Source organism: Chlorocebus sabaeus, chromosome 17 (genome assembly GCF_047675955.1).
Source record: "Chlorocebus sabaeus isolate Y175 chromosome 17, mChlSab1.0.hap1, whole genome shotgun sequence".
Classification (NCBI taxonomy): Eukaryota; Metazoa; Chordata; class Mammalia; order Primates; family Cercopithecidae; genus Chlorocebus; species Chlorocebus sabaeus.
The window spans coordinates 35454881-35591434 of NC_132920.1; the positions used below are offsets into that span (position 1 = coordinate 35454881).

At 48.7% G+C, this 136554-nt stretch overlaps 4 protein-coding genes and 1 non-coding gene across 12 annotated transcripts; 4 read left to right on the forward strand and 1 right to left on the reverse strand.

Annotated features, from left to right (window-relative positions):
* Positions 1-6948: 6948 nt before the first annotated feature.
* PPARD (peroxisome proliferator activated receptor delta) lies at positions 6949-92392 on the forward strand. 7 transcript variants are annotated; one of them, XM_038005997.2, is made up of 9 exons: positions 6949-7091; positions 11446-11529; positions 13279-13368; positions 75077-75307; positions 84166-84363; positions 85735-85873; positions 88151-88353; positions 88532-88982; positions 90038-92392. In XM_038005997.2, exons 4-9 carry the CDS (start codon positions 75137-75139, stop codon positions 90283-90285), a joined length of 1410 nt encoding a protein of 469 aa, XP_037861925.2. In that variant the 5' UTR covers positions 6949-7091; positions 11446-11529; positions 13279-13368; positions 75077-75136; the 3' UTR covers positions 90286-92392. The 7 variants fall into 7 exon arrangements, with proteins under 7 accessions (XP_037861925.2, XP_037861926.2, XP_037861924.2 ...); XM_038005998.2 differs by lacking the exon at positions 13279-13368 and adding an exon at positions 35537-35623; XM_038006000.2 differs by having other exon boundaries at positions 6951-7091; positions 84209-84363.
* On the reverse strand, positions 15540-15675 carry LOC119626866 (small nucleolar RNA SNORA16B/SNORA16A family). Its single transcript, XR_005243059.1, has one exon. It is a non-coding gene; the product is annotated as a small nucleolar RNA SNORA16B/SNORA16A family (small nucleolar RNA).
* Positions 92393-110294: 17902 nt separating the features above from the next.
* Positions 110295-115337, forward strand: LOC103221614 (E3 ubiquitin-protein ligase makorin-2-like). The gene is made up of 3 exons (XM_038005684.2): positions 110295-111206; positions 111314-111424; positions 114605-115337. The coding sequence occupies exons 1-3, from the start codon at positions 111073-111075 to the stop codon at positions 114843-114845; spliced, it is 486 nt and encodes a 161-aa protein (XP_037861612.2). The 5' UTR covers positions 110295-111072; the 3' UTR covers positions 114846-115337.
* A 1800-nt stretch (positions 115338-117137) lies between these two features.
* Positions 117138-129144, forward strand: FANCE (FA complementation group E). 2 transcript variants are annotated; one of them, XM_007972837.3, is made up of 10 exons: positions 117138-117630; positions 120596-121202; positions 122624-122668; positions 122984-123052; positions 123367-123513; positions 124388-124511; positions 124739-124817; positions 125587-125653; positions 127370-127495; positions 128273-129144. In XM_007972837.3, the coding sequence occupies exons 1-10, from the start codon at positions 117383-117385 to the stop codon at positions 128372-128374; spliced, it is 1614 nt and encodes a 537-aa protein (XP_007971028.1). In that variant the 5' UTR covers positions 117138-117382; the 3' UTR covers positions 128375-129144. The 2 variants fall into 2 exon arrangements, with proteins under 2 accessions (XP_007971028.1, XP_007971029.1); XM_007972838.3 differs by having other exon boundaries at positions 117139-117630; positions 123370-123513.
* A 1268-nt stretch (positions 129145-130412) lies between these two features.
* RPL10A (ribosomal protein L10a) lies at positions 130413-133133 on the forward strand. Its single transcript, XM_007972836.3, has 6 exons — positions 130413-130495; positions 130855-130929; positions 131010-131090; positions 131444-131592; positions 132527-132699; positions 132933-133133. The coding sequence occupies exons 1-6, from the start codon at positions 130491-130493 to the stop codon at positions 133101-133103; spliced, it is 654 nt and encodes a 217-aa protein (XP_007971027.1). The 5' UTR covers positions 130413-130490; the 3' UTR covers positions 133104-133133.
* Positions 133134-136554: the final 3421 nt, after the last annotated feature.

Sequence of the window (136554 nt, forward strand, 5' to 3'; positions counted from 1 at the left end):
CAACACCCTAACATCACAATTAAAAGAATTAGAGAAGCAAGAGCAAACAAATTCAAAAGCTAGCAGAAGGCAAGAAATGACTAAGATCAGAGCAGAACTGAAGGAGATAGAGACACAAAAAATCCTTCAAAACATCAATGAATCCAGGAGCTGGTTTTTCGAAAAGATGAACAAAATTGATAGACCACTAGCAAGACTAATAAAGAAGAAAAGAGAGAAAAATCAAATAGATGAAATAAAAAATGATAAAGGGGATATCACCACCGATCCCACAGAAATACAAACTACCATCAGAGAATACTATAAACACCTCTATGCAAATAGACTAGAAAATCTAGAAGAAATGGATAAATTCCTGGACATATACTCCCTCCCAAGACTAAACTAGAAAGATGTTGAATCTCTGAATAGACCAATAATAGGCTCTGAAATTGAGGCAATAATCAATAGCCTACCAACCAAAAAAAGTCCAGGACCAGACGGATTCACAGCCGAATTCTAGCAGAGGTACAAAGAGGAGCTGGTACCATTCCTTCTGAAACTATCCAATCAATAGGAAAAGAGGGAATCCTCCCTAACTCATCTGATGAGGCCAGCATCATCCTGATACCAAAGCCTGGCAGAGACACAACAACAAAAAAGAAAATTTTAGAACAATATGCCTGATGAAGATAGATGTGAAAATCCTCAATAAAATACTGACAGACCAAATCCAGCAGCACATCAAAAAGCTTATCCACCATGATCAAGTCGGATTCATCCCTGGGATGCAAGACTGGTTCAACATACTCAAATCAATAAATGTAATCCATCATATAAACAGAACCAAAGACAAAAACCACATGATTATCTCAATAGATGCAGAAAAGACCTTCGACAAAATTCAACAGCCCTTCATGCTAAAAACTCTCAATAAACTGGGTATTGATGGAAAGTATCTCAAAATAATAAGAGCTATTTATGACAAATCCCCAGCCAATATCATACTGAATGGGCAAAAACTGGAAGCATTCCCTGTGAAAACTGGTACAAGACAGGGATGCTCTCTCTCACCACTCCTATTCAAAATAGCGTTGGAAGTTCTGGCCAGGGTAGTCAGGCAAGAGAAAGAAATAAAGGGTATTCAATTAGGAAAAGAAGAAGTCAAATTGTCCGTGTTTGCAGATGACATGATTGTATATTTAGAAAACCCCATCATCTCAGCCGCAAATCTCCTTAAGCTGGTAAGCAACTTCAGCAAAGTCTCAGGATACAAAATCAATGTGCGAAAATCACAAGTATTCCTATACACCAATAACAGACAAAGAGAGAGCCAAATCATGAGTGAACTCCCATTAACAATTGCTACAAAGAGAATAAAATACCTAGGAATACAACTTACAAGGGATGTGAAGGACCTCTTCAAGGAGAACTACAAACCTCTGCTCCTTTTTTTTTTTTTTTTTTTTAAGACAATCTCGCTCTGTCACCAAGGCTGGATTGCAGTGGTGCAATCTGGCTCACTGTAACCTCTGCTTCCTGGGTTCAAGTGATTCTCCTGCCTCAGCCTCCCGAGTGGCTGGGATCAAAGGCACTCACCACCATGCCCAGCTTTTGTATGTGTGTGTATATATATATGTGTGTGTGTGTATATATGTATATAAACATATATACATATATATACACTTTAAGTTCTAGGGTACGTGTGCACAAAGAGCAGGTTTGTTACATAGGTATACATGTGCCAAGTTGGTTTGCCGCACCCATTAACTCGTCATTTACATTAGGTTTTTCTCCTAATGCTATCCCTCCCCTAGCCCCCCACCCCATGACAGGCCCTGGTGTGTGATGTTCCCTGCCCCGTGTCCAAGTGTTCTCATTGTTCAATTCCCACCTATGAGTGAGAATATGTGGTGTTTGGTTTTCTGTCCATGTGATAGTTTGCTCAGAATGATGGTTTCCAGCTTCATCCACATCCCTGCAAAGGACATAAACTCATCCTTTTTTTGGCTGCATAGTATTCCATGGTGCATATGTGCCACATTTTCTGAATTCAGTCTATCATTGAGGGACATTTGGGTTGGTTCCAAGTCTTAGCTATTGTGAATAGTGCTGCAATAAACACACGTGTGCATGTGTCTTTATAGTAGCATGATTTATAATCCTTTGGGCATATACCCAGTAATGGGATTGCTGGGTCAAATGGTAATTCTAGTTCTAGATCCTTGAGGAATTGCCACACTGTTTTCCACAATGGTTGAACTAGTTTATACTTCCACCAACAGTGTAAAAGCATTCCTGTTTCTCCACATCCTCTCCAGCATCTGTTGTTTCCTGACCTTTTAATGATCACCATTCTAACTGGCATGAGATGGTATCTCATTGTGGTTTTGATTTGCATTCTGATGACCAGTGATGATGAGCATTTTTTCATGTGTCTGTCACCTGCATAAATGTCTTCTTTTGAAAAGTATCTATTCATATCCTTTGCCCACTTTTTGATGGGGCTGTTTGTTTTTTTCTTGTAAATTTGTTTAAGTTCCTTATAGATTCTGGATATTAGCCCTTTGTCAGATGGATAGATTGCAAAAATTTTCTTCCATTCTGTAGGTTGCCTGTTCACTCTGATGGTAGTTTCTTTTGCTGTGCAGAAGCTCTTTAGTTTAATTAGATCCCTTTTGTCTATTTTGGCTTTTGTTGCCATTGCTTTTGGTATTTTAGTCATGAAGTCCTTGCCCATGCGTATGTCCTGAATGGCATTGCCTAGGTTTTCTTCTAGGGTTTTTACGGTTTTAGGTCTAACAATTTAAGTCTTTAATCTATCTTGAATTAATTTTTGTATAAAGTATAAGGAAGGGATCCAGTTTCAGCTTTCTATATACAGCTAGCCAGTTTCCCCAGCACCATTTATTAAATAGGGAATCATTTCCCATTTCTTGTTTTTGTCAGGTTTGTCAAAGATCAGATGGTTGTAGATGTGTGGTGTTATTTATGAGGCCTCTGTTCTGTTCCACTGGTCTATATCTCTGTTTTGGTACCAGTACCGTGCTGTTTTGGTTACTGTAGCCTTGTAGTATAGTTTGAAGTCAGGTAGTGTGATGCCTCCAGTTTTGTTCTTTTGGCTTAGGATTGTCTTGGAAATGCGGGCTCTTTTTTGGTTCCATATGAACTTTAAAGTAGTTTTTTCCAATTCTGTGAAGAAAGTCATTAGTAGCTTGATGGGAATGTCATTGAATCTATACATTACCTTGGGCAGTATGGCCATTTTCATGATATTGATTCTTCCTAGTCATGAGCATGAAATGTTCTTCCATTTATTTGTGTCCTCCTTTATTTCGTTGAGCAGTGGTTTGTAGTTCTCCTTGAAGAGGTCCTTCACATCCCTTGTAAGTTGTATTCCTAGGTATTTTATTCTCTTTGTAGCAATTGTTAATGGGAGTTCACTCATGATTTGGCTCTCTCTTTGTCTGTTATTGGTGTATAGGAATACTTGTGATTTTCGCACATTGATTTTGTATCCTGAGACTTTGCTGAAGTTGCTTATCAGCTTAAGGAGATTTGCGGCTGAGATGATGGGGTTTTCTAAATATACAATCATGTCATCTGCAAACACGGACAATTTGACTTCTTCTTTTCCTAATTGAATACCCTTTATTTCTTTCTCTTGCCTGACTACCCTGGCCAGAACTTCCAACGCTATTTTGAATAGGAGTGGTGAGAGAGGGCATCCCTGTCTTGTACCAGTTTTCACAGGGAATGCTTCCAGTTTTTGCCCATTCAGTATGATATTGGCTGGGGGTTTGTCATAAATAGCTCTTATTATTTTGAGATACTTTCCATCAATACCTAGTTTATTGAGAGTTTTTAGCATGAAGGGCTGTTGAATTTTGTCGAAGGTACTTGAAAGGAGGAGGGGCTGGGACAGGAGCTTTATGCTGAACAGGTTGGCTAAACATACATAATCCGGCTAATTTTTGTGTGTGTTTTTAGTAGAGACGGGTTTCATCATGTTAGCCAGGATGGTCTCGATCTCCTGACCTCGTGATCAGCCTGCTTTGGCCTCCCAAAGTGCTGGGATTACAGGCGTGAGCCACCCTTTTTTTGTTTTTTGTTTTTTGTTTTAAGAGGCAAGGTCTCACTATGTTGCCCAGGCTGGTCTTGAACTCCTGCACTCAAGCAATCTGCCCACCTCGGCCTCTGAAAGTGTTGGGATTACAGGCAAGAGCCACCGTGACTGGCAGAAAATGTAGTTTATTCTTTAGGTGTAAGAGTGTGTGACTTCTTACCTGTCACAGCTGTAGGTCCTGATTATAATTTGGTTTCTTACTGCCACCGAATGCATTCTGTTAGTCTATGATCTGCCATTTTGTTGTTGTTGCTGTTTGTTTTGAGATGGAGTCTCGCTGTGTTGCCCAGGCTGGAGTGCAGTGGCACGATCTCGGCTCACTGCAAGCTCTGCCTCCTGGGTTCACGCCATTCTCCTGCTTCAGCCTCCCAAGTAGCTGGGACTACAGGCGCCTGCCACCATGCCTGGCTAATTTTTTGTATTTTTAGCAGAGATGGGGTTTCACCGAGTTAGCCGGGATGGTCTCGATCCCTGACCTTGTGATCCGCCTGCCTCGGCCTTCCAAAGTGCTGGGATTACAGGCGTGAGCCACTGCGCCCGGCCTATCATCTGTATTTTAACATTGATGCTGGTCAGATGTTGTGTCTAAACTGCAAAAGGGAGGGAGTATAACCAGGCATGTCTGACTTCCTGACCTGTCATGGTTGGAAATTCAGTTTTTAAGGTTTTTCTGGGGTCCCCTTGGCCAAGAGGGTCCATTCAATTAGGGGGCTTAGGATTTTATTTTTAGTTTACAGGGGAAATAAGCCTGTTAGGGGTAGACAGATCTTCAAAGCATGAGTGTTGGCAGGAACTTAAGCAACAAAGAGATATGGTTAAAACGTCTCTTTCTCTTTCTCCCTAGAAAGCCAGAGGAATTTGTGTTTTCTCCAGAGAGGGTGGGACAGAGGAGAGAATGGTGGGGCAGGAGGGAGAGTTAGTGATTTTGGAGGAGGCTAGAGGGTGCAGGGCCAGTTAGAAAACCTCAGCTGGGGGTGTGGAAAGGACTTTTAAAAACTTCTGAGGGGTGAGTTTAAACTGTTTGCCATGTATCATATGACCTCCCCCAGGGCCCAGAGTACCCTAATGTCTTTGTACTCGTGAATGTTTTGTGTAGGAAGGGTGCGGGCAGTCTTCAGGGAGAGCTGAGTTTCCTCTCCAGACTTCTGAACTGCGGTACAGCAACAGCCTGGCAAAAGCAGAAACCCAGAGGCAGAGATATTTAGGAGAATATAAATCCCCAGATATTTGCAAAAAATATTAAGGGAGGGGCTTTGACTTTCACAGTCCATTTTTACCTCAATCTCAAAGGGCAAGGAAGTTGACGTCTAAGTTACAAATATAATGCACAAGCATTTCAAAAAGTAGGGGGAAAAAAAAGAGAAGCCGAAAGAAGGGGAAAAAAAATCACTCATCCCTGCTAGGCACGGTGGCTCAGGCCTGTAATCCCAGCACTTTGGGAGGCTGAGGTGGGAGGATAACTTGAGTCCAGGAGTTCAAGACCAGCCTGGGCAACATGGCAAAACCCTGTCTCTACTAAAACTACGAAAATTAGCTGGGCGTGGCCGGGCGCGGTGGCTCACGCCTGTAATCTCAACACTTAGGGAGGCTTAGGCGGGCAGATCACGAGGTCAGGAAATTGAGACCATCCTGGCTAACATGGTGAAACCCTATCTCTACTAAGAATACAAAAATTAGCCGGGCGTGGTGGCGGGTGCCTGTAGTTCCAGCTACTCGGGAGGCTGAGGCAGGAAAATGGCGTGAACCCGGGAGGCGGAGCTTGCAGTGAGCTGAGATCTGGCCACTGCACTCCAGCCTGGGCCACAGAGCTAGACTCCGTCTCAAAAAAAAAAAAAAAAAAAATTAATTAATTAATTTTAAAAAAAAATTAGCCGGGCGGCGTGTGGCACGTGCCTGTAATCCCAGCTACTTGGGAGGTTGAGGCAGGAGAATCACTTGAACCCGGGAGGCGGAGGTTGCAGTGAGTTGAGATTGCGCAACTGCACTCCACCAGGGGCGACAGAGTGAAACTGTGTCTCAAAAAAAAAAAAAAAAAAAAAAAAAAATCACTCATCCAGATAGCTAGGGTGTGGCCTAAGGAGCTTGTGGCCTACGGAAGGTGTGGCCGAAGGAGAGGCGAGGGGTAATCTTTAATGATGATGGAGAGGAGCCGTTGGTCATATACCTGAGAGTCAAGTTTTGTTCATCGCCAGATGAAAGCTTCTTCCACCAGATTGTCTCCCAGCTGCTAGGTAGCTTTCTGTGGTACATCTTAAGCGATAGATTGGGTTAATAGGTCCCTCCCAGGTCTTCAAGACCTGGATTAAGAAGTAAGAACAGAATTTTCTACAACAATAGGGAGGATGTCCCCTATTTTAGGTGAATAAGCATATTACATAAGCACATGGGAAGAAAGGTTAAGAACTCTAAGACCGTAAATTTCCAGTTGTAGAAGCCTCTTGAAGGCGGAAAGCCCTTTTTTGAAAATTACAGGCGGTATGATCTCCTCCAGTGGACCTAGCACTGGGTTAAGGGTCTCTCCAACTGCAAGTCACATACCTTTTCTAGGACTAGTTTCTTCACTGGAAGATGAGGAGGTTGCACTAGATGACCTCGAAATTCCCTTCCAGCTTTAAATTCCCTCTTGTGACACTTGCTGGACTTGTTCTACTGGCCCAGGCGCTCTCCCTTAGCTGCTATGTCCGCATCCCGCACCAGAGGGCGCCACAGGCGGGCCCTGGGCAGCGTGCGGTGGGCGGAGAGGCAGAATCAGGGGAGTCTCCAGGAGGCGTGGTGATTGGTCGCCGCCAGGCGGAAGGGGGCGTGGGAAGGGAAGGGCCGGACAGCGCGGTGACGTCGCGCTGGTGGGGGCGGGGCCGGGCCGCGGAGCGTGTGACGCTGCGGCAGCCGCGGACCTGGGGATTAATGGGAAAAGTTTTGGCAGGAGCGGGAGAATTCTGCGGAGCCTGTGGGACTGCGGCGGTGGCGCCGTAGGCAGCCGGGACAGGTCAGTCTGAGACGAGAGAAGCGGGCAGGCAAGTGGCGGAGGGAAGCGGCGGGCCTGGGCCGAGGCGGCCAGCGGGACTGGGGCGCAAGGCCCGGCGGCGGGGAGCGGGGTGCGGGGAGCTGCCAGGGTCCGCGGACAGCGTCGCGGCGGCTTCCTGATGCTCCGGCCCGCTCCGGTCAGCCGCCGTGCGTTGCCGTGTAGGCGCCCCGCCGCCCCTGCGCCCCCCGCCTTTGGACCCCCATAGCTGCGTGAGTGAGTCCGAAACACGGGCCTCCTTCCACCCGACTCTGTGCCCCTTCTTGGGCCTCGTGGCTCCGTCTCCTCCCACTTGGGAGAACCCTGTCTCAGGCCCGGGGGCCTCTCCCACTCCCCTCCCCTGCCTCTGATCTCTTCCTTCACCCCTTTCTGGTGTCCCCGAATCCATTGCCGTATCTACCTAGGGTCTTTTCGGGGATCTTTTCCTCTGTCCCCCTCGTTATCCTTGTCTCCTGCCTTCATCCTCCCATCCTTGCTCTCGCAGGCTTTCCTGTCTTTCCCCATCCTTGTCCCCTTATGTGTGGCCTGATCCCTCCCAGTACTATGGGTCCTCATCCTCTTCCCCAGGGTGTTCCTAGGCTTTTTCCAGCTCCGGGCTTGCAGTCCCTGTCTCCCTAAGACTTTCACCTTGGCTCCCTAAGAGGCCCTGTTTTTGCTCCTCTTTCCAATTTCCTTCGTATCGGTTCGGTCCCCTACATTCCTGTCGCCCACCTCCTTTTCTCTCCCTGTTCCTTTCCCCTGCTTCAGGGAGAAGCGTTAGCTCCACACTCTACTTTCACTTGACCTGCAGTTGACAGAACCATGGGGTGGGGTGGAGGTGTTCAGACCTTGATCGAATTAGGAGGCTGATTGATTAAAGGAAATAACAGATTGTGTGGGAGAATTTACTTGGGTGTTGCATCAGAGATGATGTCCAATTTGTAGGCCATTCTTCTCATCTCAGCTTTAATACTTCTCCTTTATAGGGCTGTTGACTTCCAGGAACCCTTGGGGAGAGACGGCGCTGAGCTGGATGTGTGCCGCGGGTAGCCAGAGGCTTTGTCCAATTCTTTTCCCTTTCCAGGAACCAGGGTTTTGTGTCTTTCCACTCTGGATATATGGAATACACTTATACCATCCAGCCTTTGTGTGCCCTCACTCCCACCCTCCACCCTGTGCTCCATCCCAAAGGGCTAAGAGAATTCTCCAGAAGCTGTGCCCCAGAAAATCCTTGTGGTCTTCAACCTTTTTTCTGTGTACTGGCTCCAGAACTTTTTTTTTCCCGTTCGAGTTTTGAAATAGATTGCTGGCCTGATAGCCCTGGGGCTGGCGGGCATCTGTCCTTTTATTATTGGTGGCTTGAAACAGCTGCTGATTTTCTCTCATATCTCTTTGACAATCTTTGGCTAACTGAATGTGCCTCTATGTTGGTCACTGAACATGTTCTCTTGGAGTCTCTTCTCCCTCTTTTTTCTTTGTTCTTTTCTGAATCTAGGGAATCCAAATTCTCCCTCTTTTTCCCTGGGAGCTTAATTTCCTCTGTATCCAAGAGGAAGGGCGACGCCAAAGTTCTGTTCCCTTTGCACAGGCATAGTATGAGGTATCAGATTCATAACTACCTGGGCAGGTTGTGAGGCCGCAGTAGTTAGACCTTGTCAGGAACTTGAGCAGACACGTCTGCTTCCAGTCACATAGATTGTCTTTTCTGGGACTTGAGAGCCCACCGCCTTACATGTGTGTCTGGATGTTTAACCTTACCAAACAGAAAATTCTCTTCATATCCTTCAGTTTGAGCTCCTTTATTTGGCGTTGGTTCTCTAAAGAAATATTCAAGAAATAACATATCCTTTGTTTCTACCCAGTCTGATCTTGGAGGATTCTGAAAGCATGACCCACTCTCATGTTTAGAGATGAAGGCTCATTGTTTCACCTGGCCCCAGGTTTCTAGGGCTCCTCTTTTCATGATTGTGCTGTCTTTGAGCCAGATTGGACACAGGAGTTGGCAACCTTTAGGAGCTGTGGTGGAGAGCCAAAGGAACCAGCTTGACCAGACTTTAAAGTTTTGTAATCCTCTTGTGCACTGACTGTTTTCTGTGAAAGCAGTAGGATTGTGGATGGCCTGTCATTGAGCCAGTCCCCTCTCCACTGACCCCAAGACCCCCTTTGCAGCACTTGCAAGGATTTGGGCAGACTGGACCAGAGGGTTTCCATGTTCCTGTGAATAGCATCTCTCCAGGGTTTTAGTGAATCATTCTAAAGAGGTAGAGGTCAAGTGTTGGACAGATTTTTAGTCTAGTCTCTGGCTCTCAAGGACTCCTCCTTACTCTTTTGAGCAGTTTGTTACTCCTGGCCGCGCTTACCCCTTAGTAGTGCTCTCTGCTGTGGTGACAGGTGAGAGATTTGAGAACAGGTCAAGGCCAGTCCTTGTGGAGCAGCTTGGGCACCAGCAGCCCCAGCTGGATAGCTTCTCGCAGTTTGTCCACTCTCGTTTTCTGAGAAGGTAGTCATGATTGTCAATTACCAAATTCCTTCCCATTCAGTGATTTTTGCAGAGTCTGGGTCTGGATTTTCTTTCCTTCTTTCTTTTGTGACACAAGGTTTTGTTCTGTTGCCCAGACTGGAGTGCAGTGGTGCTATCATAGTGCATTGTAACCTCGAACTCCTGGGCTCGGGGATTTTCCTGCCTCAGCCTCCAGAGTAGCGGGGACTATGGGTGTACGCCACCATACTCAGCTAATTAAAAAACAATTTTTTGGTAAAGACAGGCTCTCACAATGTCTCAAACTCCTGGCCTCAAGCAGTCCTCCCCACCTTGGCCTCCCAGAGCACTGAGATTACACAGACTGCTCGTTCGGCTGCCTTTCTCTGCCTCTTCATCATGGCCTTCTTGTGTAATATACGCCTTAACCCATTCAGGAAGAATTGCTCCTCCTCAGCCTTTCAACCCCACCTGTGGTCCCTTAGACCCCTTCCCTTAGGGCCTGGTAAGAGGATAGACAGTGTAGTGTACTGGCCTAGGAAGCCATTAGGCCTCTGCTTTGGGCCTACAGCTGTCCTGACTGTTGTGCAAGATGTCTTCAGGGCCTGCGGATTCTGGCACATCCTGGAGTAGTGCAGCTCCTCTCTCTCAGGAGTTCTACCTGTCACTTTTTTTTTTTTTTTGAGACAGAGTCTCGCTCTGTCGCCCAGGCTGGAGTGTAGTGGCGTGATCTCGGCTCACTGCAAGCTCTGCCTCCCAGGTTCATGCCATTCTCCTGCCTCAGCCTCCCGAGTAGCTGGGACTACAGGTGCCCGCCACCACACCCGGCTAGTTTTTTGTATTTTTTAGTAGAGACGGAGTTTCACCATGTTAGCCAGGATGGTCTCGATCTTCTGACCTCGTGATCTGCCCACCTCAGCCTCCCAACATGCTGGGATTACAGGTGTGAGCCACCGCAACCACCCTGGACCTGTCACTTTAAGGGCTTCAGCTGTATCCTGTCCCTGAGGCCCAGCTCCCTGAGTGTTCCCTGCAGGCTGGGAAGCTGAACAGTAGTGCCTTCCTCCAGTGCCTCTGAAGGGCCTGGAAATTGCAGGACCCAGCTCCACTGCTCAGCATTGCCCACACTGGAAACGTTCTCTTCCTCCCTATCCAGGTCTCTGTGGGCTTTGTCCATTCTGCCAGGCCCTTGCTTAGCCCTGTGCCCGACGCCATTGTCTATGCCATGTTGTCCCAGATTACCTAGTAACTGCTTCTTGAGATGGTTTGGTGTCCCTGAGCATTTTTCTCTGCCTTTGGAGCCAGGGGGAGGGGCTTCTTGCAACAGCTGGATTCCAGGATGTCAGAGGAGCCCTTGGAACTTACCTTGAGCCTGGCAGGGAGAACATGGCCCCTTGCATCAGGTTTCAGACATATGGTTCTTCTTCCTTAGCAGAAGGCTCCTAGCCTTCATAACTCAGCAGGCTGGGGATTGGGATGTGACTCCAGTTCATTCTCCAGGGGCTTTGGTGAAGGAATCAACTATGACTCAGGACATCTTCATTTATGAGCTGCTACCCATGGAGGGTATTGGGCACCAGCTCCTTTCTTACCTTGCCTGCTCCTTCTGCCCCGACCTGACAAAATCAGCAAAGCCAGTGTCTGCGTGCTTGGGAGCGAGCAGACTCCTTCCAGGATTGGGGAAATATTTGCTGACTCAGGCTCAGAATCACATCTCAGGGTGGTGTGTAAGGGACAGACGAGGAGCCAGATTACCTTGGGAGCACTCTTTGAGTTATGGTGGGTATAACTTATTAGAGTTGCTTTTAGGGCCCCTGGCATTTCTCAGCTAAAGCTGTTGGGGTTTTTTCTATCCTGCAGTGTTGTACAGTGTTTTGGGCATGCACATGATACTCACACAGTGGCTTCTGCTCACCAACAGATGAAGACAGATGCACCAATGAGGTAATCCCATTTTCTTTACTCAGGAGTCCCTGATCACCACTGACACAGGATCCAGATTTAAGATCCTGACCTTGAAGATGAAATAATTTCACTAGGGCTTATTCCCAGATTCCAGGTTCCTGTCACAGCATCTGGTACCAGTTGCTTATGTGTAGTATAGACATTTATTAAGTAATTATTGAATGTCTGTGGTTTACATAGTTTTTTCAGAAGCATGAAGATTCCCACCTTTGCGCCCATTTAAAGATAAACTCCACAGGGCAGGGAGTTATTTTGCTGCCTGTTGTGTCTAGGATAGTGCCTGGCACAGAGGAGATAATAAATATTTGTTGAATGAATAAATGAATGGACTTTCATCTTTGCCCATATGGGTACCTAGGGTGCCAGACTACAAAGATGGTGTCCATCATATTTAGGGAGCAAATATATACATTTTTTTGTTTGTTTGTTCATTTTTTGAGATGAAGTCACATTCTTGTCCCCCATGCTGGAGTACAGTGGCGCGATCTTGGCTCACTGCAACCTCCTTCTGGGTTCAAGCGCTTCTCCTGCCTCACCCTCCCGAGTAGTTGGGACTACAGGTGCCCGCCACCATGCCCGGCTAATTTTTGTATTTTTAGTAGAGATGGGGTTTCACTGTATTGGCCAGGCTGGTCTGGAACTCCTGACCTCAGGTGATCCGCCCACCTCAGCCTTCCAAAGTGCAGGGATTACAGGCGTAAGCCACCGCACTCGGCCTTTTTTTTTTTTTTTTTTTTTTTTGAGGTGGAGTTTTGCTCTTGTTGCCCAGGCTGGAGTGCAATGGCATGATCTTGGCTCACTGCAACCTCCGCCTCTCAGGTTCAAGCGATTCTCCTGCCTCAGCCTCCTGAGTAGCTGAGATTACCGACATGCACCACCATATCCGGCTAATTTTTGTATTTTTAGTAGAGATGGGGTTTCACCATGTTGGCCAGGCTGGTCTCAAAGTCCTGATGTTGGGTGATCCACCCGCCTCGGCCACCCAGAGTGCTGGGATTACAGATGGGAGCCACTGCACCCAGCTGGGAACAAATATTTTTGAGTGCCAACTATGTGCCTGGCACTTGGGAAATGATAGTAGTAAAAAACAGATCCAGTTGCTGCCTCATGGGTCTGTGGTTTGCTGGTATATATGCGAGCTGACCATAACACACAGAATTGTTTCTTCCATCTCTGCAGGGGTAGGAGGTTCTCACCAAGAGTCTGAACAATGCTCTGGATTTCCCATTGCTGTTTCTATGTTCTCAGGATGTCTGGCAGGTTTTATAAACTCTCAAAGTGGAGCTCCAGGGAATACAATGTTCATTGTCCTCTTTGGAAGGCTGGGTTGTGGGTCCCTGCTGGGGGCCAGGGAAACGTGGGCCTCCTGCCTGGTTTGTTTTAATCTCTGAAGTTCAGTGGTTCCAGTAGCTGTTTGTGGGCTTCACTTCCCCTTCTCTGCCTTTAACACCCTGCAGGTTTTCCTGTTGTCAGACAGGGTGGTGAGTCCCTGTGTCTCTCTGTCCATAGGGGTCAGGTTGTTTGCAGATCTTTCAGGAAGGTCCTGGGTGGGGTGGCCCTCCTGCTTTCAAACCCATACCAAGTGCTTTCCTCTGAAGGGAATGTGAGGGAAGAAGAAGCGAGGAGTTTCAGAGGCTTCTGAGGTTCCCCAAGAGGGAAGAGGTCGAAGTACCCCTTGAGCAGGGAGAGCTACTGAGTTGAACTGATTTGCTTTGTCATTTGCTTTAGCAGCAGCTAGGCCCAGTGGCAGCAATTGTACATGCATTTCCAGGGGTCAGTTGTCCAGTTCCTCCCTGAACCTTGAGCTCTCAGTCACAGGTAGGAGCTTTGCCTTGCCTTGCCTCCCATCCCCTCCCCTCCCCTCTCCTCCCCTCCCCTGCCCTGCCCTCTTGATGGGGTATTGCTATATCACCTAGGTCCAGGGGTGTGTCCAGTCTTTTGGCATCCCTGGGCCACATTGGAAGAATAATTATTATCTTGGGCTACACATAAAATACACTAACACTAACAATAACTAATGAGCTAAAAATAAAAATGGCAAAAGAATCTCATGTTTTAAGAAGGTTTACGTTATTTGTGTTGGGCTGCATGCAGTCATGGGCCATGGGTTGGATAAACTTGGCCTACCTAGGCAGGCCTCTCACCACAGCCTCCCAAGTAGCTGGGACTACAGGTACACACCACCGTGCCTGACTAGTTTTTTTTTTTTTTTTAATGGGTACATAGTAGTAGGTGTGTATATTTATGAGAGTACATGAGATGGTTTGTTTGTTTGTTTGTTTTTGAGACGGAGTCTCACTCTGTTGCCCAGGCTGGAGTGCAGTGGCCAGATCTCAGCTCACTGCAAGCTCCGCCTCCCATGTTTACACCATTCTCCTGCCTCAGCCTCCCGAGTAGCTGGGACTACAGGTGCCCGCCACCTCGCCCAGCTAGTTTTTTGTGTTTTTTAGTAGAGACGGGGTTTCGCCGTGTTAGCCAGGATGGTCTCGATCTCCTGACCTCGTGATCCGCCCGTCTTGGCCTCCCAAAGTGCTGGGATTACAGGCTTGAGCCACCGCGCCCAGCCTTTTTTTTTTTTTTAATTTTTGTTTTTGAGACACAGATTCACTCTGTCACCCAGGCTAGAATGCAGTGGCCTGATTTCAGCTCATTGTGACCTTCGCCTCCTGGGTTCAAGCGATTCTTGTGCCTTAACCTCCTGAATAGCTGGGATTACAGATATATGCCACCATGCCCAGCTAATTTTCGTATCATTGGTAGAGATGGGTTTTCACCATGTTGGCCAGGCTGGTCTTGAACTCCTGACCTCAGGTGAGCCACCTGCCTTGACCTTCCAAAGTCCTGGGATTACAGGCGTGAGCCACTGTGCCCGGCCCATTAGATGTTTTGATATAGGCGTGCAATGTGAAATAAGCACATCCGGAAGAATGGTGTATCCATCCCCTCAAGCATTTATCTATTGAGTTGCAAACAATTCAATTACACTCATTAAGTTATTTAAAAATGTATAGTTACTATTGACTATAGTCACCCTGCTGTGCTATCAAATTGTAGGTGTTACTCATTCTTTCTGTATTTGTTTTGTACCCATTAACCATCTGCACCTGCTCCTGCAGCTCCTCACTCCCTCCCAGCCTCTGGTAACCATCCTTCTACTCTCTGTGTCCGTGAGTTCTTTTGTTTTGATTTTTAGATCCCACAAATAAGAACATGCAATGTTGGTTTTTCTGTTCCTGCCTTATTTCATTTAGCATAGTGACCTTCAGTTTCATCTATGTTGTTGCAGATGACTGGATCTCATCCTTTTTTATAGCTGATAGTACTCCATTGTGTGTATGTACTACATACTCATTTGTTGATAGACACTTAGGTCACTTCCAAATCTTAGCTATTGTAAACAGTGCTGTAGCAAACAGGAGTGCAGATCTCTTCAGTATACCAATTTCCTTTCTTCTGGGTATATACCCAGCAGTGGGATTGCTGGATCATATGGTGGCTCGATTTTTAGTTTTTTGAGGAACCTTCAAACTGTTCTCCATAGTGGTTGTACTAATTTACATTCCCACCAACAGTGTATAAGGATTCCCTTTTCTCTACATTCTCACTAGAATGTGTTATTGCCTGTCTTTTGGATATAAGCCATTTCAGATGTATTTATTTAGAGATGGCATCTGGCTCTGTCACCCAGGCCTGAGTGCGGTGGCATGATCTTGGCTCACTGCAATCTCTGTCTCCTGGGTTCAGGTGATTCTCGTGCCCCAACCACCCAAGGAGCTGGGATTTATAGGCATGCACCACCACACCTTGCTAATTGTATTTTTAGTAGAGATGGCATTTCACCATGTTGGCTAGACTGGTCTTGAACTCCTGACCTCAGGTGATCTCCCTGCCTCAGCTTCCCAAAGTGCTAGGATTACAAGCATAAGCCACTGCACCACACCTGGCCTTTTTTTTTTTTTTTTTTTTTTAGTTTTTTAATTTTACAATGGAACTGTATCTTCCCAAAATGTTGCAGATGAGTTACAAGAAACAGAATGACAACTATCAAGGAAAACTGTCACTCTGGGCTCCTCTTTGACCACAGCAGCTGTGTAGAAACCACTGCAGCTTTGACAAAGGGCCACTGATATAAGCTGTTTTAATTGGGGTGAGATGACATCTCATTGTAGTTTTGTTTTGTTTTGTTTTGTTTTGAGATAGAGTCTTGCTCTGTCGCCGAGGCTGGAGTATAGTGGCGCCATCTTGGCTCACTGCAACCTCTGCCTCCCAGATTCAAGCAATTCTCCTGCCTCACTCAGCCTCCCAAGTAGCTGGGACTCTAGGTGCCTGCCACCACGCCCGATTAATTTTTGCATTTTTAGTAGAGACAGGGTTTTCCCATGTTGGCCAGGCTGTTCTCAAACTCCTGACCTCAGGTGATCTACCCACCTCAGCCTCCCAAAGTTCTGGGGTTACAGATGTGAGCCACCGTGCCTGGCCTCATTGTAGATTTGATTTCCATTTCTCTGATGATGAATGATACTGAGCACTTTTACATATGCCTGCTTGCCATTTGTATGTCTTTCTTTTTTTTTTTTTTTTTGAGATGGAATCTTGCTCTTGTCGCCCAGGCTGGAGTGCAATGGCACAATCTCGGCTCACTGAAACCTCTGCCTCCCAGGTTCAAGTGATTCTCCTGCCTCAGCCTCCTGAGTAGCTCGAATTACAGGTGCCCGCCACCATGCCCAGCTAATTTTTGTATTTTTAGTAGAGATGGGGTTTTGCCATGTTGGCCAGGCTGGTCTCGAACTCCTGACCTCAAGTGATCTGCCTACCTTGGGCTCCCAAAGTGTTGGGATCACAGGCATGAGCCACCACACCCAGCCTGTATGTCTTCTTTTGAAAAATGTCTGTTAAAATCTTTTGTCCATCCTTTTATCAAATTATTAGTTTTTTTCCTATAGAGTGGTTTGAGCTCCTTATATATTCTTGTTATTCACCCCTTGTCAAATGGGTAGTTTGCAAATATTTTCTCTCATCCTGTGGGTTGTCTCTTCACTTTGTTGATTGTTTCCTCTGCTGTACAGAAGCTGTTTAATATGATGTGATCCCATTTGACCATTTTTGCTTTGGTTGCCTGTGCTTGCGGGGTATTGCTCAATAAATTTTTTTGCCCAGACCAGTGTCCTGGAGATTTTCTCGTATGTTTTCTTGTAGTAGATTCATGGTTTAAAGTCTTAGATTTAAGTCTTTAATTTATTTTGATTTGGTTTTTGTATATCACAAGAGATAGGGATCTAGTTTCATTCTTCTCCATGTGAATATCCAGTTTTCTGAGCACCATTTATTGAAGAGACTGTCTTTTCCTCAGTATATGTTCTTGGCACCTTTGTCAAAAGTGAGTTCACTGTAGGTGTGTGGATTTGTTTCTGGGTTCTGTATTCTGTTCCATTGGTCTATGCATCATTTTTTTTTTTTTTTTTTTTCTGAGATGGAGTCTCTCGCTCTATTGCCCAGGCTGGAGTGCAATGGCACGATCGATGTTGGCTCACTGCAACCTCTGCCTCCCAAGTAGCTGGGATTACAGGCATGTGTCACCACGCCTGGCTAATTTTGTGTGTTTTTAGTAGAGGTGGGGTTTCACCGTGTTGGTGGCTGGTCTCAACTTCAGGATCACCTGACTTCAGGTGATCTGCCCACCTCGGTCTCCCAAAGGGCTGGGATTATAGGCATGAACCACCATGCCTGGCCAAAAGATGGCTTATTTTGAACTCAACTTTAGAATATTATGAAACAGTATTCTCAAACTTTTTGGCCTCAATATCCCTTTAGATTCTTTTTTTTTTTTTTTTTTTTGAGACGGAGTCTCACTCTGTCGCCCAGGCTGGAGTGCAGTGGCACAATCTCGGCTCCCTGCAAGCCCCGCCTCCCGGGTTCACGCCATTCTCCTGCCTCAGCCTCCTGAGTAGCTGGCACTACGGGTGCCCACCGCCATGCCCAGCTAATTTTTTTGTATTTTTAGTAGAGACAGGGTTTCACCATGTTAGCCAGGATGGTCTTAATCTCCTGACCTCGTGATCTGCCCACCTGGGCCTCCCAAAGTGCTGGGATTACAGGCGTGAGCCACCATGCCCAGCCCCTTTAGATTCTTAAAAATTATTGAAGACCCCAAGGGCTTATGGTTACCATGTTTGAAGTTGTAATAGGCCGGGCGCGGTGGCTCACACCTGTAATCCCAGCACTTTGAGAGGCCGAGGCTGGTGGATCACTTGAGTCCAGGAGTTCAAGATCAGCCTGGGCAACATGGTGAGACCTGTCTGTACAAAAAATACACAGATTTGCTGGATGTGGTGGCATGTACCTGTAATCCCAGCTACTCAGGAGACTGAAGTGGAAGGATTGCTGGAGACTGGGAGGGGGAGGTTGCAGTGAGCCAAGATTGCACTACTGCACTTAGCCTGGGCGACAGAGCAAGACCCTGTCTTAAAAAAAAAAAAAAAAAAAAAAAAAAAAAAAGGAAGAAATTAAAACAGGAATTTTTAGAAGTTACTAATTTAAAAAATCATTTAATAAATGCACTACATGCAATCATAAATGACTTTTTAATGAAAATAACTATTTTTCAAAACAAAGCAATTATTGAAGGGAGTGATGTTGTTTTACATTTTTACCAGTCTTTTTTTGTGCCTGGTTTAATAAAAGACAGCTGAATTCTTACCTCTGCTTCTATATTCAATCTCTTGTGGTATGTTGTTTTGTTTGAAAGACGTGATGAAAAATCTGGCCTTACACAGATACATGATTGAGAAAGGGAGGAGTATTTTAATAGCCTTTGCAGATCATGTGGGTATTCTTCTATTCTTCTTTGATACTATACTAAACTCAACAAATAGTAGTTTCTTAAAGGTTAGTTGCAACATGGAGTTTGAAACCTTACCAACAGACTTTTCATACTTCGTGCTGTTAAAATCCATTGGTCTGTCTTGCACTTTGCATGATCTTTTTCTTTGAATTGGTCATTGGGAAATATTGTTTCACTATATAGATCTTCCAAATGTTGACACATTTTATTTTACAATATCAAAAAATCATATTCGTTAATATCACCACTGACCTCATTTTTAAAAAGTCTTTAAGTATTGGGAGGCTGTCAGGCTCACAGTGGTCAATACATGTTTTCCAAATTTGAATTTTCTCTTGAAAGCTTGATTTTTATCATTGGTAACATACTGTTAGTTCTTTTGTTTGATTTTATTTGAGATAAGATCTCCCTCAGTCACCCAGACTAGAGTGCAGTGGTACAGTCATAGCTCACTTGCAGCTTCCAACTTCTGGGCTCAAGCAATCCTCCTGCCTCAGCCTCCAGAGTAGCTAGGACTACAGGTATGTGCTACCATGCCCAGCTCATTTTAAAATTTTTTGTAAAGATGGTGTCTTGTGATCTCGCTACATTGACCAGGCTGGTCTTGAATTCCTGGCCTCAAGTGATCCATCTGCCTCAGCCTCCCAAACTGCTGAGATTATAGGCATGAGCCGCCACACCCAGCCTTTTTTTTTTTTTTTTTTTGAGACAGGATCTCACTCTTGCCCAGGCTGGAGTGCAGTGGCACAGTCTTGGCTCACTGTATCTGGCCTTGACTTTCAGGCTTAAGTGATCCTTTCACCTCAGCCTCCCAAGTAACTAAGACTACGTGTATGCACCATCATGCCCACCTCATTTTTTAACTTTTTGTAGAGATCAGGTCTCCCTCTGTTGTCCAAGCTGGTCTCAAACTCCTGAGGTCAAGTCATTAATTCCTACCTTGGCCTCCCAAAGTGCTGGGATTAAAGGCATGAGCCACTGTGCCCGGCCAGTTCTTTTTCTTCTCTTTTTTTTTTTTTTGAGATGAAGTCTCGCTCTGTTATCCAGACTAGAGTGCAGGTGTGATCTCGGCTCACTGCAACCTCTGCCTCAGAGGTTTTGAAGCAAGGAGTGACGGTGTTAATATTACAAAAAAGTAGATTAGGAATGGAGATAGAGTGGATAGGTAGAGGACTGCAGTAGTCTAAGTGTAAGGAAATTCTTCCTCACTTTAAATCTGAGTTCCTCTGGTTGCCATTTAAGTGCATTGATTTTGATATTTCAGCCACACAGATTAAACACCCAGAGCCAGGGTGGAGTAACCCATCCCTACCCTGTATCCATTTAGGGCTGTTGATGCACAGGAGAGATTAAAAGAGTTCACAAACTTTAGAAGGCAACTAAATTTAGGTTTTATTGTCAAAGCACATAAAAAGTTAAGCATAAATTATTCAAAAATAAAAAGCAAGAAAGGTGAAACTTCATTTAACACCACTAACCATGTTTCAAATACACTTCAGTTTCAGTATTATAGAAGCAAGGTGTGGAGCAAGAAGGAACAGGGAGGACAGATTAGAGAATGGTAGGAAGAGGGACAAAGGTAGGGGAAGAGAGGAGTCAGGAGGGGCACACAGCAGAAAGAATTTGAGGGAGGAGGTCAGATTGGAGCAACTACTTGAAGCTGAGAGAAGGCTCTGTATGGGGCTAACATGTTAGCAAAGAGCTGGTGCCTTCTGTGTTTCCCTGGGGCACCGGCTTCTGGGTTTTAGCATCTGGTATCCTCACCCTTTTTTAAATACAGTCCCCAACTTATAATGGGGGTATACTAAAAGGTATCTTCACAGTGATGTAAAAGCGATACACGTTCAGCAGAAGCCCCGTCCTTTAGAACTCATACAACCATTCTTTTTTTTTTTTTTTTTTTTTTTTTTTGAGACGTAGTCTCACTCTTGCCCGGGGTTGCAGTGCAGTGGTGCGATCTCAGCTCACAGCAACCTCTGCTTCCCGGGTTCAAGCGATTCTCCTGCCTCAGCCTCCTGAGTAGCCGGGATTACAGGCGACTGCCACCAGGCCTGGCTAATTTTTGTATTTTTGTAGAGATAGGATTTCACCATGTTGGCCAGGCTGGTTTCTAACTCCTGGCCAGGTGATCTGGCCACCTCGGCCTCCCACAGTGCTGATTACAGGTGTGAGCCACCATGCCCTGGCTCTCATATGACCATTCTGTTTTTTCACTTTCAGTACAGTATTCAATTACATGAGATTCTCAAAATTATAAGATAAGCTCAGTGTTAGATGATGTTGCCTGTAGGCTAATGGACATGTTCTGGCACATTTGCAGTAGGCTAGGCTAAGCTATGGTGTTCGGTAGGTTATGTATATTATGTGCGTTTTTGACTTGTGACATTTTCGACATATGATGGGTTTGCCCTTATCGTAAGTTGAGGAACATTTGTAGCCCTTTCATTGTCTGTGAAGAGGCCTGAGTGGGTTTTGTGCTGGAGATCTAGGTATGACTCAGCTCCAGTGTTGACTGGCCTTCTAACCATGGGCTTGTGACTGAATGTCCTGAGCCTTCATTTTCTTCCTTGTGAGGATTAAAATGAACCTCAGGAAATGGTGGTTTGTCCCCTTTCTGTCAAGCTGGGTTCTGAGGGGGTGACCCCAGATAGAAGTGACTTCTGAACCAGCCCATATTTACAGGCTCGGGCATAGGGAGCCCAGCCTCAGCCTGGGAGCCTCGTCTTCCATTAAACAGCTCCTGGCGTTTAGGGGAGTGCGTCGCAGCACCGCTTTTTTTCATTTAAGTCCTGTCTTCCAGCCAGGCGCAGTGAATCACTTGAGGCCAGGAGTTTGAGACCAGCCTGGCCATCGTGGGGAAACCCCATCTATACTAAAAATACAAAAATTATCTGGGTGCGGTGGCGCATACCTGTAGTCCCAGCACACCAGAGTTCAAGACCAGCCTGGGCAACATGGCGAAACCCCGTCTCTACAAAAAATACAAAAATTATCCAGGCGTGGTGGTACATGCCTGTAGTCCCTGCTCCTTGGGGAGCTGAGGCAGGAGAATCACTCAAGCCAAGGCGGCTGAGGCTGCAGTGAGCCATGTTTGCGCCACTCTACTCCAGCCTGGGTGACAGAGTAAGACCCTGTCTCAAAAAAAAAAAAAAAAAGAAAAAAAGTCCTGTCTTTCTTTTTTTCTTATATAATTTTTTAAAAATCAGAATCACAGTGGATTCAGAGAGACTCCCCCCAAAAATTATTTTACTCCTGACTTCTACCCAGCCTCATCGTCACCTCAGCAGCTCTCCTGAGAACGTTACTAAGTTCTCCACAGCTGATGGCAGCTCAGCTTGGAAAGAGTTCTCTTCTAGGACAATGCTGAAGGGAGGTTCCCAAGTGGTGTGGGAAAACTGCTTCATGCTTAAGTTCACTTCCATATCATGATACTAAAAGGTATCTCACAGCTGATTTTCATTGCTTTCATTTGTGATCTACTAGGACCACTTGATCCTTATCACTGCTTTTGGCACACCCCTCGTCCAAGAATTGTGTTCGCAGAGACAGAGTTCCTTGCCACCAGTCCGGTGGAAGTACAAGCCAACTTTGCTCTCCAACTGGCAGCAGTAGCTGAACAGGCCACCCTGCATTCTCTCCTCACAATCATGCTGTTCTCAAGTTTGTCAGAACCCAGAGCTCTACTCATTACCCCCTTTTCCAAACAAGCAAGCAAAGCATGCTCTTCCTTTGTTTCCCTTAATTGCCTAAAACATCTCCATGTTCATAGCTGTTGACTCTCTTTGCCTCCTAGTTCCTGTTCCTCTGGTGTAGAATTTCTCAGCCCTAGCACTGTAAACATGTTGGGCTGGATAATCATCTCTTGTATGGGCAATTTGTGCATTGTAAGATGTTGAGCAGCATCCCTGGCTTCTACACACTAGGTGCCAGTGACACTCTTCTCCCCTCCCCAGCTGTAAAACCCAAATGTCTGCAGACATTGCCAAATGTCCCCTAGGGAGCAACCCTGGTTGAGAGTCACTACTCTATCATTTCTTCACTAAATATGCTGGTCAGCTGGGTCCACTGGCTAACCTCACACCAATAAACCTGATAATAGAAGCATATTGTTCTTACATTAGAAGTTTACCCTCTTCATTCATCTCACTGGGCCCTTGAGGGCTTCGGGGAGGAGTGATGGGAAATGGTTCACAATTAACAGCATATTCCAGCTAAGTAAGAAAGCATATGATGTCTGCACAACATAGGAGAGTGTCCACAATGTGCAGCTCTTTCCTGGAGCAGTTATGTTTCTCAGGGTGTGCTTCTCCAAGTCACTTCATGTCTGGTTAGAAGCCACCTTCCTGTAGCATCCAGAGGTGCCATGTAGCAGCCAGAGGTGCCATGTGTCCATATGTGCATCCAGGGTTGGTCACAGTGTGCAGATTGCCATTGACCTGCCCATTCCTAGAGTTTGACCTGGTGGTCATGGCACTCTGACCACATCAGTTTTCCTCTCCAAGCCCAGATGGGTTCTCAGAACCCTCCACCCCAAGCTGCAGTCATGAGATGCGGCACTTATCTGCCATCCTGATCTAGAGCTTGTTCATGTGGTCCAGACCATTTCTTGGCAGCCCCTACTCCTATGTAAAAGCCTTTAGGAAAGTACAGAGATCCTGATGGATTCCCTTGACCCTCAGCACACACATCCTGGAATGTACTGCTCAGCAGTCCATCGGGGGCTTCAGGCTGGAGAAGAGAAAATTACCCTTCCCTTTCAAGGAGGTCCTCCGAGGGCCAGAATGCTCAGTGCAATAAAATTAACTCTCCACTGCCTACGGTTTTTTTTTTTTTTTTTTTTTTTTTTTTTTGAGTCAGAGTCTCATTCTGTTCCCCAGGCTGGAGCGCAGTGGTGTGATCTCGGCTTACTGCAACCTCCGCCTCCTGGGTTCAAGCCATTCTCCTACCTCAGCCTTCCGAGTAGCTAGGATTACAGGCATGCGCTACCTCACCCGGCTAATTTTTGTATTTTAATAGAAATGAAGTTTCACTATCTTGGCCAGGCTGGCCTGAAACTCCTGACCTCCAGTAATCCACTAGCCTCAGCCTCCCAAAGTGCTAGTATTACAGGTGTGAGCCACCATGCCTGGCCTGCTGCCTATTTAAATAGCAAACAGTTACAGTTAAAGAAAGACCCTGGCCTGGGGACGCTGCCAAGGCTCCCAATCTGACACTTCTTTCATGTAGACCAGGGATCTGAGCTGTGTTTCTTCCAGACTTTTGGAGCTTGCTTCCTTGGTGGTCAGCTAAATAGTGGCCCCCAAAATATACCCCTTTATAACCCCTGTAACCTGTGAATATTATATGACATAATGGACTTTGCACGTGTGATTAAGGATCTGGAGATGAGGGGATTATCCTGGATTATCTGGGTGGGCCCCTGAATGCAATCCCAAGTGTCTTTATGAATGGGGGCCAGAGAGAGAATGGATACAGGAGAAGGAGGCAATGTGACTACTGCAGCAAGATGCTACACTGCTGGCTTTGGAGGTGGAAGAGAAGGCCAAAAATGCAACGAACATAGCTTTGGAAGCTGGAAAAGGCAAGGAGACTGTTTTCCCCTAGAACCTCTGGAGGAAGTGCAGCCCTGCCAACACATTGATTTTAGCCCAGTGAAACTAATTTTGAATTTCTGACCTCCAGAACTGTAAGAGAATAAATGTGTTTTAAGTCGCTAAATTTTTGGTAATGTGGTAATTTGTTACAGTGCAATAGGAGACTAATATAAGGCTCATCTGCCTCCAGGTGCAGGTGGTGGCCTGGCTGATCCCTGTTCTTATTTTAAGGCGTCCCTCTCATGGCACAAGGAGAGCACAGGCCCAGCCTTTTCCTGAACCAGTATTTGAAACAGTCTGCACTTTGGGGGAACCTGTTGGGGAGTTCTTGGGAGCAAGAGAGAAAGCCTCCTATGGTACCCGATCCTTGCTCTGGAACTCTCCCAGCACCTTCAGTTCTTTCAGACCAGTGAGGATGTAGGATTATTAAAATCTGACTGTAATTCCATCTTCCCCTCTCCTCTTCCATTTATTCGATAAATGTTTATTGTGTACCTCCTATGTGCTAGGCACTGGGGATGAAGGGATAAACAAAGCAGATAAAAAATCTCCTGCTCTCCTGGTAACTGAGGTGGGGGAAGGGAGGGAGTCAGCGTTAAGTCAGCAGCATGTGAGATGGCTTCAAATGCTCTATAGAAAACTAAGCAGGAAGGAGGATGTGGCAGTTTCATATAGAGGGCTGGGGAAGGTCTCACCACGAAGGTGACATTTAAGCAGAAGGAGAGTGAACTATTGTGGGAAGAATCTTGCAGGCAGAGGGAAAGCAAGTTCCAAGGCCCTGTGGTGGAACACAGCCGAGGTGTTCAACGCATAGTGAGGAGGCCAGCGTGGCTGGACAGAGGGAGGGAGGGAGGAGACTAGGAGATGAAGTCAGAGATGAGATTGGTGGCCCTGAAGTGCCATAACAGCTTTTACTTTGCTTGGCATTTTGCCCCTTCCTTCTCCTCTCCTCCCCCTCACACAACCTCACGAGTTTTAGGCCCGTGTTCCTCAGTTCCTTTCCATGGGATATTTATCACATCATACTGAGGGACTACCAGCAGGCAAACATAGTCACTTAAAAATATTAGAAGAGGGGGAGAAAGCAGCCTCCTCTTTCTGAATGATGAAAGCAGTTCCACGTCAGTGTTGGCATGGCACTGTGTATCTAGCAGTGCAGGCTGGCCATTCACTGCGCAGTTCTGGGGCGTTTCTGAGAGGTTCCCTCCATGGCCTTCTTCAGCCCACAAGGAAGTCCAGACCCCCCAGCTCGCTGTTTCTTTCCATTTCACTCCTGTTGGTCTCCCCAGTGCGACTCCCACAGCTGACTTTTATCCCCACCTGTGTCTAATCGCCTTTCCATGGCAGAGCCAGTAGATAACCTGGTAACGATCTGAGTAGAATATGGTTTCCACATGTTGAATGCATTGTGCTAATCACTACATATATCACTTTGATTCACACAACAACCCTAAGACGTAGGAACCATTGTACCCCTTTTAGAGATTAGGATACTGAGGCTCAGACTGGTTAGGAAAATTGTCTAAAGTTGCACAGCTAATGAATGGCAGAGCTGGGATTTGAAACCAAGTGATTAAAGCCCATGTCTTTGATCACTGCATAGCAGGGACTTCTAGGAAGGATGGCTGGCTGGATCTAATTGTTCCAGTTTGGAAAGTACCTGCTTGACTGGCCAGACTGCTGTTGGCTTCAGAAAATAGCAGTCTCTTGTTGGTCACTGAGCAGAGGCAGAATTTTGGCAGGCCTTAGGGCCTCCTGCAGAGTCTCATTCCAGGTCAGTGGACAGAGGAGGCCCTGAGAATAGTCGTGCATACTGGCTCCCTGGATCTGCTCCAAGATAGTAAGCAGCCCCTAGAACCACAAGAGACTGAACAGCCAAGCTGTGGGCCCGGCCTGTAGGGTGGAAGGAACTCTTAAGAGAAAAAAAACAATCTCTGCTGTGATTAATCAGCGGCTTCAGTCTGGTGAAGTGAAAAGAGAAAGAGAAGCTGGCCCAGATGTGCACATAGGGAGAGAAATAAGGGAGGGAAATTGCCTTTGTTCAGGTTCTCCCTTAGGCAGTCATTACCCCACGGATGAGCTCGCCTTCCTTTTACACCATCCTGCAAGAGGTGGGTATGGGTAGTCCCATTTTACAGACAAGGTGTAGGATCAGAGAGGTTAAACAACTCGCCCAAGTCAAACAGCTAACAAGTGGTGGAATTGGAATTTGAGCCCTGTTCTTCTCAGTTCAGTAGCTCTGCTGTTCTTGCTGATGTCACCTCAGCCTTGGTAGTTATGCAAGTGTTGCATCCACAGGCTTGTGAGCAGAGGCTGAAAGGGAGCCAGGGCTCTTGATATTGCCCTCCCAACATGGGCCCTGCCTAAGCTAGCAGGACTCACTATACCCAAACCAGCAGTGGCATTATATTTTTCTCTTTTCTTGCACCTTACCATCCTTGATTTATTTTTAGAGAGCCTTTTCTATTTCTGTTCCCGTTTCTTGGCTTGGATGCAGGGGCTGGGGTGCAGGAATGGCATTGGAAATCAGAAGAGGCAGACATAGATGGCATCTCACTGGTGGCCTTGGCTGGTCTCCGGGAACTTTGCCCATCTGCCTGCCCTGCTGGCTCCTCCTCAGGCCAGCTGTAGGCCCCAGGGATCATAGAGCTCGGGTAGCTAGAGGCTGGGAGGGCAGCCGAGACAGAAACAGCCACACTTCTCATTTCTTTGGCTTCTCAGAGGGGAATGAGCTTCCTCCTGGAACACAGCAGGAAGTAGCTCACTGGCTGTTTCTCAGGGTTAGGTTACGAACTTCTAGGGAATATGGGGTAGTGCTTAAGAGCCAGACTCTGTGGGGCATGGGGGTGATAACTGTAGACCCTCCACCCCTGGGGATTCAATGAGCTCATACGTGTAAAGGCACAGAGGAGGCACTCATTGATTATTGTTTCATTACTGTCATTAGACCCTCAGCACCCAGCACCATAGGTGGATGCCAGCCATTATTGGTTGGACCAAACAACTTCAAGGCAGCTGGGCATGGTGGCTCACACCAGCAGTACCAGCACTTGGGAAGGCCAAGGTGGGAGGGTCACCTGAGGTCAGGCATTTGAGATCAGCCTGGGCAACATAGTGAGACCCAGTATGTATTTATTTAAAAATTTAAAATAATATTTAAAAAAAGAAAAAGAACTTCAATGTTATTTTTGTCTTCCTCTTCATCTGAACATTGGCTTGAGTAGGTATTAACTCGAGTCCAGTGATTGTCTGTGGAGCCCCCCAGGGTACTTCCCAGTGACAGCAGCCTAGAGTGTGCTCCTGCCAGCCCCTGCCTGGTCCCTGGAAAAGGCAGGGAGGTGCAGTAAGGAATCTTCTGATCTGAGGATGCCTGTAACCCCCAAACCTTATGTTTACTTTTACACCTTGCTGAGGCTCTGGCTTTTGGATGTGAGCTCTGGAGTGGTACGGGTCTGTGTCCCATGGCGGCAGGTGGTTCTGGGTGTTGGGCATGAGGTGATGGAGGAAGGGCTTGTCACTTGCAAGCTGTTTATCTAACTAGTGACAAACAGTGGATGACACCTTTAGAAAACTGTGTTTGGGAGGTTTGAAATTAATCAGATGCCACCAATGGCTAGGATTGTAGGAACTGGGGAACTGACTTTTTTTAGAATGTGGTACTGGCACTTAGGCATAAGTTTTCATGCATGTGGTTTTTAATTTAGTTAAAAATGTTTTAGTTATATAAATAATGCTCATTTGTTATAGATTATTAGAAAATACAGATAAGCACTGAGAAGAAAAAAGTAATATATAATCACACATAAGTGGCTGCTTTGATACATGTTTTTTTTTTAACCTAGGTTCTTTTCAAATTGTGTATACCTAGTTATTTTTTCTTTCAAAATGGGATACTGTTTAACATTTAGTTTTGTGACTTGCCTTTCCCATTTTTCAGGTGGTTTCGTGGTGTCTGCTTGTCCTCCGACCTCCCCTCCCACTTGTGGGAAAGGCATTTGGCCTGGAGGGAGGCACTTGGGAAGAACTGTCTGGTTGTTTCTTGATGTTATTGCCAAACGTGCAGAGGGTAGAGAGGTGCACCAAGTCTTACTCTGCCTCTCCCCATCTGTGTGTCTCCCCCTGTCCCTGTCCAGCACCCCATCTGCTCTGCCTACTCACCACTCCTGCCTTTTTTTTTTCCCCTTCCATACAAATCCAGAAAAGGATACCACCTCCAGTCTGAAGGTTTCTTTCTATGGCTTTTAGGGATGAATCTCTCAGGAGCTTAGAAAAAAAGGTGCACAGACAGTAGATGGGAAGGGTAATGCCAGGGCTGGGGATGGGGGTCTTGGGAAGAGCAACTGAGAGGAGGGCCTGGGTCCCTGGCTCTATCTTCAGTCAGTGAGAAGAAGCTGCTTGGATGATAGGTTGGGGCAGGGCAGGCAGCAGGTGACTGCAGGGACCTTTCTGAAACAGCAAGCAAGCTGGCCAGGAAGAGACCTGGAGAATAAGGGGCCCAGATAGGGGCCAGACGTAGGGGTGAAGAAAATGTGTCTCAGTGGCACCTGCTTCTCCACCCTGGCCCCACTCTTTCCATGATCTTTCCAGAGATTCTCTCTCTTTCTGCCTGATCTGCTTCCCTCACCTGGTAGTGCCCAGGCCAGTAGTTCAACACATCTGGTATATCTGGCTACTGTGCTCTACTGACACCTGTGTGGCAGCAGCTGCACAGCTTCTTGGCACCTCCCTGGGCAATAGGCAGGGATCCAAGCATAGAGGAAGATATTCCATGCATCAGTATCTCAGATTCCATTCTAGAAAAGCATCGCAAAGCAAGGGAGAAAATTGAAGATGAGGTATTTTGTGAGGAACAAGCTATGCCTCCCTATCACTTCTTACAGAATAAAATGAGGTCTCTGGCAGTAGGCAAGGAGAAGGCCTCTCTGAATCCTGAGGGTAAGTGGGAATTGGCTTCTCAGGTCTTTTCTGGGCCACTTTGGCCTGCACACAGGTTGGGCTAGGAATTCATGCTTAAAAGCAGGCAGATTTCCATAAGCTGTGCGTTCTTGTAGGCCTGCCTGAATCATACCTGTTCTCCTGTGATCACAGGCCTGGTGAGACCCGCTGACAGGGCGGAATAGCTTCCTGTGCGTCCCCTCAAAGCCTGTGCCACCCCCTCTCCCTTCACCGCTCCCGAGCTATAATTAAGTTCCCATGTGAAACCGTATCCCTCAGCTGACACACGCTTGTTACCACAGCCCTGGCCATTGGACGGCTCATCTGGGGTGACTTCTGGGGCTGGTGCCTCGGCCTCCAGACGCTGTCCAGTAGGTCTGAGTAGGTGGTGTGGACCCACCAGGAAAGGGTGGATCCAGTGAGGCGGGGGCCAGGCCTTGCCCAAGAGTCAGAAAGTGGGAAGTCACAGGGGAGATGAAGGGCGAGTGAGCAGCTAGAAAGTGCCAGGGAACACAAAGATGGGGGAGACAGACTGGCAGCCTTTCGGGGCTGGAGGGCATAGACAGGGAGAAACTTCCAAATCACTGAGCCACAGGCAGAATGTGAGCAGTTTATTTTATTTTGTATTCTACATATTTTTATAGCATAAAATTAAGATATATTTCACATAACCAAATTCACCACTTTAAAGTATGCACTTTGATGTTTTTTATATATTAATTGTATTTTATATATTATATTAAATTAATATATGTTATATTAACTGTTTTAAATATTATATTAACTGTGTTGTTTATATATTAACTGTGTTATATTAACCACTAATTCCAGGACACTTCTGTCACCTAAAAAACCCTTTACCTATCAGCAGTTACTCCATCCCCTGGCTGCTAATCTATTTCCTTTCTCTACGACTTTCCCTATCCTGGACATTTCATATGAATGGAATTATATAATATGTAGCCTTTTGTGTCTGAATAATTTCACTTAGCATGTTTTTGAGGTTCATCCATATTGTAGCATATAATAGTACTTTATTCCTTTTTGTGACTGAGTATTCCGTTGTGTGTATATATTCCATTTTATTTATTGGTAAGTTGGTGGACATTTGGGTTGTTTCCATTTTTTGACTGCTATGAACGTTCATGTACAAGCTTTTGTGTGGACATATGCTTTAGGTTCTCTTGGGAATATACTTAGTGAAATTGCTGGGTCATGTAGTATTCCGTGTTTAACTTTTTTTTTTTTTTTTTGGACGGTATCTTGCTGTGTCGCCCAGGCTGGAGTGCAGCGGTGCGTTCTTGGCTCACTGCAACCTCAGCCTCCCTGGTTCAGGCAATTTCCCTGCCTCAGCCACCTGAGTAGCTGGGATTACAGGTGCATGTCACCACACCTGGCTAATTTTTTTTTGTATTTTCAGTAGATACAAGGTTTCACCATGTTGGCCAGACTGGTCTCGAACTCCTGACCTCAGGCGGTCTCCCCGCCTTGGCTTCCCAAGTGTTACTTTTTTTTTTTTTTTTTTTTTGAGATGGGGTCTCACTCTGTCGTCAGGCTGGAGAGCAGTGGCACGATTTTACCTCACTGTAACCTCTGCCTCCTGGGATCAAGCGATTCTTCTGCCTCAGCCTCCTGAGTAGCTGGGATTATAGGTGCCCGCCACCACGCCTGGCTAATTTTTTGTATTTTTAGTAGAGATGGGGTTTCACTGTGTTAGCCAGGATGGTCTCGATCTCCTGACCTTGTGATCCACCCGCCTTGGCCTGCCAAAGTGCTGGGATTACAGGCGTAAGCCACCGCACCCGGCCCCAAGTGTTACTCTTTAGGCAGACGCCTGTCTGCTGTACTCACTGGTCTGCACCTTGCTTCACTTATTGTATCTTGGCCATCTTTGCATACCAGACCTGTACAGCTTCCTTAATCTTTTTTTTTTTGAGATGGAATCTCACTGTGTTGCCCAGGCTGGAGTGCAGTGGCACGATCTCAGCTCACTGCAAGCTCTGCCTCCCGGGTTCACGCCGTTCTCCTGCCTCAGCCTCCCGATTAGCTGGGACTACAGGCGCCCGCCACCACACGCAGCTAACTTTTTTTTTTGTATTTTTAGTAGAGTCGGGGTTTCACCGTGTTAGCCAGGATGGTCTCGATCTCCTGACCTCATGATCCACCTGCCTCAGCCTCCCAAAGTCCGAAAGTGCTGGGATTACAGGCGTGAGCCACTGCGCCGGCCCCTCATTCTTTTTTTTTTTTTTTTTTTAACAGTTGCCTCATCCATTGTATGGTTTTTTTAAAGACAGATTCTTGCTCTGTCACCCAGGCTGGAGTGCAGTGGCACAATCTCGGCTCACTGCAACCTCCCCCTCCTGGGTTCAAGCAATTCTCCTGCCTCAGCCTCCTGAGTAGCTGGGATTACAGACACATGCCACCATGCCCAGCTGATTTTTGTATTTTTAGTAGACACAGGGTTTCACTTTGTTGGCCAGGCTGGTCCTGAACTCCTGACCTCAAATGATTTGCCCATCTTGGCCTCCCAAAGTGCTGGGATTACAGGTGTGAGTCACCATGCACGGCCTGGATGTGCCATTCTCTTATTCACTGATGAATGTGCAGGTGATTTCCAGTCTTTTTTGGCAATGAATAACCTTGTCATTTTGCACACAGATAAACAGATTGACAGTGCTTCTGTGTGATAGGTGCAGTGATGGAGATGGACACTGGGGAACTGGGGAAGGCTTCCAGAGGATACTTAAGAAAGGCTCAGGGTGACTGAGCACTAGTATCTGAGCGGGCCTTGCAGCCCTGGCAGAATTTCAGCAGGCTGAGATGTTGTAGGAAGGGTGAATATGACTAAAGAAAAGAACAACAGCTGAGGTGTGACAGGGGAAATGAAGAGTATTAGTTATCGATTCCTGCATGACAAATTACCCCAAAACTTAGTGGCTTAAAACTAATTTGCAGTTTCTCTGAGTTAGGAGAGATTTACACAAAGATGTGAATACCAGAAGGTGAGGATTGTTGCCAGCCATTTTAGATGGCTGACTCTAATAGCAAGTTGCAGTAAGGATAGGATTGGCCAAGGCAGCAGATGGAGCCATGATTGTGTACAATCTTACATACATAGCTGAGAGGTTCTCAGAGATTGATCTGAGAACAGTGGGAGCCATGGAAGGTCTTTGAGCAGGAGAATAATGGGATAGCTGCCATACAGGACAATTAATCTGATAGCATTTACACTAGAGGGGTCAAAATGGAGAGAGATACACAGGCAGAGGCCTAGATTAGGAGATGGCTATAGTAGTGCAGGTGAGAAATTCCTGGCCTGTAGTACTAAATACTTTTTTTCTTTTTTTTGTAAGACAATCTCGCTCCGTCACCCAGGCTGGAGTGCAGTGGCATGATCACAGCTCACTGCAACCTCTGCCTCCTGGGTTTAAGCAATTCTAGTGCCTCAGCCTCCTTAGTGGCTGTGACTAAAGGCGTGTGCCACCATGCCTGGCTAATTTTTTTGTTTTTAGTAGAGATGGGGTTTCGCCATGTTGGCCAGGCTGGTCTTGAACTCTTGGCCTCAAGTAATCCACCCACCTTGGCCTCCCAAAGTGCTAGGATTATGGGCGTGAGCCATTGCATCCGGTCTGTACTAAATACTTTAGCTGCATAATCTCTGTCTTTGAAATGACCACAAAAAGAAGGTATTACTGATTTATAATAATATGCATATGGTCTTGCATATGGCCATACTTATGACGTGCATATGGTCATACAGGTAGTAGGTTGCAGAGCAGCACTCCGGCCTGCCTGGCTTTGATGACCGTGCCTTTTGGTGGCACTGGAAGTGGAAAGGTGGGGGTGACTGGGGGGATGAGGTTTTGTCCATTCCCTGGATGCTAAAAGGAAATGGAGGAGTGTAAGAGGTTGACTCTTTGAACCTGGATGGCTGGGACAAAGATAACACTGTAACAGGAAGAAGAGAGGCCAGAGGGAACACTGGTGTGGTGGGAGAAGGTGAGTTATTTGGGAACGTGGGGCATTTGTTGGCAGGGTCCTTCCCAGTTACAGGGCGAGTATAAATAGTTCCTGTCCTTTGTATATGAAGAGGTACCCTGGCCCAAAAAGACTCTAAATGTGGAGAAAGGATATGGTGGTGTGGTGGTGGTTTGAACATTGGGTTTGCAGAAATAGTGACGGTAACTGGCACTAGTCTGCGCTTTAGACTTTCACAGCCGTTCACTTCTTTTGAGACTCACACAACCCTGTTCAGGTTATCATCATTCCATATCTGATTGATGAGGAAACCAAGGCTCAGAAAAATCCATTTGCTCAAGGAGAAACAGTGTTTCAGTTACCTACTGCTGTGTAACAAATCACCTCGAATCACCTGCGAAACTCAGTAGTTTAAAACAACCACCATTTATCCTTTCTCTTGATTGTGTGAATTGGGCCCAGCTGCTTGGTTCTGCCCCACATGATGTCGGCCGAGCTTGCCCATTTGTCTGTGTTTAGCTGCACTGTAATGTCCAAAGCCGCTTCTCTTTGCATGTCCTCTCATCCTTAAAGAGTCTATCCTGAACTTCTTGCAGCATGGCATCTGGGGGCCAAGACGGTGGAAGGCAGTCCTGTTGAGGCCTGGGCTCACGTCCCAGAGCATCACCTCAATCCTGTTGTATTGGTCAGAGCTGTACTGGGCCAGCCCAGATTCCAGGGTGGGAACTAGACTCCACCTCTTGATGGAAAGAGTGGCAAAAGGTTTGTAGCCATCTTTAATCCACAGACAGCCGCTAGTGGATACTGAATTTGAACCCAGATCTGTGTGACTCAGACTCAGGGTTCTTCTGCCACTCTATACTGCCTTCATTTCTGCTTCTGGCTCCTTGGGAGTTGCAAAGCTTGCTGGCTCTTCTGTGTGGTTGGAGAGGGCTGATTTTTCTTGTGGTCTCCCACAGTGGAAGTTGTACTAGTCATCCCCCTTTTCACAGATTAGCATCCAAGATCACTGTGTCTTAGGGAACCTTCCAAAATAGGCTTGCTCTGGGGATTTGCTAGCTTCCCCTGAGCTTCAGTAGTGATAGCCAGACATACATGGAATTTCCCTGTGGAGTTTCCCTTTCTGCGCTTAGTGGCCTTTTGATCCACAGTGCTCACTGGGTGGGATTCCTGCTGCATTGTAGCCAAATGTGGAGGCTAGCCCTATTTTGAGTTATCCCGGATGGTATCCAGCCCAGTGAGTCCCATACTTGACTCAACTGGCATATTCACCAGGGAGTTTTGGGGAAAATTTGGATTCCTGGGCCTTCTTCATGCCTATTGAATTAGAATTCCCAGGGATGGGGTCCAGGAACCTGCCTTTAAAGCTCCCCATTGATTTGGGGGTACAGCCTGGTTGGAAACCACTGACTTCCAGTTGCTGGCACCCTCCCTCAGCCCAGTCATTTCAGAAAGATGACTTTGAAGTCACCGATCAGAGGAGGCCACGTGGGAGAGAATGATTTGTCCAGAGGGCCTAATACTTCACAACCAGGAAGTGACTCCTGAAAGTGTCCAGGAAGTTTCTGTTTGAATCTGCTCAAATCTTTGATGTTGTTTTGCATGCTTTGATAGTATCTGAGCTTTATGGTGGCTGCTGGGTTTTTTTTCTTTGAAAGTGTTTGCAGAGAGGAGCAAGCTCTTCTAGCAGTCAGCAGACACTCCCCCTAACCAGAAGCTACTTGGTCTGATTTATTTGAAGTATGAAATTCCTCTCCTTGGCTATCTGGTTGGTATCTTTGGTGTGAAGAATATGACAACCCTAGAGATATCTAAGTTAACACAGCAGTTGGACCTTTCTAGTGTTGTGCCTTGGACATACTTAAGGTACACTTGGAAAACTAGATTTTAAAACCCTGGATAATTTGGTTTGCCAGTTAAATAAACTTCTATATTTTAGAATATTTGGAAAATAAAGATAAATATAAAGAAGACCATAAAATTACCTAGAACTTTCCTCTCAGAGAATTTCCATGGTTAATGTTTTGAATGGCTATTCATCCTTCCCCTCATGACCCTTCACACCCCCTCTTTTAGAAAACCATATTGGGCTGGGCGCGGTGGCTCACACCTGTAATCCCAGCACTTTGGGAGGCCGAGGTCAGGAGATCGAGCATCCTGGCTAACACAGTGAAACCCTATGTGTACTAAAAATACAAAAAATTAGCCAGGTGTGGTGGCGGGTGCCTGTAGTCCCAGCTACTCGGGAGGCTGAGGCAGGAGAATCACTTGAACGGGGGAGTTGGAGGTTGCATTGAGCCAAGATCCTGCCACTGCATTCCAGCCTGGGCAACAGAGTGAGACTCCGTCTCAAAAAAAAAAAAAAAAAAAAAAAAAAAAAATTGAAGTCATATTGAATGTGACTTTTTAGCAGTTTTGTTGAGATATAAGTCTTGAAGTCCACCTGTTGACAGTGTGCAATTTGATGGTTTTTAGTATTTACAGAGTTGTACAACCATCACCACAATCTAGTTTTAGAACATTTTCTTAGTCCCAAAAAGATATCCTATAATCCATTAGCATGCATTCCCACCTCAGTGCCCCACCCCACCCTCACTCCAGCCCAAAACTACCACTCATCTACTTTCTCTACCTACAGATTTACCTGTTCTGGACATTGCATATAAATGGGATCATACAATATGTGATCTTCTGTGATTGACTTCTGTCACTGGACATAATCGTGGTACTGTTTTGAAACCTGCTTTAAACATTTATATCCTAGCAATTTGAATATAGTTTTCAAGAATGCGCTTTTAATAGCAGAGAAGTATTCATTCTTATGAGAATATCTAATCTTATTTAATCAGTCCTGCCAACAGACATTTAGGTTATTTCTCATCTTTTGCTCTTAGAGCCAATGCTCTCTACACTTAGATATGATTTTGTTGATTTATTGGTTCATTGTCCAAATCCATGACTAGAACAAAAGCTCTTTAAGAGCAGTCACCTTGTCTGTCTCCCCTACTACTTGGCATAGTTCCTGGTATTTGGTAGGTATTCAGTTTTTAAAGTGAGTATATTTGTGTGTATGTGTGCAAATTTTGAATGAATCGATATGTAAGGATATGAATAAATGTTGCCGTATTGTCAAATTCTAGAAAGTTACACTAATTTACCCTCTCACTGCAGTATAAGAGTACCTGACTCCCTGTTCCTTTGAATCTGGGTTAATTTGTACAGGAAGTCCTGTGATCTTTTGGATGATGCTATTCTCTGACCTGTCGGCCAGTTAATTTGGGAATTGATGCTTATCCCTGTCTGTGGGCCAGGAAGGGTCTGGCTGCTGGGAAACATGGTGGCATGTGGGAGCTTCAGCCACCTGGGTTCTCACTGTGGCTCCGTGGTATTGTATCGTTTCCTGTTGCCCTTAGAAAGTCTGCATCGTGTTGTCTGGCCACTTCCTCTGTTGTGTGCAGGCATGTTGGGGAGTGAGTAGAGTTGGGTGGGTAAAGTATGTGTAAGAAGATACTGGTTCTGGCTGCTGATTGGAGTGCCTTTTGAAGTCAGGAGAGATGTCACTCTGGAAGTTCAGTGTCTTCAAAAATAGAAATGAAGAAATGCTTCCAGGAAGTCTGATGCAACTGGCCCAGTCTGCCCCCCTCTGAAGGTGGTGGGCACCCACATGGCTGGTAAACGCTTCATGAGTCACCCACTGGCCACAGTCCCTGCTCCTCTCCACACACTTCCTGTCTGGAAAAGCCTGCTACCCGCCCATGATGAAGAGTCACCCCGGAGAACTTGCCAGGGATGTGGGACAGGTCTTCCCAGGTCACAGCAGCAGCCTCTCGCTCATAGGTTTCACAGCAGCTCTTCTCCCCAAGATGAGTTGTGGCAACTGTTTTTTAGATAAATATGTGGAATGTATGGTTGGGATTGGAACAAAAAGAGCGGCTGGATGGCAAGGCAGCTCTTATGTGTAGCAGGGAGCTCACGCGAGCCCCATGGTGGGCAGTTAAGGCCCCAGAATTCACCTCCAACAGCTGGCTGCTCATTCTATTCTTCTTCTCATAGTTTTCCCATCACATTTCCCTTGGGGTTTCCTCCAGGCCTTCCCCTACTCACCCCACACCCTCTCGGAAGATGCTACCTCATGTAACTTTGCCAAGCTCTCAAGCATTACAGATGCCTTTACCTTCTTTTCTTTGCATCTTAGAAATCACTCATATGTTGCTCTCTCTCACATAGTTGCTCTCTATTATTACTTCAGCAATTGCCAAGTGCCTACTCTATGCTTAGTACCTTGTCAGACTCTGGGATGATGCGGATGAAAGAGACTGGACCCTGCCCCCTAGGAGGGCAAATGTCTGTACTCCCGTGGCCTCCGTTTCCCTTCCTCTCTGACTGCGCTTTTGCTGCCCTGGTTCCTCTTCCTCTTTCCACTGCCTGAGTGTGAACATTCTTTGGGCTTCTGCCCTCTCTTCTCTTCTCTCACCCTCTCCCTCCACACGCTTGTCCCTTCCTATGACTGTGACCATTTGCTCTTATAGCTACCGAATACTAAAGTTCTTTTCTCCTGAACACTAGGTCCCTGTGTCCACCGGCCTGCTGGAGTGTGCAGCCTTAAAGGCAGAGCCCCTCTTTGTCTCTGCTCTTTGCATATCCCCTTTCTGTTAATAACCCGTCATTCTCTCAGTTTCTGGGAGCCTTACTAACAGCTTTAAACCTCATTCCTCTTCCATGCACAGGTCATTCCTCCCGTTCTTTTGAGTGTTTCTCCCCACTGATTTTACTGCCTATAGTGAGTTGGGTGGTTGACCCTCCAAAAGATATGTCCAAGTCCTAACCCCTAGAACCTGTGAACATGACCACCTAGTTTGGAAAAACACTCATTGCAGATGTACATGAACCTGTGCTCATTGGCTTCCTCTCTGGGCCTGGCCTTGTTGGTTCCTGGTCTGAAATATTGACTGTACTTCTAGTCCACACGGTGATTACATATTCGTTACTCAGTTTGAGCTCCCCAAGTCCAAAGGCAAAGTTCACTGCCTGCCCTCTCCACTAACTCCTAGGTCAGGAGACTTGCTAGATTGTGTGCACAGCAGCTACATGTGTAGTTTTTGAGGTGGGTCTGGGTTTGAATCCTGGTTCTGTCATTTATTAGCTGAAGACCTTTAACAGATTATAACCTTTCTGGGCTTCAGTTTCCTCTTCTGGAAAATGGGGCTAATGGATTGTTGTGAGAATTAGATTGCCTAGTGTCTAGCACTGTGCCTGACACTCTGAGCTTTATTTTTATTTATTTTTATTTTTTGAGATGGATTCTCGCTCTGTTGCCTAGGCTGGAGTGCAGTGGCACGACCTTGGTTCACTACAACCTCCACCTCCCAGGTTCAAGCCATTTTCCTGCTTCAGCCTCCTGAGTAGCTGGGTTTACAGACTCCCACCACCATGCCTGGCTAATTTTTGTATTTTTTAGTGGAGACGGGTTTCACCATGTTGGCCAGGTTGGTCTTGAACTCCTGACTTCAGGTGATCCGCCTGCCTTGGCCTCCCAAAGTGCTGGGATTACAGGTGTGATCCACGTCCAGCCCACTCTGAGCTTTATAACCAGAGAGATTCTGTGACTAGCCGAATCACTCAACCTATACTTGGAGGATCCCAAGCTTGAATGTGTGTAAGAGCTCTGACTTAAATCCAGCCTACTTGTATGTCATTCTGCCACAGTTGTCTTTGTCCCTCCACAGTTTATCCTGGAGCTGGGCATTGTGGAGGCTAAGACAATGGATTACAGAGCTACAGGTCTAGTAGGGCACATAGAATTATAATGCCTATATGAGATAGATGACAAAGTGGGTAAGAGCATGTGCTCTGGCGTTAGACCTGGGTTCAGATTCAGACTCTATGACCCTATCTCAGTGACCTTGGGAAACTTTTCTTTCTTTGCCTCTCTGGGCCTCAGTTTTCTCATCTGTAAATTGGGAATAACAATGGTACATACCGCTGGGCATGGTAGCTCACACCTGTAATCCCAGCACTTTGGGAGGCCAAGGCGGGTGGGTCACCTAAGGTCACGAGTTCAAGACCAGCCTGACCAACATGGAGAAACCCCCGTCTCTACTAGAAATAAAAAAATTAGCCAGGCATGGTGGCGCATGCTTGTAATCCCAGCTACTCAGGAGGCTGAGGTAGGAGAATCGCTTGAACCTGGGAGGCAGAGGTTGCAGTGAGCTGAGATCCCGCCACTGCACTCCAGCCTGGGCAACAAGAGCAAAACTCTGTCTCAAAAAAAAAAAAAAAAAAAGGTACATACCTGTCTTAGTCTGTGCTGCTATAACAAAATTCTGTTTATAAACAACAGAAATTGATTTCTCACAGTCCTGGAGCCCGGGAAGTTCAAGATCAAGGACTGGCAGACTTGGTGTCTGGTGAAGGCTGTTGTCTACTTCCAAGATGGCACCTTGTTGCTGTGTCCTCCAGAGGGGATGAATTCTGTGTCCTTACATGGCGGAAGGGTGAAAGTGGCCTGCCTAGTTTCCTGGAGCCCTTTTATAAGAGCACTAATCCATTCCTGAGGGCAGAGCCTTCATGACCTAAACACCTCCAAAGACACACCTCTTAATACCGTTGTACTGGGAGTTAAGTTTCAACGTGAATTCTGGAGGGTTCACAACATTCAAACCATAGCAATACCTTATAGAGTAATCGGGATAATTAAATGAAAGAATGCCCATAAAACGCTGAACACATGCCTGACTCTTTGTAAACAATAAATATTAAGTATCACTATTTTAGAGACCAGCTTCTGCTGTGGAGAGTGGTAAGTGCCTGGATGCCCCAAGCTACTGGACACGTAGCTGCATGGATCAATGTACCCCTGTAATTATGTAACAAGGGGACATGGAGAAAAAAAACATTTCCAGTGTTGCCTCCTCTATGACATGATTGTACCCCTAAACTGCACAGAGGAGCTTTCTGTTCTTTGAACTCCATAGCTGTTGGTACTTCTCTTGTGGGGGTTTGCCATAGTCTTTCTTGTATTATGACTGTTCTCCACTCTACGTTTCTTTCTTTCTTTTCTTTTTTTTTTTTTTTTTTTTTTCTTAGACAAAGTCTCCTTGTGTCGCCCAGGCTGGAGTGCAGTGGTGCAATCTTGGCTCACTGCAGCCCTGACCTCCCTGACTCAAGCGATCCTCACGTGTGCCAGCACACCTGGCTACTTTTTTTTTTGTATATTTTGTAGAGATGGGGTTTTACCATGTTGCCTAGGCTGGTCTTGAACTTTTGGGCTTGAGTAGTCCACCCGTCTCCGCCTACCACAGTACTGGGATTGCAGTGTGAGCCACCATGCCTGGCCTACTGTATGTTTCGTGAGGTCAAGAATGGGCACTGGGTAACTGATTACTTGCATTGAACCTTGGGATTCAGCCAGTGAAAGTGGTCCACCTGGCAGTAGTGAACCTCTGGCTCCTGACCTCTGCTGCTAGTGAATCTGTTTCTCCTCTGGCTGCACAGACACAGGGTTTCCTGCCTCCAAAGAGCTTTTCCACTGTGTACATGGGACCTGAACTGGCTCTAGAAACCTTGGAGCCTGTCACCACTTTTCACATCACCCAGCAGGAGCAGAACTTAGATGGACTAGGCATAGATGGGAAACATGGGTTTATTGCTAAGATCATGGTTAGTTCTCCAGTGGGGGGTTTAGTGGGCGATTGCTTTTTGGATTTTTGTTTTGTTTTAGAAGTAAGAAATATGGGCCAGGCGCGGTGGCTCATGCCTGTAATCCCAGCACTTTGGGAGGCCAAGGCGGGCGGATCACGAGGTCAGGAGATCATGACCATCCTGGCTAACATGGTGAAACCCCATCTCTACTAAAAAATACAAAAAATTAGCCAGGCGTGGTGGTGGGCACCTGTAGTCCCAGCTACTCAGGAGGCTGAGACAGGAGAATGGCGTGAACCCGGGAGGCAGAGCTTGTAGTGAACTGAGATCGCGCCACTGCACTCCAGCCTGGGTGACAGAGCGAGACTCCATCTCGAAAAAAAGGAAAAATATGTACATTTTTAATAGTGGTGGTAAGAATCTTCTGTAACTACTTACAGGACATCTTCATCGAGGGGTCTCCAGAGCTTCTAAAACTCAACACTCCCCTAGTGACTCTTACATTTTCCTGCCAGACTTGCTCTTCTTCCCACAATCCCCACCTTAATGGAATCATCCACATCCCCCTGTTCACCTGACAGTTACCCTTTGTTTCTCTCTTCTCCCTGGCCTCATTTAATCAGTAACTAAGTCTTATTCTTCCTCCCTAATGTCACTCCTGTTTTTTGCTATGAGGTCTGATGGCACTAGTGCTGCCTGTGGTTGCTGCTGCCTCATCTTTTCAACCTTTCTGTGTCATGACGTTTAGGAGTTTCTTTCATAAACAGAATGTGGCTGGATTTAAATCAAATCTGACAATATGAAGTAATTTATGTACATTTTTGGGATTTAACTTAATGTGTTACTGTATTGTATTTTTTAGTACTTTCCATGTATTTCTGTTTTTGCCTGTTTTTCTCCTTCCGAGTTTTCTTTTTTTTTTTTTTTGGGAGATGGAGTCTCGCTCTGTCACCCAGGCTGGAGTGCAGTGGCGTGATCTCGGCTCACCGCAACCTCTGCCTCCCAGGTTCAAGCGATTCTCCTGCCTCAGCCTCCCAAGTAGCTGGGACTACAGGCGCGTGCCACCACATGTGGCTAATTTGTATTTGTAGTAGAGATAGGGTCTTGCCATGTTGGCCAGGCTGGTCTTGAACTCCTGACCTCAGGCGATCCACCCACCTCGGCCTCCCAAAGTGCTGGGATTACAGGCATGAGCCACTGCTCCTGGCCTGGAATTTTCTTTATTCCCTTTACCGGTTTGAAAACTATACATTTTACTTCTGTTCTTTTCTTCTTTTTTGAGACACGGTCTAGCTCTTTTGCCTAGGCTGGAGTGTTGTGATCACAGCTCACTGTAGGTTTGACATCCTAGGCTCAAGCAATCCTCCCACCTCAGCCTCCTAAGTAGCTGAGATTATAGGTGCACACCACCACGCTCAGCTAATTAAAAAAAAAAAAAAAAAAGTGTTTTCTAGAGATGGGATGTTACTGTGTTGCCCAGGCTGTTCTTGAACTTCTCACTCAAACCCTCCTCCCACCTTGGCCTCCCAAAGTGCTAGGATTACAGGAGTGAGCCAACTTCCCTGGCCTTTATTTCTGTTCTTGCTCCAACATTTTCTCATCTTTTCTCCCATCCTTTTACTTAGAAAAATGTTAAAATTAGAAAAAACAGTAGTACAATGAACATCAGTATTCTCTTTAATCATATTCAATTAATATATTTCTCTATATATGTATATATGCTTTTGTTTAGAATCATTTGAAATTAAGTGTGGATTTGTTCTCCATTTTCTTGCTCAGGATTTGGTATGCTGCTTCTGAGGACTGATTTATAAAAGAAAAAACAAAAGAAAGAAAAAGCTTTTTTACTTTAGAATGATTGTAGATAAACTTAGCTTTACAGAATTTCTATATTCCTTCACCCAGCTTCCCCTAATGTTAATCTCTTACATTTAATTCTTTCTTAAATTTTGGAAAGTTTCAGCCATTGCCTCTTTGGCTCTCTCATTTTCTCTACAGTGGCCTCTGGAAGGCCTCTTAGACATATTGTTGACCATTCTACCACCAAAGTCTCTATATTTGTTCTTTCTGTGCTCCTTTATCTGTTTAATCATCTTAAGTTTTCTTGTGTAGTTTCTTTGAGACTGTCTTATTTCTAACTCTTGGGATGCTACTTCTCTTTTTGTGTCTGATGCTCGCCCCCTTGGTGGTTTATTTCCTTGTGTGGTTTGTAACTTTGGGTGTGAGTTCATCTCCAGGAGGGATTCCCTTTTCTGGCTGAGACTTGTGACCTGAATTATGAAAGTATTCCTCAGAGCAGTTTGTTTGCTTCTGGTGGGGCCATGAGTGTTTCAGTGGTCCTGGCTCAGTTTTTATGTTCACTGCTTAGTGCGGCACCCCTTCACCACCCTAGTAGTGTAAGTTCAGTTTTATATCCATGGGCAGGACTAGCTTGGTGACTTAAGAAAGGGTGACCTCCCACGCATACCTGACCCACAGAGCCTTGGAGAAGTGTTCAGCTTCTTGTTGCTTTCCTATACTGGCCAGCCCTTTGAGGCTCTCTTCTTGATACTGGGACTCAAAGCCACAGGCAGGCTTTAAACCACTTCATATGTGGGTGCAAAAGTCCACAGGCCATTGTGGTGTCAGTTCTTCTCACACATAGGGCATTTCTCTTTCCAGTTTGACTGCATATCTAAGGGCGTCATTTGTTTTATTTTATCTGGTATTTCTCTGTGATAGTGGTAGAAAGGGGAAGCTCGTTCACATTAATTTAGTCCAGTATCCTGCTGAAAGTTTATTCAGATGCTTAGCGTGTCATATGAAGCCTTTCATGATCCAGCCATTCTACCTCTCCTGCATAAACTTAGCTCTTAAATTTTACACTTCAGCAGATTGAACTATTCGCATACCATGTACTGTAATGTTTAAAAGCGCAGGTTTTAGGGTCCAACTGTTTGGCTTGGAACCTGTCTTTTCATAACGTATGATTTTGGACAAGTTACTTATCCCTTCTGTAACTCAGCTTTCTCATCTGTAAAATGGCAGCATCTGGCGTGCAGTAACCCTGATCCCTGTTGGCCCACTCTGTGGTTGCTGTCTGCAGCAGTTCAGGCTGCCTCCAGCAGTTCAGGCTGCCAGGCTTCTGTGCAATTGCACTGCTTATTCCTTCCCTGGAATTGCCTGTCTCCCCTCCTTTCCTTGATCCCTCCCAGGAGAGCAGCCTTTACTCCTTCAGAGCTTGGGGTCTCTGTCTGTAGTAATTACTACTCTGTGGGTCGCTGCTTGTTTACATATCTTTTTTTTTTTTTTTTTTTTTTTAAGACGGAGTCTCGCTCTGTCACCAGGCTGGAGTGCAGTGGCACGATCTCGGCTCACGGCAACCTCTGACTGCTGGGTTCAGGCCATTCTCCTGTCTCAGCCTCCCATGTAGCTGGGACTACAGGTGTGTGCCACCATGCCCAGCTAATTTTTGTATTTTTAGTAGAGACGAGGTTTCACCATGTTGGCCAGGGTGGTCTCAATCTCTTGACCTTGTGATCCACCCACCTCAGCCTCCCAAAGTGCTGGAATTACAGGCGTGAGCTACTGCACCTGGCCACGTATCTCCTTTTTTTCAGCCGACTCTGACCCCCTTGAGAGCAGGGCCTTGTTTTTCTTGGTACTTGAAACTCCTCTCATTCTATCTGTCATTTGGTGGGCATTCAGCGTTGGTAGTTAAATTGCATTGAATTTCTCTGGCTGAGTAGAGGCAAATGCTGGGAGTGGCATGGGACGCAGATGCAGGGAGTGACATCAGGAAAGCTTGTTTCTTTGGCACATTTTATGCCAAGTTGATGGAAATGTGAATCAGTATGGCTGGGACACAAGGTGACAATTCTTAGTCTAGCTGAAGATGCCAGAGACTTAAAACAAGCCAGTGGCCAGAAAAAGCCACTAAATCTTGCAAATTAAAGTGGTTTCCAGCCTTAAGAATGCATGCCCCACATTCCCTTCCCAAACTCAGCATCTCTGAGTGCCAGGTGGAGGAATACAAACTAATTATAATCCTAGTGGGCCCTGAGAATCTTTAATTTTAGAATAAGACTGCCCTTCTGAAAGGCACAGTTGCTTTAGGAGTAGATGACTCTGTATGCCCGGGGCCTCCGAAGAGACCAGGATGTGAAAACTCAGTACCTGGCATTTAGAGCTGTGTCACTCGTCACTTCTGACCTCATTAAGATTTCTACCCCACTGAGACTTAACAACTAAAAAGGGCAGATGAGATAGGTCTGGGGCAGAGCTTAATGGCCTGTGTCATCCTCTTCAGCTTTGCCTGAATTCTCTGGACTCTTGGGACTCTATCATAGGAATATTCTTAGAAGAGAAGGCATTTGAACCTTTAAAGATCCCCAGATTATCCATCAGATAACAGTTTCATGAGAGTGATGAACAATGACAGCACCAACTCTCAATTCCCTTGGCTGGAATTTCAGGAATCAGCTTGAACTCAGAGATGGGCACAGAGTTAGGTCTTGAAGTACACATCTTTTCTATTTTTTGGTTTTCTTTCTTTTTTTTTTTTTTTTTCCTTTTTGAGATGGAGTTTCGCTCTTGTCACCCAGGCTGGAGTGCAATGGTACCATCTCTGTTCACTGCAACCTACACCTCCTGGGTTCAAGTGATTCTTCTGCCTCAGCCTTTCAAGTAGCTGGGATTACAGGCACCCGCTGCCATGCTTGGCTAATTTTTGTATTTTTAGTAGAGATGGGTTTTCACCGTGTTGGCCAGGCTAGTCTCGAACTCCTGACCTTGTGATCCACCCACCTCAGCCTCCCAAAGTGCTGGGATTACAGGCATGAGCCACCATGCCTGGCTTCCAGTAGGCATCTTTGCCCAACCCACATGAATCCCATTAATTCTTTCTTGACAGCTCTCAGTCTGTGGTCATATATTAAGCAACTGTGTGTTCAGTACTCTGCTAGGTGCTATTGCTAAAGATACTGAAATAGTAATGCCACAAGTCCCTCTTCTCAGAGAGGAGAGCTTACAGTCTAGTTGGAGAGAATTCCTAGCACACAGCAAGCTGCAACCAATGGTGCCCAACAGTCATGCTGTGTGATGCCACTGGGTGCAAGTGTGTTGCTTTGACAACTTAGTGCTTTTGCCCAAAAGGAGCTGTTCTCTTTCTGAGGCTTGGACTATTGGTTTGTTTTTTCTGAGATGACTTGCTAGCACTGTTAGAGACTGGTCTGAATTAACAAGGACTACCTTTTATCTGTTTCTGAGGAAATAGCCCCAAATGTGCTCTCTTGGTCTTTATGAACTTTCCCCTTCTTCCATTTCTCCAAATAATGGTAGAGTAATTTTACAGTGTCATCTGCTGATCTCCAAGACCTTCTAGGGGCACGTCATCAGCAGTTGCTCCTTTTGAGGTATCAAGGTTTGTCCTGTGGACTCTCAGATAGTTTCCTTACCTGTTCAATGAATCTGATTTTCCATTTTTCTAGGAGAGTGTATCTCAAAGTGATTGCTGAATCAGAATGTCTGGGAGTGTGACTTGGAATCTATTACTGAAGATTAGAGGAAAATGTAGCAAATTATTATCTGAAGCATTTATGGATGGATTGATGGATTCATGGATGGGGATTCTGACTGTTAGGTAGTCTGTAGTCTCAGACAGTTGTGGAAACTCCATTAGGTCATGAGCAACCCAGGCTCCTTACAGTTCCCTGCCCTGCCATTCTTAGGGTGTGGCTGCTGTCCTCATGGTCCAAATGGTTGCCGTGGTTCCACATCTCACAGTGAGATAGAAAAAGACAGAAGAATGATGTCTCACCTCCCTTCTAAGGAGACTTCAACAAAGCCTGCCTCTACCATTTTCTGTGACTGAGGGAGAGTTAATTCATATCTCAGAGCCAATTAACCTCATTTTTGTTTTTTGTTTTGTTTTGTTTTGTTTTGTTTTGAGACAAGGTCTTACTTTGTCACCCAGGCTGGAGTGCAGTAGCATGATCTCGGCTCACTGCAGCCTCAAGCTTTCGGGCTCAAGCAGTCCTCCCTACTGAGCCTCCCAAGTAGCTGGAACTACAGGCACATGCACCACACCTGGCTAATTTTTTAATTTTTTCGTAGAGATTGGGGGTCTTGTTATGTTGCCCAGGTTGGTCTTGAAGTCCTGGGCTCAAGTGATCCTCGTGCCCTGGCCTCCCAAAGTGCTGGGATTACAGGAGTGAGCCACCGCACCAAACCAGTTACCTCATTTGTAAAACAGGTGTGGTAACACTTAGTGCAGGAGTGAGAGGATCAGGGAGCACACGTACATACAAAGTGCTTGGTGCTGATGCCCAGCCTGACGTCCAGCCTGCAGCACCTGTTCTCTAAATCATAGCAGCAATTGCTGCTGCAGCATACTTCTCTTTCTCCTCTCTCCACCACTCCGTCTTGCCAGGGTCTCTGCCTTGCCTGTCAGGCTCCCCTTTCCTTTGCTCCAGCCTTTTGCATCTGTTCCTCCCCACATTCTCCTGTCATCTCTCTTCCCTGTGCCTCATTTTCATGCTCCCCTCCTGCCTCTATCCCTCATCTTTTTTTCAGTGTCTCCTTCTCCTCCTTGAACTACCTCTTCTAGTGCTTCTGTCCTGACCTCCAGTGAACAATAATTCTTTGTAACTTAATGACAAATTATCATTACATTACAAAGACCAGAGGCTAGAGGTGGTGATTGGCCTTGTAAACTGTAGGTCAGCGATGATAATTTAAGAAAACTGAATTTAATTGGTTTACTCATGAATCAGTTAGGAATTCTGTTTGGCAGCTAGAACAGAAACAGCAGTAGCTTAAACCAGTAGAAATTTTTTCTATTGTGAAAAGAAATCTAGAGGGGATAGTCTAGGGCTGGTCTCTCTGCTCCGCCATCCTTAGTGCAGAGTTTCCAACCCCAAGGTTGTATCATGGTTTGAGATGGCTGTGGGAGCCCCAGCCATCATGTCAGGTTCTAGGAAGAAAGCAGGAAGAAGAGAGGAAAGGCAGGAAGAACACATGCTCCATCTTAAGGAGCTTTCCTGCAAGTCCCACCAAATAGCTTCAGCTTCTCCTCATTGGCCTCCATTAGATGCAAGGGAGGCTGAGACATCGTTTAGCTGGGCACATTGCTACTTGAAGCAGAATTGGGATTCTGTCACTAAGAAAGAAGGGGAGAATGGATATTGTGTAAACAGTTAGCAAGGTCTGCCGCCATTCATTCAGCATTAATTTAGCACCTACAGTCTACTAGTTATGAAGAACAGTCAAGGTGCCCCATTCCAGAGGGAAGACATAGATAAGTAAACAATACAGTACAGAGGGTGGGTGAGAAAGAGGGGGAGAATGGAGAAAGGCACAAAGTGGGTATCTCACATACCCTCCAGGGGCACAGTCTCGAGTTCATCATGCAGACATTCTTGCCTGTAGTTTGTTTCCTCTATGTCCCCTCTTCTGCTGTCTCCTTTTTGTCATTGTCACCGTTGTTGTTGTTGGGGTTTGTTTTTGCCCCTCCATTCTGACATCAGCAGTAGCCTCTGGAACCTTAGGAAACAGAAATAGTTGGCTTAGTGGGAAGCTCTGGGATGGGAGCCATGTGTTTGGAGAGCCAAGTCCCAGGCCCATTAGGCAATTAGAGGCCAGTGGCAGGAGAGCATTCATTCCTGGACATGCCATGGCACTGCCAGGAGACTTTACTCCAGGAACGGGGTCGTTGTCAGGAGGCATGTTCTAACCAGGCACCTGGCATCACCTAGACTGTGCTTGCCATAAAATGAAATTTTAGAGCAGTGAAATTCTCCAGGTCCTGTGAAATGGGTATAATTGTTTCACCCACATTAATTTAACCAGAGGTCTTGGTATGCTATCATGTTAATTATGTGTAAAAATACTTCTACTTACTACAAAATTTATTGACAATTAAACATTGATATTCCTTCTTGGAACTCAAAAATTCTAGGAATAACTTGGGAGACCCATATTATCTTTCATTCTGATCCCAAGAACATCTATTGCTGTTTCCTTTGGGAAGTTAGAGAGGCAATGGGAAGCCTGCTGCAGAGATTTTCTAAACAGGCATATCCCAGCCCGTAAGGAGTTTGAAAGTGTCAGAGAAGGCTAAAGGATTAAAAGATTGTTCTGGCACAGTGCAATCCTTATGAGGTCGTACCCTGGGCAAGTTACCCTCCTGTCCTCAGTTTCCTCATCTGTCAAATTTTGATCCTATGGATCCTCCCCAATAGGGCTGTGATGGAGATGAAGAGACACATGGGAAGCATTCAGTTTGTGTTGTTATTATTATTATTACTACTATTATTATTATTAGTGCTACTGGTAGTGCTAGCCCACTAGCCCACTGGGTAGTGATTGCACCCATATGTTGGGGCCAGAGTGTGGAAAGCCCTGGATCCCACATGAAGGAGTTGGATTTTGTGGGCAAGGGTGTGACAGATCATGACTGGGCTTAGAAATGTCACTGACAGGAGTGGAGATGCCGATCTAGGTGAGGAGTGGGCAGGGCTTGAACCCGGCCAGTCAAGGAAAGGGGAGAATGGATAAGTGAGTGGTGAGAGAGGACCCACTGGTGCTGGAGTTCAGCCTGTGTGCCCGAGGGATGGTGTCCCTTTGACTTGGGTGGGAAGCACTAGAGGTGTAGCGGTTGAGGTGGCAGGAGGGGAAAGAAGCATATGGTGATCAGCTTAGCAAACAAATGGAGAACTTGCTGCCTGCCAGGAACACCTGTGGCCTGGCATGAAGATAATTGATTGTATTTTGAACACGTTATGAGGCCCCTGCGAAGCTTCTGTGTGGTATTTACACAGTCAGCAGGAGAGAGACCCCAGACAGTGGTGTGGGATGCAGTCATGGTGTGTGAAATTGCCAGTGGCTGGATTGTGCAGTGGATGGATTGAGCAGGGAAGCCAGCCAAGGACAGAATGGGGTGGGGAGGGCGGTGGGGGTAGGGAAGGAGGATCATCATTTCAAGGGCGGGTGAAGGAAGAGCAAGCAGAGTGCAAAGCTCCCAGAGGGGAAGGCGATGCTTATGAGGTTTGACTGTGACCCTGGGCAAGTTACCCTCCTGTCCTCAGGAGGAAGTGGTTGACAGAACCATTGTAGCAGTGAGATGGAACAGGACCAGGGCAGCAGCCAAGGGCCTCTTAGATGGGGGGGCAGTGGGGTAAGAGGAGGTCATCCAGGACCTCCAAGAGAGCTGTTTCAAAATGGGAGGAGAAAGCAGTGTTCCTCTGGTGGTGGTTCTAATGCTTTGTATTTGTAGTTCCTAGTCATTTTCAAGGCCCTTCGCATTCTTTGCATCGTGCTCTCTCACCAGCCTGTCAGGCAGTAGGGGTTGGCCCCATCGTACAGCTGAGAAGCTGAGGCAGAGCCTAGCCAACCCACCTGACCCGTGCTGGGCAAGGAAGACTTGCTTCCTAAAGGAGGGTCTTCCTCAAGGGCAGAACAGACCTAACTAGGTGAGGAAGGAGGCCAGCTGGAAGGGAATGTCCAAGACCTGGGGCCATGTGTTGAGAGCAAGGTGCATTTGACCTGGGGGAGTGGTGGGAAAGCAAGCTAGAAAGGGAAGCAAGCCTGGATCAAGATGGGCCTTGTACCATCAGGAGCTGGGATTTTTTTCTGATAGTAGCGGGGAGTTTTAAAGATTTCTAAACAGGGAATTACATATAATCAGGTTTGTGATCTAGAAAGATCAGTCTTGCTGCAGACAGGGAAGGAGACAGAGAGTGAAGCAAGGTACCCTCTTAGAGACTGTTGCAGTAATTCAGATGAGAAAGATGAAGTTGGCCAGGCTCGGTGGCTCACGCCTGTAATCCTAACACTTTGGGAGGCCAAAATGGGAGGATCACTTGAGGCCAGGAGCTTGAGACTAGCCTGGTCAACATAGCGAGATTCCCAACTCCTTTTTTTTTTTTTTAAGAAAAAGAAAAGAGAGAGAGCGAGCAAGAGAAATGATGATACTGAATTAGGGAGATACTGCGAACTTAGATGAACAATACTTGGTTGCCAGACATGGTGGCTCACACCTGTAATCCCAAAACTTTGGGAGGCTGAGGCAGGAGGATTGCTTGAGACCAGCCCAGGCAATGTAGTGAGACCCTACCTCTACAAATTTGTTTTTTTAGTGAGCCAGTTGTGGTGGTACACACCTGTAGTCCCAGCTACTTGGGAGGCTGAGGTGGAAGGATTGCATGAGCCCAGGAGGTTGAGGCTACAGTGAGCTGTGGTCATGCCACTGCATCCCAACCTGGGTGACAGAGCGAGACCCCATCTTAAAAACAAACAAACAAACAAACAAATACTTGGTTCATTTGGTACTTGGCTCTTTGGATCTTGGGGAATATTGGAGATGACGGAATAACTTCAAGGAGACCAACTTCAAGGTCAGGACTCCTGCCAAGACTCCACCCAGACATAAAACAGGAAAATGATAATAGAATCTACCTCACTGTTGGCCTGGTAATGGGAGTTTGTTGATAACCCTGAAGATGAACTCCTCAAGGTGAAGAGCAAGGCTTCAGAATGGGCTGCTCAATAGATGTGAGAGACAGAGACAGACCTGGCCTTGCAGAAAGGTTGCTGCAGCCGTTGTCCTACCATCTCCAGCATAGGATGGTTTCTGGTCCCAGGAGGCCCTGTCTTGTGCTGCGTGGGGCCCTTAGTGCGGTGAAGACTCGCAGCACCCTGGAGGTCTTTGTTGCTTCTGCCCTTTCCTTTAGATTGCATCTCCCAATCTTGGTTTATACATTTGTCAGGAGGTGGGGAAGCCTGCTTTCCCCACCTGACAAATTTATAAACTGGAAATTGATCCAGTCCTGGATCAGTTTGGGTCACACAACAGGGTGGGCAGTGTTGAGCCACAGAGGGTCCTGGGCCCCTTATTCCTCTCTGGCCCTAGGCTCTGAGCTCCCAGGTTTTGACTGCCAAGCAAAAGGTGGAGTTGCATCTGTTGTTGCTCTTTACCAGCCCTCAAGGGTTGCTGTCGGTGAGCTCACAGGCTCTTTTCTTCTCTCTGCTTTGACTAGTGCTGAATTTCTGACCCCAGGCCTGTTGCAGCATCTGTGTGGCTTCTGGGGCCGGAGCCCAGATTTCAGCAGGCTGCCCATGGTTTACCCTCAGTATGAACTCTGGGAAGCTGGGGAGCACTCTGGTGGTGGTATAAGTTCAGCCCCTCATTTTAGTTTATTTTTATGTTAAAATGTTTATTAATACAAAATAATACATAGATCAGAATGTTGTAATGCAGAAAGGGACTGACTGGACTCAGGATCTCCCACCCCAGCCCCGGGGTGAAGGTGAAGGTGATTGGTTTCCTGGCTATCCTTCTTTCCCCAGTTTTTCCATGTGCACTCTCATGTGCGTGTGTTTTTATCCTCTTCCTGCTCTTAACCGTGGCAGTGGGGAGCACACTAACTTGCTCTGACACCTAGTTTTTTTTTTTTATTAAGTGTATCTTGAGAATCTTTCCACATCAGCATATACAGATACACTGCATTCTTTTTTTTTGGAGATGGAGTCTCGCTCTGTCTCCCAGGCTGGAGTGGAGTGGCACTATCTCTGCTCACTGCAACCTCCACCTCTCAGGCTCAAGCGATTCTCCTGCCTCAGACTCCCAAGTAGCTGGGGTTACAGGCGCCCACCACCACACCTGGCTCATTTTTGTATTTTGGGTAGAGATGGGGATTCACCATGTTGGCCAGACTGGTTTCAAACCCCTGACCTCAAATTATCTGCCCACCTCCGCCTCCCAAAGTGCTGAGATTACAGATGTGAGCCACCACGTCCAGCCATTCTTTTTTTTTAAAAAAAACTTTGTTGTTGTACATATGATATGTGTTAAGTGGACTGTGGCTTATAAAACCTCTTCACAGATGTTTTCCAGTGTGATCCTTCTAGCCCTGTGAGGAAGACAGACCAGAAGAAATTTTTTGCAGCTTAGGATACTCTGCAAACAAGGAGGAAGTGAGAGGAGTTGGGGCTTGTTTAATGCAGACTAAAACAGGATCTTTCCTTTGAGAGACTGAGACAGGATGGGGAGCAGGCTGTAGATGTGCACACATACCCGCTCAGAGAGAACGTTCGAGGCAGCATCTGCAGAGGAGCGTGGTGGGCAGCACGTGCTGCGGGGGCAGGAAGAGGAGAGCTTCCGGGAAGGGGATGGAACTTGAGCCAAACCTTTTTTTTAAAAAAGAGGGGAGGGCCGGGCGTGGTGGCTCACACCTGTAATCCCAGCACTTTGGGAGGCCGAGGCGGGCCGATCACGAGATCAGGAGATCGAGACCATCCTGGTTAACACGGTGAAACCCTGTCTCTACTAAAAATACAAAAAATTAGCCGGGTGTTGTGGCAGGTGCCTGTAGTCCCAGCTACTCGGGAGGCTGAGGCAGGAGAATGGCGTGAACCCTGGAGGCGGAGCTTGCAGTGAGCCGAGATCGCGCCACTGCACTCCAGCCTGGGCACAGAGCGAGACTCCGTCTCAAAAAAAAAAAAAAAAAGAGGAGAGGCTGGGTGCAGTGGCTCACACCTGTACCCAGCACTTTGGGAGGCCAAGGTGGGCAGATCACTTGAGGTCAGGAGTTTGAGACCAGCCTGGGCAGCACAGCGAAACCCCATGTCTATTAAAATTACAAAAATTAGCCAGGCATGGTGGTGCACACTTGTAATCCCAGCTACTTAGGAGGCTGAGGTGGGACAATCACTTGAACCTGGGGTCTGGAGGTTGCAGTGAGCCGAGATCATGCCACTGCACTCCAGCCTAGGTGACAGAGTGAGACTCTGTCTCAAAAAAAAGAGGGGAAGGTAGGAATGAGACAAAGGAAAAGGGGAGGAGGGCATTTTGGGCAGGAGAGCAGCGTAGGCAGAAGGTGCAAACACGTGGCAGAGGGTCGGTGTCCATGGACACGCTTCCACCACCCTGGTCTAATCATTGACTTAGCAGACATCTAAATGCCTGCTGCATGCCCAGCACTGTAGAGGGCCACAAGGCAGCAGGAACCTCTCAGTGCCTGCCCTCTGTGGGCTCTGACTCCAACCAGGAGAAACTGGATGCACAACAGCAGGCAAAACTAACTGATGGTGATAGAGGTCAGCATAGTGGTTACAGCTGAGCATAGTGACTCACACCTGTAATCCCAGTACTTTGGGAAGCCGAGGTGGGAGGATAGCTTGAGCCCAGGAGGCTGAGGCTGCAGTGAGCCCTGATCAGGCCACCACTGCATTCCAGCTTGGTCTGGACAACAGAACAAGACCCTTTCTCAAAAAAAGCAGAGTAGTTACTTCTTATTGTGGGGATTAGCTGGTCAGGGGCACAAAGAACCTTCTGGGGTGCCGGAAATGTTTACTGTCTTGACCTGGGTGATGGGTTTTTTTGGTTTATTTTTTGTTTTGTTTTGTTTTTTTTGAGACGGAATCTTGCTCTTGTACCCCAGGCTGGAGTACAATAGCGCGATCTCGGCTCACTGCAACTTCCACCTCCTGGCTTCAAGCGATTCTCCTGCCTCAGCCTCTCAAGTGACTGGCACTACAGGTGCCTGCCACCCTGCCCGGCTAATTTTTATATTTTTAGTAGAAACGGGGTTTCACCATGTTGGCCAGGCTGGTCTCGAACTCCTGACCCCAGGTGATCCGCCTGCCTCGGCCTCCCAAAGTGTTGGGATTATAGGCATGAGCCACCGCGCCTGGCCTGGGTGATGATGGTTTTATGGTGGTATATAAATGTAGGAATTTATGGGGCTTATTATACTTAAGATTAATGCAGATTGCATACTCTAACCATGAGTATGTTATATCCCAATTACAAATCAAGCAGGCAAATAAATAGCACATTCCCCAAAATAAAGAATTAAAATGCAATAGCAAGAAAATGTGCAAAGAGCTATGCCTGGGAAAATACAGGAAGTGTATTGCTTTGAAAGGGTGAGAGATGAGATTTCAGACCCTTACCCTCTATCACTGTGTCATTTCTGAAGGCCTCTATTGACTTTCTTTGCCCCTCTCCACCCTTAGAGTCATTGGAACCAGAGGGCGGAACCCCGGGCCTCAGAATTAAGTCTGCTACACACCTTAGCAACTAGGAATTCAAGGCTAGCCAGGTCCTGGCCCTTTATCTGTCCTTCAGAGAGTGGGGTGCCACAGCCAAAGTGGACAGCTCGCCATTCCCAGATGTGCCCTGTGTTCTTGGCTGCCTTGCCTGACTCACCTTGGCCTTCCCTGAGAGTGCCTTTTCTAGTTTTCTGGCCCAGCTAGAAGAAGGGCCATTATACCTACTCCAGAATCATCCCTGCTGCTCCCAAGTTGTAATATTTCTTCCTCCACAGTGGCCACCTCTTATGTGGCCTCCATCACACAGTTTGTATACCTACCTCTTCAAGGGCAGGCTGTGTTTTATTCCTTTTGTCATCTCTCCCCATAGGGGTCTAGTTCAGTGCTTTTTTACATGGTGCCTGAAACAGTCCCATAAATGATATTTTATTTGAGTGGGTCTCTCTGGCTGGAGCTACTAGGTGGAAGATTGCCATGTGGGAGCAGAGGTCATAACAAAGGCTGGCCATCAAGATGCTGGTGCTTCCAAATTCCCAACAGTTATTAACTTGTAGGATTGAGGAACAAGTAATAGAAATTCCCTGGAATTCCCAAAAACATGTTATTCTATATCTTTCCTAACACTTTATGAGTTTTTAAATAAGGAGTGGTCATAATAATAAATGGAATTATTTTTTCTGTGATAAAATTTCAGTTGTTTCTGTTAAAAAAAAAAAAAAAAAAGAAAACAGATATAACCTTAAATGCATGGTTTGGTGGTTTGGCTGGGCACAGTGGCTTACACCTGTAATCCCAGCACTTTGGGAGGCCAAGGCAGGAGGATGGCTTGAGCTCAGGAGTTTGAGACCAGCCTGATAACAGAGAAAGATTTTATCTCTACTGAAAATCAAAAAAATCAGCCAGCGTGGTGGCATGTGCCTGTAGTCCCAGTTACTCAGGAGGCTGAGGCAGGAGGATCACTGAAGCCCAGGAGTTTGAGGCTGCAGTGAGCTATGATAGCACCACTCCGGGTGGTGACAGTCTGGGTGACAGAGCGAGACCCCATCTCAAAAATTAAAATAATAAAATAAATGCATAGTTTATTGTTATTATGGACAAATATATTATAAGATTTATATATTTCATTAGCATGTAAAAATGATCTCTACCTGATATAGACATCTGATAATAGAAAATGCAGAAGAGAGCATTAACATAAAATGAATGCCAAATAAAAATCACTTAATGATTTAAGAGTAATACTACACATATTTAATATTTAAAAGTTACTCTTAAAGGTTAAAACTAGAGAAAAGTTAAAAAAATAATACAATGTACTTCTGTATTTCCTTCACCAAGATTCGCCAGTTGCTAACGATTTGGTACATTTGCTTGATGTTGTGTCATAGATTGTCCACATTCCATGTTTGTTGGATCGTTTCCTTGTGATTAGATTCGGGTTTACGTTGTTGGTGGGAACCCACATAGGTGATGTGTGCTTCCTGTTGCTTACATCAGGAGGCACAGTGGTGCCAGCTGGCCCTAGTAAAGGTGATGCTAACTTGATTCACCTAGTGAAGTTGGCATCTGTGAAGTCTCCTTTTGTATTAAGGCAGTGAACTTCGAAAGGACTTTTCCCTGACTGGGAGTTGCTGACAGCCATTTAGGAAAAGAGACCACTGTTTTCTCTGTCATGTGTAGCTGCAGTTAAGAAACATCCTAGTATAGTCAGACAAGCTCTGGAGGCCGGTGTGCCAGGACCTGGGACCAAGCTCTCCAGCCATCTCTCCCTGTGACCATAGCCAAGTCATCTCTGAGCTATGTAAGATTGTACATATAAGGAAATAGACACTCAGAGAAGTGAAGCAGTTTGCCCAAAGCTACTCAGCTAGTGAGTGACAGAACTAGGATTCAAACCCATTTTTGTTTGGGGACAAAGCCCTGCCCTTGTCCTTGTACCAAGCTGTCTCCTTTGTTAGGTGGCTGGTTGTTGTTATTGTGTCACTGAGCACTCGGAGGTAGTGCTCAAAACCAAGCAGAAGAGCACCAAGCCTTGTAGGCCCTGACAGGTGAGAGGGAAGAGAGGGGTGCCATGCTTCATCCATCTGGACTGCCCTTGGAATTCCTGGGCCAATTTGGGGATCCCAGGCACCAACCCTAACATGGGCCAGTGCCAGTGCCAGGTACATGCAGCGTGTACTTCCTGTTCTGGGCAGGCGGAGGCTGGAACGGCACCAGCAGCTCACCTCTGTAACGCAGCACAGAAGTATTTATTTCAAGGGTGGCTCAGAGAAGTGAAGCAGTTTGCCCAAAGCAAACTGGTTCCTCCCCTGCATGTGGCAGGCTGTCCTGCAAGCTGGGAGGCGGGCTGTTGGACGCTCTCCAGCCACCCTTGAAATAAATGCTTCCACACTGTGTTACAGAGGTGAGCTGCTGGCACCGTTCCAGCCTCCGCCTGCCCAGACCAGCAAGTACAGGCTGCACGTACCTGAGAGTGGCCCACTTTAGGGTTGATGCCTGGGATCCCCAGATTGGCCCAGGAATTCCAAGGGCAGTCCAGGTGGATGAAGGAAGGTATTGCCTCAGCCTGCCTGGGTTCCTTGGGGGAGAGAGGGAGACAGGAAGCATTAATGGGGGAAAGGTGTGCCAAGCCTTGCCAAGCAGGTCATTGTGGGTGGGGAAACACCACCTACGTGCTTGGGACGCCCCAGGATTTGGGTGGAGGTTCTTGAGGAGGCAGCGAGAAAGGAGGGCTGTAACAGCGACTCTGGAGCACTCTAGAATGGCTTAGTGACCTTCTGCTCTGGTGACCCACCAGCAGCCCACCAACCTGTCATCTTCCAGTTAGCAGCCATCCCCATGGCCAGTAGCACCTGAGAGCACTTGGTAAGTAGAAAGACCCAGCGTCTGCTCCTCATATTACCCTGGTGTCCTTCCCCAGAGCAGTTGTTTTGGGGAAAACTGGCTCCGGCTGAAGCAGGAAATGGTGTTCCTTGTCAAGGTCATGTTGTCCTGTTGCTATAGAACTGAGAGACCCTGAGCATCAGCCCTCTCAGGTTCCAGTTGCCTCTCTTTACACTATTCATCCTCATAGGCCACCAGGAAGGGGGCCAAATTCGGGGCCAGGGCCAGTGGCTTGGTGAGGCATAGGCTGTGCTGTATGGGCCCTGTAGGGAGCTCTGGGGAGTTCTTATTCCCCTGGCTCATGGCCGCCTTCGACCCTGCATCTTGGAGAGACCCCCAGGGCTCTGGCAGCCAAGTGAGCAGGAGCGGAGGGACGGGGCACCTTGGGAGGGAGAGCCCCGGAAGGAAACAGGGTTTATAGACAGACTCCTGGTTGTCACTGCTTGTAATGCTCGCTCAGTGAACAGAGGCAGTGCTTTACCTGACTCAAGAGAGTCCCTTCTGTCTCCTGCTGGATGGGCTGAGATCCAGACTAGTTAGAAGCCCAACATGACCTGGCGTGTGAGACCTTGCACTCTCTGAATGAATTCCCCAAGTGTCATCAATAAGTCACTCTGGTTCTGGCATTTCCCTATCTTATCGCGCACACCCCTTCTCCTGGCTCTGAGTCCTGAGGAGTGAGATTGCAGTTTTTGACCCATGTTCTTACTGAGAGCCGGCTGTCATGCAGGTGTAATATAAAATCCAGAAGCTGCTGTCAGAATTATGTGAGAATTGGGAGGTGACAGCATGGGCCAATTTTCTGAATCTCTAGGGTGCTTTGATGCTTAAGAAGTCTTTCTGGGCTCCCTGAGATTTGAAACCTCTTGTTTTATCTGTCCTTTCACTCTGGTTCTTACTTTCCTCTCTTGGGGACTTCATGCTTCTCAAATATTTGTTAAGTGGGTGCTTATATGGGACCTTAGAAAGCAATCAGCTAGGCGTGCACTTGGAAAGGCCCAGGAGGACTGAGAACAAGACTAAACATTTCTGTAAGATTGAGCAGCAGGAGAGCTTTGCTGCTTTACTGGTGTCAGTATGTGCCTGCAGCTCCTGGGCTGCCTTTACTCGAGTGAGATCCATTTACAAGACTCCTGACTCTTCTACTCCACTTTATTACAAAAGATGTTGATACTCGTTTTAAAAACAATTTAAACTGCAAACATGAATAAAGGTATTTATCTCCCCACCAGTCCCCCTCATTCTCCCTTCCCTCCTGTTCTCAGACTGGTTTCCCCTCCCAGTAGTTTAGGTTGTGGGGCAAGTGTGTGTAGCTCTGCATCAGTGTCTTAAAATGAGTGTGTCACAGATGCGCAGCTCGGCCACTCACTGTTTTCTTCAACTGTATGTCACGGCCATCCTGCCATGACACCACGTCTGTGTCACCTGCTGCTCTTGGGCATCTGCAGAGAATTCCATGACATGGATCTTGAGGTAGGCGTCTTCAGCCTTTTCTGCTTCATCTTATTCTCCACAATCGTTTATATCATGCTTGTAAAACCTTTTTTTAAAAAAAAAAAAAATTCTTACTAGACACAGCATATGTTCATTTTAGAAAATGTAGAAAAATCAGATAAGCAGCAGGTCATGGTGACTCACGCCTGTAATCACAGCACTTTGGGAGGCCAAGGCAGGCAGAACACCTGAGGCCAGGAGATTGAGACCAGCCTGGCCAACATGGTAAAACCCCATCTCTACCAAAAATACAAAAATTATCTGAGCATGGTGGTGCTCACCTGTAGTCTCAGCTACCTGGGAGACTGAGTTGGGAGAATCACTTGAACCCAGGAGACAGAGGTTCCAGTGAGCCGAGATCACGCCAGTGTACTCCAACCTGCGTGACAGAGTGAGACCCTGTCTCCCCGCCCCCCGCCAAAAAAAAAAAATCAGATAAGCAATAAAAAAAAAATAGAAATGAGCCCTAAGAGGTAACATTTTGGTGTGTATAATACAAGTGTCTTTTACATTTGCTCCCTCAGCATTTGTCACTGCCGTTAAAGAAGGCCCATGGTCATTAGTCCCATGTCACAGATAGAAAGGCTGAGCCACAGAGAGGGTAGCGGGTTGCCCAGAGGTACACAGCGTAGTAAAGACAGGGCTGGGGGCGTACCTGTCATGTAATTCAGCACTAGTGCTCTCTCCACTGTAGCCCACTCGCTATCTTTGCACCTTGGGATAGAGAGGGGGGTGCAAGGCATTGGATTTCAGATGCATTGAACTGCCTTATCCAAAGGTTAATAGACAGATGACTGCTTGAGGAAAGTCCCTGATTGACTTAGGAGAAGAGGTAAAAGACATACTCTTCAGGTTTACAGATGATATGAGACGAGGGATTGTTTGCGCTTTGGAGAACAGAATCGGGCTTAGAAAACCCTCAAAGAGCTCTAACAACAGGTCAGGAGCAACAGGATAAACTTTGGAAGGGTGGATGTAAAGGGACCCCCTTCTATTTCCGTAAGCACAGGAAGGTCTGACTTGATGTTCAGGCAGTGACGACTGGTCTGCCTGGGAGTCGTGGTGGACTGTAAGCAGTGGGACATGTCATTTCAACACTTTAACTTCATCTTACTTCCTGGGAGTGTAGGAGCCACACATCAAGAGGACATGATGAACTAAGGAAGAGGGTTTGGGAACCTGTCAAATGACAAATGCTGCAGTGACAGAGGTTTCACCTAGAGAAAATGGGTTTGGGGAGGAAAAGGTGCAGGCCAAGACTTGGTGACCAGGACCAGGCACGAAAGGACCAGGAATGGCAGTTAGTTGAAGGGAGAGTCTAATCGGTCAGGACATAGAACACCTTTTTAGCATTAGAGTTCAGGAATGGTAGTGAGAGGCAGTACAGTAGAGTGGTTAAGAGCTCCTGCTCTGATGGCTTACTGGCTCCTGGCTCCTAGAGTCTTGGAAGTTACCTCACTCTTCCATGCTCCAATTTTCTCATCTGTAAATGGGGATAATGGGTACCTGCCTTATAGTCCACTTTTAAAACCTAAGGGAGTTGCTCCATGAAAGCAGCTTAGAATAATGCCTGGCACACATAGGTGCTATGCACTGTTTGATTCACACGGAAGCTGGGTAGGCTTCATGGAAGAAGAGTTGTAGAAGGTCTTCTGCATGCATCTGGTGTGACATGCTTCCCCAGCCTTCTCCATTCCCTGCCTCCCTGTCTCCTTGTTTCTTTCTCCATCTTCCTCTCCTGGGCCTAGGATCCTATATTTCCCCTACCTAGAATACCTTACCCCTCAATCTTTATTTTCTTCTTTGAAACTCTTAAGTATTTTATTTCTTCTTCTTCTTCTTTTTTTTTTTTTTTTTTTTTTTTTTTTTTTGAGACAGAGTTTCATTCTGTCACCTGGGCTGGAGTTCAATGGCACGATCTCGGCTCACTGCAAGCTCCACCTCCCGGGCTCACGCCATTCTCCTGCCTCAGCCTCCCGAATAGCTGGGACTACAGGCGCCCGCCACCACACCCAGCTAATTTTTTGTATTTGTAGTAGAGACAGGGTTTCACCGTGTTAGCCAGGATGGTCTCAATCTCCTGACCTCATGATCTGCCCACCTCGGCCTCCCAAAGTGCTGGGATTACAGGCATGAGCCACCGCGCCCGGCCCTGTTTCTTCTGCTTTAAATTGTTTTTATTAAAAAACAAAACAAAACAAAAAAAAAACTGACTCAGGAGTCAGCTGCCCTTCACTCTTCCCTTGTGTACAGCCTGTCCTGTGAGTAGGTACAGGTACTGACTAGTCTTATATTTCTTCCTGAAAATATAAATGTTTTAAAGGTACCCAAGGATTTGTCAACACCTCCCCACCCCCACCCTGGGTCTGACCTAGGACTCTGAGTCAGGGCGGCCTCCCTCCATTGAGTAATAGTAGCCTTGGGATCTGCTCAGTAAGAGGATTGTAGAGTTTAAGGGAGGAAGAAGCACCAGTGCTGCCTCCCCATGGGAAAAATGAAGTGTCCTCTCCCCCGCCACCGCCGCACCACAGAACCACCAACCGCAACGTCACTTGGCAGATTAGCAAAAGAACTAACCAGACACTGCTAGGCCCCTCAGGCTTCTAGATTCGCCCTCTACCACATTTCTACCAATTTATGCTCATCTTTTTTTTTTTTTTGAGACGGAGTCTGGCTCTGTCACCCAGGCTGGAGTGCAGTGGCCGGATCTCTGCTCACCGTAAGCTCCTCCTCCCGGGTTTACGCCATTCTCCTGCCTCAGCCTCCGGAGTAGCTGGGACTACAGGCGCCCGCCACCTCGCCCGGCTAGCTTTTTGTACTTTTTTTTTTTTAGTAGAGACGGGGTTTCACCGTGTTAGCCAGGATGGTCTCGATCTCCTGACCTCGTGATCCGCCCGTCTCGGCCTCCCAAAGTGCTGGGATTACAGGCTTGAGCCACCGCGCCCGGCCAATTTATGCTCATCTTAATGAGCTCCTCCTTTGAAGGGTCTGGAATGGTCTGAAAGCAGGGTCAGATACCCTTGGAAAACTGAAGCCTGTGGAGCAATGATCTCTACAGGACTGCTTCAAGTTACATGGTAAACAGGCATCTTTTTCCAGTTATGCCAGTTGCTCCTCTGGTACTTGAGGATTATGTGAATCTAACAACAGACAAAAATCTCTGCCTCATGGGGCTTATATTCTTTAGGAAGAGACAAGCACTAAACAAATGAGGAAATGTATATACACTCTGCCAGACAGCCATAAGACGGACGGAGAAAGTTGAAGCAGGGAAGGGAGATGGAAGTACCTGAGGGTGGACTGCGCAGGTTTGAAATAGGGAAGCTGGGGAGGCCTCACTGAGATGGCCACATTTGAGAAAGGACCTGAAGGAAGTGAGGCAGTGAACTGTGGAGATAGGTAATTAGGGTAGGGGAAGAACTGTAGCTAGAGAGAACAGCGGCCGCAAAGGCCCACCCAAGGCAGGATATGCCCGTTGTGTGGAGACCAGCAGGAGGTCGTGTGCCTGATACTTAATATACCAGAAGGAGTGGAGCAGGCAGGGGTGCCAGTTCCAGAAGGACTTGCTGGCAGGTATTAAGATGGGCTTTTTCTCTGAGGTAGGAAGCTCCAGGAAGGATTTGATCACAGGAAGGACAGAATCTGAATTGTATTTTAGAAAGAGCACTCTGACTGCTGTACAGAGAGTGGGTGGTGAGGCGGGAGGCAGAAGCCAAAAAGCCAGTTAGGAGGCTGATAAAGTAATCCAGGCAAGAGATGGTGTTGGCTAGGACCAGAGTCATAGCAGTAGAGGTGGTGAGAAGTGATTAGATTCTGTATATTTATTAACGGCAAAGCCAGCAGGATTCATTGACTCTAAGTGGAAGGTTGAAGTTTTCATTGACTGAGATGAGAGAGACCATGGGGGAAGGTAAAGGGCTCGGTTTTGGTTGTGTTAGGCTTGTGCTGCCATTGGACATCCATGTGGAGGTGTCAGAGAAGCTGGCCTGTAGAAATAAACTGGGGAATCATCAGCATACAACAGGCATTGGAAGGCACAAGCTGGCATAAGATCATAAAGAGAGGGAGCATAGATGGAGAATGAAGGAGCCCTTTAGAGATTAGGCAGAAAATTGCTAACTGGGGCCAACAAAGGAGATTGATAAAGGGCCGCCAGTGACATCGGAGGAAAACCTGGGAGGAAGCCAAATGAAGAGAAGTCATAGAGGAGGAGGGATCAAGCAGTCATATCACATGCTGTCATGGGTTAAATAAAATGAAGATCATAAGTATTTGTTACCGAAAGTTTAAAAGTACAGTGACATTGGCCGGGCGCGGTGGCTTACATCTGTAATCCCAGCACTTTGGGAGGCTAAGGCGGGTAGATCACTTGAGGTCATGAGTTCAAGATCAGCCTGGCCAACATGGTGAAACCCTGACTTTACCAAACAATATAAAAATTAGCCGGGCATGTTGATGCGTGTCTGTAGTCCCAGCTATGGGAGTCTGAGGTGGGAGAATTGCTTGAATCCGGGAGGAAGAAGTTGTAGTTAGCCGAGATCGAGCCATTGCACTCCAGCCTGGGCAACAGTGAGACCCTGTCTCAAAAAAAAAAAAAAAAAGACCTGGCATGGTGGCTCACGCCTATAATCCCAGCACTTCGGGAGGCCGAGGTAGGTGGATAACTTGAGGTGAGTTCAAGACTAGCCTGGCCAACATGGTGAAACCCCATCTCTGTTAAAAATACAAAAATTAGCTGGGTGTAGTGGCAGGCGCCTGTAATACCAGCTACTCAGGAGGCTGAGGCAGGAGAATCACTGGAACCCAGGAGGCAGAGTTTGCACTGAGCTGAGATCGTGCCACTGTACTCCAGCCTGCATGACAAAGTGAGATTGTCTCAAAACAACAACAACAACAACAAAAAAAACCCACAAAGGCCGGGTGCAGTGGCTCATGCCTGTAATTCCAACACTTTGAGATGCCAAGGTGGAAGGATCACTTGTGATCCAGGGGGAGTTCAGTTCAACACCAGCCTGGCCAACATGGTGAAAACCCATCTCTACTAAAAATACAAAAGTTAGTTGGATGTGGTGGCATGAATCTGTAATCCCAGCTTCTCTGGAGGCTGAGGTAGGAGGATCACTTGAGCCTGGGAGGTGGAGGCTGCAGTGAACCAAGGTCACGCCACGGCACCCCAGCCTAGTGACAGAGCAAGACTCTGTCTCAAAAAAAAAAAAAAGTACAATGACATTAAAAAAAAAAAAATCACCTACCACTCTATTCATACAGGGAAACTTTCTTCTATTCTTTTGTCATTTTCATGGGAATCATGATCTTTATGTAAATTCGTATTGTATTTTTCACTTAAGTTATTAAATATTCTATGAAAACATGAGTTTAATGACTAGCTAATACTCAATTTCCTGGATATGCCCTAATATATTTAACCATTCCTCTAATATTGGGCATTGGACCATTTCTGATTTTTTGTTATTATAAATAACATTGCAGTGAACAGCTCAGTATGTTTTCCTATGAGGGGAAGTATAGGGTCAACGAACATGAATGCTTTTAGGTGAGACTTGAACTTGAGATCCCTGGGTTCTCCTGGACAGACTGGCCAATCATAGCTTAACTGTGGGATTTTTCCATGTCTCCTGTCTCCCTGGGAGGGTTGAGAAGTCACTCAGCCTTACAGATCCCTATTCCTGCCTCCCCGCCGCAATTGCACGTCCCATTTCTCCTGGGCCAGAGTTTTATTGCCTCTCATGGGCCCTGCTGGCCACCACTCAGTGGCTGCCCTTCTCCTTACCTCCAGCCTTCGTCCCCTCACCCAGAGCATTCACAAGCCAGCAAGAGCCAGTCCGAGCTTCCCTCAGATTAGGGAGTGTAGTGATAAATGAAATAGCCCTGCCTTCACTCATCTCACTGGGTCAATTAAATGAGGTGTGATGTACCTGAAAGCACTTCAGAAACTTTAGAGTCTCATGCCCTACCAACTGAGCTAGCCAGGTACCCTTAAAGGGCTGTCCTAGTCTTAACTGTTTGAAAAGAAATAGGTAGCTGGGCATGGTGGCTCACGCCTGTAATCTCAGCACTTTGGGAGGCCGAGGCAGGCGGATAACATGAGCCCAGGAGTTCGAGACCAGCCTGGGCAACATGGCAAAACCCTGTCTCCACAAAAAATGCAAAAATTAGCTGGGCGTGGTGGTGCACACCTGTGGTTCCAGCTGCTCAGGAGGCTGAAGTGGGAGAATCACCTGATCCCAGGAAATCGAGGCTACAGTGAGCTGTGATTGTGCCACTGCACTCTAGCCTGGGTGACAGGGAGATCTTGTCAAAAAAAAAAAAAGAAAAAAGGTATAAGTGATGGTGTCCACATTGTAACCACAGAGCCCCTAGAGCAGGGCTGTTGACCTATGGTTGGCATCCTGGTCACAAGAGCTCTGTGTCAGATGTGTGAGGGGCTTGAGTGTAGTTGTCAAGCCTAGGAATGTGGCTGGTAAATGTCGATTTACCTCATGCCAGGCAGTGCCAAGTGCCATGTCTGCTCCCCAGATACCTGTGTTTGTGTGTGTGTGTCATAGTTGGGAATCACTGAGACCAGGACCTCGGGGAGGCTGGAGCCCGGGTGGGCAGAGCAGGAACGGGCCTTGGAGATGATCTAATTCTGACATTTTACTCAGTGAGGACACAGGTGGGACAGCCAGAGAGGTACTCAACTCTGAGTCAGGGGCCCATCCCTCAACTCCTGAGCCTGAGTCTTCCCGGGAACACAACAGGCAGCTGCTTCCCAGACCTTGCAGGGCTCCGGGAGGTGGCCTTCCCCTCCCGCCGACTCCCTTGCCAGGTTTGTTGTAACCATTGCTTCTCCGAGCCTGGCTGAAATCATCTTCATTCTATCCTCCACAGCAGCCTGAAAGGCCTTTGTAAAAATGCAGCTCTGTTCCTTCCCATCCTTTTCATAACCCCCTTGGCTCTCTGCTCCTCCTAGAAAAAACACCCACATCCTCAGCTTACCCTTCAAGACCCTGAGTGACCTGTAGCCACAGCCCTTCTCTCTACCCACAGACCTCCTTCCTTGGGTCCTCCTTCCTTGGGCCTTTCACATCGCTGTTCCCATCACCCTGGAGTCCCTCTCAGCCTGCCTGGGCCAAAGGCTACGTAAGGAAGGTCCTCAAGAAAGCCTCTCCTGACCGTCCGCTCCTGACTCATGTGCTCTGAGTGCCGCGCCGTGCTTGGCATTTGTCCCTGGTCATTGCTGGCTAATGTAGCCTGGCACATGGTGGTAGGTACTTGACAAATATTTGTTGAACAAGTGAATGAAAGCAGCTGTCAGGGACCAGAAGAAGAGCAAAGGGGCAGGGACAGTGTCCACAACCATAGCCCCTGTGGTCTTAGCTGAGAAGGGCTCTGGCTCGGTCCCTGGCATGTCCCTCTGCTGGCCAGCAGAAACAGCCTACCCTGGAAGCCCTGTCCAAGTAGTGTGAGGGGCCTCAGGCCCATTCAGGCTTCGGTAGGAGAGAGCTGGGTCTCTTCTGGGACCTGAGCAGGCCTTTCATTTACCTCATTGGCATCTCTCAGCATTTTATTTGTTTTTTAAAATGTCTCCCCCTTCCCCCAACCAACCCCAGATTATGAAGGTATCCCACGCTCACTGTGAAGAAACTGGATAACATAGGAAAATATAATTAAGAAAATAAAAATCACCTACAGCCCCACCCCTCAGAGAAAAGTACCCTTAACATTTGTGGCCATGTCTTTTCAGTTTTGTTTCTATGCATGTGTACATGCTTTGACATTGCTGAGCTTCTCTTTGTGAAAACCACAGATTTTTCGCAGTCTTCAGCGGCTGCGGTCAGAGGCGGTCAGCATGTCAGTTCTCCCAGTGGAGAGCTGATGCAGGGATCTGGATGCCTGTCTCTCCCTACTGCGGGTGGGTGGGTGGGCACACCCAAGGCCCCCTTCTGTGGCAGCTTTCCCATCCCTGGTGAAGAGTACCCTCCTGTCTCTGGTCTCGTCTCCAGGACATTCTCTGGTCCTGGAGGCTGGTTGTTCCTAGGGGCTGCGTCCTGGGGGGGCAATGGGAAGAATTGTGGAATGCATGGGTGGCCTCCTGGCTGTCTTTTCTCTGGTTCCAGCAGTCTCTGAACAAAACCAGCCCCAGGTCACTCCTGGGGATTGGCCTCAGGTGACTCTCTGGGCTGACTCTGGCCAGCTAGAAGGCCACCCGGGCTTCTCCTGTGTTCTTAAGAGGGTGGGGTGACCTGGATTGGCGAATAGTAAGCAGAGAACACGGCAGAGTTGTTGGCCTAGAAAACCAGGTCACTAGGTCAGCACTTGGATTAATGATTGATAAGAAAGGTTAGGAGAGAATCAGCCAGACCCATTCTCCCATGACATCCCTCACTTCTGATCCCAAATCACCTGCCATGGAGACGGGGCAACCTCTGTCTTGTATCCAGAGGCTACCCCTTATTCCGCTGCAGTGTGGGAGGAAGGAGATGACAGCAACTGGGTCACCCACATGTGGGGCAAGATGGGGAGGAAGGTTTAGGCCCTTCTCCCTGAAAAAAGAAGCATGTGCCCAGACTAGAGGGCTCCCAGCCGGTTCTCTCCCCACAATTGATGGTGAGGCAGGGAACTGGGAAGTTCTGTCTGTGGAGGTCCCTTGGGTTTCAGCAGGCTAGCACATTTCTAGAGCTAGAATATCACCATACAATCCCTTAACACAAGCCATGGGTGATAATAATAGCAGCAACCGCTGTGGTCCTTATTTGTAGGACCCTTACTATCTACCTGGCACTGTTAAGTTACTGCATCGTTACTTATTCCACACAGCAGCCTCTCAGGTTAGGTGCTAGCATCCCAGTTTTAGTGTCTTCCCCAAGTCATAGAGTGAGAGGGACGAGCCAGGGTGTGAACCCAGGCCTGACTGAAGCCGGTAGAATTCACTTCTTTGGAGTATTGCATCTCGATAGCAGTAATCTATGAAAACTGATACAGTGGCAAGTGCTACAACTCAGAATAGTGTGGCTAAGGCTCATGTTTTTAGTATATTTATTCATTCAGCAAGTGTATGTTGAGGACCCACTAAATGCCAGGTGCTGGGACCCACCTCAGTAAGATACAGGGCATTGTCTGGGAAACTGATAACATGGTGAGGCCAGAGCAGTTTGCAGACACTGCAGTTTGGTGTAGTGATTGCAGATTTGGAGGGCCTGCCTCGGGGGTGTGGTGAGAAGGAACAGAATGGAGCTAGTCTAGGAGAGCTTCCCGGAAGAGGAGGTGCAGGCAGGTCTTGAAGGAGAGAAGGTCTTAGCTAGTGGAGGGGACGGTGTTCCAGGCAGATGCCAGTTCAAGCCTCCATGCTCAGGGAGTGATGCGGGATCTTGAGGCACATAGGTGGGCAGAGCAGGAGGATAGGCCTGGAGAGGGAGGCAGGGACCAGCGCTTGTGGCTGTTTTTAGCACACAGGGGTCATTTTCTGGCAGTAATGTCCAGAAGGGCTTTGACCAAGGAGTTCTTGACAGAAACAGCTGGGGACTGGCAGCCAGACAGAGGATTCAGAGGTGATGGCTCCTGACTGAGGCTAAGGAGCCCCAGCTGGGCAAGGACATGCCAGCTCCTGGTCCAGTCTTACCCAGCACCATATATGAGACACACAGTAGAGTGGCTAAGACTTGAGCCAACCTGCCTTGACTCAAATCCTGCTTCTCTAGTTACTATGTGACCTTGAGCCAATTACTTTCCCTCTCTGTGCCATAATTTCCACATCAGTTAAATGGGGATAATAATAGTACCTGCCTCTTAGGGTTGTTGTGAGGATTACATTTGCCAGCATACACAGAGCATGGTGTGTAATAAATTCTTGGAGAAGGGAAGCTGGTACGATTGTGATGGAGGTGGTGATCCAGCTTAGGCTCTGGTACAGTATGAAGGCCCATCAGGCTGTACTATGTGGCAGATGGAGCCCATGGAGGCCCCTGGCACACTGACTGTCCCCACTCATCCCCTGGGTAGGGCAGAAGTGTTCCCACACTGTATAGCCTGCCAGTGGGCATCAGGGAAACGCCTGAGTCACCACGAGGAGTACGAGGCACTTGGGGGTTGCCCAGCTGAGCACAGAGGGCTGCCCTGAAAGTGAGCCCCTCCCTACTCCTAGCAGAGACGGGGAAGGGAGACAGCTGGACTTAGTGGGAGGGACTGGGCCCCAGGTGGCTTAGTTGCTCTGGCCCCAGACCAGGTCTCTAGAGCTCTGGGTCATTTGGGTTAGGCTCCTAACTACCACTGCCCATGAAATCCACCTGCCAATGGGCAATGGATGGAGTCGTGCCCCTTCCTGCACCTAAGCTCTGCGAAGGGCTGAGTTTCTTCTTGGAGCCAGACAGTGGGTATTGGAATGGGAGCATGGGGGCTGCATGTGCGCTGCAGGCTGTGTGTGTGTGTGTGTGTGTGTGTGTGTGTGTGTGTGTGTACATGCATGTGTATGCATGTATGTCCGAATTAGAGCAGTCCAGGGATTTGTTTTGCAAGAAGTTGTTTTATTTTTATTTTTTGAGACGGAGTCTTGCTCTGTTGCCAGGCTGGAGTACAGTGGTGCTATTGTAGCTTGCTGCAACCTCTCTCTCCCAAGTTCAAGCAATGCTCTTGCCTCAGCCTCCCAAGTAGCTGGGATTCCAGGCACATGCCACCATACCCGGATAATTTTTGTATTTTTAGTAGAGGTGGGGTTTCGCCATGTTGACCAGGCTAGTCTTGAACTCCTGACCTCAGGTGGTCTACCTGCCTCAGCCTCCCAAAGTGCTGGAATTATAGGCATGAGCTCCCCTGCCCTTCCCCCACACGCCACGCAAGAAATTATTTTGCTAGAGACTACTTTTTGGTGAGGGGCTACATTGCTGCATTCATGCCCCCTCATTCTGGCTCAGGGCCCTTGTCTTGTCTGAGGGTCTGAAGCTCCAGCCTCTTAAGTGGGACAAAGCTGTGACATGATCAGAGGGCTTCTGGCTCTGGCATAGTGCTGGGGGGTGGACAGGGGAGATAGCTAACACTGGGAGCCAGACCAAAAAAAACAAAAAAGCCAAGGTGTTTTGCCAGCATACAAATTAAACCCAGTGCCTGGCTGTATTGTGGTTGTTGTTTTGAGACAGAGTCTCCTCTGTCACCCAGGCTGGAGTGCAATGGTGTGATCTCGGCTCACTGCAACCTCCGCCTCCCAGGTTCAAGTGATTCTCATGCCTCAGCTTCCTAAGTAGCTGGGATTACAGGCGTGCGCCACCATGCCTGGCTAATTTTTGTATTTTTAGTAGAGATGGGGTTTCACCATGTTGGCCAGGCTGGTCTTGAACACCTGACCTCAAGTGATCCGCCCACCTCAGCCTCCCAAAGTGCTGGGATTACAGCCATGAACCACTGCACCCGGACTTTTTTTGTTTTTGAGACAGGGTCTCGATCTGTCCTCAGGCCGGAGTGCAGCAGTGCGATCTTGGCTTACTGAAACCTCTGCCCCCCAGGTTCAAATAATTCTCATGTCTCAGCCTCCAAGTAGCTGGGATTACAGACGTGCACCACCACACGTATCTAATTTTTGTATTTTTAGTAGAGACGGGGTTTCGCCGTGTTGCCCAGGCTGGTCTCAAACTCCTAGCCTCGTGTGATCTGCCTGCCTCAGCCTCCCAAAGTGCTGGGATTCCAGGCATGAGCCACCATGCCTGGCCCAGGCTGTGCTATCTTTTGTGCCAGGGCTGAAGAAAGGAAGAGGAGAATAGGGTTCATTGCGGGAATAGTGGTGGGTGGGGTGGCAGCTACCTGAGAAAATCTAGTCAGTGGGCCTAGGTTCAGTGGGTCAGGGGAGAGAGCCTGGGGTCAAGGTTGCTCTTGGCTGGGCAAGCTGAGAACAGTGTGTAGGGAGCAACCTTGGCTCAGGGTAGATGGCAGACCTCAGCTGTAGAAGGAGCAGTGAGGCCATATGAAAATGGCAGGCTTCTGGCAAAATGCAGGGATGGACTGCAGCACAGCAGTTTAGTCTAAATAGGAGCAGCCCAAGGGATGTGTGTAGGTTTTAGAACAGCCAGGCTACAGCTCCCCTCCCTCTTCGCTGGTGTCCTTGAGAGGCCACAGTCAGAAGAGACAATTCCAGGCTAGGGAGAGATGTCAGCATGGGAACCAGAGACCCTGGTCCCAAATTCAAAACTCTAGCCAGAGTCCAGAACTGCATCTGAGCCTGAGAGACAACCTCTTGCACCTCCCAAAACTGAAAACAGTTTTACCGGTTCTGGTGAAAAAAACCCACTACCACCTCATATGTGGGAGTGGGAGCTGAGGCTCTGCTGAGTAACACGGCCCAGTGCACACAGCCGTCAGGGCCTGGCTGGGCTCCAGTCCCACTGTGTCCAAAGCTCTGCTGTTTTCTGCTTCATCCTCTAGCATGTTCTCTAAGACACCCTGTTGGGATCCTCAGGCCTGTCCCTTTTGTCATCTGCAAGGGGGGCCTATAAGGCCTTATGGGGGCTGGCGAGGCTTGAGTGGGAGCGTGACGCATAGAGGGAGCTCAGTCAGCTCTCTCCCCTCCCTCCAGGATTTGGTCCTGACAGGGAGCTCCATCAGGTCCTCCCCAGGGTCACCAGAGGCTCAGAGGCTGTGTTGTCGATTATATATACCAGGCAGTACTGTGGCTTTTCCTCCTCTGATACTGCGTGTTAAGTGGGGACCCCACATCTTCATGTCCCCCCTTCCTGGATCTCGTCACCACAGCCTGGTGTGCATTTCCCCGTGTCCACTGACACCCACGCCACATGGGTCCAAAAACAGAGTGTGTTCTCATTGCCTCATCCCACTCACCCTGGGCTCTGCCACCACTGCGCCAGGGCTCTCGGGAGTCCCACCATCTGACCCTTGTCACCAGTGCTGCTCCTTCTCTTGGGACTCATCCCTTCTCACCCTCCCCTGCTTCTTCCATCTCCAGGCTTTCAATCTGGAGGAGCATAAAGAATCGGTGTTTCTGGTACTTGTTATTTGGATAATGGCAATTTTTTTTTTAAAGCTGACTAATGCCACTGCAGTCACACATTGCTCTTGGTAATTGCCAGGGTCCTTTTTCCAGTATTGTGGCCATCTTCCACCCCAGAACCCCACTCTACTCTTGAGCTAAGTGTCTTTATGTCTCCTATTTTAAATTAGGATTGTGTTCAGTTGCATGCAACAGAAATCCGGGAATCAGTGCCGGCAATCAATAAAACAAGTTTGATTTTTTCACCTAACAAGCAGTCTGGAGGCCAACATCGCAGGACGGGTCCAGCAGCTTTGAGAGGCCGCAGTGGCCGGGTGCTTTCGGACTTCTCACCCACCCTCCTACCCTGTCTTCTGCTGCTCCAAAGGCAGCTGCTACACCTCTAGGCATAGTATTCCTGTTTCAGGCAGGAAGATGGGAAGGGCAGAAGTTTGTCTCTTTCTATTAGGAAATAATAGCTTTTTCAAAAGCTCCTCCTGGTAGATTTCTGTTCACATATTGATCAGAATTATGCCAATGAACACTGTAGCTGCAAGAGAGCTTGGGGAAACTGAATGTTTAGGTAGGCACTTTGCTGATCCAGAGAAGACTGAGACTTAGAAGGAAGGAGAATGGAGCTGGGGAGAAATAGGAGTGACTGCCCCAGCTACCACTTGCAGAAAGCCACGGGGTGAGCAGGACAGCGCCTGTGAACATTTCCTGTGCTGTGGGTCTGGTGCTTTCCAAGTTTAACACCCAGGGACGAGTGGTCAGGGACTAATCCTTGAGGAACTGATGTATATTAAACAAACTTTCAAGTCCCTGCAATGCAGTGTAAATGAGTAAAGAGCCCGCAGGGGAGAAACTGCCACTAGTGGAGATCATGCGAGTGGGCAGCCATTGCTTGGCTCTGGGGGTGCATGCCAGAGGCCTGCAGGTGCCCAGGGTCTGGGTCTGCCCAATTTTCAAGAGAAGCCAGAAAACCAAATTTTTAAAAAGTTTTTTCATTCTAACTCTGTTTTGAAAAAAGTTTGGTGTAGGCTGGGCGCGGTGGCTCAAGCCTGTAATCCCAGTACTTTGGGAGGCCGAGGCGGGCGGATCACGAGGTCAGGAGATCGAGACCATCCTGGCGAACGCGGTGAAACCCCGTCTCTACTAAAAAATACAAAAAAAAAAAAAAAAAAAAAAAAAACTAGCCAGGCGAGGTGGCGGGCCCCTGTAGTCCCAGCTGCTTGGGAGGCTGAGGTAGGAGAATGGCGTGAACCCGGGAGGCGGAGCTTGCAGTGAGCTAAGATCCGGCCACTGCACTCCAGCCTGGGCGACAGAGCGAGACTCCATCTCAAAAAAAAAAGAAAAAGAAAAAGAAAAAAGTTTGGTGTTACAGAAAAGTTGCAGAGATCATACAGAGTCCCCACATATCCTTTACCCAGCTCACATTAAATCTTACATAAAGGAACACTGGTACAATACTATTAACCAAAGTCAGTGTGCTGTTCAGACCTTACCAGTTTTTCTGCCACTGCCCTCTTTCTGCTTCGGGAATCTGGTCCAAGATCCCACATTCATTTAGTTGTGTCTCTGTGGTCTGCTCCTGTCTGTGAGGCTTCCTCAGTCACAAAGCTAGAGGTTTACATGACCTTTTCCAGGTTTTCCCACTCTACTGTAATAATTTGGAAATTATACGTCGGCATCTTGAGACATCTTTTGAAAAATAAGGGGACTTGAGCTGATTGAATGTTGATCACTCCCTCTCATCTTCCACATTATTAAGTTTGCCTTCTTATTTTATTATAATTCAAATTATTTTTAAGTCAGGCACAGTGGCTCATGCCTGTAATTCCAACACCTTGGTAGGCCAAAGTGAGCAGGTTGCTTGAGCCCAGGAGTTCAAAACCAGCCTGGGCAACATACCAAAACCCCATCTCTAAAAAAAATACAGAAATTAGCTGGTGTGGTGGTGTACGCCTGTGGTCCCAACTACTTGGGTGGCTGAAGTGGGAGGATCGCTTGAGCACAGGAGATAAAGGCTGCAGTGAGCCATGATTGCACCACTGCGCTCCAGCCTAGGCGACAGAGTGAAACTGTCTCAAAAAACAACAACAACAACAACAACAAAAACACCAGAAAACAGCTAAGAGTTTTGTATTGTTGTTTTATTTCAGGTTCAGGGTACAGATGCAGGTTTGTTATATGGGTGAACTTGTGTCACAGGGGTTTGTTATACAGATTATTTCATCACCCAGGTACTAAGACTAGTACCCAATAGTTATTTTTTCTGCTCTTCTCCTCCTCCCAGCCTCCATCCTCAAGTAGGCCCCGAGGTTATTGTTAAGTCCAAGCAAGGGAAGGCCTGGTGGAAATGAATGTGTAGCCTTAAGATGTTTTGAGGGGGATGATTTACTACCAGCTGGAAGTTGCTGTGCTCTGAAGCTAGTAGTGGTTCTCAAACTTGGCTGCACGTTACAGTCACCAGGACAATTAAAAAATAAGAACCCCAATGTCCAAGCTGCTCCCCAAACCAATCAAAGGAGAATCTCTGGGATTGGGACCAGGCATCTGTCTTTTTAAAAACTCCCCAGTGACTACAGTGTACAGTCAAGTTGGCAGGTCTAGAGCAGGGCCATGGTTGCAGATCTGTCAACATGAGCCGAGAACAGCAGGACTTTATGTCTTTTTTCCACACCCAACCACTGAAAGGATGGGACTCACCCCTTCAGGAACAGTAGCACAGGAGAGCCGTGATTCTTGGGCCTGAGTGCTGGGTCGGGGATGGGAGGCATGATGCATATATGGATCTCCAGGTGGGCTGGAGAGTTGGGAAAAGCCCCTCAAGTTATTCCAATGTGCTTCCTGGAGACTTAGAACAGGAGGCAACAGAGGAGGCAGGGAAGGGTGGCACAGTGGTGTGTCACCTCTCTGGTTTATGGAGCCTGCTCTGAACCCCACAAACCCACTACGAGAGCCAGCTGGGAAGGGTGATAGGGCAGGTGACTTGTGATACAAGGAACAGAGACCATGGGATAGCACTGCAGGGACTGGGGAAGGAGCAGGAGCAGAAGAACCCCCTCCATGACAGCAGCCCCCAAGCGTGCCCCACTCCCACCATCCTCTTCCTCGTCACTGCCTCACCTGACCTCTTCCTGTCTTCTCCTCTGCCAGGCTGATGGGAACCACCCTGTAGAGGTCCATCTGCGTTCAGACCCAGACGATGCCAGAGCTATGACCGGGCCTGCAGGCGTGGCGCCGAGGGGAGATCAGCCATGGAGCAGCCACAGGAGGAAGCCCCTGAGGTCCGGGAAGAGGAGGAGAAAGAGGAAGTGGCAGAGGCAGAAGGAGCCCCAGAGCTCAATGGGGGACCACAGCATGCACTTCCTTCCAGCAGCTACACAGGTGAGGAGAGGACTGGCAGGGGACACGGGGCAGAAGAGGCACAACCCAGTGCAGTGGGGATCCTGGCCCACTGTGAACACCATCATGTGGGGCGCAGAGTAGCAGAGCGCTGAAGGACTGGAGCCAGAAGCCTGGGTTCATGCCCAGTGCGGTGGGGATCTGCTCTGCCACTCACCAGCAGTGGGGCCTGGAGCAAGGTGTACCACTTCCTTCTGTAAAACAGGCCAGAGGATGGTAGGTGATGTGGATATGGGCTCTTGTGAGAATTAAATGAGTGGGCATTTGTAACACATGTCATCATCATTATTAGTATTCCCACTACTGTTACCACAAGGAATCTGAGACCAATCTCCACTAACAGCACACTAGAAAGATCAGCTGTTCCTGGGATTGTTATGATCAATTCCATTGGTCTGCAATAATTATACATATCATCATTGAGCTGCATCATAATTAGATAAAATTGCTAAGCAGTTAGTATGAATAAGTCAACTAATATTATTTTTATGCAGCCAAGCAGTGTAGCTTCTCCTGTCTCACTTGTTGATTCCCCTTTATTTATCAGCAGTGTAGACAGTTTTCTCTAGTACCCTGTACTGTTCTGTCATCTTCATCATCATCATGTTATGGTCACCTTCAAAAGCATCCAGAATCCATGCAGCCCCTGGCTTTCCCTTCTGCAGTTCCCCCTGCTTTTTTGTTTTTGTGGTTTTTGAGACAAAATCTCCTTCTGTTGGCCAGACTAGAGTGCAGTGGCACAATCTCAGCTCACTGCAACCTCTGCCTCCTGGGTTCAAGCGATTCTCCTGCCTCAGCCTCCAGAGTAGCTGGGATTACAGGAGTGCACCACCACACCTGGCTAATTTTTGTATTTTTTAGTAGAGATGGGGTTTCACCATGTTGGCCTGGGCTCAAGCGATCCACCCGCCTCAGCCTCCCAAAGTGCTGGGATTACAGGCGCAAGCCACCACGCTTGGCCTGATCCCTCTGCTTCTTGCTTTCTCCCTTCACTTCTGTCCTTATCCAAGTGCTGCAGGCCTACACATCCAGCTCATCCTCACTCCTTCCCTCAGAAGGAACTCAGGGTCATAAGGATGTACTGCTGGGAGTAGACACCCTGCACTCGCTGCTGCTTTCAGCTGCAGGAGATCCTAGCCACATGCGGTGACTCAGGCAGAGGAGCAAGCCCACGCCACAGGAATGGGCTCTGGACCCCTGTGACTGCATGGGAGCAGGAGGAGGCAGTTGGTGTCCAAGCTAAGGCAGAGTGGAGGCTGTGGAGGTAGCGCAGGCTTCTGTTTGGGTCTGCAGCTAAGATGGGTCTGAATCCTTGAGCCACACGTGCACCTTGAACCTGCAAAGCAAGTCCCAGAATTTTGCAGTTCTTCCTCTTCAGTGTATAGAGTTGAGTGGAGGAAGTATAGAGCCATCATTCAGTCCTTCAGGATCACCTGGGAGTGACCAAAATAGGCTTAATGTGATTCTAGGGCCAAAGTGAAGGCGTCCCCCATTCCCCGAGTAACCAACTTCCTGTCTATTGGCTAGTAACTGGGATGGCTTTGGAGACACAGCCTGTCTCAGAAGAGAGGAACAGATAACCAGGAGTGATAATTCACTCAGTGCCAGTAGCACATACTGTTCTAAATCTGAAGAAGGTGGGGAGGGTTAGAAAGCAAAGGGAAGACAGTGGGGACTAAGAAGGAGTGTGGGATGTCACGAGGATGCAAGGGAGAATGCAAGGAGAAGAGACGGCCACAGGGTTTGTGGTTATGCTGCCTGCCATGGCCCACCTCATCCCCACATCTGAGCCCAGGCAGATGGAAGTCCCCTGCAGAGCAGTGTTCTGTCCTGGAGTTTCCTCCGCACCCCTTCTTGGGACCAGGGCTGTTTCCCAAATAGCATCACTGTTCCCGTGCAGGCCAGGTGAGGTGCCTGGGAGCAGGGGTAGGGTGAGGCAGGCATGGCGGTGACCTCTCAGGCAGCTTCGTTGTGGGATTTAGGGCACAGCAAGGAAACATCCAGGGCAGAGGTTGCCTCACCAGTCACATGGTACTATGTATAAGGTGGTGTTAATAGATTCTGTTTATCAATAAATGGATGAAGTGGAGGTAGAAAGACTTCCTTGTTCAGTCATTGAAACAGGAGAGAGGTTACTTGACATAATCACTATGTGTTAAAGCCATAGTGTATGAAAAGTTCCCCAAAATTCTAAAGCAACCTAGCAGGAAAATCAAAACAGGTAACAATGGGACAAATACAAATGGCCTGAAAACCCGACAGGTTTTTCAGTCTAACCAACTCAAAGAAAGCACCTTAAGTTGCGATGCCATTTCACCTGTCAGATGGGTGGGGAGGATTTGGCTCTCCCACCACCAGGAGTGAAAGGGTAGTGTGGGCCAACACCTCTTAGTGCACAATTTTTTTTTTTTTTTTTTTTTTTGAGACAGACCTTGACTCTGTCGCTCAGACTGGAGTGCAGTGGCACATGATCTCGACTCACTGCAACCTCCGCCTCCCAGGTTCAAGTGATTCTGCTGCCTCAGCCTCCCAAGCAGCTGGGATTACAGGTGTGCACCACCGTGCCTGGCTAATTTTTGTATTTTTAGTAGAGATGGGATTCCACTGTGTTGGCCAGGCTAGTCATGAACTCCTGACCTCAGGTGATCCGCCCACCCTGGCCTCCCAAAGTGTTGGGGTTACAGGCGTGAGCCACCGTGCCTGGCCAAGTGTGCATTTCTTTCACCCTGCATTCCCACTTCTAGGAACGTGTCCTGTGTAAGTACTTGCTCAGCATGCACAGAGATTTCCACACTAGCTTATTTACTGCAGGACTGCTCATAAGAGCAAAAACAGGAACGTGCCCATCTGTGGGGAACCAGTTCTAGAAACTGTGGTAGAGCCATGTGGTGGAATACTCTGTAGTCATTGAAAACCATGAGGCTGGTTTTATGTATTAAATAAGTTCCTGACAAGTTGGGGATCCCATTGTTCAAAATCCTTATGTTTCATAGAAGGCACCAGAAGAGTCTATACTGAAGGACTCAGGGGCTAACTCTGAGGAGCAGGATGGTGGTTAAGGAGGCTCTGTCACAAGATCCTGCATACCTTTCTGTATTTTTCTCAACAAGTCTGTACTACTTTCATAATTTAAAAGGCAACTGTACTTTTTTTAAGGTTAAAATTAACTGTTTAAAAGGGGGGTGAGGGGCCCTGGAGACAGAGCCTCATCATGTGTCCGGAGCAGAAGGGCTTTGAGATCGCAGAGACCAGGGCAGGCATCCCAGGTCTGTCGCTGTGAGCTGCAGCCCTCGCCAGTGCCATCACTTCTCCAAGTCTCATTGTCTTTACCTTTACAGGCTGTGTCCTACCCAGTCTGAGGGCCGGCCAGGTGAGAGTCAGTGGGGGTATCTGACACATCGCAGGTCTCAGCACCTGCTAGTTCTCTGCCCCACCCCGATGAGTTATTACTCTGGCCTCAGGAGTCCCCTGAGGGACCCATAAGGACAGGGCATGGCTTTGAGTCCTGAAACAGCAGGAAGGCTCCACAGTCACCCCTGACCCCATCCCCCCAGCAGTTCAGCACTCTCACTGCACATACTGAGCTCCACACCTGCCAAGCACCTTCTCCTCTCCCTCCCCCCAGTCAGGCAGGACAGACCTTCCCATCAACAAGGAAACTGAGGTTACCAGAAACCCACTTGCCAGGGTCCCGTGGGTATGTAGGAGTAGAGACAGCTAGAGCCAGGGTTCATATCCCATCCCCTTTCTCATCCCTCCTGCTTCAGTGACATCCATCCCAATCACACTTGAGAAAGAAAGAGGAAGATAAAGTGTCCTTCCTCCTGGCCTCAGCACCTCCTCACTTGGCAAGCACTTGGTGGGTGTCAGGCTGGGCCCAGCACTGTGCCCAGGGCTGGCCATACAGCGGTGGACAAGGCTGAGTGCCTGTCCCAAGGAGCGCACAGTTCAGGCAAACAGGACAACAGAAGTAAAGAGGCTGCTCAGTAACCCAGCCTCAAATCCCTGCAGAATTTGGCCTGACTTCAGAAGCTGCTGGGTACCTGTTTGCCTGTGAGCTCTGCCAGCGAAGTAAATAGACCAATCGGGAGCCTCCTGGCTGTCTTCACAGCCATGACAACGGCATTCTCCCAACATTGGAGACTAGATATGCAGGAGAGCTCTCAGCCACAAATGATGTGAATAAGGTCAATAGTGTCTATTTGCTGAACTTGTAATCAAAGATGGTGAAACTGATACTTTACTCTCTGGGTGAGAGGGCTAGTGTTTACACTGAATCCAAACGTTTGGATAATGGCATAGTACCTCCTCAGCAGTGACTGTGGCCTGTTGTTTATCATAATAATGTTATTGATTAGCAGTCCTGAACCTGCAGATATGTGTAGTAGTGGAATGCTGAGGTTAAGAGCTCAGCTCCAGGAGTTGCACGGTTCTAGGTTATAATTCTTGCTCTGTCACTGTGTTAGGGTTCTCCAGAGAAGCAGAACCTGTGTTTATGTGTGTGTGTGTGTGTGTGTGTGTGTGTGTGTGTGTTTTGAAAGAGAGAGATGTGTTTTAACGAACTGTTTCACACAGTTGTGGGGGTGGCAAGTCCAAATTTTGCAAGGCAGGCAGGCTGGAGAGCCGGGGAAGTTGATGTTGCAGCTCAAGTCCGAAGGCAGCCTGGAGGCAGAATCTCCTCTTCCACAGTGGGGCCACTGTAGGCACTCAGTCTTTTTTCTTAAGGCCTTCAGTTGTTGGATGAGGGCCACTCATATTATGGAGGTAATCTGCTTTACTCAAAGTCTTCTGATTTAAATGTTAGTTACATCTAAAAAATACCTTCCTAGTGGCTGGTCGCAGTGGCTTACGCCTGTAATCCCTGCACTTTGGGAGGCCAAGGCGGGTGAATCCCCTGAGGTCAGGAGTTCGAGACCAGCCTGGCCAACATGGTGAAACCCCGTCTCTACTAAAAATACCAAAAAAACTAGCTGAGCACCTGTAATCCCAGCTACTCAGGGGGCTGAGGCAGGAGAATCGCTTGAACCCGGGAGGCAGAGATGCAGTGAGCTGAGATCGCGCATTGTACGCCAGCCTGGGGGACAAGAGTGAGACTTCATCTCAAAAAAAAAAAAAAAAAAAAAAAAACCTTCTTAGCAACGTTGTTTGGTCAAACAGCTGGGCACCATGGCCTAATCAAGTTGATACATAAGATCAACATAGCTGCTATCAGCAAGTTACTTAAGCTTCTGAGCCTTGGAGCCTCAGCTTCCTTGCCCATAAAGTAGGGGTAAGAAGACCGTCTTGAAGGGTTATTTTGAGGTTTTATGTGAGATTAAATGGGTGTCCAGTGGAGTGCCTTTAGCGGGACACCTGCTTGCCCCCACCTCTACCCCGGGACATCATGGTGTGGGGGAAGTGGTGGAACCTTCAGAACCTGGCCCCTAGTATGGGAAGAATTCTGCCATCACCTTTCTTTCAGCAGAGAGGGAAGCAGCCCCCTTCTGTGACAGTCACATGCATGGGTGATGGCTCCTTCCAAAATCCTGCACCTCTTACTGCCCCTTACCTGGTGTTGCCCCACTCTATCTCATGTTCTAGTTTTCTTATCTCTTTCTCTTTTTTTTCTATTTTATTTTTTTCCTGTAGGCACAAGTGAGTTATAGTAAGTTAAGTTACATCTTACCTTTCCTTGTTTTTCTTGTTTATTTATTTGTTTATTTATTTTTTTGAGACAAGGTCTTGTTCTGTCAGCACAGGCTGGAGTACAGTGGTGCAATCACAGCTCACTGCAACCTCGACCTCCCAGGCTCAGGTCATCTTCCCACATTCAGGCAATCCTCCTGCCTCAGCCTCCCAAGTAGCGGGGCCCACAGGCATGTGCCACCACACCCAGCTAGTTATTTAAAGTTTTTATAGAGACGGGCTCTCACTATGTTGCCAGGCTGGTCTCAAACTCCTGGGCTCAAGTGATCCTCCCGCCTCAGCCTCCCAACGTGTTGGGATTATAGGTGTGAGCCACTGCACCTAGCCTTTTGTTTTTCTTAAGTAGAGACAGTCATGCTTTGTCACCCAGGCTGGTGTACAGTGGCACAATCACAGCTCTTCTAGGCTCAAGGATCTTCCTGCCTCAGCCTCCTCAGTAGCAGGCACTATAGGCAGGTGCCACGACACCCAATTATTTTTTTTTACTTTTTGTAGAGACGGGGTCTCACTACATTGCTCCTGGCCTCACGTAATCCTCCTGCCTTGGCCTCCCAGAATATTGGAATTACTGGTGTGAGCTACCACACTCAGCCATTACCTTTTTTTTTTTTTTTGAGACAGTCTCACTCTGTTGCCAGGCAGGGGAGTACAGTGGCACGATCTCAGCTCACTACAGTCTCTACTCCCCCGCCCCCAGGTTCAAGTGATTCTCCTGCCTTAGCCTCCTGAGTAGCTGGGACTACAGGCACGAGCCACTGTGCCCGGCTAATTTTTATATTTTTAGTAGAGACAGGGTTTCACCGTGTTGGCCAGGATGGTTTCAATCCCTTGACCCATGATCCACCCACATCGGCCTCCCAAAGTGCTGGGATTACAGGCGTGAGCCACAATGCCTGGCCCTGCTGTTACCTCTTTCTTACCTCAGCTATTTGAGGGCAGAGTCTAGGTCCTGCCCTGCATATAGAAGGTGCTTATCATGTGTCTTTTGAATGAACACAAAGGGTGACATTGTCACGTGCAGTGCCAACAGCAACCAAATGACTAGACACCTGCTGACTTTCCATGGCCACAGGGAGGATGAGAAAAGTACCTGCAGGAGGTGTGAATAATCTAAGGGTATTGGCCACTGTGGACAAGACTCAGTGGTGGAAGTGAGCTCCGAGATCCAAAGGGAATGTGAGTAGAGATATACAGAGTCTAGCAGAGGAAGCAGACGTGCAGGCCACAAAAACAAAATTACAAGAAATGCCACAACGCAAGCATATGCTCACGGACTGCACAGATTCAAGGAGGAAATGCCAGAAACCCTGCCTGCCCCAGCCTCTGCGTGGGCGTCCACAAAGGGTTTCTGTCATGTTCTCTCTTTTTCTTCCAACATCCGGTGCTGTGAGTTTTATTGTCCCTGTTATAATGCCTCCAGGAGTGGCAGGTCCTGCCCAGCCCCGTCAGCCAGTTGGTGCTGCGGTCAGGACACGCAGGCAGCCTGAGGACTGCCAATTGTGCAGAGAGCTATCATGTGCCTGCTGCGTGCCCAGCACCTCACACAGCTCTCAGTGCCAGACCACGCTGGTGCCCTGGTGGACAAAGTTCCTGGCCTTGTGGTCCTTATGTCTAGTGGGTGGCTTCCAACAATGAACAACACAGGGTATGTCAGGCGGTGACAAAGGCCTGAGAAGACCAAAGCAGCTTCACCCTCCCAGAGCACAGCTTTTCCCTCCCAGGCCCGAGAGATGGAGGGAGCCCACTCTCCCAGTCTGGGTCCAGAGGAACAGTTACACACCTTGGAATGACTGAAGTTGGGAGCTAAGGTGCCAGGACAAGACAGGCCATTTTAGGAACCAGAGACTTGTGTCACGCCTAAACCTCACCAGCCAGGAGGGGAGCAGCCCACTGGGTCCTCTCTGCCACGGTTGGGTGCTTCTTGTGCTCCCCCTTCTGTGGCCAGGATAGGGGAAGGAGGCTTTCCTGCTGCCACTTCTGGGACCCAAGGGGAAGCTGGGGGAGTGGGGAGACCATGTGGGAAGGATGGAGTGCACTTTGGTCGGTAGCAGGTGGATAGTTACTCACATGGTGGGGAAATGAAGGTTGCTTGGCCTGTATAGTAGAGGGTTATTACTGCAGGCCTGGAAAACATTAGTCTGGGTTCATCTCCATGGCTTGGGTCCCCCTGATGTCCCCTTCTACTCAAAATGGCTGATTCTCTGGTTTGGAGGTTTGGCACCTGCTTTTGGGGAGGTTGCTCAATCATTAGAGAAGAGTGCAGAGGTTGGACGGTCATCATGGCAGAAGCAAGACAGCTGGTATGTGAGGCCATGAAACCAGCTCTGGGCTAGGAGTCAGGAAGCTGAGGCTTAGTTCAGATCCCCTTTCCAAGACGAAGAGATCATTTCCGAGTGTCCAAAGGGCACTGGGAAGAGACTCCTAGCAGTTCTTAGGAAATCATCTGACAGCAGGTGTATCCTGAAGTCATAGCCTTAGCAAACTGCCTTCCCCACCAATACACTCAACACCCTGTGGTTCAGACATCTATACGTTTGATAGAAAAACTTGGAGAAATTTAGTGTGTTGCTTAATCAATATGACTGATACCTAAGCTGTTCTACTCAAGAAGTTTCGTGGGAATGAACGTGAGCTTCTTGAGAGATTGTTTACAGCATCCCTGGAGTCTATGCAAGTATAGAACTTCCTTTGGGGGATGGTGGGGAGGCTAGCTCTGCAGATGTCTACAGTCCCGCAGTTTCTGCAAAACACATTGCACACGTCTCCACGTGGGCCACACAGTGGCACCCTCCGAACCGGGAGAGCTGCTTCCTAAGGGCCATCTAAAGATTGTGTGTCTGCTTTCTCCCTCTTGCTTTCCTCCTCCCAAAACACAGCCATTTTCCTCCCTACTGCTGCCGCATAGTGAGTTCAGCCCAGGAAGCCTTTGACCCAGCCCCAGTGGTAATAGCTGCCGTGTACTGAACATCTTCTGTATGTTAGGCTCTGGGAGAAGCACTGTGGAGACTTTTTGCCCATCCTCCCAGAGAAGCTGTCAATACCCCTGGTTTTAGGTGAAGAAACTGGCCCTTAGAAAGGTTGACTCCCTGAGGCCACACACCTGTTAAGTGACTGAGCTGAGGGCTGTGGGGCTGTTCCCACGCCCTGGCTTCCAGGCCTGGCAGCGTGTGGAGCTGCCCCTCCATCATGTGTCCGCAGACCTCTCCCGGAGCTCCTCGCCACCCTCACTGCTGGACCAGCTGCAGATGGGCTGTGACGGGGCCTCGTGTGGCAGCCTCAACATGGAGTGCCGGGTGTGCGGGGACAAGGCATCGGGCTTCCACTACGGCGTCCATGCATGTGAGGGGTGCAAGGTACGGACTCGGGGGAGCGGTGGCTGGCCACTGAGGCTCTGGTCACATGGTGAATTGACCCTCCACAAAGCTTTCCCTGCCTTGGGGTAGGGCCCTGACTGTATCCACTGCAGAATTCCTGCCCAGGAGGCAGCCAGACCCTTGGGCTCCAGACCTCAGCTCTGGGCACTGCAGGAGAGGAGGGAGTTCCCTTGTCAAGCCTACCCTTCCGGGCACCTGTGTTGACCCAGCTTTGTGGGTGACTGTGCCCCCCTGAGGACCAGGCAGGCAGGACAGAATGAGGGTCTTGGGCTGAGGTCTGCGTTTCCTGTTTCTCAAAGCTCAAAGGGGGCTCTTTGAGAAAAAGGACAGACATTTGTTTTTCCAGTGACATTTGTGGATCCTTCCTAACTTCACACACATCAAAATCTCACGATTATTTTATTGAATCACCACCTCACAAATATACAGAACCAGATAAATTTATGAGAAACCAAGTTAGCCGTGAGACAATCTTATGTTACCAAACTAACAAAGAAGCTTTTTTTTTTTTTTTTTTTTTTTTTTTTTTTTGAGATGGAATCTTGCTCTGTCTCCTAGGCTGGAGTGCAGTGGCATGATCTCAGTTAATTGCAACCTCCACCTCCCGGGTTCAGGAGATTCTCCTGCCTCAGCCTCCAGAGTAGCTGGGATTACAGGTACATACCACCATGCCTGGCTAATTTTCGTACTTTTAGTAGAGATGGGGTTTCACCATGTTGGCCAGGCTGGTCTTGAACTCCTGACCTCAGGTGATACACCTGTCTCGGCCTTCCAAAGTGCTGGGATTACAGGCGTGAGCCACTCTCCCCAGCCCCAACAAAGAAGCTTTAGGACTTCTTTAGGCATTTAAAATAGTTGTGTTCTTTTTGTTTTTTGTTTTTTTGAGACGGAGTTTCACTCTTATTGTCCAGGCTGGAGTGTAATAGCGCGATCTTGGCTCACTGCAACCTCTGCCTCGCGTGTTCAGGAGATTCCCCTGCCTCAACCTCCTGGGTAGGTGGGATTACAGGGGTGTGCCACCACACTTGGCTAATTTTTCTGTATTTTTAGTAGAGACGGGGTTTCACCATCTTGGCCAGGCTGGTCTCAAACTCCTGACCTCAGGTGATCGGCCCACCTTGGCTTCCCAAAGTCTGGGATTACAGGCATGAGCCACCGCGCCCAACCTAAGATAGTTTTAATTAAAGTTTCAGAATTATTTATTTTCCTTCTCCATCTCTCCTCCAAAAAAATTTCTCCTCATTACTTCCAAATTTCAGGAGTATTTACACCTTACGCATAATCAGGCCCTTTGGCACAACCTCCCCCCACCTCCTGGTGGCCTTTCCTCACCTGTTCTTGGTGCCTCAGGGCTTCTTCCGTCGGACGATCCGCATGAAGCTGGAGTACGAGAAGTGTGAGCGCAGCTGCAAGATTCAGAAGAAGAACCGCAACAAGTGTCAGTACTGCCGTTTCCAGAAGTGCCTGGCACTGGGCATGTCACACAACGGTGAGAGCTGACCAGGGCAACACGGGCTGCTGGCTCCACACAGCCTGAAACCAGGGTCCAGAGAGCCCTCGGGGCAGCCCAGAGGGGGCGCCTGTAGAGCAGTGCCTGGCACACAGTAAGCACCATGGCTGTTGGCTTTGCTGATCTGGACCTTGGGTCTTAGAGCCTAAGACCTGCCAGTTCCTCAGACTGCCAGCATCTACCATGGTCCCAGGCCTGGGGTAGTCTCTACCTCCCTGTACCTGAGGTTTACCCATTCTGGCCCAGAAGGGAACTGAGAATTTATAAGAGCTTGAACAATTTGGGGAACACCAGTCCCAGAAACTCAAGCCTGTATCAGATGACCTGACACAGCATGAAAGCTACTGCCAAGGCCAGGGATCCCCTTGGCCCTTCTTGGTTATAGAAGGCAGGCAGTAGCCAGTAAGTGACCACATCTGTCAACTGCCAGGAGCCAGGCAGAAGTTTCTTGGAGGTCAGCCACTCCCCGGAGACAAAGCCTTCTCTGCCCTGTGCTCCAGGCCTCCTGCAGAGCCTTGTCTTTGGACCCCTAGGGTAGGATATTGCAAAGCCCACCTGTCCCCTTAGTACCTCTCTGAGTCAGACCCCTAGTGTGATCTCGACAGGCAGGTTAGCTGCTTGGCCAGCTTTTACCCAGGGATGCCCTAACTGCCTTGCATCTTAGCGGGTAGCAGGACCTGAGCCCTCCATTTGCGGCTCTCCTGGGTAATGGGGTCTGGCAGGTCTGGGTTTGACTCCTTTCCTAGGAAATCTCAGAACTGACTGAATCCCTCTCCTCACGCTAACTCTGAGAGAAGTCACATTCGTAGCCTACTCAATTACTAACGACAACAATTTTTGAGTGCTTACTATGTGAGGATTCTTATTTAATTGATCTAATAACTCAGTACGTTTTTAAAAGTATTAGCCTCATTTTTCTGATTAAAAAAGAAAAGTGGGCCGGGCACGGTGGCTCAAGCCTGTAATCCCAGCACTTTGGGAGGCCAAGACGGGTGGATCACGAGGTCAGGTGATCGAGACCATCCTGGCTAACACGGTGAAACCCCGTCTCTACTAAAAAAATACAAAAAAACTAGCCAGGCGAGGTGGCGGGCGCCTGTAGTCCCAGCTACTCGGGAGGCTGAGGCAGGAGAATGGCGTGAACCCGGGAGGCGGAGCTTGCAGTGAGCCGAGATCCCGCCACTGCACTCCAGCCCGGGCGACAGAGCGAGACTCCGTCTCAAAAAAAAAAAAAAGAAAAGAAAAGAAAAGTGGCCAGGTGCAGTGGCTCACACCTGTAATCCCATCACTTTGGGAGGCCAAGCAGGAGGATTGCTTGAGTCCAGGAGTTTAAGACCAGCCTGAGCAACATAGTGAGACCGTGTCTCTACAAAAAAAAAAAAAAAAAAAAAAGAACAATTAGCCAGGCTTGGTGGTGGCATGCACCTGTAGTCTCAGCTACTCAGAAGGTTGAGGTGGTAGGATCACTTTAGCCAAGGAGGTCAAAGCTGCAGTGAGCCATGATTTGCCACTGTACTCCAGCCTGGACAAGAGTGGAGACCCTGTCTTAAAAAAAAGAAAAGAAAAAAGCCGGGCATGGTGGCACATGCCTATAATCCCAGCATTTTGGGAGGCCAAGGCGGGTGGATCACCTGAGGTCAGCAGTTTGAGAGCGTCCTGGCCAAGATGGTGAAACCCCGTCTCTACTAAAAAAAAATACAAAAACTAGCCAGGCACGGTGGCGGACACCTGTAATCCCAGCTACTCGGGAGGCTGAGGCAGAGAATTGCTTGAGCCCGGGAGGCAGAGGTTGTAGTGAGCCGAGATCATGCCACTGTACTCCAACCTGGGAGACAGAGCAAGACTCCGTCTCAAAAAAAAAAAAAAGAAAAAGAAAAGTGAAGGAGTCTGCCCCAAGTCACACAGCTACTAAACTGCTAAGCTGGAACTCAAACCCAGGCCTTTGTCACCAAAGTCTGTCTGACCCCAGTCAGAGTAGCTCAGTCACTCAGTATGTTAGAGCCCTTGTGTTCTGGGCACTGTGAACAAAACAGACAAAATCACTGCTCTTGCAAAGATACACCCCCCAAAAAAAATCACGTCTTGTGGAGCTTGCAATCTGGAGGGGCCACCCCAGCATTCCCACCTTGCTGACTCGAGCTTCTGGGGGCCCTGGGCTCCAAAAGGATTTGGCCCATGCACCTGTAAAGGGATGGGGATGTCAGAGGTGCTGGGGCCTGCCTGGGCTCCTTGCTGACTGCCCTCTTCCCTGTGCAGCTATCCGTTTCGGCCGGATGCCGGAGGCTGAGAAGAGGAAGCTGGTGGCGGGGCTGACGGCAAATGAGGGGAGCCAGTACAACCCACAGGTGGCCGACCTGAAGGCCTTCTCCAAGCACATCTACAATGCCTACCTGAAAAACTTCAACATGACCAAAAAGAAGGCCCGAAGCATCCTCACTGGCAAAGCCAGCCACACAGCGGTGAGTGTTGCTGCTCAGCCTGGCAGTATCCTGCGCTCTGGGTTCCACTGCTGCCTGCCTGACTCCTGGGAGAGCCAGGCCTTCTCCCTCCCTCAACTTCATGGTGCAGGCAAGGGATATGGGGAGCACAGGGTGGGGGTCTCCCGAATCCTGGTCTCTAACAGGGCCTGGTTTTCAGCCCTTTGTGATCCACGACATCGAGACATTGTGGCAGGCAGAGAAGGGGCTGGTGTGGAAGCAGCTGGTGAACGGCCTGCCTCCCTACAAGGAGATCAGCGTGCACGTCTTCTACCGCTGCCAGTGCACCACGGTGGAGACCGTGCGGGAGCTCACCGAGTTTGCCAAGAGCATCCCCAGCTTCAGCAGCCTCTTCCTCAACGACCAGGTTACCCTTCTCAAGTATGGCGTGCACGAGGCCATCTTCGCCATGCTGGCCTCCATCGTCAACAAGGATGGGCTGCTGGTAGCCAACGGCAGTGGCTTTGTCACCCGCGAGTTCCTGCGCAGCCTCCGCAAACCCTTCAGTGATATCATTGAGCCCAAGTTTGAATTTGCTGTCAAGTTCAACGCCCTGGAACTTGACGACAGTGACCTGGCCCTATTCATTGCGGCCATCATTCTGTGTGGAGGTGAGTGAGAGCGTGGCAGGCGGGCTGGCCCGGCACACCCAGTCGTCCTGGGGGCTGGCCCGCGCTGCAGGGCACTGTGCCTGAGCTCTGACAGTGTGGGGAAGTGTCCCTTTGATCTTGGCAGTGGAACATGCAAGGCACTGACTGAGCATGCAGGATTAGTTCCCATCTCATTATGTATGTAGATGGAGGTGGAGATAGGAAAGAGATTAAGCCAGACGTGGTGGCTCACACCTGTAATCCCAGCACTTTGGCAGGCCGAGGCGGGCGAATCACTTGAGGTCAGGAGTTCGAAACCAGCCTGGCCAACATGGTGAAACCCTGTCTCTACTAAAAATACAAAAAATTAGCCAGATGTGGTGGCACGCACCTGTAATCCCAGCTACTTGGGAGGCTGAGCCAGGAGAATCGGAGAGGTGGAGGTTGCAGTGAGCCAAAATCCCACCACTGCACTCCAACCTGGGTGACAGAGCCAGACCCTGTCTCAAAAAAAAAGAAAAGGACTAACAGGCAGTATGCTGTCATGTTAATGTGGGGTGGAAAAATTGTCTGCATTGTCTCTGCGTTTTTAAAATTCCAACACAATAAATACAATAATAACTGTGCTAATTAACCGTGGCCTAGAGCTTAACTTCATGCCAGGCACTGTTCCTTTTCATCAATAATGACTCACTTGATCCTCACAACAAACCTGTGCAGGAAGAATGTTTTCTATCTCCATTTTACACATCAGAGACGCTGAGTGACCTGCCCATAGCTTCATCGATAGGCTGTGGCAGACACAGGATTTGAATTAAGCATTGAGTCTCTTAACCACAATACTATGTTGCCTAATCAGGGGTCGGGGGGAAACCATTGGCAAAAAACAAAAGAAGTGGATTAAGACCAGGGGTAGGGAGACTAGAACACCCAGTGGAGCATTGCTGACGGGACAGGGCTTGGTCTGTCACGGCCAAGGAGGCCTGCTGTCCCCTGGGCCAAGTTACCTCTTGGGGTGGAGGTAGGGGAGCTCTACTGCCTTTCTGAGCTCCTTGGCGTGCCCTGTGTCCCCACAGACCGGCCAGGCCTCATGAACGTTCCACAGGTGGAGGCTATCCAGGACACCATCCTGCGTGCCCTCGAATTCCACCTGCAGGCCAACCACCCCGATGCCCAGTACCTCTTCCCCAAGCTGTTGCAGAAGATGGCTGACCTGCGGCAGCTGGTCACCGAGCATGCGCAGATGATGCAGCGGATCAAGAAGACCGAGACCGAGACCTCACTGCACCCTCTGCTCCAGGAGATCTACAAGGACATGTACTAAGGGCGGCGCCCAGGCCTCCCTTCAGGCTCCAGTGGGGCTGGCACTGGAGGGGCCCATCCACGTGACTTTTCCGTTGACCAGCCCTTGAGCACCCGGCCTGGAGCAGCGCAGTCCCATGCTCGCTGTCAGACACATGACACCCACCGCCTCTGGCTCCCTGTGCCCTCTCTCCCACTTCCTCCAGTCAGCTCTCTTCCTGTCTGTTGTCTCCCTCTTTCTCAGTTCCTCTTTCCTTTCTAATTCGCTTACTCTATTTCTTCCTTTCTGTAGGCTTCTCCTCTTCCCTTCTCCCTTGCCGTCCCTTTCTCTCTCCACCCCCTATGTCTGTCCTCCTTTCTTATTCTGTGAGATGTTTTGTATGATTTCACCAGCAGCATAGAACAGGACCTCTGCTTTTGCACACGCTTTCTCCAGGAGCAGAAGGGAGTGGGGCCTGCCCTCTGCCCCATCATTGCACCTGCAGTCTTAGGGTCCTCACTTCTGTCTCCTGTCTTCAGAGCAAAAGACTTGAGCCATCCAAAGAAACACTAAGCTGTCTGGGCCTGGGTTCCAGGGAAGGCTGAGCATGGCCTGGGCTGACTGTAGCAGCCTGTAGTCATGGGGTCCCCGCTGTAAAGGACAGTGGGCAGGAGGCCCAGGCTGAGAGCCAGATGCCTCCCCAAGACTGTAATTGCTCCTCCGAGGCTGAGGCCACCCACTGACCCAACTGATCCTGCTCCAGCAGCACTCTTCAGCTCCACTGACACCCAGCATCCTTCCATCTTCTTCACACTGGTTTGCCAGGCCAGTGTTGCTGATGGCTCCCTGCACTGGCCGCTGGACGGCAGTCTCCCAGCTTGTAAGTAGGCAGGGTTCCCTCCAGGTGGGCCCCCACCTCACTGAAGAGGAGCAAGTCTCAAGAGAAGGAGGAGGGGTTGGTGGTTGGAGGAAGCAGCACACCCAATTCTGCCCCTAGGACTGGGGGTCTGAGTCCTGGGGTCAGGCTAGGGAGAGCTCAGGGCAGGCCTTCTGCCAGCATCCCCACTGCCCCCCTGCCCAGTAGCAGCCACCCACATTGTGTCGGCACCCAGGGCCAGGGCCTGGCCTCACATCTCACTGCTCCTTTCTCTAGCTGGCTCCATGGGAGCTCAGGCCCCACTCTCCCTGAAACTGCCCCCTCCAGCACACACACAAGCACTGAAATCACTTTACCTGCAGGCTCCATGCACCTCCCTTCCCTCCCTGAGGCAAGTGAGAACCCAGAGAGAGGGGCCTGCAGGTGGGCAGGCAGGGCTGGGCCAGGTCTCCAGGGAGGCAGGAGTCCTGCAGGTCCTGCTGAGTCAGCCCAGCACCTGCTCCCAGTGGGAGCTTCCTGGGATAAACTGAGCCTGTTCATTCTGATGTCCATTTGTCCCAACAGCTCTGTCGCCCTCCTCTTCCCCTTTACTCAGCCCAGCTGGCCACCTAGAAGTCTCCCTGCACAGCCTCTGGTGTCTGGGGACCTTGTAGGACCAGTCCCACATCGCTGGTCCCTGCCCTCCCCTGCTTCCAGGTTGAGGTGCGCTCACCTCAGAACAGGGCCAAAGCACAGCTGGGCATGCCATATCTGAGTAGGGCAGAGCCCTCCAGGCCTGCAGGGGCAAGGGGCTGGCTGTAGTCTCAGAGCACAGAGGTAGGAGAGCTGGAGTTCGAGCCCAGGCTTCCTGGGTCCTGCCTGGTCCTCCCTCCCAAGGGGCCATTCTGTGACTCTGGGTGGAAGTGCTCAGCCTTTGCCCCTACCGGCGCTGTGGCCTCCCTTCCATGCCCCAGGATCACTCTCTACTGGCAGGATTCTTCCAGCTCCCCACCCACCCAGTTGATGGGGGTTGGGGTGCTTCCTTTCAGGCCAAGGCTATGAAGGGATGGCTGCTGGGACCCACCTCCCCCTCCCCTGCCACGTGCCGCGTCCCTGCCCCGACCCCTGCCCCGATCGGGGTCTGGTGCTGAGGATACAGCTCTTCTCAGTGTCTGAACAATCTCCAAAATTGAAATGTATATTTTTGCTAGGAGCCCCAGCTTCCTGTGTTTTTAATATAAATAGTGTACACAGACTGACGAAACTTTAAATAAATGGGAATTAAATATTTAAGAGCTGACTGGAAGCTGACTCAGTTACTTGAATGTTTTTCCTGGGGCTGACAGGGCTCCACACCTCCTCCACATCCAGTACTGGAAGGAAAGGAGGCTTTGGGTGCTGAAGCCCTCCTGTGCCTCCACCTCGCTTTGCTCACCACTTGTCAGTCGGGTGGACGACTGTGCCATTTCCACCCTGCAGAGAGAATTTGGGGTGTGAGGGTACAAAGGATGTGTGGTACCCTGGTGGAGCAGTTGGGGTCTGGGGAACAGGAAGGCCCCTGGAGGAGGCAGATGCAGGACTCAGTAGATCAAAGCCAGTTTTTCGTCACTACGAGAGATCATGGCTTTCCTCTCCTTTGCTGCCACCCCGTTCTCTCCTGTCTTTCCTGAGGTGCCATTTCCCCAGGGGTCTAGTAGAACCCAGCCCCCAGCAGCCATGGGTTTGTCTGCAGTGCAAGTCCAGGTCAGGGTATGTAACAGAGTATGTGTTTATCTAGTCAGGAAAAAACTACAGCAAAATATTTCCAAATGAGGAATGTACTGCAGGGAATTGTTGCAAAAGTATTGGAAGTACTGAAAGATCAATAGGGGGAAATAGAGGCCATCCAGAGATGAGTAACTGCAGGAAGCCATTCTCACCTCCAGGGCTGAATGGGAAAATGGTATCATTTGGGGGCCACCATTGCTAGAACACACACTGACACTGCAGCAACCAGGAGCCTGAAGTCACCAGTTGATTTGACTGTAGAACCAGACTGCTGGTGCCTGAGTTCATGCACATGGTACATATGGGGCCACCAGAGTGCCCAAGGCCACCAGCACTGCTGCCCCTGTGACCTCACTGCTTGAGTGCTGTAGCCCCATAACTTATAGCCGGGTCTCAGCTGCTTCTGCCAGAAGTGCTATCAGAGTTTGGGGTTGGGGAAGCAAAGGATTCTTCCTTCTGCCTATCTTCCAGTCTGTTGCTTTTACCTCCCATTGGGGGAAAAAAATGGATGGTAGTCTAGGAAATGGAGTTTGTAGACTTCCACCCATAGAGGAGCATGTGGAAGGGTGGGAATTGAACCAAGCGTCTGCAGGCAAACAACTAGCACAGCGTACAGGCACCAGCCCCAGTGTGAGGGATCCCAGATGCCCACAGCTAAGGGATGGTCACTACAGCACTTGCCTCCCTGTTTTCTCTCTTTGCTGGTCATCTTGGCAGAGCAATCTGAATTGTCAGGTCCCATATGGTTCATCTCAGTCCAGAGAGTGACAGTCCCAGGGGAACAGGAGGAAAAGAGGAGGAGGGAAAAAAAGGGGTGCTTGGAACCAGGGCATCTCTGAAATTGGTAGCCTTTTTTATAATGGAATCTTCTGGTTTACTTGGTGTTATAAGTAGAATGTTCATTCAGAAACAGAATGCTTGTTTCTCAGTACTATAAGGAAAAATTAGCATTTAGACAAAAAGTTTTCTCAGCAAGGCAATTTTACTTTCTGCAGAAAGGGTGTTCCTCACAGATGGAACAATGGCGAGACTGCACACGAACAAAGGAGGGAAGCAATTTTTATCCCTTACACAGCTTGTCCTTGCTACTGTGTTCTGTCTCCATTGGCTGCAGCCGGACCACACAATCTAAGCTAAACCCAACTAGCTAATAACTTAAAACTTTATCCTAAATAGGTAAAGGCAAGGGAGAACAAAGGAAAAGAGGAAGTTACTTGCAAAAGGACTTAGAAAAGTAATAACCAAATATATTGGTTAAAGTACAAGGACATCGAATGTACTCATTCCCTTATATCTAATAGTTACACAGGATAGGGCTTAACAGAGTTATTAGCACAAAACAAGGTGGCTTGAAGGAAGTTAGTCTTCAAAAGAAACTATTATTTCTAACACTTATGATTTATTTTTTAACAAGAAGGGAAACTTTGAAGAGGAACCTTTTTTACTTTCTACACTTGGTTTATTTTTCTCACCTCCCTATTCTTTCCCACACTATCAAGTGGGAAAAAAATAGTCAAAGACTGTGTGTGTTTCAGTTGTTAAAGGCCAGTCCTCTTCCCAGCACTGAAGAGGTAAGAACCCCATATACTAAATAACCAGTTCTCACTCAGTTCAGAGAGTCGAAGCTGTCTCAACCACTTTATCTGGGTTCTGGTGCTGCAAAGAGCATCATATTACTCTGGCCCCTGTTGTTACTATCCCTAACTGCTATTCCTTATTAAGCAGCTATTTATGCATTATACATACATCACCTCTAATCTTATAAGGTAAACCTTATCACCTGTCATTTTACAGAGGAGGAAGCACAATGAGAGATTAAGGGGTGTGCCTGTGGTCACAGCTAGGAAGAAGCATGGCCAGTATTCCATCCACAGCCTTAGGATCTCTGCTTTTCACCCAGGATCAAAACTTTGGGGACAATAGTTGTCACCTGGTCTCTTTTTAATAATGCTCAGGACACATGAATCAAGCATTTAAACTTAAAAAAGAAGAAAGCAAATTTAGGAGACTTAGAAGATTCTCTTGGCAATAATTCTATAAACTTAAAAGTATTCTGATATTAGAAGTTTATTAGAGAGATGGCCAGGCACGGTGGCTCACACCTGTAATCCCAGCACTTTGAGAGGCCAAGGTGAGCAGATCACTGTACTCCAGCCTGGGCTACAGAGTGAGACTCCATCTCAAAACAAAACAAAAACAAAAACAAAAAAAGCAAATTATTCCTTTCTTATGTTTTGATTTTTTTTTTTTTTTTCAGTCAAAGTCTCGCTCTGTCGCTCACGCTGGAGTGCAGTGGCTCGATCTCAGTTAACTGCAACCTCTGTCTCCCAGGTTCAAGAGATTCTCCCGTGTCAGCAGCCTCCAGAGCAGCTGGGACCACAGGCACGTGCCACTGCATCCGGCTAATTTTTTGTTTTTAGTAGAGACAGGGTTTCACCATGTTGGCCAGGCTGGCCTCGAACTTCTGACCTTGGGTGATCCGCCTGCCTCGACCTCCCAAAGTGCTGGGATTACAGGTGTGAGCCACCATGCCCAACCTTGATTTTTTTTTTTAATGTATTTTTTATTTTATTTATTTATTTATTTTTCAAGACAGAGTCTCGCTGTGTCGCCCAGGCTGGAGTGCAGTGGTGCAATCTCAGCTTACTGTAAGCTCCGTCTCCTGGGTTCACGCCATTCTCCTGCCTCAGCCTCCCAAGTAAAACATTTATTTCCTGTATAACAGTCAATAGTTATATGTTTTGAGGTGCCAGGGCTCTAATTTCACTGGTTGTTATGTCTATTTTCATGCATGCTTGTTTTTTTGTATCTAGGATTTTGTGGGAATTCTCTACTGCCTGTATCTGTCCTCCAGAAAGGTTTTACATCTGCTTTCGCCAGGCTTCCCAGGGATACTACAAGCTCAGGACCCTGTTTCTTTCTTTCAAATCATTCTTTTTTCTTTTTTCTTTTTTTTTTTGAGACAGAGTCTCTCTCTGTCACCCAGGCTGGAGTGCAGTGGTATGAACTCAGCTCACTGCTACCTTGAACTCCTGGGTTCAAGTGACTCTCCAGCCTCAACCTCCTGAGTAGCTGGGATTACAGGTGTACACTACCATGCCCAGGTTTTTGTTTGTTTTTGTTTTTGGTATGTTTAGTAGAGACCGAGTTTTAACATGTTGGCCAGGCTGGTCTCGAACTCCTGATCTCAGGTGATCTGCCCGCCTCAGCCTCCCAAAGTGTTAGGGTTGCAGGCATGAGCCCTTGTGCCCAGCCAATTTGCTTTAAGAAAAAACATTTTTTAAGAAATGCCTGGAACTTCCAGGGAAAAAAAAAAAAAAAACCTGAATGAAATAAAAATTACACAGCCAGAGATCATTTTTTGCACCTCAAGAAGGATCTGTAGAAATTTTCAGCCGGGCATGGTGGCTCACACCTATAATCCCAGCACTTTGAGAGGCCGAGGTGGGCGGATCATGAGATCAGGAGATCGAGACCATCCTGGCCAACATGGTGAAACCCTGTTTCTACTAAAATACAAAACATTAGCCAGGCCTGATGTCGCATGACTGTAGCCCAGCCCCTCGGGAGGCTGAGGCAGGGGAATTGCTTGAACCCGGGAGGCAGGGGTTGCAGTGAGCCAAGGTCGCACCACTGTACTCCTGCCTGGCGACCCAGGGAGACTCCATCTAAAAAAAAAAAAAAAAGAAATTTTCCGGAAAATAGCAAGGGAAATCGAGATATAGAAAATATGGAAAGAATAAATTATCATACACTGCAGAAGGGAGAAGTTGGTGCTGTACAATCAATTTGAAAAACAATTGGCAAAATCTAGTCCAGCTGAAGGTGCACACGGTCTAGTACCCTGCATTTTCCTATTAAAATGTGCCTGTGGATGCTACAGGGCACCACCCATATCCCACCCCTCAGGACCCAGCTGCTGGGGGTATTGGCTGCTGAATTCAAAGCTGAGTTCTTCTCGGGGAATTGCCCTTACCAAAGGAAGCTGCCTCACCCAAGGATATGCACACGCCCTGCTCAGGGAGTATAAAGGCCAAGCCTTCTTGCCCGTTTTGGGACAACTGGAAAGACTGGCCCAGCTCCAGAGCTGAGGCTTCTCTTACAACTACATTGCAGCTTAACTTCAATGGTTAACTTAACTGGTTAGGGAGAATCCTCTAACCAATCCTGCTTCCTTCAGTTCCTTACAGGTGTTGTTCTAAAGAGCATTCCCCAGAAAGTGTTGTGCAAGTCATCTTCCAAATCTATTTCCTAGAGAAGCCATCCTGAGACCGTACCCTGGAAAGAAACCCATCAAATTACACCAAGACTCATATAAACGTTTACAGGAGCAATAGCAAACATTTGGAAACAATAAAAATGTTCACCAGGCTGATGCAGTGGCTCACGCCTGTAATCCCAGCACTTTGGGAGGGCAAGGCAGGAGGATCACTTGCGGCCAGGAGTTCAAGACCAGCCTGGGCAACATAGTAAAACCCCATCTTTCCAAAAAGTTTTGTTTTTGAGACGGAGTTTCACTCTTGTTTCCCAGTCTGGAGTGCAATGGTGTGATCTCGGCTCACTGCAACCTCCGTCTCCCAGGTTCAAGCAATACTCCTGCCTCAGTCTCCCAAGTAGCTGAGATTACAGGAGTGCACCACCACGCCTAGCTAATTTTTTGTATTTTTAGTAGAAACAGGTTTCACTAGGTTAGCCAGGCTCCTCTCAAATTCCTGACCTCAAGTAATCCACCTGCCTCAGTCTCCCAAAGTGCTGGGATTACAGGCGTGAGCCACCGTGCCCAGCCAAAAAGTTTTTAAAAATTACCCAGGTGTGGTGGTACATGCCTGTAGTCCCAGCTACTCGGGAGGCTGAGGCGGAAGGATTGCTTGAGCCCAGATGTTTGAAGCTGCAGTGAGCTAAGATGGCACCACTGCACTCCAGCCTGGGCATAGAGAGAGACACTGTTCCCCCAAAATATAAAGTATTACAAACTTTTGCTACATACATTTAAAAATTTTCTGCCTGAAAAAAAAAAAAAAAAACACTATAAGGAAACAACTTTAAACCAACAGTGTAAAAATGGCAAAACTATTGGGCTAATTTCTTTATTATATAAAGAACAGTTATAAGCCAGGCACGGTGGCTCACGCCTGTAATCCCAGCACTTTTGGAGGCCGAGGCAGGTGGATCACCTGAGGTCAGCAGTTCGAGATCAGCCTGGACAACATGGTGAAACCCCACCTCTACTAAAAATACAAAAATTAGCTGGGCATGGTGGCAGGCAACTGTAATCCAGCTACTCAGGAGGTTGAGGCAGGAGAATCACTTAAAACCAGGAGGCAGAGGTTGCAGTGAGCAGAGATGGTACCATTGCACTCCAGCCTGGGTGACAAGAGCGAAACTCCATCTCAAAAAAAAAGAACAGTTCTAAATCAATGAGTAAAAGGTCAACCCAATTGAAAAATGAGCAAAGGATATGAACATAAAAGGAAATATCTCTTAATATGAAAAGATGCTTCACTTCACTCATAATAAGAGAAATGTGAATTAAAACCAGAATGAGATCTGCTTTGTTTTTGTTTTTGCTTTTTTGAGACAGGGTTTTTACTCTGTCGCCCAGGCTGGGTGCTGTGGCGCAATCACAGCTCACTGCAGACTTGACCTCAGGCTCAAGCGATCCTGCTGCCTCAGCCACCTGAGTAGCTGGGACAACAGGCATGTACAACCACACCTTGCTAATTCTTGATTTTTTGTAGAGACAGGGTCTTACTATGTTGCCCAGACTGGTCTCAAACTCCTGGGCTCAAATGATCCTCCCATCTTGGCCTCCCAAAGGCCTGGGATTACAGGTGTGAGCTGTGGCACCCAGCTGAGATACTGTCGTTTTACTTACCAAATTGAATACTAAATAGTTTGATAACATTGTGTTGGCAAGGGTGTGCAGAAACGGGCATTCCATACTGTTGGTAGGATTGTAAACTGGTGCAGCCTCCAATGAAGGTCATATTGGTAATACCTATAAAAATTTAAAAAACAATTGATCCACAAAAGTGAAATATATAACAAAAATTTCCAGGACTATTGGTTTCCTAACCTAGTGTATCAACCTACTGATAGGCATAGGAGGTTATAAAATTCAATTTTAAAATCTCTCCTTTAACGTTTAAGTTAATTCCTCTTATTTGTTTTTTTTTTTTTTTTTTTTAACTTCCGCATCTTATCTCCCACACAGGGCAGTGCAATCTGGCAGAGACAGAATGGGCTTTGGATGGGAATTCAGGGAGTCTTAAGAGAAACAGAGCTGGAAGTGCTCTTAGAGGTCATGGTCCCCCTTCTCTAAGGTCCCCATCTCCTCAGACACATTATGTAGCAGAGACCGAGGCCAAGGCCTGGGAGGCACCTTCTCCAAGGTCACATCAGGTCTCCTGGCTCCCCGCCTGTTGCTCTTTCCCTACTTTAAACCCTCACTGAGCTGCGTGTCAGGCCCGGTGCCAAGCAATCTTCAACTCTGGCCTCATTTCATTTTCGCGACAACTTTATCAGATAAGCTTTGCTGCAAACAACTTAAGACAACAGATTGTTTACCTGGAAAAGGGAGTCATGAAGTATAGTGCCGGCTCACAGAAACTCCTGGCAGCCCAACTGCCATGCCTGGAGCCTCCTCGGCCAGAAACAATGTTCTTGTGCCCCACTGGGCTGCTCAGCACCCCCATCCCAGGGAGAAGGGGAGAAAGCCCCCGACCGACACTCCATCAGGGCCCAAACCCCATGGCCATGCTGCTCTCAGGACCAGGTGCCGGGTACAGACTCACTGAGACAGGGAATCAGTCTATCACCCAGCTCAGGCTCGCCATGGGGGCAGGGATATTCCAGCCTGGTTCTTGGGGCCGGTGGATTTCCGGGAGTGCTGGCGAGCCCGGGTGTCAGCCAGGCCCCAGGGGTTTGCAGGGAAGAGGCACACAGCATCTATTTGAGGAACTTGATTGAGAACTCTTGGGAAGAAGATGTGCTCAGGGTCAGTCCCTCCAAAACAGACATTTCCATAGGCCTCGTGGGGGGCAAGGACATAGGCTCTGGGTCACTCAGGGTTAACCCCAAGCCAAGTGAACAATCTACTCTCAATATACCCAAAAAGGAGGCTCTGATGGGCTGACTCCCTCTCATCCAATGTGGAGAGTCCTCACCACACACAGCTTAGGGCAGCCCCCTCCTGGCTACCTCTTATAGTGGCCTTTGCTGGGACATCAACACTATTCTAATTTTTTGTGACCAGGTTAGCAAGCTGGTTTCATTGGTAAACACAGGCCAGGCAACAGGGACTTTTTGTGGAAAGATCTCAAGTCTGGAGGCAGGACCTGAGAGCCTCCTGGATCTGTCCAGTACAGGGCCAGTTTGGATCAGCCTCTCCGTGCCCCCGCCCAGCTCACACCATCTCCCAGCCCGCTCTCTGATCTCTCCACCTGACCTTAGCTCCACAGGTGGGGCTCATGTAGCTCTGACGGCGTGGGGAGGCTCCCAAGTGGCTTAGTCATAAATACCTTCAAACCACATGTTACTTCCCAAGCTACAGGACTCCCAGCCTCCCAGTCCTTAGTCCTGGGTCCCAGGTCCTCACGGCCCCCTCCCAAGTCACCCTGCCTTCCCAGACCATTAAAGTCCTTAAACCATCCCCCAATTTCCTCCCATCATTACCTAAACATCCTTGAGGGTCTTTATACCCCACCCACAGCCTTGGAGCCTGGATTGGACACCCTGAGCCCCCAGCTCCGCAGCCATCATGTCTGGGCCCTCCATCTCTCCCACCAGCAGGCCTGGGTCCATGGGAAGGGGCGGGCCTGGCTGCAAATCGCCTCCTCCCTTTGGTCCTGCCCCCAGAGCAGGGGATAAAGGAGCACTAGGGCAGCTCCATCAGATTCTTACTAAGGGCTGCAGCTGGGATGGACCCTGCAGGGCCAGATGGCAGTGGTCATGGTGGGGAGCTCAGCCGCCACTCCCAGAGGTCATGCAGGTAGGGGCTGGACCTCAGCGAAACACAGGGGAGGTGGGAAAAAATTCTTTGGAGTTTGGCCTGGCCTCTGGAAGCCTAGCCTCTAAGAATTTGGGATGCATCTGATAAGAAGCGGCTTCCTTGCATCCTGCCCCAAAGTTGGAAGGGTCTAGAGGCATCTCTCACCCTCTTATAGTCTAGAGGAGGAGACTGAGACCAGAGAGGGGGAAAGACAGACTGAGGCTGCCCAGCTGGTTCAGGGCTGGCTCAGGGGCTGACCATGTAGGGCGGGGATTCCCCACTTTCCTTTCTTTTTCTACCCAACAAAGGTTTCTCTTGTTCAGAAACACCACACAGCTCCATGCGGTTGGGATCTGGTCTTCTGGTCACCTTTGTGGCCCCAGCACTTAGCATGGTGCCAGGTACTCATAAATGTTTGGACGAAACACGCCAGGTTGAACATTGCACCATTAGAGTTATGCCTTTGGGTATACCAGCTTTGTAAAAGGGGATGCTAGCTCGTTGGGCCTTCCATCAGACATTCTTACCTGAGCACTAATTCATTTTGCAAACAGCTGTAAGAGATCAGTTCTCCAAAGAAAACTGACTTTGGGTAAAGGAGGGATACTCGTGGGGCTTGGGGTCTTGGTGTGTCCTGCTTTTCCCAGGCTAGAAAGGAAGGCAGCCATGTCATAGACGGGGAGGTTGGCGGGTGGGGGAGGATAATTTGCTAAAGGAGCTTTTTTTTTTTTTTTTTTTTTAAGACAGTCTTGCCCTGTCACTCAAGCAGTGGTGCGATCTCAGTTCACTGCAGCTTTCACCTCCCGGGTTCAAGTGATTCTTCAGCCTCAGTCTTCTGAGTGGCTGGGACTACAGGTGTGTGCCACCACACCGGCTAATTTTTGTATTTTTAGTGGAGACAGGGTTTCATCATGTTGGCCAGACTGGTCTCGAACTCCTGACCTCAGGTGATCCGCCCGCCTCGGCCTCCCAAACAGCTGGGATTACAGGTGTGAGCCACCGTGCCTAGCCCCTAAAGGAGATTTTAAATTGTTCCTTCCTGAGCCAGGACAGGAGGGTGGCAGCCTAGAATAAATTTGGGCTCTCAGGTTGTAAAAATCCTGGTGGAGGGCTTATTTGGCAGCTCCACCTGGTCCCTCCTGCTGCCAATCATCCCCTTCTCAGTTCTCCCTTTTCCCACACCCTCCCTTCACCCATTGAGTCCAGTCCTCACTCCTCAGGCTCACTTCCAGGGTCCCACGGCTCCACCCCTTCTTTGGCTCCCCAGCCACTGAGCCCCTTCGGCTGCCTCCCCAGGCCTGCATGACCTGTCACCTCTGGCTGCTCTATCCCTACCCCTTGGCCTGAGAACTTGGCCTGAGAAATTCCCCAAATCCAACAGCCCTCACCCCTGACAAGTCAATCTTGGTTAACGAGAGAATTATTGGGCTGAGTGAGGACACCTGGGTTATATAGTCTTAGCTCTTGTTTGGAGTCTCAGGCCAGTTACTTACCTGTCTAAGGGGATTTGAAAACTGGAAGAATGACTCCTGACTTTCAAGGCTTGTGTTAAGAATCAAATGAACTAATTTGACATTCCCCCAAACAAATTGTGTTTTATTGGTACGCTAAGAAGTGTTTGGCTGGAGGGCCTAATCAAGTAACAAAAAGGACAAGTTTAAGCAATGCTGGGTTAAATCAAATTAAACCAGTTCCTTTGCAGGACTTATCAGAGCCTTTAATATGTTTACCTGCAATAAACACTATACGATATGCTCCTAAGAAAATGCAGAAGGGGCCAGGCATGTGACTCACTCCTGTAATCTCAGCAATTTGGGAGTCTGAGGCAGGAGGATCACTTGAGCTCAGGAGTTCAAGACCAGCCTGGGCAACATAGTGATACCCTATCCCTGAAAAACATTAAAAAAAAAAAAAAAAATTAGGTGTGGTAGTATAGGCCTGTAGTCCCAGCTACTTGGGAGGCTGAGGCAGGAGGACTGCTTGAGTTCAAGAGGTCAAGGCTGCAGTGAGCCAAGATTGCACCCTCTCTCAAAAACAAAACAAAAAAAACAACAGTACCTGGATTATAGAAGGTGCTTGCATTTGACTTTGGATCTCTCAAGCCACCGGCTCGGCCCTTTTCCAAGTGTACTTTACTTCCTAAAAAAAATGTATATATATATATATATATATATATATAGAGAGAGAGAGAGAGAGAGAGACAGAGAGAGAGAAAGAGAGACAGAAGGAAGAGTTTTTCTTTTTTTCGAGATGGAGTTTCATTCTTGTTGCCCAGGCTGGAGTGCAATGGTGTGATCTCGGGTCACTGCAACCTCCACCTCCTGGGTTCAAGCAATTCTCCTGCCTCAGCCTCCTGAGTAGGTGGGATTACAGGCATGTGCCACCACGCCCTGCTGATTTTGTATTTTTAGTAGCGATGGGGTTTCTCCATGTTGGTCAGGCTGGTCTTGAACTCCCAACCTCAGGTGACCCACCCGCCTCGGCCTCCCAAAGTGCTGGGATTACAGGCGTGAGCCACTGTGCCAAGTCTGAAGAGTTTTTCAGATTGATTTAATCATAAGGCCCCTACCCTCTGTTTCTGTGGCTCATCTAATGGGCAGAGTCCCTCTGGATGAGCTGGGAGAGCTCTGTCACCGGACTTTTTGGGCTAATGAAGGAGCTAGGGTGGTGGCCTCTGACAGTCCTCGAGGTCAGCCTCATTAGTGGCCCTTAGGAAAAGGCAAAGCTTTTCCAGCACATCCTCCGTTGGTGGACAGGGGACGTGAGACCTGCAAGTCCCTTGCTCTGAGGGTTACTGGCTCTACCCCTTTGAGATTAGAGGCTCCTCCTCTCAGGGCTCACCCCTTCCACAGTGACTGTTTCACCTCCACCCCTGAACCCCCACCCCTCAAGCCCTCCCTAACTTTGGCTGCTGCCCACTAATCTAATCCCTACTTCAACCCAGCCTCTTACTGTCTGCTTTCCCACATTCACCAGCCCAGGCATATTCCAACATTTTTACTTGTAAATCTCCTAAAAGAAATTTGCAAAGTTATGTCTCCCCTTGATACTCTAAGTTATCTGATGATTTTCATCATAAACATAAATTGTTGCAAAAGTTATAATTTTTTTTTTTTTTTGAGACGGAGTTTCGCTCTGTCGCCCAGGCTGTAGTGAAGTGGCACAATCTCAGCTCACTGCAACCTCTGCCTCCTGGGTTCAAGCAATTCTTCTACCTCAGCCTCCTGAGTAGCTGGGATTACAGGTGTGTGCCACCACGCCCGGCTCATTTTTGTATTTTTAGTAGAGAAGGGGTTTCACCATGTTGGCCAGGCTGGTCTCGAACTCCTGACCTTGTGATCCATCCGCCTCGGCCTCCCAAAGTGCTGGGATTACAGGTGTGAGCCACCACGCCCGGCCCACTAGTGATGATTATTACTAGCACCTCCTCAAAGGCCTTTCCTGACCTGCCACCCCACCATCCAATCCATCACTATTGACTGTTTCTGTCCGAGTCCTGCTATGATCTGCGTTAGTCTTGGTTATTTATGCCTATGTTGTAGGGCCTGGACTGGGGAAGGGATGAGATGAGTTGCACAGGGTTGGATCCTACCTTTATTCAAGAGTTTGATTTTTATTTATTTATTATTTTTATTTATTTATTTATTTATTTATTTATTTTTGAGACAGGGTCTTGTTCTGTCACCCAGGCTGGAGTACAGTGGCTCTATCTTAGCTCACTGCAGCTTTAACCTTTTAAGCTCAAGTGATCCTCCTGCCTCAGCCTGCTAAGTAGCTAGGACAACAAGTATACACTACCATGCCTGGCTAATATTTTGTATTTTTAATATAGACAGGGTCTCACCATGTTGGCCAGGCTGGTCTCGAACTCCCGAGCTTAAGCGATCCCAAACTGCTGGGATTACAGATGTGAGCCACTGTGCCTGGCCTGAAAGTATGATATTTTGTTAATGAATAGTTTTGCATTAGTTTTGATCTTTTTAAATTTTTTTTAAATTTTTTTCCTTTTGAGACAGAATTTCACTCTTGTTGCCCAGGCTGGAGTGCAATGGCATAATCTCTGCTCACTGCAACCTCCACCTCCCGAGTTCAAACAATTCACCTGCCTCAGCCTCCTGAGTAGCTGGGATTACAGGCACGTGCCACCACGCCCGGTTAATTTTGTATTTTTAGTAGAGTGTTTCTCCATGTTGGTCAGGTTGGTCTTGAACTCCCGACCTCAGGTGATCTGCCTGCCTCGGCCTCCCAAAGTGCTAGGGTTACAGGCGTGAGCCACTGCACCCAGCCTAGTTTTGATCTTTTAAAATATTGCTGTAGGAAATACTATTATCCCACATGAAGTGCCCAGAGCAGGGACAGGGACAGGAGGCTGCATTCGAGTCCCATGAGAGCAGGCTGGCCCAGCCCAAGCTGAGGGTCTGCTGGAGTGAGAGAAATAACATATTATTTCTCTTGGTTACTCAGTTCTTTCGGCAGCCCCTAGAATTTTGTGTCCAGGGTAAGCGCCTCACTCACTTGCCCTAGTCCTGGCCCTGGTTTCTGGGTTCTCGGCTGGAGTCTTAGAGTTATCATGCAGGGGCTCCACGCCTGTGGAGTCACATTGTCATGTGACTGACAATCTGGCATCTTCACCAGCAAGAGTGGGCCCTGCCACCTGCTTCTCCTTTCCCGTGCCTGCTTCTCTGCTAGCACATTGCCCTTGGACACTCTGTGGAAGAGGTGTGACCCACACTCCAGCAGACCCTTGGCTCGGGCTGGGCCAGCCTGCTCTCATGGGACTCGAATGCAGCCCCTGTCCCTGTCCCTACCCTGGTCACCTCGTGTGGGCTCCTTCCCCCTCAGGGCAAGGTAGGGAAGGTCAACAACTGAGTTCCTTTCTACCTGGTACCTGTCCCAGACCCTTAGCCTAGGCCTGGACACTGAGGAGACTCACTAAATGCTTGCTCACCTCATCCTCCCCTCACCCTTCTCGACCTCCCACCTTGATTCTCCAGAGGAGGAGGGAAAGGGGGAGGGAGAGGGGAGATGATAAGAGATGAGAACAGCTGTCATTTACCCAGGGCTTGCTATGGGCCAGGGACTTCACAGACAGGCTCTTGTTTCAGTTTTACATCACCTCATGGAGTAGGTCCTACTATTATCCCCATGTTACAAATGAGAAAACTGAGGCGTGGAAAAGTTAAGTGACTTGTCCAAGCTCACATAACCAAGAAGTAGTGGTACTAGGCAGAATCGGCTATATAACTTGTGGGACCCATTGCAAAATGAAAATGTGGGGACCCCTCGTTCAAAAACTATGAATAAATTCAAGACCAGGACAGCAGAGCATTAATGCAAGTGTAGGGCCCCTGTGTGATTTTACAGGCCCCCACTGGTGAAGCTAGTCCTGGTGGTAGAATGTGAACCTGGAATTCTGACTCCAGAATCCACAACTCTGCATTTGGGGAGAGTAATAGTCATCACTGTGATCACCGAGCACCTGCTGTATGCATTGTGCAAAATCTTTTTTTTTTTTTTTGAGACAGAGTTTCACTCTTATTGCCCAGGCTGGTGTGCAATGGTACAATCTCAGTTCACCATAATCTCTGCCTGCCTGGTTCAAGTGATTCTCCTGCCTCAACCTCCCAAGTATCTGGGATTACAGGCATGTGCTACCAGGCCCGGCTAATTTTGTATTTTTAATAGAGATGGGGTTTCTCCATGTGGTCAGGCTGGTCTCGAACTCCCAGCCTCAGGTGATCTGCCCGCCTCAGCCTCCCAAAGTGCTGGGATTACAGGCGTGAGCCTCCAAGCCAGGTTGATTGTGAAAAATCTTAAAATGCTTTGCAACAACTCAGCAAGGACTCGGCATTGTTACCATCCCCCCTCTTTTTTTTTTGAGACAGAGTTTCATCCTTGTTGACCAGGCTAGAGTGCAGTGGCGTGATCTTGGCTCACTGCAACCTCCACCTCCAGGGTTCAAGCAATTCCCCTGCCTCAGCCTCCTGAGTAGTCCAAGGTGCCTGCCATCATGCCTGGCTAATTTTTGTATTTTTAGTACAGACAGGGTTTCAATATGTTGGCCAGGCTAGTCTCAAACTCTTGACCTCAGGTGATCCACCTGCCTTTGCCTCCCGAAGTGCTGGGATTATGGGCATGAGCCACCGCGCCCAGCCTGTTACCCCACTTTTAGGAGTGAGGAAACCAAGCTTTAGAGAAGGTGAGTTACTCACCTAGTGTTCCCAGTGGGGTCAGGATTTGAACACCAGATGAATTCCAGAATCTGTGTTTTTCTTACCATACCAGATAGCCTCTGTTTGTAAGGATCACAAAGGCAGGAACTAAAACAGGGCTGGGCATGACTCAGACAATCTCTTAGGAACTTTGTTTTCCGGGCCCATCACTGGGGGTCGAGGCATCGCTTTGCTCATGATGGAAAGGTGTCCCAGGTCTGCAAGTATTTCCAGCAAGGCTTCTGCTTCCCTGGACATCGTGGAGATCAATGCAGGTAAGTCCCGCTTCTTCCCCTCTGGGGAAGTGGTGTCAGGGTGGGACACTAGAGAGATAGTCCCTTCACAAATCATGTATCTTCCCAGAGCTGCTTCTCCTAACTCAGCTCCAAGTTCTAGGCTAAGCTGGCTCTGAGCCCTGGAGGGCTGTCCCTGTCTCCTCATTCTCTTCTTCCCCACTACAGCTGTCAGCACCCAAAGACCCCCAGCCCCCTGGAGTGGGGTCGCCGCCATTCGGAGCCACGCGTCACTCTGCCGGGGTCCCACCTAGGACTGGCCCGCAGGGGATCCGAGCCCACCTACCTGCCCTCTGTGTCTGTGGGCTGGGGCTGGGGCTGGGCCAGGGCCTGCTGGGGCATGGAGCCTACCCTGGAGGGGCTGGCCAGCAAGGCTGAGGAGGTTGGCGGCAGCTCCTGGAAGTCCCTGCCTTCATCATGTGAGTCATCAGGGGCACCGCAGGTGGGCACAAGTGGGCACTGAGACTAGGGCTTGTGCTCTGCCTCTGAGCAGGGTTTATATTTTCATCCATTCCCCTTCCTCTTCAAGATTCCCGGCTGGAGGGAAATTTTCCTCTAGTTCCGTTGCTCTGTGTTCTAAAAGCAGAATACCATGTTGCTTATGGAGTCAAACCCCTAGTTCCAAATCCTGGCCCTACCACCTAGTAGCTGTGTGATCTTGGACAAGTCACTTAACCTCTCTGGGCCTCGGTTTCCTGATCTACAAAATGGCATTGATAATGATACTTAACTCACAGGGTCATTTTGAGGGTTGATATGCTTAGCACAGTACCTGGTGCAGAGTATGCACTAAATGTTAGTGGCTATTTTTTATTTTATTTATTTATTTTCTTGAGATAGGGCCTCCCTCTGTCACCCAGGCTGGAGTACAGTGGCACTATCTCAGCTCACTGCAAACTCCGCCTCCAGGGTTCAAGCAATTCTCCTGCCTCAGCCTCCCAAGTAGCTGGGATTACAGGCATGCACCACCACGCTCAGCTAATTTTTATTTATTTATTTATTTATTTTTTTGAGATGGAGTCTCGCTCCGTCGCCCAGGCTGGAGTGCAGTGGCCGGATCTCAGCTCACTGCAAGCTCCGCCTCCCGGGTTTATGCCATTCTCCTGCCTCAGCCTCCCGAGTAGCTGGGACTACAGGTGCCCACCACCACGCCTGGCTAGTTTTTTGTATTTTTTTAGTAGATACGGGGTTTCACCGTGTTAGCCAGGATAGTCTCGATCTCCTGACCTCGCGATCCGCCTGTCTCGGCCTCCCAAAGTGCTGGGATTACAGGCTTGAGCCACTGCGCCCAGCCAAATTTTTATATTTTTAATAGAGATGGGGTTTCACCATGTTGGTCAGGCTCATCTCAAACTCCTGACCTCGTGATGCGCCTGCCTTGGTCTCCCAAAGTGCTGGGATTACAGGCGTGAGCCACTGTGCCCAGTCTGGCTATTTTTAAAATTATTGCTCTAAATCAATGTTAGTTAGATTATAAAGAAATTTAAGTCACATGTGTAATTTTTTTTCTTTTTTTTTTTTTTTTTTTTGAGACAGAGTCTTGCTCTGTTGCCCAGGCTGGAGTGCAGTGGCACAATCTCGGCTCACAGCAAGTTCCACCTCCCAGGTTCATGCCATTCTCCTGCCTCAGCCTCCTGAGCAGCTAGGACTACAGGCGCCCGCCACCACGCCTGGCTAATTTTTTTGTAGTTTTAGTAGAGACGGGGTTTCACGGTGTTAGCCAGGATGGTCTCGATCTCCTGACCTCGTGATCCGCCCGCCTCAGCCTCCCAAAGTGCTGGGATTACAGGCGTGAGCCACTGCGCCCAGCCCACATATGTAATTTTTATAACAGCTTTATTGAAATATAATTCACAAACCAAAAAATTCACCAATTTATACAATTCAGTGTGTTAATTCATAAAGTTATGCAAACATCACTGCTACCTAATTTTAGAACATTTTTATCATCCCATTAACAGTCACTTTCATCCTCCGCCCTTCCAGCCTCTGGTAACCACTAATCCACATTCTGTCTCTGTGGTTTGGCTGTTCTGAACTTTTCATTTGAATGGAATCTTACAACATGTGGCCTTTTGTGTCGGGCTGCTTTCACTGAGTGTGATGTTTTCTAGGTTCATCCATATTGTAGAATGTATCAGTACTTCATCCTTTTTTTTTTTGAGAAAGAGTCTCGCTCTGTCACCCAGACTGGAGTGCAGTGGCACCATCTTGGCTCACTGCAAGCTCCGCCTCCCGGGATCACACCATTCTCCTGCCTCAGCCTCCTGAGTAGCTGGGACTACAGGTGCCTGCCACCACGCCCAGCTAATATTTTTTTGTATTTTTTTAGTAGAGACAGGGTTTCACTGTATTAGCCAGGATGGTCTTGATCTCCTGACCTCATGATCCTCCCGCCTCGGCCTCCCAGAGTGCTGGGATTACAGGTGTGAGCCACTGCACCTGGCCTATTTTTTTATTTTTGATAGAGACAGAGTTTGCCATGTTGTCCAGCCTGGTCTCCAACTCCTGAGCTCAAGCGATCTACCCACCTCATCCTCCCAAAGTTTTGGGATTACAGGCAGGAGCCACTGCGTCTGGCCCTATTTTCTACTTATAGCAGGTGTCAACTCAGACTCGCCCCATTTCAGTAGCTCAAGAGCCGCATATGGCTCTTGGTTACATATTGGACAGCACAGTTCTAAATGGCTATAGGAGAGGCTTCTTTTTTTTTTTTTTTTTTTTTTTTTGAGACGGAGTCTCATTTTGTCTCCCAGGCTGGAGTGCAGTGGCACGATCTCAGCTCACTGCAACCTCCGCCTCCCCATTCAAGCGATTCTTCTGCCTCAGCCTCCCGAGTAGCTGGGACTACAGGCGCATGCCAACAAGACTGGCTAATTTTTGAATTTTTAGTAGAGACAGGGTTTCACCATATTGGCCAGGCTGGTCTCGAACTCCTGGCCTCGTGATCTGCCTGCCTCGGCCTCCCAAAGTGCTGGGATTACAGGCTGGGTTTTTTTGTTTTTGAGATGAAGTCTTCCTCTGTCGCCCAGGCTAGAGTGCAATGGCATGATCTCAGCTCACTGCAACACCTGCCTCCTGTGTTCAAGTGATTCTCCTGCCTCAGCCTCCCGAGTAGCTGGGATTACAGGCACTTGCTACCACACCTGGCTAATTTTTGTATTTTTACTAGAGATTGTTTCACCATGTTGGCCAGGCTGGTCTCAAACTCCTAACCTCAGGTGATCCACCTGCCTTGGCCTCCCAAAGTGCTGAGATTCCAGGTGTGAGCCACCGAGCCTGGCCTATATGAGAGGCTTCTAATTCTGACTGTACTCTAACCCATCTGGGGGCAGGATGTGGGTTACCACAGAGCCTTGTGTGCAGAAAATGCTCAGTGGTTGCCACAGGGGTGAGTGAATGGATGCAGTTTTCCCAACAGCTGCTGACGGGAATCACGGCCACTCCCAGGAGTCTCTGCCGAAGTTCCACCTTGTCCGAGAGCTCATGGCACCCCTTCAGAGCCTGGACCTTGAGGTGCAGCAGGTTGTGGGTGAGGGGTGGCAAAAGATGGCTTTCTGGACCTCTGGGACACCCAGACCTGCTGTGGGAGGAGGGACTGGAGGGCTTGGTGGCACCTGAGGCTGAATGTGGGCATGCGGGTGGAGTGTCTGACCCTACCTGTGGCTGCCTGGGAAGCAGGACAGTCGGGATGTGGTGTGTGGCATCTGCATGGACAAAGTGTGGGACAAGCCAGAGGCTCAGCGGGTTTTCGGCATCCTGCCCAACTGCACCCACGCCCACTGTCTGGGCTGCCTGCGCACCTGGCGGAAGAACCGGCAGGACTTCCCGCTGGATGTCATCAAGTCAGTGTCATGGAGGTGCCAACAGGGAGGGAGGGAAACACCCTAGGGAGGAGGCCGGCCTGGGGGCCTGTGACTATTCTCCCACCTTCTACTCCACTGCCTTGCAGGGCGTGTCCCCAGTGCCGTGTCCATTCCAGCTACATCATCCCCCACAAATTCTGGGTGAGCAAGGGGGCCCACAAGGAGCAACTCATCAGGAACTTCAAGGCTCGGACGAGGTAAGGCTGCAGAGGGAACAAGACTCAGGGTTAGGCAAGTGGAGGAGGTAGCCCCTGATTCATTCCGGTTCAGCCATGGTCCCCAGCCAGTGAATCCTCAAAACCCTGAAGTTTAGAGTGACCAAAATGGCAGGTGAAGGCATGAACTATTTTCATGATTTCAGAAAGCACAGTTAATAAGGCCAGGCATGGTGGCTCACACCTGTAATCCCAACACGTTGGGAGGCCAAGGTGGACGGATTACCTGAGGTCAGGAGTTTGAGACCAGCCTGGCCAACATGGTGAAATCCCATCTCTAGTAAAAATACAAAAATTAGCCAGATGTGGTGGCGGGCACCTGTAATTCCAGCTACTCGGGAGGCTAAGACAGGAGAATCACTGGAACCCTGGAGGTGGAGGTTGCAGTGAGCTGTGATCGTGCCACTGCACTCCAGCCTGGGCAACAAGAGTGAAACTCTGTCTCAAAAAAAGAAAAAAGAAAAAGAAAGCCCAGTTAATAAACGGGGAGTGCCTGAGATAGCAGAAGGAACACCAGGGCCAATTTTCTCTTCTAACTTGGCTCAGAATCAACTCAGAGCAACTCTGGTTTTCTCTGTACCATGAGAAGCCCTGCTTTGGCTTTTATTTCCAATTGATCATAAGACGGGAAAACAAACTGATTCGAATACATGTTATTTGCTTAGCTGCTCTTTGAAAACATGGGGTGGCTGAGAAGGGGGCTGAAAGACAGCCTTTGCCGATGGGGAAATGTTGGGTAGGTCTGAATCTCTTGGGGAGGGTAAGCACTTATTCAAAATCTGGAATGAGCTGCAATTCCAAGTTCCTAATTCCACCTTCCCAAAGGATTTACTACACTTGATCTATGCAAAGTGTATAGGGAAGGATAAAGAAGGAGGTCTTGTCTTCACCAGGAGATAGTCAGCCTTCTTCTGGAGACACCTGTGAACTCTAATAGCTGCATCAACAAAATTACTGAAGGGAAAACTAACTCGAGTGAATGTCACAGAAGGGGAAGTATTGAAGCTGCGCATGGGAAGAACAGGGTTCCTCAGGAGGAGAAAAAAGAGGACGCCCCAGGCAGACAGGTGGAAGAGTGGAAATACAGTTGATCCTTGAACAACTTAGGGGTTAGGGGCACCGAACCCCAAGCAGTCGAAAATCCATGTATAACGTCGTCGTCGTTGTTGCCGTTGTTGAGACAGAGCCTCGCTCTGTTGCTCAGGCTGGAGTGCAGTGGTGCAATCTCGGCGCACTGCAGCCTGAGCCTCCTGGGCTCAAGAAATCTTCCCCAGTAACTGGGACTATAGGCACGTACCACCAAGCCTGGCTAATTTTTGTATTTTTTGTAGAGACAGAGTTTTGCCATGTTGCCCAGGCTGCTCTTGAACTGCTGAGGTCAAGTGACCCGCCTGCCTCAGCCTCCCAAAGTGCTGGGATGACAGGCGTGAGCCACCACACCTGGCCATGTATAACTTTTAACTCCCCTAAAACTTAACTGCTGATAACATGCTGCTGACCAGAACCCTTTTGGACAACATAAAGTCAATTCATACAGATTTTATATGTTATATGTATTATATAGCATAGTATGTATTCTTACAATAAAGTGAGCTAGAGAAAAGAAGCATTAAAATCATAAGGAAGAGAAAATATATTTACTATTCATTAGGTGGAAGCAGATTACTATTAAAGACTTTATCCATATTGAGTAGGAGGATGAAGAGGAAGAGGAGGGAATTGGTCTTGTTGGCTCCAGGATCTTGTCTGCATATAAGCTGCCCCAGGCAGTTCAAGCCTATGTTATTCAACAGCAACTGTACTGGCAGCTGGGCCACTAGTTGGAAGTTTCCCAAGGGGAGCTCTCAGGCCTGGATGTGATAGGAGATGGTGTAGATGGAGGTTTATTGTGTGACAGGCTTTGTACGTCATAAACTGCATGAAACAGGGACTCTTACTATCCTCATACTGTAGAAGCAGCAGCTGAGGGGTTGTGCATGGTGGCTCACGCCTGTAACCCCAGAACTTTGGGAGGCTGAGGGGGAGGAACTTTTGAGTCTGGGAGTTGAGACCAGCCTGGGCAACATGGTGAAACCCCATCTCTACAAAAAATACAAAAATTAGCCAGGCATGATGGCACATACTTGTAGTCCCAGCTACTCGAGAGGCTCAGGCAGGAGGATCACCCGAGCCCCAGGAGGTCAAGGCTGCAGTGAGCCATGATCATGCCATTCATTGTACTCCAGCCTGGGTGATAAAGCAAGAACCTTGCCTCAAAAAAAAAAAAAAAAAGAAAAAAAAAAAGGCCAGTCATGGTGACTCACGCCTGTAATCCTAGCACTTTGGGAGGGCAAGATGGGCAGATTATCTGAGGTCAGGAGTTCGAGACCAGCCTGGGCAACATGGTGAAAACCTGTCTTTACTAAAAATACAAAAAAAATTAGATGGGTGTGGTGGTGGGTGCCTGTAATCTCAGCTACTTGGGAGGCTGATTCAGGAGAATCTCCTGAACCTGGGAAACGGAGGTTTCAGTGAGCCCAGATCATGCCACTGTACTCCAACCTGGGCAACAAAAGTGAAATTCCATCTCAAAAAAATTGGGGGCACAGTGGCTCACACCTGGAATCCCAGCACTTAGGGAGGACAAGATGGTTGGATAACCTGAAGTCAGGAGTTCAAGTCCAGCCTGGCCAATATTGTGAAACCCCCATCTCTACTAAAAATACGAAAATTAGCCACACGTGGTGGCATGCACCTGTAGTCCCAGCTACTTGGGAGGCTGAAACAGGAGAATCGCTTGAACCCAGGAGGCAGAGGTTGCAACGAGCTGAGATTGTGCCACCGCACTCCAGCTTGGGTGACAGAGCAAGACTCCATCTCAAACAAAAACCCCAAAAACAAACAAAAAAACCCAGAAAAATGAAAGGAGGTTCCCAGGGTCACTGCTATTGCTGGCCCAAACGGAGACTGAGAATTACAGAAAGGGGCCCCTTAAGATGCTTTACTGCCATCTGCTGGAAGATTGAATAAATATAAAAGCTACACTAAGATGCTAGTGGTGTCCGCTTAGGTGTAGGGCTTTAGTGCTGTGTACAGCCTGCCCAGCCTTATGTGTCAGCCTCGAGCGCCCCTTGTTCTTGGGGTAACAGGTCTTGAAGGCGATGGTCGTCTTCTCTCTCATAGCCAGATCCGATGCCGGTTCTTCGTGCGAGGAAATGGCCGCTGCCCCTTCAAATCTGAGTGTATCTACCTGCACCAGCTCCCAGCTAAGGCCCTGACCTCCGGTCCTCCCTGGCCTGAGAGAGTGCACCTGGCCTCTGGGAGTGAGGTGGTAACTGCAGGGGTATGGGGCAGGGGAGGCTGCTGCTCATGGCTTTTAATAAATGTTTGTGATAAATATAAAACCTATGGACGGTGTCTATGATGCGAATATGGTGCCTACTTAGCTGTGGCACCTTTGTGCTGTGTACAACCTGCCCAACCTTATATATGGGTCTTGAGTTTCTCAATTTCTGGGGCAGCTGGTGTTGAAGTTGATGGGTTTTCACTGATTTTTCTCTCTACTCCCAGGTGCTGAGTCCAACATTGTTCCTAAGGGGTGCTGAGCCAGAGGACAATGTGCTCTTCACAGACGGTGCCCTGGCCATGACCTTCTGGGGTTCAGAACTCCTGCAGGATCCCAACAGTTCTTACCACGGCCTTCTGTAACCAGGATCAACTTGAGGGAAATTGGGGTGAGGGGAAGGAGTTTCTAGGTGGTAGGTCTTTCCCTTTTTGGGTTTGGTGGGGGGGCAAATGTAGCAAGCCCTCCATCCCCATGAACTGCAGCAGTGACACAGTTGGGGACATGGAGGAACAGGGGAGGGCTCCTGCAATGAGAAAGGTTCAAACCCTCTTGCCAGGGCCTTGGTTTTTAACTTTGTTCTTTTGTAGAATGACTCTGAAAGAAAACCAATAAAATGCACCTAAGCTATCATTGCTGGTGTCTGAAGAGTGGTCTGCTCACACCCCAGCCCCACTGCCAAGGGCAATAAGGCTGCTTCTGCATTCAATCTGTTGCAATATTACCTGTCACTTAGCTTCTGGAAAACTTCACGGTGCATTTTTGCATTATGAAAATAGTAATAACCTCATGAATCTTGTGAAAGGGACTCAGGGATCCACCAGGGTCCTTGAGCCATGTTTAGAACTTTTCCTCTCTGTTCCCTTTCAGGTGGCTAGAATACAGACCTTGGTGGGCGGGAGCCACAGCCACTCAGAGTAAAGCTGTAGGTGAGGATGCACAGGGTATTGCAGGCTGTTTGGCATTCTTGACCCTGCCCGCTATGCATCAGGTGCCACTCCTCTAACAGCTTGTCATTTGAAGACCCAAAACATCCCCTGTAAAGTTAGAGCTGCTTACCTGAAACAGAAAGTGTCTGGAAGAAACTTCTTTCTTGCTATTTTGGCATTTGCAAAGCAACCATTATCTAATAAATATCACTAGTCTTTCCTGACAGCTCCCTTGAAATCATCTTGGCTCAAATGGAGATCAGATCAAGCTCAAGATACTCCCATGGCTTTCCATACTATTCAGAGTGAAGGCCCAAGTCCTCTCTATGACCTCAGGCCTCTTAAGATCTGACCTGGTTCCCTCTGATCTCAACTCCTATTACTATCCAGCAATTGCCCGCTGCTGTAGCCATGCTTTTGCCCCAGAGCCCCTCCATCCCCGCAGGGAGGACTGAAATGGTCTTCTCACAGACTTCTATCTGGCTTGCCAACCTCATCTTCACATTCATCTTGCCTGACTACTCTATTTAAAAGCACTTTGTGCTATCTGTCGGTGCTATGTTCTTTTTGAACACTTACCACAAACACTGTTTAATTAGCTTTCCATCTCTCCCCAGTTGTGTGACAATGAGGGCCAGGATCTTTGTTTTGTTCCGAGTATCCCCAGTCCCTAGGTGCTCAGTAAACATTTCCTGAATGATGGATGTATGTGGCAGCAGAAGCTGGAATAGAAATACAAGTTGGCCCCCAAAGCAAGGTTTAGGAGGCACTGTGGGACTCTTCTCCCTTATTTCCTACCCTTTGCAGTGATCCCACCCTTGGCTGGAAGCCTGCCTCCTCCAGTGGACTTCCTTAAACTGAACCCTAGGAAGTGGAGCCACACCTGGCCCCCTATAAACGACCCAGAGCAAGGCTACTGCTTGGTCTTTGGGAGGAAGTTCAGAAGAAAGTCTTTGGCCATATTGATGGTGTTAGGTTTTACTGTGACCTCATTCTCAGAGATGTTTGTATATCAAATACTATTTCTGGAGAGGACTGAAACCCAAATGGTGGCAGTTTTCGGCCTGTGGAAGAGGTGAAGCTAAGTGGGGTGGTAAATTGTGGTCAAATTCTATGGTGAAGTCCGTAACAAGCAACATGCCGTCAGCTGAAATACAGCGCGAGTCCTCCAGTATAACAGGACCCCTGACATTCACTCCATTCCACTACTTTAGGGAATGATGAAGAAACGGAGAGGGTTGGGGTCGGCAGCGGCGGATCCGCCCCTCCATCAGCCCCGCCCCTCCCCGCCCCGCTTCGCCCCCGCCCCAGGCTCCCGGGCCCGACCCCGCCCACAAACTAACTATTTGTTTTGGTCACGCCCTGGGCCTTGGCCCCGCCCCCTACTCTGGCTAGGGTCGTGCCCGGCCCCGCCCCTTGCGACCTTCCCTCGCGCCCGCCTCAAGTTCAGGCTCCGCCCTCGGCCGCGCCTCCTTCCTTCCCTTTCCGACAGCGCGCGAACTGCTGCAGCTCCGCGCGGCCGGGTTTCTCCGGTTTCCCAACGCCGAGGAGAGCTTGTGACGGGCGCTGGAGCTGGGCCGCCGCCGCCGCCGCCGCGTCAGGGTCGGCGCTGGAGTTCCCCGTTCCCCTCAGCCTCTGAGCTGAGGCCCCACACCAGAGTAGGGGGCGGCGCGGCACCCGTGTCCCAGCATGGCGACCCCGGACGCTGGACTCCCAGGGGCTGAGGGCTCGGAGCAGGCGCCGTGGGCGCAGCTGGAGGCCCCCGCCCGGCTCCTGCTGCAGGCGCTGCAGGCGGGGCCCGAGGGGGCGCGGCGTGGCCTGGGGGTGCTTCGAGCGCTGGGCAGGCGCGGCTGGGAGCCCTTCGACTGGGGCCGCTTGCTCGAGGCCCTGTGCCGGGAGGAGCCGGTAGTGCAGGGGCCTGACGGCCGTCTGGAACTGTAAGTCCTCACCCGCGGCCCCTCAGTAGGTACGGGAGGCGGGGGCTGTCGGGGGATCGACGCACAGAGAGGTGAAATAAGCCCCTTCGGCGACAGCCTGCCGCGTACCCTATGAGCAGGGGCACCCTTCACTGAGCACCTGCCCTGTGCGGGACACCGAGGATCCGGGAACTCGAGGCACACGCCTTCTGTTGGCTGTAAAGTATAGTGATGATAAGTGGAGGCAAATCCCTTTTGATCGCAATTGGACACGTACGTCCAGTATAAGTATACTTATGTATAAAGTGCACACGTATGTTAAAATACGTACATTTTAAAGTACAAAAATAGATATTTAAAACGTGATGGTGGAGTACATACCCGCTATCCTGGTGGCCGTATACTCTGCTTTTCAAAGCATAACGTTCACTAAGGCAAGATTGTTTTCCCTAAGAATGGTAACTGTGAATCCATATCTTAGTGTTCTTGATAATTTCTGGCTCTTGGATGACATTGAACTTTGTTTTTTAACCTCTCTGTGACTGATTAAGAATTCCTACTAGGAGCAGAGGTGTCGGCCCTGCCATTTTATTTGGTTGTGTTTCTGTTATTGATATTATCTCCAATTTTTTGGCAGGCATTCTATTAAGCTACGTGCTCATTTGTGAGGACAACTTTTGTTTAAAAAAAAAAAAAGATAGTACAGTATCCACAAATGCATTTAACTAGCAAAGTTAACTAAAACACACAAAAAACGAAAAATGAGTGGGTGAGGCGCCATGTTCAGCTCCTAGTGGGGCCAGCCTTCCACTCTTCTTGGATACCCCTCCCCCATAATTTATGCTGGAAACCATCCAGATGCTAAATATTTCTAATGCTTGCTTTTTTATGTTTTAGATAAATAGGGGAAAATGGGAGTTCCAATATTTTCTCCCTACACTCCACTTTGAATTTCTTTCAGAAGATGGGTCAGGAGAACTTGTTTGAATCCCCAAATTGGAAGCTATAGAAATGTTAGCCCAGCTATCTGGCTTATTCTGGATAGAGTAAGGGGAGGGCAGAGGCCTTAACTTGGGCCCCCTGGATAGAAGAGTATTTCAGTACAATTGATTTCCTTTATAATCCTAGATATTTTATCAAATGCATTTAACACTCATTCTGATCACAGGTCTCTGGCACTAAAAAAGGTTAAAATCTCCTGGAGTAGGGTCTTCTCTACCTCTCTACCCCCAAATATCCTCCCTGCCACAAATTAACCATCTTTTAAACTCAGGTTTTTTTGTTTTGTTTCTTTTTTTTTTGACGGAATCTTGCTCTGTTGCCCAGGCTGGAGTGCAGTGGCGCAATCTTGGCTCACTGCAACCTCCGCCTCCAGAAGAAGCAATTCTTCTCCCCTAGCCTCCTGAGTAGCTGGGACTACAGGCGCGCGCCACCATGCCCGGCTAATTTTTGTATTTTTAGCAGAGATGGGGTTTCACCATATTGGCCGGACTGGTCTGGAACTCCTGATCCACCCACCTTGGCCTCCCACAGTGCTGGGATTACAGGCATGAGCCACTGCTCCTGTACCATCTTTTAAACTTTGACTCTAGTTTTTCTCTCTCACATAGTGTCTATATTCTACAAAGAAATAGTTGTCTTTTTTTTTTTTCTGCCTTACAACCCAAGTGCCTCTTGACCAATGGCCCTGCAAAATGACGCATAGGGAGGGGTAAAGACATGATGGGTGGTGGGCTAAATGCTGCCGTGACTTGCCACACCAAGCCTCAGGTCATGTAGGATCTGGGTTGGTGCCTCGGCAGAATTACAGATGGTTACACTGCATCATGGGCCTTTGGAGCTCGGGGGAATAGTGTTAAATCATCATGGGCCTTTGGAGCTCGGGGGAATAGTGTTAAATCTATTTTAAGAAAAGTTGGGTGCTTGCAGGAGAGCATTGGTTCTGCTTAAACCCCTGGGGCTCCAAAACAAAAGATCCTCATCCCCCTGTCTTCCCCTTTGACTCTGTGAATACTGTTTAGAATCTGTAAAGTGATTCCTTCTGTTTCAAGTTTCATCTCTGGGAAGCTTTCTATGTCCACAGCAGCTCTTGCCGATCTCAGCACACTTATTCTCAGAGAGTTAATTCCTTCAATAAATGCACAACAAGTGCCTGCTCTGGGCTGGTGCTGTGCTGAGTCCTAGGACACAGAGAAAGGAAACACTACCTTCACCTTTTAGGAACTCACAATTTGGTGAAAGGAACACAAGAGCTGGACAGATGAGTGACCCCGAGAGTTCCAGGGGATTGCTGAGGGCAGCCATAGGGCTGCAAGACTAAGCACTGCACAGCATCCTGGAGTATTATTTTTCCCTAAAATTTGGGAAAGAACTTTTTTCTTCTTTTTGTGTAAAATAAGCATGAATCTATTATAGACTAGGTTCCAATATGAATTTTGAGCTGAAACAGATGACAGAGGCCAAAGAATAGGGCCTGTCATATGATACTCAATGAACACTTGTTGAACAGTTCTTGTGTTGTCTCTGTCTCCATCCACTGACTTTTTTTTTTTTTCCTTTTTTTGAGATAGTGTCTCACACTGTTGCCCAGGCTGGAGTGCAGTGGCATGATCTCGGCTCACTGCAGCCTCTGCCTCCTGGGTTCAAGCCATTCTCCTACCTAGTCTTCCTAGTAGCTGGAACTACAGGCACATGTCACCATGCTTGGCTAATTTTTGTACTTTTTTTAGTGAAGATGGAGTTTCACTATGTTGGCCAGGCAGGTCTCAAACTCTTAACCTAAAGTGATGTGCCCACTTCAGCCTCCCAAAATGCTGTGATTACAGGTGTGAGTCACCACACCTGGCCAACATCCACTGACTCTTACAGATTGACTGCCTGCCAGCCCCCATCTGTCCACTGCCATCTAGCTCCCAGCTCTGCCCAGTCTGCCCTGTGCTCCCTTCAGCCAGACACTCTAACTGCTTGCTCTCCCTCTGCTACCCAGGAAACCACTGTTGCTGCGATTGCCCCAGATATGCCAGAGGAACCTGATGTCCCTGCTGATGGCCATTTGGCCGTCACTGCCGGAAAGTGGGCTCCTCTCTGTGCTGCAGATTGCCCAGCAGGTCCTAGCCCCTGACCCCGATGCCTGGCTCCGTGCCCTGGGGGAATTGCTGCGAAGGGATCTAGGGGTGGGGACCTCCATGGAGGGAGCTTCTCCACTGTCTAAAAAATGCCAGAGACAGCTCCAAAGTCTGTGTAGGGGGCTGGGCCCAGGGGGCAGGAGGTTGAAATCCCCACAGTCTCCAGACCCTGAAGAAGAGGACAACAGGGACTCCCAGCAGCCTGGGAAACGCAGAAAGGAGTCAGAGGAAGAGGCTGCCAGTCCTGAGGGGAAGAGGGTCCCCAAAAGGTTCCGGTGTTGGGAAGAGGAAGAAGATGATGAGGAGGAGAGACCTGAACATAAGTCACTGGAATCCCTGGCAGATGGAGGAGGTGCATCTCCTATTAAGGACCAGCCTGTCATGGGAGCTAAGACTGGCCAGGACGGTTCGAGTCTGGAGGATGCTAAAGGTCTAGCTGAGAGTTTGGAGTTGCCCAAAGCTATCCAGGTACTTTGGTAGGGAGACTGGGTTTAGAGTGATCTTTCACCAGTGGTGGCTTTATCCGTGGGGAAGGCTGGTTGGGACACTTTTTCCCAAAGGAGTTGACTGTAGTTCTTGGAGGAAAAAGGAGGAAGGTAGGGTTTAGGGAATGTAGCCTCCACTCCACAGACTTTTTTTTTCTTTTTTTGTTTAAGATGGAGTTTTGCTCTTGTTGCCCAGGCTGGAGTGCAATGGCACAATCTCAGCTCATCACAACCTCTGCCTCCCAGATTCAAGCGATTCTCCTGCCTCAGCCTCCCGAGTAGCTGGGATTATAGGCATGTGCCACCACGCTCAGCTAATTTTGTATTTTTAGCAGAGACGGGGTTTCTCCATGTCAGTCAGGCTGGTCTTGAACTCCCGACCTCAGGTGATCTGCCTGCCTTGACCTCCCAAAGTGTTGGGATTACAGGTGTGAGCCACTGTGCCCAGCCACTCCACAGACTCTTAAGGAGGGGTAGGGAAGGGAGTTACTGGAGGTGGGAAATGTGTCCTAATGATCTATAATGTGGGGTTAAAGGGTGCCAGGCAAGGGAGAGGCTCTGGAGCCACCCCTGTTACCCTGTAATATGTGGGTGGGAAGAATCATGACAGCATCCAGCCTGCCCCTGCCTCGTTGTCCAAGGCCTGGGTCTACCCCCATTTGGGTTGGAAGTAGAAAACAATTCTAGACAGCTGGTTTTCTTTTTTTTTTTTTTGAGATGGAGTCTCACTCTGTCGCCCAGGCTGGAGTGCAGTGGCACGATCTCGGCTCACTGCAACCTCCACCTCCCGGGTTCACACCATTATTCTGCCTCAGCCTCCCGAGTAGCTGGGACTGCAGGTGCCCGCTACCATGCCCGGCTAATTTTTTGTATTTTTAGTAGAGATGGAGTTTCACTGTGTTAGCCAGGATGGCCTCAATCTCCTGACCGTGATCCGCCCGCCTCAGCCTCCCAAAGTGCTGGGATTACAGGCGTGAGCCACTGTGCCTGGTGACAGCTGGGTTTCATTTGGACCTTGTCTAGTTTGGGTTCTTAGGCACTTTTCAAGATAGAGACTTCATGTTCTTGACTTTTTTTTTTTCCTCAAGACAGGGCCTCTCTTCCCCCAGGCTGGAGTAAAGCTTGGATTACAGGCATGCACTATCATGCCTGGCTAATTTTTTATTTTTATTTTTGTAGAGATGGGGTCTCAACTAGTTGTGCAGGCTAGCCTTGAACTCCTGGGCTCAAGTGAGTCTCCCGCTTCAGCCTCCCAAAGTGCTGGTGTGAGCCACCGTGCCTGGCCTCTTGACTTTCTTGAATCGTCTTTGCCGGCTAGCTCCCGCTGACTTGGGGAGCCAGAACCAGGCTTGGGGTCATGCTGCTGGGGGAGGGATGTGGCAGTGACTGGGCTCTCCTCCACAGGACCAGCTTCCCAGGCTGCAGCAGCTGCTGAAGACCTTGGAGGAGGTAACTGGCCCTACCCTGTTCACCATAGCCTTTCTTCCACCTTCTACCCAGATCCTAGCTATGCCCAGGGAAGGCCCAGTGCAGTGATATACAAGCTGGCTGGGGGAGGGGGACTGGAGTAACTGAGGACAGTCTCTGAAGGAGCTTTTCTTGAACCAAGTGTAGACTTACCATCTAACACCAGGTAACTTCCTCTTCTCTGGTAGCGTCTTCCAGGATCTCAGCCACTCCTTCTGCCACCTGAAGGGGCAACTTCAGTGACTTGTCACCGAAGGCTCTGCCAGCCCTAACATGAGATTTGATTTGTCTCTGCAGGGGTTAGAGGGGTTGGAGGATGTTCCCCCAGTTGAGCTACAGCTTCTTCACGAATGTAGCCCCAGCCAGGTGAGTCCAGATAAACTGCCTGGCTCTGAGGTTACATTCTCTCTCCCTTATCTTTTTCTATTTAAGTTTATGTTTTCCTACCTCATGTGGGAAATGTGGGAGGGGATTTTGTTGTTTTCTTTCTCAGTGATAGGGGTCACCCTCTGTAGTTTCTTTTAGTCCCTGGTTCCTTCCCCTAGGGCAGCTCTCCCAGACTTTCTTTGCTCTGGAGTATCTTTGCCCTGCTCCGTCTGCTGCCCAGTTGCTTGAGACAGCCTAGCAGAGACAGAGTGCATGTCCTGGTGCCCTTTCTCCCCCGTGCCCCACTCTGTCAGCAGATGGACTTGCTGTGTACCCAGCTGCAGCTCCCCCAGCTCTCAGACCTCGGTCTCCTGCAGCTCTGCACCTGGCTGCTGGCCCTTTCACCTGATCTCAGCCTCAGCAATGCTACTGTGCTGACCAGAAGCCTCTTTCTTGGACGGGTAGGTGTATTGGGAGGTACTCAGAGTGCCAAGGACAATGGGGAAGAGCATCTGGGCCCTCAGAAGGGTGGTACTTGAGAGAGAGGATTCTCAGCCTTGTAGACATCTGGGCTGTTTGGGCAGCCTGGGGCAAGAAAAGGATGCCTGCTTAACTGGCAGGGCATGGACCCCCAGGCCATCTACCCACATGGCATCTAACTTCTTTTTTTTTTGAGACAGAGTCTCACTCTGTTGCCTAGGCTGGAGTGCAGTCGCGCGATCTCCTGCCTCAGCCTCCTGAGTAGCTGGGATTACAGGTGCCCTCCACCATGCCTGGCTAATTTTTGTATTTTTATTTATTTATTTATTTATTTATTTATTTAGAGATAGAGTCTTGCTCTGTCACTCAGGCTGGAGTACAGTGGCGTAATCTCGGCTCACTGCGACCTCTGCCTCTGTGGTTCAAGTGATTCTCCTGCCTCAGCTTCCTGAGTAGCTGGGACTACAGGCACCCACCACCACACCTGGCTAATTTTTGTATTTTTAGTAGAGACTGGGTTTCGCCATGTTGCCCAGGCTGGTCTCGAACTCCTGGCCTCAAGCGATCCAGCTGCCTCAGCCTCCCAAAGTGCTGGGATTACAGGCGTAAGCCACCATGCCCAGCCAGCATCTAACTTCTCTCTGGGCACCAGAACCTTTCTAGAAGCTGATCAAGGGACTTTCAGGGATTTGGGAACTGAGCAAGAGAGGTATATATCTTTTCCAATGGGTGGGTCCATGTGAGTTCTAAGTAAAAGAACTTTTTTTTCCTTTGTAACATGTATCACCATCTGAAATGTGTGTTTGATAAATGCTGTTGAAATGAAAAGAATTTTTTCCTCCCTGTTGGCTATAGATCCTCTCCTTGACTTCCTCAGCCTCCCGCCTGCTTACAACTGCCCTGACCTCCTTCTGTGCCAAATATACCTACCCTGTCTGCAGAGCCCTCCTTGACCCTGTGCTCCAGGCCCAAGGCACAGGTAATTCTGGAACCAGCCCCAGGCCCAGTAGCTCTGCCCTCAGTGTTCTCAGCACCCTTCACCCCAGAGTGGCCCTGGCAGGAGTTGGGTATTCAGTGATTAAAGATGCCTGCTGCTTCCCTGACGATGCCCCTATAACAGGCTGGGCATTCTGTTACCGCCTCCCCACTTTCCACCGTCTTCTACCATTTCCCCCCAGACTTCCCCTTCTGCTTTCCTCTACCCAGGTCCTGCTCAAACAGAGTTACTATGTTGCCTTGTGAAGGCAGAGTCCCTGGAGCCAGATGCACAGGTTCTAATGCTGGGGTGAGTGTGCAGGCCTCCGTGCTGTCCCCACCGCCACCTGTTCCCCCAGGCTACAGTGACATCACATGTGTGGGGCCCTGCAGGGAAGGTTCACCTTCTCTAGGAAGCCTCATGTATATCATCTCCCTCCATCATCTTCCTCCTCTATGAGTCCTCTTTGCCTTTTGTTCTCAGGATGCACTCTCTACTCCTAGTTATTTTTTAGGGGACCCTTGTGTCTCACTACCAAATACTTTGTTGTCAGCTCCTGGGACTCTTGGGGTGTGACCTTCCTGGCAGTTGTATGAGCTCTGCAATAGTGTCTGCTGGGGCTGGTGCCAGCATCAAGAGGTCTCTGACTACCCTTTTTTTTTTTTTGCGGGGGGGCAGGGGACAGAGTTTTGCCCTGTCGCCCAGACTGGAGTGCAATGGCGCGGTCTCTGCTCACTGCAACCTCTGCCTCCCAGGTTCATGCAATTCTCCTGCCTCAGCCTCCTGAGTAGCTGGGATTACAGGCGCCTGCCACCACGCCTGGCTAATTTTTTGTATTTTTAGTAGAGATGGGATTTCACCATGTTGGCCAGGCTGGTCTCGAACTCCTGATCTCAGGTGATCCACCTGCCTCGGCCTCCCAAAGTGCCATGGTGCCCCACCCCTGACTACCCCTTTGTTGACTGGAGATCTTGGCTGTTCTCAGGGCCTTGCCGTGCTGTGGGAGTTGCAGCAGCAGATAGATACTCAGGCTTGGGTGGGAGGCGAGGCATTTCTCACTAGGGCCCCTGCTTTGCAGACAGATCTTGGAGCTGCCCTGGAAGGAGGAAATTTTCTTGGTGTTGCAGTCACTCCTAGAGCGGCAGGTGAGCAGGCTATCCTGGGGAAGAGTGGACAAAGAAGTGCTGCAGTCCTTGGAAGGACATCGGATTCTTGGGTTTCTGAGTCCTTCAGTGGATGCAGGGTCAAGTAGGACAGCTGCCCTACAGCAGCTGCCTGAGACAGTGGGAGAGACCTGGGGCATGCAAAGCTGGTAGCAGAGAGCTGAGCACATGGTCACTTCAGCTCCACCTCTTACTAGCTGGGGGGCCTTGGGGTGGGATTTTTGATGTGTGTGTGTAAATTGTATTTTATTTTTGAATAGGTAATAGATACATATGTTCACAATTTTTTTTTTTTTTGAGATAGAGTCTGGCTTTGTCACCTAGGCCAAAGTGCAGTGACACAATCTTGGCTAACTGCAACCTCTGTCTACTGGGTTCAAGCAATTCTTATGCCTCAGCCACCCAAATAACTGGGATTACAGGCGTGCACCACCATGCCAGCTAATTTTTGTATTTTTAGTAGAGACAAGGTTTCACCATGACTTGAGGCCAGAACTTCTGGGCCCAAGTGATCTGCCCTCCTTGGCCTCCCAAAGTGCTGGGATTATAAGCGTGAGCCACCATGCCCAGCCCATATGTTGACAATTTTAAAAGCTCAAAAGGATACTGTGAAAAATATTCCCCTTACTTCTCTTCTCCAACCATCCAGAGTCCCCCAGTTTCAGGGGAACCCCTCCTCCCAGAGATACCATCTATATGTGGAAACATGTTTACACTTACTATCCATCCTACTTTTTATGGAAATTGCAACACACCAAACTCAGTGCCCTGTACCTTGCTTTTTTTACTTCACAGTATATTTTGGTGAATTTTTTTCATATCAGTACCAAAAATTCTGCCTCATTTGTTTATATCTTAGATAACTGACCTAACTTCTTTATGCCTGTAGTTTCCTCGTCTACAGAAGGGGAGACATAATATTAATAGCACCTACCACATAAGATTGGAGTGAGGTTTAAATGAGATAATTGGTATAAAGTACTCAGAATGGTACCTGATACACAGTGTTTATTAAATTATTATTATTATTATTTGAGACGGAGTCTCACTATATCACCTAGGCTAGAGTGCAGTGGCGTGATCTCGGCTCACTGCAACCTCCGCCTCCTGGGTTCAAGTGATTCTCCAGCCTCAGCCCCCTGATTAGCTGGGATTACAGGCACGCACCACCATGCCCAGCTAATTTTTGTATTTTTAGTAGAGATGGGATTTCACCATGTTGGCCAGGTTGGTCTCGAAGTCCTGACCTCAGGCGATCTGCCCTCCTCAGTCTCCCAAAGTGCTGGGATTACAGGTGTGAACCACCACACCTAGCCTAAATTATTATTATGAAGAGCCAGGAGATTAAGGTGGCAGTGTCTCTTGGGCCCTGACTCGTTTATATCTTTAACCACCGAACCAGACAAGGGATCCTTGGCTTCCCCTTGGTCCTAATCTGAGCCTTTGCAATGGTAGCCACCATTTTCTGAGACGTGCGTGTCTTATGTGCATTATCTCATTTAATCCTTTTCACAGTCTTCCATTAGATATTCTGAGCCTCATTTTACAGATGTGGAAATGGAGGTTTAGGTTGGTTAAGTAACCTGCCCAGGGTCACCCAGCTAGGAAGTGGTGGAGTTAGGAATTGAATCCAGGACTGACTGAATGAAGAGCCCAAGCCCTTCTTGTGATTACTGCTCCATCTCCCAATGTGTCCAGGTGGAGATGACCCCTGAGAAGTTCAGTGTCTTAATGGAGAAGCTCTGTAAAAAGGGACTGGCAGCCACCACCTCCATGGCCTATGCCAAGCTCATGCTGACGGTGATGACCAAGTACCAGGCTAACGTGAGTACTGATAGGGCCATGGGGCTGGTCCTGCTGGCAGGGCTGCCCTGGGCCTGCCACAAGGGTGTATGAATATGTATGTCAGGGATAAAACCCTGAGTGCTGGGGTTGATGTAGACCCTCCCAGAAAGATGGAAGTATGAACATGCTTCTGTTGCACAATTTCAGCGAGCTCCTGAATCCTCTGGAGATCCGAACAGAAGGACCTCCAATATGAGGCATCAGGAGTCATTCAAGGGCCTTCAACCTGGGAGTAACTTGGTCAGATCTGTACTATTAAGAAGCATCTGGCTTCCGTGAGGAGTGGGATTGGAGGGTGAAGATCTAGGGCCTGAGACCTGTCAGGAGGTTGTAGCAACAGGGCAGAAAGAGAAAGTGTGGCCCAAAAGGAAGGCAGGTGTCACACAGTAGAGTGTGAACCTCAGTTTTCTCATCTGTAAAACGGGAGGGTTTTGAGGATTATATACAGCAATGCATATACATGATGTGTATGTATGTTTGTATATGGATTGATGCATATAAAGTGCTGCCACATAGTAAACACACAATAATTGTCAACTATTACTAACGTGGCCGGCTTAGTAAGTTGTGCAGCTAGTATTTGGCTCCAGGTCCACCTAGTTAACTATGGTGAAATAATGAGATTAGATTGCTCAGGAGTCTCCTCCTTCCATCCTCCTGGCTTCCTCTCTCCTTCCTCAATAGAGACCCTGGGGTAGTGGGGAGAGGGGAGGGATCAGCTGCTGGAGTCCTGACATGATTTTTCCTTCTCCGCAGATCACTGAGACCCAGAGGCTGGGCCTGGCTATGGCCCTAGAACCTAACACTACCTTCCTGAGGAAGTCCCTGCAGGCCGCCTTGAAACATTTGGGCTCCTGACCATCCACCAAGGGACCACCGTCTTGGTGCTCCATCACCAGCTTCCTGAAGGGCATTTCTGTCTTCACCACCTTCTGTCTTGAGCCCTAGCCTGAGGATAAAGGCTGACCCTGGCCATCCCAGATTCCAACTGCCTCCCTGTTCCAGGCTCCATAGGGGCATACTGGCTTCCCAGCCAACAGGGAGGCTCCTGGGCTAAGGAAGGTCAGCTATATTTTGTTTTTCATTTCTTTTCTTTGGTTTTTGAGAGAAGGTATTGCTCTGTCATCCAGGCTGGAGTGCAGTGGTGCGATTGATCATGGCTCACTGCAACCTCTGCCTCCCAGGCTCGATCCTCCCATGTAAGCCTCCCAAGTAGCTGGGACTACATGCACATGACACTGTGCCCCAGCTAATTTTTTTATTTTGTAGATAATAAGCTGGTCAGGGCTGGTCTTGAACTCCTGAGCTCAAGTGATCTTCCCGCCTTGGCATCCCAAAGTGTTGAGATTTACAGGTGTGAGCCACCACACCAGGCCAGAGCTATATTTTCAAAGGCTGCTGGCCCCAGGCACACTCCTCATCAATTCTCAGGCTGCAGGGACAGAAACTTTCCAACAGGGCTCAGTAGGGTCAAGCCGACCCAGAGTGGACATGGGATGCTCCAGGAGGTCTAGGGTACCAGTGTGCTCAGATGAAGCTCTTGTGCTCGTGTATGTTATGACCTTCTGTGCTTTTGTTTCTGAATTGAATTTATCAATGGTATTGAATAAAAAGCAAGTTCAATAATGTCTTTTTCTTTTTTTTTTTTGAGGCAGTCTCACTCTGTCACCAGGCTGGAGTGCAGTGGCGTGACCTCGGCTCACTGCAACCTCCACCTCCCCAGTTCAAGCGATTCTCCTGCCTTGGCCTCCTGAGTAGCTGGGATTACAAGCTCCTGCCACCATACCCTGCTCATTTTTGTATTTTTAGTAGAGACGGGGTTTCACCACATTGGCCAGGCTGGTCTCAAACTCTTGACTTCAGGTGATCCGCCTGCCTCCCAAAGTGCTGGGATTACAGGCGTGAGCCAGCACGCCTGGCCAATGTCTTATTAGAAGCAGTACTTTCCTTCCCGTGAATTCTGGGTATTGAACCCATCCCCACCCCCTCCACCTCCCTGCTCAATGACAAGGAACATCTTTTTCCTGGTGAGGGGAAGGGTGTAGGGTATCTTACTCACTTTCTGAGGGCCAAATAATGTGTAATACCACTCACCCCATCCTACAGGAGCTGCCCCCACCAGGCAGGGGAATAGGTAGGAATGGACATAAAGGTGGGAGTGACTCAGTCTGGAGTTAGGGAAGGGTTTTGGGCAGATGAACCCTAGGAGAGATCTGAAGGGCTCTTCGGGTTACAGTGGGCTAAGAGGATGAGACCCATTGGACAGAGGAAAGAGCAGAGAAGACACCTTAATGGGTGTGCAGTGCTGTGTGCCTGTTTCACATCTTTGTATTCCTGTAGCACCTGGCTAGACGCCTTATTCATAGTAGTCACACTTAAAACGTAGATGTTATCAAATCATCAAGTGAAAGTTCACTTTAGGACTTTGCCAGCTCTTCCCCTCTGCAGGCGCTAAGAGGCCAGGAACAGAACTTTCCGGACGCTTCCCTTACCACGAGTCCACGTTAGAGCAAGGTGCTGAGGGAGGGAGGTCCGGCCGAGGAACAAGGCTTGCTTTTGAGAACATAAGCTGGTGCGGAGGGCGCGAGGGGAAAGGGGTTTGAGGGACAAGCATGCCGGAATCCACGCTGTCAGTGAACATCACTGGGCTGTACCAGTACGTGTGACTACCGAAGCTCGAGCCCCGAACGCAGCTGCTTCCCTAGGGGCCCAGCAACAGCGGGCGCCAATCGGCACATTACCGGCGGCCGCGGGGCGCTCAGGGCTGCGACAACTCCGTGGGTTCCCGCGCCGGCCTAGCGGCCCAGCGACGCCCCCAGCGGCCGGAGAAGGCCGCGCTTCTCGGGGTTGGCCCACCCAACCTCTGTGTGGGTAGGACCGAGGAACAACGCATTCTCGCGAGATCAGGGCCACTATTAGCGCGCATGCGCAAGCCGTATTAGTCTCTTTTCCGGTTAGCGCGGCGTGAGGAGCCATGAGGTAAGTGGTTCTGAAAGCCCTATCTGCGTTCATCCGCTCCTCCAGGTGCCCCGCCAAGGATGCGGCTCCTGCAGGCCGAACTGCGGGCCCTTGCGCCACCTTCGCCGCGGGGCATTTCTCAAGGCGGGTCGGCCTGCAGGTCGCCCTTCCTACCAGGTCCGATCACCGAGAGGCTCCCTCTTCCACCGGGGTTTGGGTCTGGGTCTGGGCTCCCGTCGCTCTACTTGGTGTCCGGAATCTACCGGGGAGTCCGCCGTGGGCCGCCCGCCCGTCTCGAAGTTTGGAGCCTCGGAGGCTTCCGAGCAGTCCGAGCGTGTGGACTCCGCGGCCCTGAGCGCGCTGTCGCTTCTCTCACGCAGCAGCAAAGTCTCTCGCGACACCCTGTACGAGGCGGTGCGGGAAGTCCTGCACGGGAACCAGCGCAAGCGCCGCAAGTGAGTGCCGACCCTGGGGCAGGGCGCGGGTGGTGAGCGCCGGCGTGTGCTTAACGCTTAATCCCCCTCCTCTCTCGAAGGTTCCTGGAGACAGTGGAGTTGCAGATCAGCTTGAAGAACTATGACCCCCAGAAGGACAAGCGCTTCTCGGGCACCGTCAGGTTGGCACCGTTCTGACCCCACCCAGCCCTCAGTGCCCCCGTGCCTGCCCCTCCTCTGCAGGCTCCCGCTGAGCCGGAGGCGGGCACGTCGGTACTGATGTGTTAGGGTAGTTCAGACCCCCTGCTCCGGGCAGGCGCGGCTGGACGGACCCCCACCCTGGGTCTTAAAACATGAGGGGAGGCGTGGGGAGGCCTTGGCCGAGCCCGCCGACCAGCCTGACAAGCCAGGCTGGTTGCTGGTGAATGTGAACGCTCCGGGTAAGGCTCGGTGGCTGCTGCGGTCCCACACCCTTCACCGGCCCTCGGGACCCAGGGCCAGGCATAACCTGTTGGTGCTGTCCCCCAAAACGCAGGCTTAAGTCCACTCCCCGCCCCAAGTTCTCTGTGTGTGTCCTGGGGGACCAGCAGCACTGTGACGAGGCCAAGGCCGTGGATATCCCCCACATGGACATCGAGGCGCTGAAAAAACTCAACAAGAATAAAAAACTGGTCAAGAAACTAGGTGAGTCCGGCCGCTGTGGTTTTGCATGTGAGATGTGGGGTGGAGGCGGTAGAAAGGCTTTCCTGCCATTTCGATTTTTAATGATTGAGGGGGCTAGACTAGCAAATGCGGCGGTGGTTGCCTAGCTGGCCTGAGTGCTGTTTTAGCTTTGGGGGTGGTTTGATGTTTGTATTTGCTATGAGGATTCCAGTTGATGAGGGAGGCCAGGTACTGTAAGTTGACCAGCCAGGTGCTGGTGAGGTATTATTTGGAAATCTTACCCTGCGTTGTTTAGGCAGTGGCATTAGACTGCTTTTACAGGTAGGAAGCAGACATTCCCAGTTGTCACGTGTCCAGGGTCCACCGCTAAGAAATAGGCACAATTCAAGCCCAGGCAGTCTGTTTTTTAGTTATTTTTTGAGAGGGGCTGGAGTGCAGTGGTGCAATCTCAGCTCACTGCAAGCTCCGCCTCCCGAGTTCACACCATTCTCCTGCCTCAGCCTCCTGAGTAGCTGGGACTACAGGCACCCCCCACCACGCCCGGCTAATTTTTTTTAATTTTTTGTAGTTTTAGTAGAGATGGGGTTTCACCGTGTTAGCCAGGATGGTCTCGATCTCCTGACCTCATGATCCGCCCAAAGTGCTGGGATTACAGGCATGAGCCACCGCGCCCGGCCTGAGCCCTGGCAGTCTTGACCGGAGCATCCGTTGTACAGCGGTTATGCCATGGATCATGGGTCAGCCTGATTTTCTGAGAGCATGTTTTGGGACCAGTGAAGGTCCAGAGGACTTTCTGGAAACCTTTTAGGTGGGGGAAAAGACTGAGGCAGGGGTAGAGAGGGTGCTGCTTGGATGTCACATGGTTGATTCAAGTGCGTTTCTGGCCTGCCACATTTGAGGTGTGCCTTGGTGACCAGGTCCTAAGCAATGCCAATGGCTTCCTGTCTTTCACCAGCCAAGAAGTATGATGCGTTTTTGGCCTCAGAGTCTCTGATCAAGCAGATTCCACGAATCCTCGGCCCAGGCCTAAATAAGGCAGGAAAGTTCCCTTCCCTGCTCACACACAATGAAAACATGGTGGCCAAAGTGGATGAGGTGAAGTCCACAATCAAGTTCCAAATGAAGAAGGTGAGGGGATCTGGTGGGTTGCTGTGGGTGAAGGTGTTGGCGGGGTCTAAATCTTCCCCAAGTCTCTAAATATGCCAGTAAGGGCACCCACCAGGATTGAAACTTTTGGAGTAACCCTGGTCCTTCCTTGGCCCGGGTCCAAGTACCTGCTCACCAGGCCACTGGGGGAGGAAGGACAGGCCATTTGCCATTCCTCCACCAGCCTGACTTGATCCTCTCTTCTGTCCTCCCAGGTGTTATGTCTGGCTGTAGCTGTTGGTCATGTGAAGATGACAGACGATGAGCTTGTGTATAACATTCACCTGGCTGTCAACTTCTTGGTGTCATTGCTCAAGAAAAACTGGCAGAATGTCCGGGCCTTATATATCAAGAGCACCATGGGCAAGCCCCAGCGCCTATATTAAGGCACATTTGAATAAATTCTGTTACCAGTCCCCTCTGTCTGCCTGTGATTGGGGGGGGGGGGTGGTTTGTCAGCTGACAAGTGAGGGCCTTGGTACTGCCATGGCTTGTTGTGTAGTTTGTCATCTTGATGATGGATAGTTGGCTACTATAGGGAAGAGGATGTTTTTCTGCCATCAAAATTAGGCAGTCTTGGGTATGTGATAGGGTGCTAATGGCATTGAAGTTTTTTGACAGGATTGGTCCATGTAAATTTAAGGATTTTAGTTAGCATTTCTGTCTTAACAAGGCCCCACGTGGAGTATCCTATGCTTTAGGTCAGTAATGAGTAAATGTTAAGGAAAACAAGGCGCACAGCAAACCAGTACAAAAGTAATTAATTAACAGACCTTGGTTTTGGGTTTTTTTTTTTTTTTTTTTTGAGATGAGTCTGTAGCCCAGGCTGGAATGCAGTGGTGCGATCTCACTGCAATCTCTGGGTCCCAGTTCAAGCAATTCTGCCTCAGCCTCCCTAATAGCTGGGATTACAGGCACGTGCCACCATGCCCAGCTAATTTTTCTATTTTTAGTAGAGATGGGGTTTCACCACGTTGGTTAGGCTGGTCTCCTGGCCTCATGATCTGCCTGCCTTGGCCTCCCAAAGTGCTGGGATTACAGGTATGAGCCACTGTCCCCAGCCAGATCCTGTTAATTTTTCTAGGAGAACCAACAGTATTCCAGGTCCTTACCCCAGGCAGGCTAAGCCCCCTCCTTTTCTGAGGCATTTCCCTGTTGGCAGTTCTTGCCTCTAGCACCCAGTACTGGAAAGGTGGCTTTTGGGAGATACCTGCTTTAACCTTAGACTAAAATCAGCTTTGTTTGACTTTGTTTTTAAACAGGGGACCCATTTCATCCCTGCTTTTTTTTTTTTTTTTTTTTTTTTGGGGAGACAGTCTCGCTTTGTTGCCCAGGCTGGAGTGCAGTGGCACCATCTCACTGCAAGCTCTACTTCCTGGGTTCCCACCATTCTCCTGTCTCAGCCTCCCAAGTAGCTGGAACTACAGGCACATGACACCACACCTGGCTAATTTCGTGTATTTTTTTTAGTAGAGACGGGGTTTTACTGTGTTTGCCAGGATAGTCTCAATCTCCTGACCTTGTGATCTGCCTGCCTCGGCCTCCCAAAGTGTTAGGATTACAGGCATGAGCCACCGCGCCTAGCTTCATCCCTGTTTCCCTTTTGTCACCCAGACTAGAGTGCAGTGGCGTGATAACTGCTTACTGCAACCTCCGCCTCCTGGATTCTCTTGCCTCAACCTCCCAAGTAGCTGGATTACAGGCACATACTACCATGGCCAACTAAACTTTTTTTTTTTATTTTAGTAGAGAGGGTTTCACCATGTTGGCCGGGCTGGCCTTGAACTCCTGACCTCAAGTGATCCACACACCTCAGCCTCCCAAAGTGCTGGGAGTACAGGCATAAGCCACCATGACTAGCTGAGAAGGATTATTACTGTTTGAGACAGAATCTCGCTCTGTTGCCCAGGCTGGAGTGCAGTGGCACAATCTCAGCTCACTGCTGGCTCTGCCTCCCGGGTTCACGCCATTCTCCTGCCTCAGCCTCCTGAGTAGCTGGGACTATAGGCACCTGCCACTACACCTGGCTAATTTTTTTTTTTTGTAGTTTTAGTAGAGACGGGGTTTCACCGTGTTAGCCAGGATGGTCTCGATCTCCTGACCTTGTGATATGCCTGCCTTGGCCTCCCAAAGTGCTAGGACTAAAGGCATGAACCACCACACCCAGCTGAGAAGGGTTACTTTAAAGCATAAAAGTAGTGCTTAAAAATGCTGCATTTTGGCCGGGCATGGTGGCTCACGCCTGTGATCCCAGCTACTTGGGAGGCTGAGGCAAAACTGAACTCGGGAGGTGGAGGTTGCAGTGAGCCGAGATTGCGCAACTGCACTCCAGCCTGGGTGACACCAAGAGTCATCAGTGGTGGTCTGGGGGAGATGCTGCATTTCTCAAAACAAGCTTTCCCTGTCCCTGAACTGAAGAACAGGGTTTTCACCCTGAGCAGCTTTTGATTTTTTAGCTTTTAGCTTTTAAGTTACAGCACTTTCCTTTTTTTTTTTTTTTTTTTTTTTTTTGAGCCGGAGTCTTGTTCTGTAGCCCAGGCTGGAGTGCAGTGGCGCCATCTCAGCTCACTGCCAGCTCTGCCTCCCGGGTCCACACCATTCTCCTATCTCAGCCTCCGGAGTAGCTGGGACTACAGGCATGCGCCACCATGCCCGGCTAATGTTTTTTGTATTTTTAGTGGAGACAGGGTTTCACCGTGTCAGCCAGGACGGTCTTGATCTCCTGACCTCGTGATCCGCCCACCTCAGCCTTCCAAAGTGCTGGGATTATAGGCGTGAGCCACTGCGCCCGGCTAGTTACAGCACTTTCTTGGTAAGAAAGATATAAAACCTAATGAGGATGAGCAGTGAATTTTGGTTCTAAAGACAGGTCCAGCCAGCTACTTGTTTAGGTTACTTTTTCTTTGGGTTTTTCTGTATTTTCTAAACCTGTGATCTTTGCAATCAGAAGGAAAAGGGAAACTTTAGCTTAAAGCAAAAGCAATTATCTGAAGGCTCTTGTGTGCTAATCGCCCACAGATGTAATCGGTATCCAGTGGATCCTCCAACAAAGGAATTTCTGCCTCCTGGACCCCTCCTACCTACTGGAGCTCTGGGTACCCTCCCATCCATCCAGCCGGACAGTTTGGGGCTCCCTAGTGGGATACCAAGCACACAATGTGGAGTCAGGCAGACCAGGTTGGAATCCATGTTGGCAGTGACTGGCTGTGAGAAGTACATTTAACATGTCTCAAGTTCTCCCCATCTCCCCATGTGTTAACTTGAAGGTTGGACTAGAATGACCTAGAAGACTAGATTCTAGAGGGTTGCCAGATTTAGCAAATAAATAAAAATGCAGGATGTCCTTAGTATTACATGGAACATACTTAAATCATCTGTTTATCTGAAATAAAATCTAACTGGGTCATCCCCATTCTGTTTAACCCTTTATTCTAGAGTCTTATCTCTAGCCTGCCACCCTCAGAGCAAATACAGTTTCATCCTGTGACAAGTGAGTCCAATCAGTTCACCCATATTTAACTGCAGTTTGAAAAAGCTGGAACAGTCTCTTGGGAAAATGTTCGCTGAAAGTTTTTTTTTTTTTTTTTGAGATGGAGTTTAGCTCTGTCGCCCAAGCTGGAGTGCAGTGGTGCAATCTCGGCTCATTGCAACCGCCACCTCCCGGGTTCAAGCTATTCTCCTGCCTCAGCCTCCCAAGTAGTTGGGACTTTAGGTGCACGCCACCACACCCGCCTAACTTTTTGTATTTTTTTTTTTTTCGTAGAGATGGGGTTTCACCATGTTAGCCAGGATGGTCTTGATCTCCTGACCTCGTGATCCACCCACCTCAGCCTCCCA

Coding starts and splice junctions, on each gene's coding strand:
- PPARD (XM_038005997.2), top strand. CDS start 75,137: ATGACCGGGCCTGCAGGCGTGGCGCCGAGGGGAGATCAGCCATGGAGC. Junction 75,308..84,165: donor TCCTTCCAGCAGCTACACAG/GTGAGGAGAGGA, acceptor CCTGGCTTCCAG/GCCTGGCAGCGTGTGGAGCT. Junction 85,874..88,150: donor ACTGGGCATGTCACACAACG/GTGAGAGCTGAC, acceptor TTCCCTGTGCAG/CTATCCGTTTCGGCCGGATG.
- LOC103221614 (XM_038005684.2), top strand. CDS start 111,073: ATGGACAAAGTGTGGGACAAGCCAGAGGCTCAGCGGGTTTTCGGCATC. Junction 111,207..111,313: donor TTCCCGCTGGATGTCATCAA/GTCAGTGTCATG, acceptor ACTGCCTTGCAG/GGCGTGTCCCCAGTGCCGTG. Junction 111,425..114,604: donor AACTTCAAGGCTCGGACGAG/GTAAGGCTGCAG, acceptor TCTCTCTCATAG/CCAGATCCGATGCCGGTTCT.
- FANCE (XM_007972837.3), top strand. CDS start 117,383: ATGGCGACCCCGGACGCTGGACTCCCAGGGGCTGAGGGCTCGGAGCAG. Junction 123,053..123,366: donor ACGAATGTAGCCCCAGCCAG/GTGAGTCCAGAT, acceptor CCACTCTGTCAG/CAGATGGACTTGCTGTGTAC. Junction 124,818..125,586: donor GCACAGGTTCTAATGCTGGG/GTGAGTGTGCAG, acceptor CCTGCTTTGCAG/ACAGATCTTGGAGCTGCCCT.
- RPL10A (XM_007972836.3), top strand. Junction 130,930..131,009: donor AACCAGCGCAAGCGCCGCAA/GTGAGTGCCGAC, acceptor CCTCTCTCGAAG/GTTCCTGGAGACAGTGGAGT. Junction 131,091..131,443: donor CGCTTCTCGGGCACCGTCAG/GTTGGCACCGTT, acceptor CCCAAAACGCAG/GCTTAAGTCCACTCCCCGCC.